Consider the following 144,179-nt stretch of genomic DNA (forward strand, 5'->3'; position numbering starts at 1 on the left):
TCCTAATGTCTCTATAATGGCGCCCGAACTAAAAGGGTGTAGGATGAGGATTCTCCACACCCAGGGTTTGGCGATTAGGTCCCCTAAAAATCCCAGTCGCCCATTAAAAGGGGGAGTATATAAGGTACTTCTCCCGCCTTCCTAGCGTGATGTAGTAGTTCTGCATGCTGGACCGTAATTCCAGAGGTCCGTGCTTCGATTCAGGGCGAAGGCGCTGCTAATTTTTCATCTCTCCTGCTTCCAAAAACTACCTAATGTCTCTACAAAGTAAAGAAATACGAGCTAAATATTATTTTATTTCTCTCCCTCCTAAATAATAATATTCTTGCTTTTTATTAATCAGTTAGGAAAATTTCTGTTTTAAGATACTGATTAAGCAGATTTTACGGGTAACTGATTAAGCAGATTTACTAAGAAGACTGAATAACCTTTTAGATACTGATTAAACAGATTTTAATACTATTCTTGCATTTTATTATTTAGCAAAATTTCGCTTTTTAAATACTGATTAAGCAGAATTTTTATAAACTTTTATGGATTAACAATGAAAGTTTTATAATAATATTTCTTATTAAGCTATCTAAACAGCTCTGCAGACAGCTTATAATTATTATTTGATATATGTCGAATAGGTGGCAGAAGAATAACCATTTATTGCAGAAGAGGGTAGTTGCACGCATTCTGCGTTAATATTTTATCTAGCGAACCAGAAGCGGTGAATATTAAATAAAATCAGTCATGAATTTCATTCCCATGTCCTTATAGTTATCTTATACTAATTTCAAACCTGCAGTCATATGCAGTTATGGTACTCTTCATTCATTATCATTGTGTTATGGACCACTTAAAAAATTAGACGCTTGGTGTTTGCGTATTCTGATTAGCAAAACCAGAATCATTATTCAAGAAAAAATGATACAATGAATATTTATTATTCAGATGAGTTACATATAATGCACAGTATACACTAAAAGAAAATGTTGGTATATATAATTTTCAAGCATCTTCTTCTCCTTCAAGAGATTTGATTATGATGCTGTTCGCAACATCCAGTGTCTTCTCCCACGCTTCTACAGCAGATTCGTTCATCACATTGCTGCCTAATGATTCTATCAGAAGCTTTATCAGCACAACTTTGAGGTTCTGAAAATATAGAAAGTAAATAAAGTGTTATTAACATCATAATCTTAATGAATACCCTGCAAACACCAAGCACACTTCTCTAAAGCACAGCAGGTGAAAAATTCTTTTACTACAATTATTTCAATTTATTGCTATAAAGAAATTAACTCAAATTTTAACTCTTTCACGTTTTTTCCTTAATATATTTATTTTTGTCAAATTATAGATCCTTAACTACTATTATATGCAGTAAAACTGTAATATTCAATGTAAATTCTAAACAATATCAAGCCACAGCACAGTAAATATCAAATACTTTCAGAATACACTAGTTTTTAGTTTACATTTTTTGTAATATTCCATGAATGAATTGTGTAATGTGTCTTCTGAGGTAGTTTGTGCCTTAATGTTCGTGCCCGATTTCTCTCCTCTGTAAGGGGAGAAACCAACCACGTTCTTTTAGTAACCTTTTTGGGAGACCTGCTTCTATACGCTTGACTACAAACTGTAATGATGATGACTATTAGCTTGTCATATATAGTGTTAAGTGCATGAGTACTGTTGCATAGGCTGATAGTTCTGCGATATGCGCAGCTGTATGCTTTTCGAATTTTGAGTGACTCTCATAAGATATTTTGAAGCTTTACTTCAGTAGATAAATATCTAGACTATCCTGGCTGTAAGTAATTATTTTATGGTTAATCAGTGAGGGAAAATCTCTCACCGACCAGTCTTGGGTTTGAGCTCTTATATTTCTTGTGGTTAGCGTCAGGTCAGGTCAACTTTTGACACTTGTAATTGCGAAGATCGGAGGTGGATCCATGTCATTGGTGATTACCAAATTCCTGGAAGCCAAATAATCTAGCGCTTGTGCCTCTCGAAGTTTTTCTCCCTCCGCAAACCACAGATAACTTATAGCGTTGCAGTTTCCAGCTAGGATATGATGCATTGCACTGTTAAACGGATAAATGTCTAGTTCAGTTAACTGAGGTTCTATATCAAAGACCGATGGGGAGTAAATACACGTGAGTGCGGTAGTGTAATTAGTTGCAAAAAAAGAATAGTAACAGCATGCTCTGTGCTACGGAGATGCATACGGGTAATTCCCCACTGTAAATCATTGCAGCTTTATTATTCAGAGATATGAAGGTTTTGTAGTGGGAGGGCACTCCTGGGACCATGCCTTTGCTATGTCCGGCTCTTGCAACAAAGCTATTTCTATACGAAGCTGAGTGATAACCTGTATGATATTTAGTGCAGATGGATCAGTCCTTTGCAGTTGCATTTCAATATTCTGTGTCCCTGCTGGCCGCGATGCTGTGCTTGAATAGAAAAAGCCATGCATATTGCTGCTGGGAATGTGTGAGAACATTTAGAATTGCTCTTTAAGTGGAATAAGTGCTCGAACGAGCTGAGTAACAGAAGTTATATTCTGTGCATTTTGCGCTAATTGAAACTGTACAGTTGGCGCAGGATTCCGTTGAAGATTTGTATTATTGCAAGTATAGGTCTTTGCTGCACCTAGGACACACCGGGCTAGATTTACAAAAGCTGTTATTTGTGATGTCCCAGTTGTTGAAAGTTGCAGCACCATTGGTCGCGATAGAAGGTACGGAAAGGGCACGAGCTAAAACCAAGGAAAATACGAAATGACTTTATCATATAATTCTAGCATAAGGGATATTATTCTATTTCTTGTTGTAATTTCAGTGGGCTTGGGTGCAGTTTCAATGGGGGAGACATGAACTGGATCTGTGCAGGTAAAATGTTGGCAGAGTCTGGGATGATGTTATCGGTTTGGGCGTGAGTAGGCACACCAAAGAAAATTATATTCGCACTCGGTTGGTGGGTTCCTTAAGGTCTTAAGGTGAAATGCATCACACAGAGAAGATGTGCCTTACATCGTCTGCATGAAGCAGAGGAGATGCGGTGTTTCGTGAGGTAACGTGCAAGAAGCTCATGGGAACGGGTAGAACGCACATGTTGAGCTATAAACCCACGATTTTCAAGAGCTGATGCTGAGGGGGCGGAGATCAGAATTTTGACAGAATCAGCATTTTCTTCTTCCTCGTTTCCCTTATTTCAATAATGTACTTGAGATTAACGAGGAATGAGTCATTGGTGATTACCCAATTGCTAGGCAGTTATGATAGAAGAGACTGGCTGGAAGGCGTAGAGGAAAGACCTAGTACTTGCTTCTGAGGCTGTTGGAAAGATCATTAGCGGTTGATGAAACTGCACTAATTATCAAAAGATTTCGAAAATGGTGCACTATTGGTGATTCACCGGAAAGGAAGTTAAAACTCGTTAAGAGTCACCGTAATGCAAAAGAAAAACAGTTTGACACAGTATGTGTGTACTTTTGGATACTAGCTTGGTAACGCGGACAGTTACGGGAAGTAAACAGGCTACAACAACGACTGTTGTCGGAAAAAGTTCAGAGACTGTTTAAGTAATAAGTACTACGTAATCGCTTTCATATAAAAATTATGAAACAATAAAGCATTATGTTGCCCACTGGAGGACAGACTTGTACTGAAACAAACTGTAGCAAATGTCGTACTCTATAGTACAGTTAAACTAGAAATATAATTAGAGAGTCTGGCGAACGGTCTTTATATATTACGAATTCCTACTAAAAGTCCTGATCTACAGCAATTTACAAAGATCTTTTGAATTTCCTACATTTCCTACCTTTGGGATGTTATTCAAACAGATGGTATCTTTCCAACTGGCTGTCAGTTTGCTACTTTTTCAATCTAAATGGTCTTCGCAAAAGAGCACTAATTTTAAACGTTTTACATTTCAATCACAGAAATTACGATAGAACAAAAGGATATGTTTTAATAGAAGAATGGCTCTCATTATTTAATAGCACAATAATTACAAATATCGCTACGAGTGTTTGGCTCTTTGAACAAATCTGTAATAACTCTTTCACGTTAATTGATGTCTGGAAGAAAGATCCAAGTTTACTTTACTGAGAAAATTAGGATTAATGCTATATTAATGCTATAAAAGTTTACTTACATTAAAATGCTGCCTGTTGACATTTCTAGGGCGGTGGCTAATACCAGTTCTTTGCAAGATTTCTATGAGACACTCTGGATCTTCTAGGTTGTCGACAACAGAGTTGAGGGCATACATCACTGACGTGACATGGCCTAACAGTCGGCCGTTGCGGGGCAGATCATTCAATGGAACATTAGCAAAGCTTTTGAATAACAACTGGTACTCAGGGTAAGCTTCAAAAAACCTGAAATAATGAAAACTATACATAGGAAAAAAAAACAATACACCAAAATTGCAAACATAAAATCATTTCTCTTTTCACTTTAATTTGAAAGTTTGCAAAGAGTTATTCAGTGCAAATGGGAAGCACATATGATGAAACATTTGCCGGTGAGAATATTCCCAAATCATTTACAGCTATTTCCTGATTCACGATGATCCGAATTAAAGATTTTTCCGCCTTGTGATCGAGAGGAAAGCCCCGTGTATTCATTGAAAATTACTGAAAATTACGAACTTTGCATTGGGAGATGTGATAATTTCTTTAGCAAAGGTATTTGTAACACATGCAGCATTTGTAAAAAATGACGTTCACAAGCAGGTACAAAAAGGACCTACTCGCTATAAAATTATAAATTGCCTGCACAACAATTCTTGTAATAATTTTTTTAATTATATAAAAAAATAAAATTCAAAGTACGCTTCTACGCGTTAGAATTGCAAAAAGAATTTAACCCCGTGGTTGCTTATTCCTTAGCCATGATAAAGAGTGGCAAAAATTACTCTCTGGCCCCTTCATAACTTTCGCGGGTATCAACTATTAGTTATTTGTTTCGGCTTAATTTGTTTACGTATTCAGATTTTCTGAATTTTTATTAATAGTAATATAGTATATGAGAGGTTCTCCAGTGGGAAGAATTTTATATTTTTGGGAGCAGAGAGGTTTTGCATCCTAAGATTGGTAGACTCTAAAAACTATACAAGAAGCTCGTCGGAATGAAAAGTTTATAAGATAATCATGATATAAGAATAAAGAAGCCGCTGAAATATTACTTCGCTAAAATAATCAAACCACAAGAATAAAAGTATTTTCTTAATAAAAAAGTAAACATTAAAAATCGAATAAAACCTTAATATCATATATTTAATATAAATGTCTCCGATACCATTAGTCTTTTCTCAAATTATCTGATATTGTTGTTCTCCCTTCTGTAAAAATATTCGTGCTCAAGTGAATAAACCATTTTTCCTTTTCCTCAAAACAGTGATGGTCTAATATTCATGCTTCTGCTTTATTTTTTTTCTTCAGAGCGGGGCATTATTCTACGATTCCTACCTTTTTTTATGAGGTTGGTAATTTCGTTTCTTTGCATTCCTTCTGCACATTTATAATCGCTATTCTTCTAAAAATGTTTTTCAATTAGCACATATTTACAGTGTACACATTGTACACTTTTTAAGTGGAAATTCAACTGAAGTGCTAAAAAGGAGGATATTATGATTTATACATTAAATACGGACCCATACTTACTGTTATTAAGGAAAAAATATGCCTTGTAGCAAAGTTTCAATGAGTAATTCTATAAAACTGAAAGTTTATCCACGGCACAAAAATAACGACAAAAGCTTTTTGAAAATTATGGGAGTATTCTCGAAACTGTATTCAGGACAGGTTTTATGGACCTAATTATAAGATTACGAAAGATTTATATGCAGTAGCACTTGGTATGAGAAAACTAAGGTAGAAAAGCCTAACTGGACAAGTTTTAATCCGACCTTACACTCTGCAACTGACTAAATTTCATTGAAAAATAGATTGGGAGAGAAACAGCGATATGGCTACATAAATAAACAGCGATGAATATCGAAGCAAAAGTTTACATAGTCTGAACATTTGACTTATTTTCACTTTAAATTGATAAATGGACTGATTGTGTGTGTTTATCAATGTCGTTATTTAACGACATTTATGTGTTAATTTATGTGTTAATTTATGTGTGATTTATGTGTTATCAAGTGTCGTTTTAGTTAATGTTTCAAAAATATGTCCTTTTGAATTTATGTAAAAAGAATTTCTGCATGTTTCATCCTTGGCAACAATTACCAAAGCCTCAGATATTTTAGAAAGTGATTCACATTTCTTTGAAGGAGAACAGGTTTTGTGGGACAACATTTGTGGATCCTCCAGAGATGAAATCGCAATCATGTTAAGGATAAAATCTGCGTTCCTAACTTACGTAAAAAATATTCTTCATGAGTAGCTGGAATTCACTATAAAATACACCGCGGCATGTAAAGCACACAAAATCCTTCAATATTTATTATGAAAGGATTTGTGAAATACATGGGAATTACATTTAATAAAATACAGTAAAGCACATGAGGACTATGTGCTAAGTTTTGGTGAAGGATCTTGTGGGGAAAATTGTTCATATTTAAGTTATATATAGCATAACTATGAAACCACTCATGTAGGCAGCCGCTCATTCAGCAAATGGGGTAAGGAAGGGCATGAAAAAGATTGAGAACCACTGTCTTATGTACATCGAAATGTTACATTTTCAATTAAGTACTCATAGGAAATCTAACATTTCGCTACGGCACTCATTTTATTTTAGTTTAAGCATCTTTATTATTATTTTACAACATAGTTTGTTTAAATAGTATATGTATTAAGACTTATATCACATATATGTATCTTCATCATCACTTGTATATGTTACATTTTACATTTATTTTACATAAATATTACTAGATGTATGCAAAATGATAATTTCGTACCTCCTTTTTTGAAAAAAATTTACAAAATATATTGTTCATTTTAACGACCAAAATCTTCAGCAGATAAATAAAGAAATAAGCAAGAAAGGAAGAGACTTTGAGAGGGGAAGAGGGTAAACGCGGGATTATCTTGCAAATTTGATAATCAGAAGCTCTCGCAGGAAATATCTAGCACTTTCATGACGAGCACCGTTGAAACGCATTATTGAAAGAAAATTGTGAACATCAGATTAAGCCACGTCTTCCTCGTTAAATAACTCATCTCAGGACTGGCTAGACGCGGAATGAAAATAAAAAGCCTGTGACATTGATGGTAATTTACATTCATTTAACCTTTCAAGAAATGAAAAGACAAAGACCTTGGCCAGTTAAAATGATTCATTTGCACAAAGCGCGAAGTGTAGCTGAAACAATTTACTTTTACATCCTTTGAAACGAAGTTGAATTATTTAAAATAAATTTGAAAATGTACCCAAGAACATGAACACGATCTCATCGTGAAGAGGAATTCTGATGGATTTATTTGTTTAAAATGTCTTTCAATGGATTAAAAGCCAAAATAAAAATGCACTTTTCTTCGAGTGCGAAGGATGCTAATAATTCCTTTTGCTTTATCGAACTGTACAGCTGCAAGCGGAGGCTGACAGCTAGAACTGAAGGGTCGGGTTTCGAAATTTCCAATTAAAAATTAGTCAAGTTTAATACAGTGTAAGGTGTTTAAGTTATGTTTCACAAAACCCTGCGGTTTCATGTGAAGAAAATAGATAAGTCTCTATGAAACCAGACTGGGTCAAAACAATAATAGTAAACAGAGAGCGTTTTTCAGTGCAACGGGGTTTATTCAGGAACATTAAAGACAATCTACCTGTATATAGTAGAGCTGCAGGCTAGTTGCAATAGAAACGGAACGAGTTAGAAATTTCCGGAGACAGATACTGTAACTAGGGCCAAATTCAATTAAGCTAAAATCATAAAGAGTCTGTAGAATATTAAACGGATGTTTAGTTTCCATATTTTGTATAAGAGTTGTTAATTCAGGCTTAAAAACTTCCACATTCACATGTGAATTCCAACTCCTGTAAATTATTGCTATGTTTAAGTGCAAGATCTGCAGCAATTTCTTTACTTTCTTTTACGAAGTAAAGGAAGTACTGTAATCGCGAAAATTTTCGGACTGCTCTCGAATCTATTTGAACGATGTTTTTGCCTCCTACGGACGGTATAAAGGGCACTTTTTCCCCAAAATGCATTGTAAAATAAATTTAAAATGGATTCAGAAGAGATTTTTTTCGTGACGTCTGTACGTACGTATGTATGTATCTCGCATAAGTCAAAAACGAGTAGCCTCAGAACCTTGAAATTTTGTATATGACACTGCTATAACATGTAGCTGTGCACCTCCCTTTTTGATTGCAAGTGGCCGCACCAAAAGTTTGTATGTATATAAAACCATTCTGTTACCCGACTCGATAAGCTTAGTATTTTATTCTTATATGTAGGCAAATTGTGCATTTTTTTTTTTTTTTTTTTTTTGCTTTAGAAGTGATTGAATTACATTGTTCTTATGTTCCGGTTAGAATTTTTAATGCCTTTAGTTAATCTGCATGCAATAGTTGTAGAATTATCAACAATTTAAAAGTTGTTTAAGTGCTGCTAAGCCTAACGAAGTAGTTCCCCATTTGTTTACATTTGAAACTTTTAGTAGAACAGTGGATTTAGCTAGTTTCTGCATATTCAGTGTCTTTCTGCCGAATGTGACCAAACGTAACTCTCAGTTTCATGCACCGAAAAATCTGCCTTCTTGCCTGGTGGCCGAATTGCTTGTTTTTGCGTAGAAACTCCAATTTTAATTGTAAAAATTATTTTTTATCTGTTTTAACTGTATTAGGTGTTTTATGTTTTTCTGTATTTTACAATTTTTAATGACGTTGTTTTGAGTTTTTATGTATTTTTGCCTTGCCGGGAAGTGAAAACTGAATGAGAAATATATCTCTAATGAAATTCGAGTAAATACGTTTAAATAAAGTGCAGTAAAAAATTTGTATAGCTTAATAGGTCGTACAAGGAAGTCATGTGGTGTCCACATCAGCTATTTTGTAAATCAGCAACACTCTTTCATTGTAAAGGCGAGCCACAGAAAGAAGTAAAAATCACAACAGGTAGTTTTCATTTTTTGATATCGCCGCTCTGTTTGAGACAATAGAGTGCCAAGAAGTGTAAATTTGTATTTTAAACAATTTTTCGGGTATCAAGTAACTTCCTTCACCTGCTGTTTCATCTGTTTCCGCTATCTTAACTCTTCTTATTAAGAAATCCCTCCTCTGTACCGATTTCGTCAGCCAAATTTTGTACTTCTCGGAAATTTTGCTCAATACGCAATACAGCACTAATTTTATTCCACAATCTATTGAAAAATCTTTCTGATGTAATGCTTTATTTGTTCGATCGATGCATTATAGAATTTTATTCCATACAGAAAGAGTACAGATAAATTAATTTGTACAGATAAATAATTCGGAAATTTTTTATTCCATACACCGTACGGATTTGAAAAATCGTTTGCAATCATTTCATTACTTGCAAGGTAACTGAGTGTTGATCGTATCAGAGAAACTTTTAAGTGTTAATTTTAGGCCCTTCATTAAAATGCCCCGAACTGTTGTCTACATAGTATTGGTAAAAAGCAGGAGCAGTAGATGTAGATGCAGTGGTGAACACCGCTAAATTTATATTATGAGATTCATAAAGTACAAATACTGCTAAATTATTTCTTTCCAAAATATGTGCACTTACTTTCTTATATTTGCCAGCTATCTTTTCACCTTTATCAAATCCTTGCTCTTGCAATCCTGAATATTCAGTTTATCAAATTCCAGTATTTTTTTAAATTTCATTCGATAAACCTTCTCCCGTTTTTTTCATGCGATTGAATAAAATTAATGAAGCTTTCTTAAATCATTACATTCCCATTACAGTCAATATGGATATATCTTATCATCTGACTCATCTTTTCTTAAAACATCAGGTGTGAAGTAAATTAAAATGATGCAGTCCTTTGCTTTCTTATTTCTGCATATGATTTCATTTCTAGTTTTGTCCCCAACTAATTTTAGTATTTCATTTTGAATAGTGGGTAAGAAAAAGGAAGCTAGATTCTCATGTTTCTCAGCATGTTAATTTAAAGTATTACTATAATGGTTAACAAATACAATCAAATTTTTTAAAAATTCGCAATTTGAATCTCGAGTAATTTAATTTGAGCTTCTAACAGCAATATTATTTTTGGCACAGAGTAGAATACCATCCAATATTATTTTCAATATTTTACGTCATATCATATTTTCCTTGTTCATTGATCATTAACTAACTACATAATCATAAAACGCATTTCCTGATATTAGTTCTTTTTCATCACTTCCTTTCCTTTTCACATTAGAATTTCAGTGCTCCGGCGAATTTTCGCGTTAGAAAACAATCGGATGCAAATATTTACAATCATAAAATCCTTTTTGTAAATCTGAAAGATTATGTGATTTGTGCCCAAAAAGCGTGTAAGGAAAGCAAAATACACTTTTAATTAATGAAATATAATATTCGTTTTCTTTCTATCAGTTTCTCCCTTTCTTATAAAACCAGTCCTTTTTCTATTTCACATAAAACCAGTCTTTTTTGACATAAAACCAGTTCTTTCTTTCCTTTGTAAATTTACGCCCTGAATCGTCTGCTTTCAGTGTGTTAATGTTGTCGCCTTGATCTGGACCATGTGTGGCAAGAGAAGATAGCAATTTATTTGTAATAGCAGGTTAACAGTGAGAATTGTGGTAATTCAGCAACATTTCTTTTGAGTAGAGCATGTATTTTGTACGGTATTATCGATGAAGTTCATTGAAGGGGTGCATGTAAAAGGCAATCTTGTATTATCCGCTCGTGAAGTAGCACCAAATTTGACCGCTTCCGCACGTTTCTGGTTTTAGCCACTTAACAAATTGCACCGACTTGCATTCTTCTAAATTTCTTTTTCTTACATTTCTCTTTTATGCACCCTACAGTTTCTCAGGTTTTGTTTGGTGCATTTGATTATGGCAAAATCTGCCTATAAAAAGGACGCCGCCGTGGAGGATTTTCTAAGGGAAGCGAGCTGTATACACGTTACACATGCGGAAAACCACGAAACCGCCCTTGCAGCCAGCCCGTTCACCAGGATTCTAACCCAGAACGAACTACCAGTGTTCAGCGACTTTACCGCTAGGCCGCTGGTGGGCAACAGTATCTTACGTATTTTAAAACTAGAACTGGACAAAAATACAGTTTACATGATCTCACACAGTTTTATATTTGTATAGGCAACGCTTTAAAACGTTGCCAATACAAATATAAAACTGCATATGATCTTGTAAACTGTATAATAACTATTACTTATAGTGTAAATGTAAGCACGTGGCGAAATATCATTAGCTTGGATGCCCTCGTATCCCATAATTACGTATGTTTTGCAACCAAACATTTTACATAAAATAATATAAGTCTAAAAAATTCGTTGCGTATGAAATTAATCCTCTCAACGTTACAGACGGAAAATTCCGTATAGAACGGTGGCTTTTGTATTCATTACATATAACAATTTCTGTAAGCTTTAAATGTTTGATTTAATCAAAAAAATACCATTTATTCACGACATTTTGAGGAAGTTTGAAATTTCAGGGCTAAACTTGTAACGCTTGGAGGCTTGAAGTTTTATTATAAAACTTAAATAGTATATTAAAAAGTGCTAAAAGTAATAGTCTATAAAAATATAAGAATTTAATAATAATTTAATAATAAAATAATATAAAAATCCCCCACACTTTTTAGTTGTTCGGGTGCAATCATAGAGAAACTTTTAAGCTTTAGGGAAAAATCAGCTTTGGGATTCAAACTATTCTCCTTTCACTAGCTGAATGGGTTAACGAAATTGCATCACAATTGGAATGAGATAATGTTTTACTCCATAAGTTGTCTATTTAAAAAGGATTTACTGTATTTTTGTTTGTAACTATCTCAGTCTGAATATTGCAGATCTCAGCACGTTACGGTAACAAATTTGATTCTGTTTGTATTTTAGATTTTAGTGTTTAGATTTGTTTTTTACCTGAACTTCACTCTCTCTTTCGTGGAGCTGGAAAAGATGACACAGCTAGTGACAAAAAATTACATAATTCTTATTATGCACATACACATACATAGACAGACAGACCACCCCCCAAAAAAGGTGTACAAAAAGTCATTTGAAAGGGATTAAAGAGTCTATTTTCAGCTCATGCGATTCCTCTCTTGGATATTCTCTAATACACCTCTTTAAGATGGCGTTTGTTGACTTACGCTTTTCCGTAATTAAGCAGTCTGAAGAGAGGCGCTCAGCAAACATGTGCCGAATTGGAACTCGTGAAAAAGGCTATTGCCTGGAAAAAGCGCAAACACGACGGCGAATTTCGAGTGGATCAATTTCTGGAACGAGAATGTTTTGCAAGCGGAAAGCTGTTTTCGCCGTTAAGACCTGAAATTAATGGGTTTTTTTTATGACAGCATCTTTCAAGAAATCCCTATGGGAAAGGAAAAAGCGCTAAAATTAATGAGCTAACATTTTATAGATTTAGAGAAATAATTTTTAAAAAAAAAATAGCTGCAAAGGCAGCAATTCACATTTTCCTGTTACGAAACTAGAAAAAATAGCTGTTATATATTAATTTAATGAAATATTTAAAGAAAAATCGTCGCACATTGAACAGTAAGTTGTTAATATAACTACACTCATCAATGATGAGGTGTAGCTGTTACTGCGTTTTATTATATTTAACAGCGAAAGTACTAGAATTATGAAACTCTGTAATAATTTATTTCATTTTAATGGAAGAATAATGTTTGACACTTCGGAGAGTTGTTAATATTTTCACTTAGCAGTTTTTGTACGGCATAAATAAGAATCAGAAGCTGTTATTAATCGAAAACAAAAAATTTTGCCATTCCTACAAGAATCCTTAACACTTAGTAGTCCACGGAGTAAAACGCTTTTAAAGTTGAATTTGCGAGAAAGTTTGACTAATCAGTGTTAGGTCTCGATATAATAAGACAATAAAAATAAACCATAAAAATTAAAATTTCAAAATACTTTAAATTTGCGAGAAAGTTTGACTAATCAGTGTTAGTTATTGATACAATAAAACAATAAAAATAAAGCACACAAATAGAAATTTCAAAATACTTTAACAATAAAAATCGCTAAATATTTCGAAACTAGTTTAGAAATAATCTAAGCAAAAGAAGAAAGCAGAAAGTTCATTGTAAAAAAATCTGATGCGGACACCACATGACTTCGTTGTACGGAATGTTAAATTATACGCATTTTTTCTTGCATTTCATTTGAATTCCTTTCCTAGAATTTCATTAGAGATAGAATTCTTATTCAATTAATTCAGTTCTCATTTCACGGTTATTCAAAATGCATAAAACCTCAAAATATCTTCATTAAGAATTAAAAAGTATAGAAAAAATAAAAAAAACAAAATACAGTTGAAACAATAAAAAAATTTTACAATTAAAATTAGAGTTTCTAAGCAAAAACAAGCAATTCGGCCAGCAGGCAACAAGGCAGATTTTTCGGTGGACAAAACTGAAAGTTTACTTTTGGTCCTACTCGGCAAAAAAACAGGGACCTTGCAGGTGCAGAAACTGAATTCCCTATTTTGCTAAGTTTCAAATGTAAACAAATATGGCTGCTATGGTAAACAAAAATTAGGCTTAGACTCACTGAAACAATTTGTTGATAAATCTACAACTACTGCATGCAGATTAACTAAAGACATAAAGACCTTAACCGGAAGATAAGATTAACAAAATTCAATCATTTTTAAAATAAAAGATGCACAGTTTACCAACATATAAGAATTTAAAAAAAATTGAGCTCACCGAGCCGAGTAACAGAGGGGGTATATATACTTTTAGTTCGGCCGATTGCAATCACAAAGGGAGGTGCACAACTACATTTTATAGCAGTATTATATACACAATTTCAACGTTCTGAGGCTACTTGTTTTTGAGTTATGTGCGATACATACATATGTACGTACGTACGTACAGACGTCAGGGGGGTAAATCACCGAACTCTGTCTTAAAAAATCCGAGTTTCTTTGTTGCAGAACAACAGAACAATTACTATCACAAACTATCAACGTAAAACAAAACTGTCGATGGGGAAATAAAAGAACACGGGATAAGAACAGAGGTAGTACTCGTAACATCATCCAGGTCCCTGTTCTTTCATGCGACTTCACAGAGAAGCAAATGCATACCCGAGGCAGGCCTCCTCGGACTCGGGCGCTGCCGGTTCAAGATAGTGGAGGGCGTGGGACATATATATACCTGCTTACCTTAGTTAGACATCAGGTGTCCCCGTCCTCCGTCACCTATACCTGTTGACAGAGTGGAATCATTAGTTTATTTTGAAGCAGAAGGTATGAAAAATGAGCAATTTCCTCGCGGGGACTTGAATCCGGACCTCTCGAAATACGTACCGAATGTGCTACCGTTACACCACGAAGGCATGCAGAAAGGAGGGAGAAAATACCTTAAATTGCTCCCCCTTTTAAAGGGTGATTGGGAATTAGGGGACCCAGTCGCCAAATCCTGGTAGTGAAGAATCATCATCCACCACCGTTTAGTTCGGGCGCCAGTGTACGGTCTTTAGGTTATTTTGAAGCAGGAGATGTAAAAAATGAGCAATGCCCTCACTGAGACTCGAACCTGGTCTTCACGAAATACGCGCTGAGCGTGCTACTGTTACACCTCGAAGGCAAGCAGAAAGGAGGGAGAAAATACCTTATAAACACAGTAGCAAAAATATCTGCTCTACTAAATTATGCTTAAAAAGTTAAGTTGTTTAATTAAAAAGAATCGGTAAGGAAATATATATTGCAAGTAATTAAGTTGCACGAAGGAAAACTGTCAAGTTATACCAAGGGAAAAAAAAAAAAAAAACCTTTGCTTATATATTACGTAATTAAAATGGTTTGTGTAATTAATATTTTTACCCGGTAAAAGCCCTTTATAAAAAAATATGCTTTCAGAAGCATTATAAAGGGATGTCGACAATTTCTTGAAGCATATCGCCTAAGCAACTAATAAAGTAGTTGATAAAAAAGGTTTAAGAAATTCTATAAACTGAAGTTCGAAGATAATTCTTTTTGCTTACCATTACATCTTAAGGAATGCACGTTAAGCATCTCCTCACTCTTAAAAACAATAATAAAAGGCATACTGGTTCGTTTTCAAAGAAGCCTATTTTTAGCACGAGCGAGAAGAATTACTGTCCAAAACTCTGAGTAGACTGATTCATGCAATAATTCACACCTTTTTCTGTTTACATATGTAATGAACTTAATATACAAACGCGCCGAGCGATAGCTCAGAAAGAATGGTTTATGTGTTCTTTGAACATCTGCCAGCCGAACATCCATACATATATATACGCGTTTCAAGGAAATGTCCAGTTCAAATGGGCAGTTTTTATGTTCGTCCTTGACAAACAACTTATATCTCAAAACAAATCAGTTGCTCGCCAACACACGTTTTTCTTCCCCCTCCCAGTTTAATAGAAAAGAGCTGTGATACGAAGGACGTATGCTAGCTAGACTGAGTGTAGTCTGCTTTTATTTACCGGAAGTAGCACATTTATCTCACAGAACCGGGAAAATATTTGCTGACTTTTAATTAAAAAACGATGTTTTAATGTCATAGGTAGAATATTGCTAAAATTGGTATTTTCTATCATTATTTAATTCATCAATGAATTTAATAATAATTAAATTATAACAATAAAAATTGGATAATAATTGAAAATAATTAAGAATAATAATTTTCTCTTTTCCTCTCTCTTTCTTTGTTCCTCTGTGTAAATTTTCTTCAAATGAAGAAAAATTTTCAAATTTTATATTTTTACATTACATTTAGAAAAAAAATTCGATTGCACGAATCTAGAAATGAACCGGTATACGTGGGGAAGCACAGAACAGTAGTATATAAAGTTAATCCTTTCTAGGACGATCATATAAATTTTTATACGATTTTGGGCTTTGGTTGGAGGTGGTTGACTTTAGAGAAGATGACTATCGGTTACGACTGTTATTTATGGTAGTATATCAGTTCAAAAAAAAGCAGTACATTACTTCTATTTGCTTGATGACTTTAGCCCATTCTAGGTTGTTGGCAAAGAAATATTTTCAATAAATATCAGTTATAATATTAAAGAAATATTTTGAAGTGCAGTCGGTCTAAGCGGGTTTAATAACAAAATTATAATTACAAAGACAAGTAATGAATAATGTAGCAATTAAGCAAAACTTAGGAAAAAATTTAAACCATGGTTAACTTTCGAAATTACTGTTAAATGTGTAATGCTTCAAAATACCGAAAACAGATCTCATCTGTAATTATTAAACATGGTAGGAGGAATTGAAAAAAAAATCTTACGTTGTAAATTTTGTTTAGTAACTTCAAAACAGTTATTGGTTGTAAAAATATTTATCTTATAAAATCATCTTATTTGATTTTACTTATTTATTAACCACATTTTTTAAAGTAGTTTGAATTTATTAACGTAAACCAGCCATTTCATTGCTTTCCAGATTACTACCGAATTGTTTTAACTTTTTACTTCCTTCTACTAAGTCAAGGAACTATTGCAATCGCGAAAAATTTCGGGCATCATATTTCAACAAAAACGTATATTTTTACCGCTCTCGAATCCATCCGAACGATGTTATTGCGTGATATCTATATGTACGGACAGAATAAAGGTCCCCTTTTTCCCAAAACGGATTAATGGATTTAAAATCGATTCAGAAGAGATTTTTTCGTGTATATTCCCACTCTGTTACTCGGCTCAGTTTTTTTATTCTTATATGTTGGTAAATTGTGCATTTTTTGCTTTAAAAGTGATTGAATTATATTGTTCTTATGTTATTAAAGATTTTATGCCTTTAGTTAATCTGCATGGAATAATTATAGAATTATCAACAGTTTAAAAGTTATTTAAATGCGACTAAGCCTAACGGTGCAGCCATTTGTTTACATTTGAGACTTAGCAGAATAGTCAGTTTCTGCACCTTCAGTATCTTTTTGCCGAGTGGGACCCAAAAAGTCACCGAAAAATCTGCCTTATTGTCCGCTGGCCAAAATGCTTGTTTTTGCGTAAAAACTATAATTTTAATTGTAAAAAGTTTTTCTGAACTGTTTTAACTGTATTTGGTGTTTTATATTTTTTTATATTTTTCAATTTTTAATGAAGATGTTTTGAGTTATTGTGTATTTTTCCCTTGCCGCGAAGTGAGAACTGAACTAATTGAATGAGAAATATATCTCTGATGAAATATGAGGAAATACGTTTAAGTGAAATGCAGCGAAAAATGTGTATAATTTAATAGGTCGTAAAAAGAGTTATGTGGTGTTCACATCAGATTTTTTTTACATAAAACAGAGCTTCAGTTAGGAGAACTAAAGGGCTTCGCATTTTTTATCATCTTTTTTACATGAATTCTTTCACTTCTTAGAGGTAAAGGCACTGACAAGCATTTCAAGATAATATTTCTCCGAATCGCTTTTGCACATTTTAACATACCGCCAACTCAAAAGTAAATGTAACTTATTCAGTATCCTCAAAACAAAAATCAATCGGCTGTGGCTTTACTTTCTTTGTGAAACGTTAATTTCAACATTCCCTGTGATACGTTATTGGGGAGGCATGAAAGAATTGTCATGGCCTTAATACAGATTTAACGGTCTCAGTTTGGGTTAAGCAGCCGTCTTCTTGAAGAAGAATGTTGCAGTTATTGTCGCCCAGACGGTATAGTGTGGTTTGGGGAGGTAAACCGCTGAGTTGGCTTCCGAGCCAGGTATAGATATATCCATGCAGAATTGGTTACCAACTCGGCGGGAGTCAACCATTAGCTACCAGGCCGCAGCCCTGGGCAGCCCCGGCTGAGCAGACAACATTTATAAAATGCAAAAAAAGAGATATACATATGCATACAAGGCACTTGAAGAAGAGTACAGCAATGTACAAAGAAATATATACATGTGCATACAAGGCACTTGAAGAAGAGTACAATCAAAATATATGCATATACCTATAAATACAAACTCATATACAGATATATAGTACACACTTACATACATAGATATTCCGAAACAAATAAAAGTATACATACTCTCACTCATATTGATATAAACACCCATACATATACGTTATCATGATAGTTAAAGTTTACAAGAAGCATGGCACTGAGGTACGCGTGATCCTTAGTTTAAATTAGGTACCATAAATAAAAGATATAAACATGTACAGATACATTACAGCATTCAGATACAGTACCAACTTTATGTATGAGAACCTGGCACAGCTTAAATACAAAATTACATATTGTACATACATATCACATACACTGTTGCTGACATATTGAACTAGCTTATATAGACTTTTATGACTACTATCTTCCAGTGTCAGAAGAGTAATTGCTAATACAGTAGTCAATTATTGTTTTCAGTTTCCGCTGAGTAACTCTGTTACTTTGTAGATTCTGGAACCAATTTGGCCAGAATCTGGCTCCTGGTTGCTTGAGGCTGTTAAGTGCTGGGTGTGGGCAAGAGAACACAAAATGATCTGGATGACCCTCCTCCACACATTCACAGTTACCATTCTCTCTCAAGCCAAAGCGGCAGAGGTATGAAGGAAAGGGCCCATGACAAGTGAGGAAATACGTCATGTAATTGCTATTAGTTTGGATTGTTGATTTGACCTTGGGAATGAGATTGTAAACACGTCTCCCTGAGAAGGCTTGAATCCAACGTTCTTGCCATATTCTTAGGAGCTGATGGAATGTCCGACTCTTTAGGTCGGAGACTGGCCTACGGGTCGGGACTTCTCGCAAAGTGGATGAATCCGCTGCTTCCTTTGCGACAACATCTGCTCTCTCATTTACTTCTACTCCCGTATGAGCGGGCACCCAGATGAGTGAGGGTCTTTGCGAAGCAGACATGTGTGTTAGAATGTCTCTAATGCTGCTGACGATAAGAGTGCGAGAACGAATTCCAGTTATCGCAGCGAGGCTTGAGGCTGAGTCTGTGTAGATGATATTGGGCACTGTGGGATTATTCTTCAGGTGGAGAAGAGCTGCTCTGATTGCTATGAGCTCCGCCTGAAAGACAAGAGTTTTCAGAAGCGAGCTTTCTTTTCCACTCATACGTTAAAGCTCCTCCAGAAAGTATACAGAATCCGCTTCCCATGCCCCCTGGAGTTTTAGAGCCATCAGTGAAAACACCATTTGCAAATCCCAAGTCCTGTGTTCTATCAAAGTAGATAGTGTCCACAAGGTTATTTTTAGCAGGGTGGCAGGGAGCTTGCGGTATGTGATGCTCATAATCATTATGGATATAAATTTGTCCCCAGAGACTCATGGTGTGTCGTAGTCTGCTTACGTTAACCACTGCAGCCTCTCAGTGTGGTTTGGGGAGCTGACTACGATACCGAAGAGCCCGGGTTCGAATCCCGGAGAAGACATGGATGTAAAATTGTCTGTCCCTTCATCGAAGATAACGGTGGTCGCCTATTTAGGTGCCTCCACAAAAGAATGGCCACCACATCTGGCCTTAGGAGTTCTAATGCTGTAATAGGCAAGTGCCCGCCATTGGGGGGGGGGAAGTTATTAATTATTATTAAAAGTTGCAATTATTAATCCGGAATTTAATCTACGTTCTCTTACTATTTTCAGAAGTGGTTGTCTGAGCTGATCACCATGACAGAGATCATTGTAGCTCAGGAAACTTTTGTTAATGTATGATCATGATTTCAATTTTTCAATTGCAATAAAAGACATCATCGTGCATAAAGCCGGCTGCCAAGCATAGGCAATATAAACAGCCAGCATCGATTTTCAGACGGTGCCAGTGAAATTGTTCTCAGTCATTAATAAAGCTTCTCAATTATTCAATTATACTGAAATAGATTAATGCCCAAATTTGTATCAATACATTCCAATGATCCACGGCGTGGCAACTTTTTTCTGTTCACACTGGAATGCTGTTTCACTTTCATTTTCGTTTTTAACAATCGTAATAGGCAGTTTCTTAATAAAAACCTGTAATCGTAATAAACGCCTAAGGTCACACCAGCATCAAACAACCTTGACTATTGCTATACAACATTCCTAGCATTTCCCCCGATTCACCAGCCCTTTTTTTATTGAACTAGTTAGCTAAGAAACGAATAACTCCGTATGTTACACCTTACTTGTTAACTTCCTTTTTTAATGACCAGCTGCGCCTATAATAGTTGAAAAAGATAAAAAAATATGTAGTGATTTTAACGAGGGAAGTTAAAGTAGTTTCATTGGTTCTATCTAGTTTAACTTCACATAAATATTTATCGATTTTAATAATAAATCAAAAGTGTTGCTTTTTTATTACACTAATTGAATTTATCATACCAGTCAAATGATTCTAGATTTTAGATGCAAAAGGAAATGCACAGTAAGCTGTATTAAATACTGCAGCCCACCGTACAATTTATTTACTATGACAAATACTTTTAAATATTGGAATAAAATAAGTTTTTAAAGCAATTTATGTTTCAGTGCACAAAAGCAGCTGATTGTTTAGCGATTAAACACAGAATATGAAATATGGATCATCTTATTTCTTTCCCTGTTTTCTTAAATATATTCATACTATTTTTTGGTGTATTACTGTATTTTAATATATATTGGTAGTAATACTATTAGCTCAAATATCCCCCGACTGTTCCTACCTTATTTTTCTTGCCTTATTTACTTGCACGAAACAAAGGAAATACTGTAATCGCGAAAAATTTCGGATGCCCTACTTCAAAGTAAATATTCATTTTGAGCATTCCCGAATCAATTCCCATGACATCTGTAAGTACGGTCAGAATATAGGACACTTTTTTTTTGCAAAACGAATTGTAATATGAAATTAAAATGAATCTAAAAGCGACTTTTTTGAGATGTCTCCATACGTACGTATCTATGTATATATGTATCTGGCATAACTCAAAAACGATTAGCCGTAGAACTTTGCAACTTTGTGGTACTGCTATAACATCTAGTTGCGAACCTCTCTTTTTTAGTGCAAACGTACATACATATATTATGAAATAATTTTGTTTGTTGCAGTAATTTGATATTAGATCAGTGCTTAACTAGGGAAAACACCAATTATTGTCGACAAATTTAATATTTCGATAAGGACTTAACTAAGGAAAAGACCAATTATTTCGCAAGTGAATTAAAATTAGAAAAGCACTGAAATATCGATTACGTAGAAGACTACAGGAACTTTCGAAGAACCAAACAAATCACTTGATAATCCAAACATATCTTTATTACTTGTAAATTACTTCACGGCATGGGACATCACATTGGGGCTCTGCACCTTACAATTTTTATTATGACACTTACATTTTTAATAATGAATAGAAGCAGGCAGGGAACAGATGTCCCTCAGCTAGTAATTGTAGACAGAAAAAAAAATGTGTTTATATCGTGGCCAGAGCGCTTTGTATTAACCCTATACAGCGAGCATACAAGAATTTTCGCATTGAAGTTACTGCAGGCAAAGGGACACAAAGCGAAAGTGGGATGTACTTAAATTTAAATTGGTAATTTAAAGTCTATTGCCAGTTTTCCCAATTAAGTTTAATTTGTTAATAAATTTCTGTCATATTTTTATATCTTACTTATTTATACTTTTCTTCAAGGAGAAAAAGGTTACAAAAAAAGCTTTTCAAAGATAAAGCGCTAAAGCATTAGCAAGTGAAGAGAAATAATTTGAAAATTAATTTAATTATTTAACTAATTAAAAAATATAAACTTTGATAATATTTTTGAATCATGTTTAAACTAAGCGGTGTCCGTTCTGCAACAGTGGCCAACAGAACTATGGAAGTTACCAGTGTCTGGAAATCCATTGGTGTTTCCCCGCACAGTTTCGAATCCTGTCGACTAAATTGTAACTGTAATGATGCGATGGCGCAGATGATTTGTTGATTCCCAAACTGCGCACATAGACTGACGGAGCCGTGTAGATGGAAATGATGGACTTACAGGCAGACGCGGCCGAATTCATCATTACTTTATCATTGGATAAAGCATTTTCGGAAACACAATATTTGCTTAACAATGGATGCAATACGCACAGCACAATTTTAAAACTTAGCCCGTCTTCAAACAATACACGATACAGCGACCCGAGTGGATTCTACAAGCTAGTGCAGGAAAAGAAGGACGAAAGAGAGACCGCTGTTGGATTACAATGGTATTTACAGTAAAATTTTTCTTTACTCTATTTGGCTAACAACTATACGCAGTACAGAAGATTAAGATGAAACAATGCAGAATTAATTTGCATATATGCGCAGTTTCGAAAAGCTATTATTGTCTTTAGAATATTGGAGAGGAATTAACCCAAATTAAAAAGTGGGATGAAATGAGGAATTAAGGGGTTATTGCTAATTTAATGTATAATTCATAGTTACGTGATTTTTATCTTACATATTCATACTCACCCCCTTGCCTGGCTTAAAATTCCTTACCCGGCCTTTATTTTCGCAAATGTTGGTCGTAGTCTAAATTTCCAATTACAGAATGTTTAAATCGGCGGTCGTCAACCCTTAGAACTTCACGGATCACTATATAGATAATTTTATATCTGGTGGACCACTAATATGAATTAAAAAATAAACGCTTAAATCAGACTTTAAAAACAACATATTAATACGCAAAAACAGTATTCAATTTCCCAATACATGCAATTCTAATTTTCATTTGTTAATATAATTTTCGAAACATTTGGTGTTCAGCATCATGTCTTTATGGAAATTCAGGCTACGCCCCTGATTATGAGTAACAATTAAAACACTATTAACATCTCACTGATACACATATTTCGTTCACATTGAAAAATTATACGAAAAGTACAAAAATCTTACCTTTTTGTATGAGAAAGCTTTACATTTCCATATCACTGAAAAGGAACTTCACGAAAAGCAAAAACAAACCGGCAAACGCAAAGCAATGTCAACAAACTGAAAATGTTATGCCGCCAATTTTTAATTATTGTAAACATAATAATCATCGCTTACTCAGCAATAGCGTCATCGATCAACAGTTAGGGGGAAAAAAAAAAAAAAACGGAAATTTCCTGTGATGCAATTAAAAACAAGAATGCAGATAGTTCTCATAAAAAAAGCATTCAGTTGCCTATTGACACGGAGAAAAACTGTGTTGTTAACGACTACAACAGTGTACATTTGTAATTCAAAAGTAAAGAGAATTCCTTATTCGCGTTATTATTGATAACAGCAGCATATACATGGATGCCAACTCTCAATTTCAAATGTTGCTAGATACACCTGCAAAAGGAGCTAAAATGTCGCTAAATTCAGAAGGAATTTCGCTAAAAGTAGTAGCTAAAATTTGAAAAAAAAAAAAAAAAAAAAAAAAAAAAAAGTATAATCCATATTCCATAATAGGTTTTGTAAATCGTCATTTTTTAAGCTGAATCTTCATAAAAATATAAATAATGTCTCAATTTTTCTGCGGACCATCAAAAAGATTTCGCGGACCACCAGTGGTCCATGCACCAACGGTTGGCGACCGCTGTTTTAAATAACGAAAATATTACTGTTTGAGCAATGTCAAGTTTTTTTATATAAAAAAATCTGACAAATAACGAAATCTAACTTTTAACGCGATCTCCCAGTTACTATACTTATACTTGGGAAAGTTTCATACTTGTTATGAAAAAAAAAAATTATAAGAAGTTTGACTCCCGTACGATAAAACTTGAGTGGGATATTTAATTTCAAAATTTGCAGATTTAGATGTCATTTTTAATTTGCCTTTCTAAGTAGGCAATTTTTTCCCTACGGTTATCCATTGAGGCAGTTTTGATTAAAAATCTTTCATTGCTTGTGGTTGCACGATTAGTATCTCATTGACTGATTTTATAAAATTACCAGCAATTACTAAATTATGTTACAGTTATGGAACAAACTTTAGAAGATTTTTCTACATATGCTACATCATCTAGTATTTGCGTCATTCCCAAGTTTCTGTGTGTACGATAAAAAATATATAAATCTCATTAAAAATATGTAAATCTTAAAATTATAATTTAAACTAGCAATAGCCCTTAATTCGCTCTTTATATTCTAAAAATAGGATGATCCAGAAATGGACTGCATCATTTCTGGATCAATCTATGTCACATGATTTCCATAACGCTGATGACGTTGCTAGGTCAGAACCTGAACTCAACATTTCGAGAACTGAAACTTTCTCTTAATAAGCAACTTAAACCGAAACCTTCTCTTTTTATCATATTATTATATTGCATAACTGCAATATATATCATATTGCATAACTGCGCACTTTTGCTACAGCTCTCTTACCGTTAAGACGCTTCTTCGCAGGTTGACGTGCAGATTTTAGCCTCTGCTAACATGATTTGTATAAAACTGTGGGATGCATAGAGCACCCACTATGATGATGTGCAATGAAAAAGAATATGTACCTTAAGAATTAATTATCAAAGAATAAAATTATATGTGGAATTTACGGCTACATCTGTTTTCGAGAATCATCTTTGTAACTACGCACTAATGCCTCTCCAAGTTGTTACAACGTAAAGAACCATAGCCAATCCGTTGCAGCTTTCTCCAAGTCATCTTGTTACATACATAAACTAGAAAGATTATTCCCTTGGAAATCGTAGAATAAAATTATTGTAATTAGAAAACTACAGTAACAACAGACGTTATTTTCAGGTAAATATTCATTAAGAAAAACAACTTTTTAATTATATGAATTATTGCTTATTCCATGCCAGAAGCGTGTTTTTTCAAGAGGTGTAAGTCTTTCTCGACATAATCACCAACAATTAAGGATATCTGAGTTATCTTTCGTCTTCTTGTCTATTTGAGTGAAATTTCGACTTTTTGATTTTGGAATCCGAATTAATATTTTAAATTCATAATAATATTGGATAAAACACCCGAATATACAACGGAAGAATACGCAAATAATCAACTATCAAAAATACCCGGAAATACAACACATTTACAAAATATTTTTGCAGTAAAAGTTAATTATAGAAAATTGTTCTAAAAAGCAACCAATTTTTGAAAATCAGCAAAATGCTATAATTAAAAATTCCGAAAATATTTCATTTGGAAAATTATGTTTCAATTTGTATAATGATCGAAATTTTGCAATAATTAGTTTGGCCATTGAAGAACGTGATCCTTCCCAAAGAAATACAGTTAAGCAAAACCGTGTAGCAAAATTAAGTAAACCTAAGGGAATAATTGGCGCAAAAATTCATATCTTGTTTAGACGTAGCCAGACTAGTTATCTCAAGGTTAGTACAAAGAGCAGGTTTTGGTCTCCCATGGTCTCAGACTGAATGACTTATCGATGTTCATTCAATGAAGTCATTGGATGCATAGCACTGACCATAAGAAACAACTCTTATGATTTTCTTACAGGATCTATGAATCATAATATATATATATATATATATATATATATATATAGTAACAGCTAATTCCCCGAGCGGTTCTAGTGAAAGACAACAAATAACGCTTAAAGTTCGATGAATAAAAGCTAAACTATTATTAGTATACTATAAAGAACAAACTTCTTTAAACAATTTTATTAACAAGAAAACAGGATTGAAGCAAATGATAAGTAGCCCTTTGAAAACGAAAATGCAATGAATGTTTATCTTTCGAACACTCTTTTTTGTTGCTAGTGCGGCGATAGAAAAATCGCACGCGAAGAGAAGACGCTTCAGTATGGCAAATGATGTCGCTCCAACGCTGTTTAAAATTAATTTAAATAAAACCTAAATTAAATTTCATTAATAATCCCACCTAGTGAATAATGTCATATTTATGTGTAATAACTCCCTGGTAATAACTACTGTGCAAGGAAATAGAGTGAGTTATGAAGCTTTTCTAAAACTGAAAAAATCCTTAAGCTAGATAGCAGCTTGCAAACGACCGGACGAATTTAAAACTAAGATTATCTGATCAAAGATTATGATTATCAAAGTGATTGGCAAAATTAGTTTTGGGGGATAGTTCTGCGCAAAATTTTAAAAGAAGCATTACCCTTTATAAATTTTCCAAATATTCAAAACAGAAAGTCATCAGAACTAAATGAACGTTAAGTACCCGCACCCGCTCGACAAAAGACGGAAGAGGAATAATCCATAATGCAGTTGACAAAAGATACTACTGTTAACAATTTACTTACACAAACTATATTCAAAGCCATTTTATTTGGAGAATAAATTCATTCGAACACTAAAATTAAATCAGTATTTAAAACCAAACATGCAGTAGATAGCGGAAGAATGAGCATCATTAGAAATGAGGAAACTAAGTTATAAATAGTATTAAAGAATATAATTTAGAAAAGAACTAAAATAAATAAAAGCAATACCATTGAAATCAAATATCTCTAAAAAGTCGGTTTGAACTTTATATTTTTTATTTTTGGCAGAATTCATTCGGAAGACTGCTGTTGTCACTGTTGTAATTCTACACACCTGCTATTTATTTTTTTAAAAGGAAGGGTCTAATTAATCCGCTGTCTTGGTTAATTGGGAGATGACTGCAATGGAAATTCATCTGAAAAAAATCTTTCTGTTCTTGAAAAGAAACGCGTATCTTAATCATCCACCCAGGTGACGCTCGAAAGCGGAAGGTACACATCAATAAATCAAAAAGCAAAAATCTCCCCAATCTTTTTATCTATACTTTTTTCATCCGAAAACGAGTTCTAAGTGTTTGTTCTTCATTTCGAGAGGTCATTGAGAAATCTTTGATTGTTGAAGAGGACTTACACATTTTTAATGTATACTTTTTTTTGTAACGGAATTGTTTCAAGGATATTTTCTGTAAATTTCATTGATAGGGAGGGGGGGAATCTATGAATTCTCCATTTGTAAGTGTACTATGATTCTAAACTAATAAGTGGACTGTATAGCAAAAGAACTAACTAATTTATTTACAGTAACTAACTATTCAGATCTAATACATGCTCTCGCATGTTGCTTAGCCGAATCCAGATGGCCAAGTGAGAGTTTCTCTCCCTATCCAATAGGTGGCGCTATATTCTAACTTAACATGCCGCCGCCCGTTGAAATTACAAATTTCAACATGTAAATTACAAACAAACATACAATTTAACAAATCAAGAACAACTAATTCTACAATACAATATGAAAGCTAATAGATAATCTTTCATCATGAATATAATATAAAATAATGTAACATTTTAAGAACATAAACATTCACTATGCTACAATCGAACTTATTCTTTAAACAATTCCATTTTAATGTAAAGCACAATTTTCAATAAGAACATAATAATGTAAACTAAGCATTATTATCCTGGATAGGTAATAAACAAATTTTACTAATACATCGAATATACACACCATTTGATGTTTTCACTTTAACAACTCTGGCCTTATTATCATTACCAGGTAAAACTTCTAGAATTCTTGCTAAAGACCATTTAAATGGCGGAAGATTATCTTCCTTTAACACAACTAACATACCTGCCTTTAAATTTTCTTTATTAATAAACCATTTGGTGCGTTGTTGTAGATGATTTAAATAATCAGTTTGCCGTTTCCAAATAACTTGAATGAACTTGGTAATAACTTGCCATTTAGACAGTCTATTATCTGTAAGATGAGACAAATCTGGTTCAGGATATGAAGTAATGGAACGTCCAATTAAGAAATGACCCGGCGTTAAGGCTTCAAAGTCATTTGCATCTGTTGATAAGGGTAAAATTGGACGAGAATTGAGAATACCTTCAATCTGTGTGACAACAGCCCAAAATTCTTCTAAAGTTAATTTATAACTGCTGATTGTATGCTGAAGATGGTATTTAAATGACTTAATACCTGCTTCCCATAAACCACCGAAATTTGGTGCTCTAGGTGGAATTAGTTTCCACTTTATACCTTCAGATGTTAAGAAATCTGCTATATCAGAATTAGATTTAAGGACTAAACTATGTAATTTTTTCAGTTCTGATTTTGCACCAACCATATTAGTACCGTTATCTTATATTATGGTATTACATTTTCCACATCTAGCAATAAATCTTTTAATAGTAGCAAGTAATGAATCTGTGGTTAAATCAGTTACTACCTCTAAATGTATTGCTTTAGTAGCTAAACAAATGAATATAGCAACGTACACCTTTGCATAATTACCCTTTCTCTGATTTTTATACTTGATGAGGAATGGACCAGAAAAGTCAAGTCCACACGTATTAAATACAAACCCTGGATTAACTCTCTCACTAGGTAAATTTCCCATAAGTTGTTCACATACAATTGGTTTAATCTTAAAACATGTTACACATTCATGCACAACCTTTCGAGCTACATCTCGACCATTAATAACCCAAAATTTACTACGAACCTGATGCAATAGTGCTTGAGCACCAAGATGTAAATATTTAACATGGTAATACTGAAAAATTAATCTAGTAAATACATGATCTTTTGGCATTACATAAGGAAACTTTTGGTTGTAATTAAGATTACTATTGGCAAGTCTGCCTCCTACTCTCAGAAGAGAATCATTTCTAGATAAAAACTTTAACTTACTTTTGGAAGAAACACAATTCTTATTTTTTAAAGATAAAATAGCCTTGCTAAAATGTTGTAACTGTACATACCTGATCATGATTTTCTCAGCGTCATCCAATTCTTTAACAGTTAGAGAACCTATTAAATGGTTTCCCTTACAATTGGCTATAAATCTACAAACAAAACTTAATACACGAATAATACGAATATAGTTATTACTAATGTTAAGAATATGATCTAAAACAAGGGAATTAGAGTTCACATTTAGATTAACTAAGTCATTATCCTTAAGTTTGAGTTCTTTGACGTATTCCACATCATCCATATCAGATGAAATTAATTCACAAGGATTAGTCAAAAACCTCTCCTTAGTCAAGAAAGTTGGTCCATACCACCATAAATCATTATGAAGAAGATCTTTAGGTTCAGCTCCACGTGATATCAAATCAGCTGGATTATTGTGAGTGCTAACATGGTACCACTCATGAACAGCAGTCATGCTTAGAATAACAGATACTCTATTAGCAACAAATGTCTTTAGTTGATAAGGTTCCTTCTTAATCCATGCTAACACTATTGACGAATCAGTGAAGTAATACACCTTGACAATAGGTAGCTGAATGGCCTCTAATATTCTTTTCATTAGTTTTACCAACAGAACTGCACCACAAAGTTCCAAACGAGGAATGGTAATTGACTTCAGAGGTGACACACGAGACTTGCTGCACAGAAGTCTTGATGAACATTCATTTGAAGATGACATACATTTCACATAAATTGCAGCACCATAGGCTTTCTGACTAGCATCACAGAATCCTATAATTTCTATTTGTTGTAATCCATTGGCTAGAACAAATCTAGGGATGCGATAATCGTTGACTATTTTGAGACTATGCAGAAACTCCTTCCATTCTTCAAAGTAATTTTTAGGAAGAGGTGTATTCCAATTTAATTTTAGAAGCCAAAGGTTTTGTAGAAATATTTTAGCTTTTGTCGTAACAGGTCCAATTAAACCTAACGGATCAAACAGGCGACCTATCGTTGATAAGACATCTCTTTTCGTGCCTATTTCTTCAAAGTCAGGTATCTTTAAATCGTAAGAAAAACAGTCTGTAGATGTATTCCATGACATTCCTAAGGCCTTTGTAATCTGAGGCTTATCCGTAACTTGAAAGGAGTAATCTTGAGTAGCACTTTCTTTATTCTTCAATAATTCTGGATTGTTTGAACACCATTTGTGTAACTGCATTCCACCACGTTCTAGAAGACAGGTTAACTGTGCCTGCAACTCCTTGGCTCCTTGCATCGTATTAGCTCCAGTAATAATGTCGTCCACGTAACAGTCCTTCAGTATGGCTCTTGAGGCATGAGGAAAGTCTGTCGCTTCATCCATTGCTAACTGCTTCAGGACCCTTGTTGCAAGGAATGGTGCACTTGCTGTTCCGTATGTTACAGTCCTTAGACGGTAAGTCTGCACAGGACTACCAACTGATTCCTTCCACAAGATCAACTGCAGGTTTCGTTGAGATGGTTCAATAAGTATTTGTTGAGTTCAGTAACTTTCCATTGCTAGTAGCCGCGGATGCATTAAACACAACGCGAAGCTTGGTAGAGGCTTTCTCTGGCCGATAAACTCCATGATGACTAAGATAATTGCAAGTCGATGTTTCAATTTCTTGAACTTCTTCCATGTGATTTAGATCCTTATATTCTTTAATAAAATTCTTATATAATGTTTTCATATTCGAATCACTTTCTAGTCGATTCCACACTTGATGCAATCTTTTCTCAGCCAGCGTTTTCGATTCTCCTAATTCTATACCTTCCCTTATGGGTAACTGAACTACGTATCTTCCATCATTTTGTCTATAGTGAGTACGCTTGAAATGTTCTTCACAGTATTTTTCTTTTTCACTCAAAGCATCCTCGATATTTTCAATGGATTCAACTTCCCAAAATCTTTGCAAAATTTCTTCAACTCTTTCTTCACTATTTAGAACTAAACCACAATAATTTACTTCTGAGTCACTCTTGCATGCACCAGACGCGATATATCCAAAAACTGTTTCTTGAAATATCAACGGTTGATTTTCTAATTGAAATTTTCCTTCTTTTAAAATCTCAAAGAACAATTCGGCCCCTAGTAACATATCTATTTTGTTAGGTGTTCCAAATTGCGGATCCGCTAATTCAATATCAATGGGAATATTTAATGACTTCACATCTAAACACTTTGATGGAGTTACATTGGTTATTTTAGAAATAACTAAGCAATTAACTGATCTTACATATGTTAAATCCTTATTCGAAATCTGTACATCTAGTTGATAATTAATATTTATAACGTTCTCATTAATTCCGGATACAGATGCATAAATTCTTTCTTTCTTTATATTTAACAAATTAGCAACTCCTTCACACAAGAAACAACTCATGCTGCCGTTATCAAGTATTGCGCGAACTGGGATTCTTTTTCCTTCGGAATTGCAAATATATATTATTGCAGTCGCCAATAACACGTTTTTTCTGCGTGTCAAAAGACAACTTGATTGATTTTTATTAGAGACATCTACGTTCTTGTTTATAATTTCGTCACTCGCTGCTTCCGTTTTTGTTTTGTCTAACTTATGTTCGATGGCGCCATTTCTGAGCAGGCGATGTATTAATGAGTGGTGTTTTTTATGGCATTCCGAACATCTGAACTTAGAATTGCATTTTGCGATTAAATGCTCGTTACTGAGACAGTTTAGACACAATTTATGGGTTTTAACTATTTCATATCTTTGATTTGGAATTAATTTCAAAAATGAATCACATTTATGCAGTGGATGATTATTATTTTTACATATAACACAAATCGAGACACAATCGGTTTTAACCATCAGAGCCTTTGATTTCGAATTTTTTTCTAACGGATATTTCATTTTATTAGTACTACGGTTAATGTTATCCAATAACTGGCATCTTTTCTCTAAAAACGAAATTAATTCATCAAACGTAGGAACTTCCGTAGCATTAATGCTTAGTTCAAATTGTTTGCGCGTTTCGAAATCTAGTTTCTGAAGTACGATATTTAATAACAGAATATCCGATAAATTATTTTTCTCATATTTTAAAACATTCAAAGCCCTAACGTTTTTAGTAACATTATCTATTACATATCTTATTCCTTTTGACGATTCGAATGTTAAAGTACGTAAATCCATTATTGACTTTATATGCGTCTCAATTAATATTCTTTTATTTTCATACCTATCTTGAAGAGCTTTAAATAGAGAACTAAAAGTATCATCAACAGTTTCAAGATTTTTTGCTTCATCAGTTAATGCAGCCTTTAAATAGTAGAGTTTCTGAACTTCTTTTAATTGCGTGTTATTCGCTATGATGTTTTCGAATTGAAGCTTAAAATTATTCCATTCGGTATATTTACCAGAAAACTTAGGAATTGGTAATTCTGGCAAACGTATTTGTACTTTAGTATCAAATTTACTACAATCATTTTCATTTTCAGAATGTGCTATAGATGATAGAATTTCCATAATTCTTACCTCGAGAACTTCAGTTCTTTCTTCCATTTCGGCGATTTCTTCATCGATGGCTGTGACATCTTTTTCATCAACGCTTTCGAAATATCTAATCCTCAAGTTTCTAATATCCATTTGAATGCTTTGTAGCGATCTATACTTTATTTGAAGTTCATTCTTATTCGAACTATCATCATATTCCTTCACTACATTTTCTAACCTTGTTAGTTTCGCTTTTAACGAAGTTTTGTTTCTATCTAATGCCAGCATTTTGTTCACTTCTCCGGCTCTGCTGACCATGTACTATGCGTCTCAATTAATAAGTGGACTGTATAGCAAAAGAACTAACTAATTTATTTACAGTAACTAACTATTCAGATCTAATACATGCTCTCGCATGTTGCTTAGCCGAATCCAGATGGCCAAGTGAGAGTTTCTCTCCCTATCCAATAGGTGGCGCTATATTCTAACTTAACAGTAAGTAAAGTAATATCGGAGGTTCGCTATTTAATTTATTGCTTAATTAGACGCGTGAAGGCTTTCGCTCCGGGATATATTTGTTTCGCTTTCGAACTTTGGATTTTCACACAATCTTTTACACAATGAATTTTAAAGCATCCACCACCTAAGCTAACCAAAATATGTGAATTCTATCGTATAGCCTTTTCTTTCTCCAGCTGTCAAAATAACTTCAGTCTGGAAAATTTCAATTTATAGTCTGATATTTCAAAAAAGAGTTTGTTAGTTGTAAATTTCAAAAATTGGAAAAAAAAATTAAAAAAAAAAAAAAAAATCTGAATGCCTTCAGATTTTATATTACTCCCGAAGAGGCGGTTTTTTTTTCTCCATTTACATATACATACACCTTTCTAGAGCATTTGGACTAACGCCACATTGGGCTAAAATTATTTAAAAGTAGCGTATCTTTTGAAAATGTCAGGCGTGCTTAGTTTACTTCTTTAGAGTCGAAAGTTGTAACTCCTCTGAAATTCTTGATTTAACCTACACTTTTCTCTTGTTTATGAAGCAGATTTTGGCACTTGACAATCATACATAATCTACCTAGAACGTACGACGCTTCTGACGGTCCTTTTTCCACTCCTCCCAATGCACCCCAAAAAATCATACCTATAAAATACCAAAACGACATACAGAAAAATAAATAAAAGTTGAGCGTTTCTACTTGAAATATAATACTTTAATTCCAGTGTTCTAATATGCTATTTGTCTTGTTATCCTGTTAAAACAAACAAATGTTAACATGCTATTTTGCCTGTTTATCTGTAAAAGTGTCCTTCTAGAAGTTTGTTTCTTGACTTCAGTTGCTTTTCTCTACACAGTACAGTAGTCATTAAATACAAGACACTCATTCTTAAGTCTTATGTGTTTCTTAACCAATTTGTATTCAGAAAATATCCTCTCTCTACGAAAAATAATAAAAGCAGTTGTGAGGAAAATTCAAAGGAAAATTATAATACATGGAGCTTTTTTTTTTTTTTTTTTTTTTTTGAGACTGTATTTTAGAATAAATTACAAAAGTTCAAAGCGACTGCCCATCCATCTCTCGGTTTCGTCTCCCCAAGCACTAACAAATAAACCTCTGAAGTATTTCTGTCTTTTAGTCAGGAACCCTTCCTTAATTATGTCAATAAGATCACAATTTAATCATCATTTGTATTTTCTATTCAAAAGTTTCGATGGAGTAAGGAAGATACAACAAGAAAGTGAAGCTGTTGAAGTCTCTTTGTAATTTCTTTGAATGCTCACTCCAGCGTAAAAATAATTCTCTCTTCAATTCAGTTTCGGCATCTCGCAATTCTTCATCTCACCAATAACACAGTGGATAAGGTGGCTAAATACTGGTGGTTGGAACTATGGTCAAATCCCAAAAAACGGGCTAGTTGATTTATGTGTAAAAGTAGGCTGTGTAATGCTGCATTCTCGTATACATGACGTGAATATGAGCCAGCATCCGTTAGCACGATGAATATGAGCTGTCATTCATTTCACGACGAATTTTAGCCCTTCACGATGATATCTCTCTTCCTAGGCTGGTAACCGTATGGAAATTTATTATAATCTAAAAAATCTCAATTAGCTTTTCTGCTCGGAAGATCCATATGACTAATCCCTAAAATAAGTGTCACGTGAAAAATGGTTGCCCGGGGCGGACCGCCCCCTTTTCGCTATTCCATTGCATACAGTCAACTCCCGATTTACAATGATGATACCAAAAATAAAGTCCATGGTTAACTCAATTCGGTTTAAGAACAAATTTTCTGAAAGAAAATGCCTTGGTTCCTTCGTTACGGCAGTCGTTAACCTGCACCTTCGTTACGGCAGTCATTAAAAGGGGGCAGTCATTAACCACTTTCCGGTCTGGGCGGCGAAATAAACTATCAGTATTGAGGAACAGTATTTACAAGCTAACATAAACATTAATCTGGCAGTCATCATCTGCTATCAATGTTCTTTAATTTTCCTTTCTGAATTTTCTGTATACAATTTTGTTTAAACGCTGATAGTTTGTGATAGTAATTTTTCATAGTTTATCAATAAAAAACTCAACTTTTTCATCAGCCCAGAGGACTCGATTAATCCTCAAGCCAGTTTATCCGTTACGACGAAGGCAACATATGATATTCTATCGTGTTTTGAGGTAAACTGTGACACGTAACCAATTCTCAAGGACTTCTGGAAACATCATTTTAATGTTTTCGATTTCTTAACTCTCATTAGAAAAGCCTGGCAGTACGCGACTTACAGTGTAGGGTTTCCCTTAATTTTAATAACCAATTATACTAATTTTTTTTATCTTTTCTGAACTCTTCAATTTCCCTCGCCAGGATGCAAATCAAGTTAAAGGGAAATAGAGTATTTAAACGGGCGAAAAGAGAAAGTTAGTCAAAGCGTGATTTCGCCAGCACAGCGCACATTGCTATTTTGTCCTTTCTGGTGATACGTCCTTTGACCATTTAATAAGGTATATCCTTACCGGGTAGGTTGTTAAGCCTAGTTAGCCTTAAACTAAATTGCTGGTACAACACTACTACTTATCTTTGAATTTATTGTTAAATTATATTTTGAAGATCCCACCGCCAGTCATTGGTGTTATTGTGAGCACGAAGTACGTGCATTTTTGTTAAGAGTTTGACTAATAATAAAGGGTTTATTTTACTCTTCTCCTGTGGTGCTATTATTCACGCCTGTGCGAGAAGTTGCCAGGTTTCCAAGTACGATCGCACTAACTGTATGATAGCAAAGAAGGTTAGATCTCACAATAGGACCATGAATTTGGCCTGGAGGATATTGATGCCGGATTAGATTGCAGGCAAAGACATAGAAAGCTTTGACACTTAGGATTCATTTTGCTTTATTTTGTTATATGTGACAGTGTGTCTCTGGGTAAAACCATGGACTAAAATGTTTATTTTATAAAATGGAGCCGCGGAGGCCATACTTGAGGGCCATACAAATGAGCTCTACAAGGAGGAACTATAATAATTTCAGAAGTATCACCAAACGGCGATAGTGGAGATTTTTCTAGTTCTCTAATTTATGTAATTTGGGTAAAGATGGAAAGTTTTCACGCAACACCCATATAAAGACACAGTAAGTACAGCATAAGTATTTTCAATGAGAAGACCACATCTCTCTTTAGAGACATTTTAAAATACGGGTAACAACTATCACATGGGACAAATTTTGAGTTAAACATAGACCAAGTGAGTCTCAATCAGAGTCGAGGGTTGCTAAAAGACAGAGAAAAGATAAAAAAAAGATTCAAACACAATACAGTAACAATAACACCTTTCTTCTTATTTTTCAATTAACGTATTCGCTTTCGTACATGTGCAAAAATAATTAAATTTAAGTTAACTATTTTATTTGCTTAATATCATGCTTATATTCTTTAGTCATAAATTGAGTGATTTCCATTTAGTGTTGAGTCAGAAATTGCGTACAAGGTACAGTTGTAAAGCTTAAATAAGAAATCATCTATGGTTCAGAAACGAATAAGCCCATATTATATTAATTCCTATGAGAAAAAAATTCTGTTGACGGATGGCTTTCAGGAACGAATTAAGTTCGTAAATCGAAGTTTCATTGTGGTCAGAAATAAATGCCAATTACCTTCTGGCTCTACCTTTGGTCGTGCTTGGACAGATAGCAGATAACTGTCCACTAGCTGGCCAAATGACTTGAAGCATTACAGCGCGCATGCCTCCAGCTAGCAGTGAAAAGAAAAAAGAAAAACTAAGTTAACAATAATGTTTCTTCCTCAAATCCTTTCCTACATCCCAAAAAATATTCAATTATCCAATCAAGCGAAATAATTTAATAGAGTGGAGGTCAACTCAAACCATTCAATTATTCATAGTTTTCAATAATTGAATTCATTCTTTGATGATAATGAATAAGTATGAATTTAGCGACATTATATCGAATATAAATGGGTTAGAATGAAGCATTGTAAATTTAGCAGTTTTCGAAGATTCGGGTGAGAAAGAGGGAAAAAAGGGTGCTTTATATCAAATTAGCGATAAGAGTGGTCTTAGTATGTTTTTATTTACTTTTATGAATGACAGGAGAAACGAATTGTGCAATGATTTCCCAAAGATTACTCGATTAAATAAACTTGAGAACAATCGTCGTAAAGCAGTTTAAAAAAATCTGATGTGTACACCACATGACTTCCATGTACGTAATATTAAATTATACGCACTTTTTCCTGCATTTCATTTAAACTTATTACCTCGAATTTCGTTAGAGATATATTTCTCAATCAATTAATTCAGTTCTCACTTCGCGACAAAAAATACATAAAACCTCAAAATATTTTTATTAAAAGTTGAAAAATATAGAAAAATCTAAAGCATAAATACAGTTAAAACAATTTAAAGAACAGCTTTTACAATTAAGATTCGAGTTTCAACGCAAAAACGAGCAATTCGGCCAGCGGAAAAGAAAACAGATGTTTCGTTGCACGAAACTGAAAGTTTACTTTTGGTCTCACTCAGCAAAAAGACACTAAAGGCGTAGAAACTGACTGACTTTGTTGTGGACGCTATGCTGAATCAATATATGGCACAATTTAATAACTTAAATGTTAATTCCAGAATGGATTAAGCATGATTTAATTCGCAATGATAAAAGACGACGTTATCCTTGTTGTCGCGAAGCTTAGTTTCTCTAGACAGGCAAAAAATCCACTATTCTGCTAAGCTTCAAATGTAAACATATATGGCTACTATGGTGAACAAAAATTAAGGCTTAACCGCACTTAAACTACTTTTTAATTGTTGATAATTCTACAGATATTGCATGCAGGTTAACTAAAGGCATAAAAACTTTAACCGGAAGATAAAAACAACATAATTCAACCATTTTTAAAGCAAAAAGTGCTCAATTTACCAACATATAAGAATTAAAAAAATTGAGCTCACTGAGCCGATTAACAGAGTGATTATATATATATATATATATATAGTTTAGCAAATGCTACTCCACTCTCCGGAATACAAATGTGTAGTTACTAGGTAAGTTAAATTAAAACTTACTATTTACTAGCCTTTTTAGCATTTTTTTATATTATTATTTTTGTATTTTGATAGATTTTATATATTTTCGGTTTACATGCATTATTCGTATCGGGGAAGTTTCCAATAGGCAAGGGTTCCTAAATTACTTTGGTTTTCTACTCTTAATTACATTGGCAATTTACATTTAATTAATATCTTAATTCCTAGTCAATTTGGTTACTAAAATTCTCAAAATTCCTACTAGTTTAAATTTCTTTTTTAAGTAATTCACTACATTTGTTTTTACTTTTTGTTTTGAAGATTACTATACCCATGCCTATATGGATGACGAAACACGAATTGAGTAATTGAAGAGTTAGGTTTGGAGGCAACTTCCCCTTGATAAAATCTGTCTCCTGCCTGTTTAACAATTATTCTCTTACGCAAATTAATTTAGTGTTAAAAATCCTTTAAAATAATTTTGGGGATTAATTTTTTGGAATATTATATATTTTTTCATGGTTTTGGATACGCGCACTTAATTTACATATGCTCTGAGAATTTAAATGATATTGTAAATTAGTTCGCAGCAATAATTAATCTTTTATACGTATGCAATTAATTTCATAAAAAAATTTTAAATTAAATTTAAATTAGCTTTATACGAATAGAGAATATTTGTTAAATTCAAATTTCATTCCTTGCAGCAATGGCGCAAGAGAATTATTTAAATTTAATTTAACTTTACTATTTATTCTTATTAAACAATATATATATATATATTTATATACTTTTGGTGCGGCCGATTGCAACCAAAAAGGGAGATGCACAACTGCATATTATAACAGTCCTATATACCAAATTTCAACGTTTTGAGACTACTCCCTTTTGAGTTGTGAGAGATGCATATATACATACATACATACATACTTACGTACGTACAGACACTACGAAAAAAAAAAAACTTTTCTAAATCCATTATAAATCAGTTTTATTATTCGTTTGGGGAAAAAAGTGCTTTATTCTGTCCTTACATACAGATGCCAAGCAAAAACATCGTTTAATTGCATTCGATAGCGGACAAAATGGATATTTTCGTTAAAATATGGTACCCGGAATTTTGCTTGACTACAATACTTCCTTTACTTCGTATAAGGAAGTAAAAATTAATGAAATACGTAACCGAGGTCTTCACTCTGTGACAATTATAGCGACGTGACATATTTTTCACGGAAAAGTAAGCTAAAATGTGCGACAACTTATAAATTACTTGCAAAAATTTCTTTCCGCATACCAAATGTAACAGAATTACCAATTAGTCACCAGTAAGTCATAAAAAAATATGACTGAATGGCATTTAAAGGGGGAAAATTACTTTTCAAATTATTATAATTTATTTGTTAATCCAATTAAAAACCATGTATAAGGGGGTCGTGTTGGATAGGGTCATATAAGAGTCCTTTATATTGTAACAATTATTTATTAACAGGTTTAAGTTTAAGTTACACACGGACATTACATTTAACTTTAAGAAAATTACAGAGCAAGAGTCTGAAACAACCTATCACGTTAAACACTTGGCTTTTACTGAGGTCCTTGTCTGGCTACTCACCGGAGGGCACCCTTGTTGTTACAGTTAGTCCAATAGTTTATGTTAGCTGCACAGTTTATACTAAAGGATTGGTTACACATGTCGAAAATTACAAAAATGAAATATATATACCGAAATATATCAGTCTATTTTTATCGTGCGGGAGTCAAATTTTTTGTGTTTTATTCTTTATAACGAGTACAAAATCATCCTTAATATAAGTATAAAGACGGGAGCTATGTATAAAAAGTTAGATTTTATAGTTTTTACCAAATTGATTATTGTAAATTTAAACATGATTTAATATAAGTATAAAGACGGGAGTTATGTACAAAAAGTTAGATTTTATAATTTTTACAAAATTGATTATTGTAAATTTAAAAATGCCAGAACATGAATATTTGCGTCATTTAAAAGATTTTTGTAACTGAAAGTATATGTCTACGATCAAAGGTTGAAAAAATAAAGGTCAGGTAAGAACTTTGGGGACACCATGTGTATCGCCAAGATTATGAATAACTGGTGGTCCAATCTAGCTAGACAAATGGTTCCTATCTGTGTTTTTTGCCTCATGCACCCCTTTAACCATTGATAGACGATCTTTCCCCCTACTAAACTAAAAATAAAAAAATGCATACACATTTATTTAAATTTAGATTATTTTTTAAGCATTTCATAAATTGAACAAGACAAAATATAGAAAATGTTGATAAATACCAAAATTTGAATAAAATTACTTTTTTTTTTTTTTTTTTATTTTTTTTTTTTTTAAACTAAAACTAATTTTTTAATAAGTAAATAAAAGCTCAGCTCATTTCTCTCCTAGGCTGAGAACTGCCGAGCGAGACACATCAAATGGCCTATCAGATAAAGGTAGGGCTTATAAAAAGTAAAACCTATCAGACAGAGATCGATTTATCAGATAAAGGTAGAATTGTCCTTCAACATTTGTTCGAGAAATGGAGGTAACAGCATTTCAGAATGAAAACGCTCTTTCCCAATTTCTGTCATGTAGTACATCATTCGGCTGTTTAGGAATAGCATGATGAATGTTACTTAAATTTTCAGTTGTTGTAACAATTCTCAAGCAATTCCAAGTTTTTTCTTCTCAATTGCAATTTCAGTTTTGGGAGAAAAATACATTTATTATTCATTATTCTTTACTTCTATTCTATAGTGAAAAATGTTCAGATAAAAACTAAGAACTGACAGTCTTAAAGCAAACGTTAACACATCTGCCGAGCAATTCTTGTGAAAGAACTGCAAATGGTATAATCCAAGAGAACAGAGAACCAGGAGAATAGTTAACACAGTAGAAGGAGATGGTACTTTAAATTAAATCATTGAAGATGCTTGAAAATGGGAGATATGGGAAAAAAAGGTATAGAAAAGAGAAAGTAATGACTGTCTATTATCATTTATATCTGTTAGTTCACGACAATTTTCTTCATCAAGTTTTGTATGATGTGAAGGACTCAAAGTATGATACTATGCTTGACAGTTTCGATTTTGACTGTTTCCATCGTATATGCAGGCTGAAATACAATACTGCTTAATTTTTTTCCTGCAGTAGAGTTCTTTGTAGGCGATCAAAATAATTTGCAACATAGCTATAAATCTACATGCTCTTTCACCAAAAAGTTATAATTTTCTCCAATCATTGCATGAAATAAAAGCTGAAAACAGTTTCCTTCCTTTTTCCCCAGGTAAGAGCAAAAAACTTTTGTGGATTTCTTTCGTTCAGCAAAAACGATTATTAATATAGGTCTTCCAAATAAATGAATATTTTTTCGAAAACGAACTTTTGTAAAGTGAGCAATATTTTTATCACATCTTTTATGAGTACCTTTATCTTTTGTAAAGTGAGCCATATATTTTGTACACACATGTCTTGAATGTAAGAACTTTTTATTTAGATGTAATCAACCCTCCACACTTCTTTCTTTTCTTAATGCATATTATCATTGTTCAAGTGATCAATTTATCTGATTTAAAACAGCATGCTGTCTAAGCTACCGACGGATTTCTATGAAGAAGCACAGATACTTGTAGCTAAAACCCGACTGCAGATCACCTCCATACGACCATCATGGTCTAAATAATTTAATTTTAATCAATAAAGCAGAATGAAAAATTTTAAAGAAAAGTTTCTAATATGTTAAGTTTAATGAATAAAAAATGACGGCAACTAATCTAATCTTTGAAAGTATTTATTTAAATTAACCAATTATTTTATTATTATCTTTACTGCCATTTCTGCCTTTCCATTTTCTGACAGAACGGAAATTTTAATGCGTGCATATTCATATGAGGCTAAAAGGGATAGTATTTAAAGGGAGGTTTTAAATTGCTTAGACCGTGTACTACCTACTGAAGGTCACGTTAGCAGTCTATCTTCGGCGTTGCTTTATTCTTGCGAATAGTGCTTGTCAGCCGGTGTAAGTTTGAGCAACTTGCGTGCTTATTATTTCCGTGTAGCCTTAAGATTTAGCTTAGCTGTAACTTGAAAATTCCTTACTTTTTGAGTCACGCCATAAATGCTGGCTGGTTCTGTAAGCATAAGAAGTGTCTTCTGTCCAATAATTTGAGTTCTGAATAAAAGGATCTTTTACACCCTTGTTATAACCAGACATCGCGATAAGTCGCTTACGTCTGTTAAAGAGTCGTGACTCAGTGTATGCTACATAAAGAGTGGGACTCTATATCTTAATGCCTAAAAAAGAAACAAGCCAATTCGAAATTCAAAATTCAACTTTAGATTAATGCTGGCTTGATATAAAAACTCAGCTACATAATGATACATTACAACTACATACGCTTTCCGTATATGGTAGTAATAAAAGTATTTACAGAGAACGTTTGTTTAATACCTTAGTTTAAAGCTAAATCAATATACGCTAGTGATACATAGTTTATTTATCTTTATTTTAAATAATGAAGAGTTTGTATGAATGTATGTAATTCGCACTATGGAAGAACGGAGACACCTAGAGACACCAAATTTTGAACACAGTTAGTTCTTTACCCGACTACCTGCACATTAAAGCCATAATATTGAATTCTGAACTTAATTTAATTTATTCTACGTTTTGTTCAAACTTGATGAAATTTCCATTAACGAACTCTAAGATTTAAAAGCAATTTATTTAATCGGCCAACCATTACATATTTATGCTTCAAATTCAATCAGAGAACTTAGCGATTTGAAATAAATGTGTATTGCCACTCAGTAAAGGGTTAAGATATTTGACTTTCAAACTCAATCAACAAATTTGGTGATTTAAATGAAATGAGCTTTTCATTCTGAAATAAAGCACTTTTATATACCTCGCGCCATGCATTGCTAGTGGGCAAATCGTAAACATTTAATTTTTCTTTCAAATTTAATCACTCTGTTACTGATTAACAAAATAAGCGATTTAAAAGCAATAAACGCAATTCTTCAGATCTGTTATTAATAATTACAAGTTAGACCCCTGAAATCTTACCAGCTGGACTTATTAAAATCATTATGCATATGCTAATGAATAAATTCATTTCAATAGAATTCTAACTACGTTTTTGAAAGGATATATATATATATATATATATATATTATCTTTTTTTCATAATAACTGCTTAAGTATTATAATAACTATTTCTAAAATACAGTTCGAGAAACTATGAGGCAATAAAAACTTTAAAATTTATGTAGCATCAGTTAATTGATTTAGATTTCATTAAGCATGATTCTTGATTTCATTAAACAGTATTAATTTTTGTTGGAAACTAACAAAGCTTTTACTTTAGGGAATTTTTTACAGCTATCTTAAAATTCATTTCATAGAAATATAATGGTTCTTTTATGTCTGAAGCTATTTGCGGTTTTGAAGCTCTATCGCCGGATACAAACGGTATTCGACTTACGAGTCCTTGACAGCTTGGCTAGCTAATTCGATATTTAGGGGCCAACTAGTTAGATTTATGTTAGCTTAGGATACATCTCTTTAGTTAAGCATTTGTTTAGTTCTTATTGCTTTCACTTTTGAGTTTAAGTAAGCCCAAGTAGAGGCTTTGCTGTACGCCCTGAGAAAGGCGCCGACTGTTATTCTTTATTTTGAGCAATAAAGGGTAATTAACTCTTCTTGAGCTTTACGTTTCTGTTACTGAACTTAAACGATTTTTTGCTTAACTCTTCGCTAGGTTCCCCCACATTTAATTGTTAGATAAAAGAGAGAAACTCAACAATGTAATATTTCTATTGCCACGACTGCCGAGTTCGAACTAACGGGAAGAAGCATACATAAAAATAAATCTAAAACACGTATTTCAGATTAAAGATTGGCAGTTGGTTTATACGCATGTATTGTTGAATACTCTTATGAAGCTATATTGCCCAAGGCAAAACTAAATAAACATCTTTACCGCTAGAATTATCCAGTCAAACTGAATGGTGATTCTAGAGTCACATCTCGAGTGTAAAAGGCTAATAAATGAAGTTTTATGTGAATCTGTAACAAAGAAAAATAGTTTTTCCTTTTAATGAGATTATCAACTCTAAAATTTCCTCGGCGCTCAAACAATAACGATATGTACCACTGATAAATTCTATTGCTGATTGTTGTATAACGATTATTCCTCTTGATAAATAATAGTGAAAGCTTTCTACTCAAGTAAATTGCATTTGATGTATACCTTTTAATATCAAATACATAATCAGAAAACATGCAAAGCTTTAACACAGCATTGCAGTATTACAGAATAGTGCAATACGAAATCATAAATCGAAAATAAATAACGAATCTAGAAGCACAATAAGATTATTAAATATATGATTAATGTTTACAATATTAAAAGCGTATAAAATCTATTAAGATCAAAAGCAAAATATGGCATTGTTACATCATTCATAAAACGGATATGTCTGTTGCAAAACTGGGGGGGGGGGAAATCGAAATACGACGTGGTCTTAGACATTTCCCTTACTTGTCAGTTGTTTTATTTAGCATTCTATGCAACTAATAAACAATCAGCTACATAAGGAAAACGAACATGCAACTCAATATCGTGACTTAAAAATAATGTTTAAATGTTTATAGTCTCTGATGTTATTTCGAAATACTTCAGTCAATAATAACGTTAGAGCAGGGGTGGAGAATTTACCCCTGAGGGGAAATTTCATAGTTTCAGGGGGAAATCGATCAGCATTTTATTTAGCTGTTTTAAGTATTTAGTTTTAGTGTATGAATATAAAAAATATTAATGTATATAAAAATATTTTTTCAAGTTTTTGTATTTATTAAAATTTTATATATTTTTTGTTGTTCAATTTGAAAACACATTAAAAGATAATATGTGTCTAAATGTATTTATTATATGTTTATTTTTCGAGTGTTGAATAGATGAGGGGGACGGTAAAAAGGGTGCATCAGACAAAAAAGGCTGAGAACGCAATTAGAGCATCGCTTTTTATTTACTTATTTTTATATGCGATAGCGTAATTCTTATATGTTGATGGCTCTTACTGTTCCATGCAATTACATTATTATTAAAGTATCTGTCGTATAACTAACCACGAACTATCAACATCAAACTCGACAATCATCTTATGACCATGGTCAGATTGCAGCATGGTTTACGAGCAGTCCCCAGGTGTGGAGTAACATGGAGACATGCAATTCTGGATATCGAAATGTTATAGCGTACTTCCACGATCACTGCACGATGATTAGTGATTGCCACATCTCCATCTTAGCTGCAACCTCAGCGCGGTCAGAAACGAGACGACGAGCAGCTATTCACATTATTTGTGATTAGCCTTGCGACAGGAAAACAACTTTCTGAGAATTATGCACTGGCATGGGACAGAGAGCAAGCAGTATAACAGAAAACTACTGAAATCGAGCACCGCTATTGACGGAGCTACATCGTAATAAACAACAGGAACATATGGTAATGGAGCGTAATATAGATTAGAAATTGGATGAATCATGAAGGAAATATTTTCGTAAAGCAGGCAGACCCATAGTAAAATAATATGGCAAATGCTGAAAACCTTATGTTTATTTAAGGGAACGCCTTCAGAGCTTATTATTTGTTGATCATTTTTTTTTTATCATCTGCAAGATTCAGGAACTAATTTTCACTGGTACTGTTCTTTTTTAACGGGTAGATTAAGTAGTTGCCTTGAACTCAAAAGCATCAGCTTCGTATAAAAACTTTTTTGATATTCTAAAACATGAAATATTTAAGAGAAAAGCTGCCTGCAGCACAGTGCGGCTAAGAACGCTATTCTACTGAAACACAAACATGAACAACTGTTGCCATTCACACAAACTTAATAGTAAAATAAAGCATGTTGCCAGTAACAAGATTATTGTAAGAAAATAAATAAGGCAAAAGAAAAAAAGAAATGCAAATATTAAATATACATCCAAAAACACTAATTCATCCCCCCCCGGAAAAATTAAGTTTTTTTTTGCTTTAAAAAAGGCTTTCCTTAAAATAATATGTTATAGCACAAAAGAATAAAAAAGGAATGTTTTCTGCTGTTTACAGGGTTTTATGCTTATTTACGAAGGAATGTGTGTTGTATATATCTAAAGTATGTATGTATTTAAAATGTGAATACAATAAAAAAAAGCATTTTTAACATAGTAATTATTTTTAACACCTGAAAGAAGGTGAAAATAATTTTCATTGTGCAAATCAAACTACCATTAGTTTGAACAAGAAAGCCATGTTGACAAGCATGTTTAATTAGACCTTTATTTTCCAGTTTCCGTACAAAATTTATCCAGTTATTTTACTACGTAATTTTAATTAATAGAACAAGACATGAACATTCCACAAATGTTTTTTCCAAAATTTTTGTACTGCGCAAAATAAATGGTAAATAATGATCCGAATTACGAAATTAATCCTGAATCGAAAGAGGCGTGGCATCAGATTTGTGTATTTTCCTAACAAATCGTGAAGGTCACTAGCACAGCTGCAAAACACATTGAGAGTTTATTCGGAGTAAAAAATCTGATGTGGACACCACGTCACTTCCTTGGATGACCTCTTAAATTATACTTTTTTTTTTTTTTTTGGTGTGTGTGTGTGTGTATGCATTTAAACGTATTTTCTTGAACTATTCTAACTTAATAAACCGATCCCTCAAAGCAAGTTGATAATCAGATACAAAATTGCAAACTTTGAAATTTAATATGCCGATCAATTTTTGTCTTGTGGGAGTGCGACAAAAGTACGGGAGTCGTACGGGAATAAAGAATGTTATAAATTTATTTTTTCATAACGAGTATAAAGTTTCCCCAACTATAAATATAAGAACAATGAGATCGCATTAAAAGTTAGATTTCGTCATGTGTCGAAAATTATATATTTTTTAAATTTGACATAGCCAAAACATGAATATTTTCGTCACTTAAAACACTTCTGCAATTAGAAGTATGTAATTTCAAAAATAAAAGCCGGGTAAGAACTTTTAAGCCGAATAAGAGAAGTAGGTACACATATCTAAACATTTGGTACTGCCGATTGCAATAAAAAAAGGAGGTGCACAACTAGGTGTTATAGCAGTCGCATATACAAAATTTTAACGTTTTACGGCTAGTCGTTTTTGAGTTATGCAAAATACATACGTATGTACAGACGTCCGGAAAAATATCCTTACTGAATTCATTTTAAATCCATTTTACAATTCGTTTCGGAAAAATGGCCCTTTATTTTGCCACTACTGCCGACGTCCAAACGGGTTCGGGAAAGGTCAAAATGGATATATCACTGAAATATTATAACCGAATTATTTCGCTATTACAATACTTCCTTTACTTCGTACAAGAAGTAATAAAAAAGTCTGCCATGAATCATGAATTACGAGTTAACTCGCGATAATTACTTTTGACAAATTCTCGATAACCGAGTTAACTCAGAATAACTAGGCAAGCGGTTAAATTAATATATGAGGAAGCAGAAGAAATAGTCTTGTTTCTAACAATTTTATAAATGAATAAAAAAAGGGGAATTGTTAAAATTGCATTCTTTTCCGCTGCATTTAAAAGTTAACATTTTCTCGTTCTTTTACTTAGGGACGCTACGTTTTTCGGATCATTGCACCTGATTCCTATCCATCATTCAAGCAAAACTGATAAAAAAGTAAGAAGATATCGATTTAAGTTTGAATTTTCGCATGCTGATCTGTAACTTTTGTATGTGGCAAAGTTGGCTTCTTCAAATTCGAAATCTTTTATATCATACTTACGTATACGGACTTATTTCTCATTATTTTTCTGATGAATTTAAGCAGAGGATTACGAAATCATGTGTAGCTTTGGAGTCCTGCGTTCCAAAGGAACTCGAAATCCTTAATTAATTTTTAAAAAACAATAAGCATATGCTGTGTCTTAAGATCAAGGGGCACCTGAAAATTCAAGCGAGATAAAACATCCACTTAACAAATCCGCCACTGGATTTAACATTTCATATCACAAAGAAGGCAGTATTGTTCAGGAACGTGCGCGAACTCAGTTAATAAACAATAATTTAATATGTTTATTATAATGTAGATTTTTTGTGGCAACAGTGATGTTGATTACATATTACTTTGAGCGTGATAACGCATGGGATGTTATTCTTTTTGATATGTTTAGAATGCTAAATAAAATAGTTCGTTGTTAATTAAAAAGATTTTCTCTGCTAAATATATTACCATTCGTCCGAAGTTATTAAATATGTAAAGAAATTGTTCTAATTTCAAACAACTGGCGTTCGCGACAGGACAGAATGGCTATTTAAAGAAAATGAAACAACGGTTGAAAACGAAACATCGATTTCGTATTGGAATTTATCAAGTGAGTTTATGATTTGTTTGATTATATGCTTTATTATTTGAATATATTGGGCATATTGAATTTAAAATCATCGAAATTTTATTAAAAAAGCGTAAGCCACTAAGGCAATCGTTTACGATTACTGCCAATGCTTTAGATGCTGAAATTCTAAAGCCTGACGTGGAAGTTAATCAACTCCAAATATTGAGCTTACAGTTGGAAGGAAAATTCAACAGATTAGATGAAGTTCAGTCACAAATTTCCGAACTTTTATTGGAAGGTCAAAAAGAAAGTGAATATTTAGCTGATTTTGACACGAATGAAACATATCGTGATAAATATATCAGTTTAAAAACAAAAGTAGAAAACAAAATGGTGAATTCCACTCCTGTAATTACACCTGGAATTTTAGAAAATTCCACGAAAAGGAACTTTAAATTACCAAAGTTGGAGCTTCAAAAATTCAATGGGGAGACCCGAAATTGGTTAGGATTTTGGGGACAGCTTAAGAAGATCGACGAAGATGTAAATATAGATGACGATGACAAATTTCAATACCTATTGCAGGCAACGGTCGTTGGATCTCCAGCGACAGAGCTCATAGATAGTTATCCTCCCTCTGGCGCGAATTATAAAGAAGCTATCAAGCAGCTAAAATCTCGATTTGCACGAGACGAATTACTGGTAGAAATCTATGTTCGCGAATTATTAAAGTTGGTTTTGGCTCAAGCTAGCAAAAAAGGAAATATGACTCTATCCAACTTATATGATAAGTTAGTGACACAACTCAGAGCTTTGGAGACGTTGGGGGTAAAAAGTGAGATTTATGCAGCTATGCTGTATCCCCTTGTAGAATCTTCACTACCTGAAGAAATTCTGAGGGCATGGGAGCGATCTCGCCAGCGTAGGAAAAGTGTGGCACACACTGAAAATTTGGAAAATTTATTGCATTTTCTCCGAACTGAAGTTGAAAGTGAAGAGCGTCTTCAGTTGGCCCGTACAAGTTTTTCTGCTTCAGACAAATTGGACTCGGTTCCAGCCACAGCAGCTTGTATTTATGCAGGAGATTCAAAGAAGAAACAGCTTAATTTTTGTATTTGGTGTGACAAGGAAACACATAATTCTTATGAGTGCTTTAAGCTGCACAGCTTTTCATTGGAAGATAAGAAAAATTCACGAAGAAAGAAAAAAGCTTGTTTTAACTGCCTAAAAATTGGGCATGCTGCCGAAAAGTGTAAAAGTTCTGTGAAATGCCTAGTTTGCAACAAACGTCATGTAACTGTGATGTGCAGAGAACTAAAAGGTTCTAGAAGTTCAAAAAAGGAAGCACCTAAAGCAGCTAACGAAACAAGTGAGACTTTATTGTCTAACCAAAAACTGCAAACAACTCTTCTCCAAACTATTATGGTGAAGATTGTCCATAATGGAAAAAAGGAGCTTGTGAGAGCTCTTTTTGACAGTGGGTCACAAAGATCTTACTTACGGAAAGACATAATAAAGAGACTAGATTTAGTCCCATTAGATCAAGACTTTGAGCCACAATTTGTTTGGTGGAGTTGAAACTGAATCTCAGGTCCATGGTATTTTTGATATCGAAATACAAGGAACGGAAAATAAATTCAAATACGAATTATCGGTTTTAGATAAAGACAAAATTTGTGGATACATTCCTAGAGTGAAATTCAAACACATATGCTCCTCACTTCGAGAACATAAAATCAAAATCAGTGATTCTGGTAGAGATACACCGAATATCGGATTGTTAATAGGAGCCGACTATTCCGGACAGTTGATGACGAATAATATCATTCCAATTGACAAAAACCTTATTGCCATTGAAACAAAATTGGGTTGGACTCTACAAGGACCAGTGCAAAGTCATAATACCTTGCTTGGTACCGTTGGACTTTGTTATTTGGATCTCAGAGAACTATGGAATTTAGAGACAATTGGCATAAAAGATCCGGCGGAAGTGAAGACCAAGGAGAATTTAGACAATGAAACGATCAAATTTTTCCTAGAGAACATTAAAGTATTCGAGGACAATAGGTATGAAGTCTGTTTGCCTTGGAAGGATAGTCATCGGATTCTTGAAGATAATAAAGATAAAGCGGAAAAAAGACTTTTCGTCAATACACGAAGACTGCAGAAGATGGGATTTTTCGAAGAATATGATGGTATTATTGAAGGCTGGCACGAGGAAGGTATAATTGAAATAGCTCCGAATAATAGTGATACTGGTCACTATTTATCTCATCAAGCAGTAATCAAGGATTCCAGTCTGATTACGAAAGTGCGACCTGTATTTGATGCATCATTGAAGGATGAAAATGGGAATTCCTTGAATGATTGCCTCGAAAAGGGACCGAATTTAATAGAAATGCTTCCAAAACTTTTGATACAATTCCGGCAACATGCAATTGGTGTTACTGCCGATATAAGAAAGCTTTCTTACAAATCAGTTTGTGTGTCAGAGACAGAGACTTTTTGAAATTCCTGTGGTGGAAATTTTCACACAAAACCGAGATTATTACCTACAGACACTGTCGTGTCGTGTTCGGCATTTCTTCGAGTCCATTCCTGTTGGGAGCAACGATTTCTTACCATTTGGATACTGCTCCACAAGATTTAAGAGGAACGGCACTAAGATTGAAGAAATCCTTTTATGTGACAATTGTATAGCTAGTTTCGAAACTGAAGAAGTAGTCAAGTTCAAAGAAGAGTCCCAAACTCTAATGTCTTCAGGAGGTTTTGGCCTTAGAGGGTGGACTGCTGCACCATTCAAAGATAGAAGCATGACTTCCTATCATAAGGTCATTCCAATTCTGGGACTCTCATGGGACACCGAGAATGATGAAATCTATTGCAATTTAACCCATTTAACATTTTCGGAGAGTGCCCACACGAAACGATCTCTTTTGTCAGTCTCACAGAGGATATTCGATCCCATCGGATTTACAAGTCCAACCACGTTAATTCCAAAACTCATTCTGCAAAAAACATGGAAGATGAAACTTACCTGGGATGAAAATCTTCCACAAGGTATAGAAAGAGAATTTCAGACTTGGCTCAAAAGACTACACTTCTTGAATTATTGTAAAATTTCAAGAAGACTTGTGATTGGACCTTTCGATGACTGCTCTATCTCTCTACATTGTTTTAGTGATGCTAGTAAGGTATTTTATGCAGCATGCATTTTCTTACGTGCATATTTTGAGGGCAAAACTTCAGTACAATTGGTATTATGTAAATCAAGAGTAGCACCTGCCAAAGAAGTAACTATTCCCAGATTAGAGTTGCTTGGAGCACTTATAGCTTCTCGGCTGTACCGTCAAGTCATTGACGTTCTTAAATTGACAAAGTGCCAAGTGTACTTTTGGAGTGACTCGTCTGTAGTTCTGACATGGATAAAAAAAGGACTCCCACTGGAGTGTTTTGGTGACAAATCATGTAGCTGAAATAAGGAGATGCACAAATCCGGACGACTGGCATTATGTACCAAACTCAAACAATCCAGCTGATCTTCCCTCTAGAGGGTGCAATGCCAAAATGTTGCTACAGAGCAGATGGTGGAAGTGGCCGGATTGGCTTAAAAAGGAGCCGGATAAATGGCCTCTCTCTGAAGAGTCAGAACTAGAAACTGATGAAAGTACAGTTAATTCAGAAAAAAGGGAAAATGTGGTTTCTAGCGTTTCCTGTAGAACCCCAAACTTCACAGAAACATTCACTCGATTTTCTGGATATTATAAAAATGTGAGAGTATTAGCTTGGATCTTTAGATTTCTTAACAACAGTCGTCATAGGAGAAACGAAAAATTTAATAAGGAATTAACCTCAGAAGAAGTGAGTTTTGCAGAAAAAGGTTGTTATATTTAATCCAAGCCGAAAACTTTCGGAATACTGATGGAAAAAAATTTGAAAGGGATGATTACATTTAAGGATGACTTCGAGTAAGAACCAAACTAATTTTAAGTGATGAAGACGAAAACTTTTAAGTGTCCTATTCTTTTGCCAGGGAGCCATGCACTAGTTCATCGCCTAATAGAACAGAAACATCGGCGACTGCAGCATGCAGGTACAGGGACCTTGATCTGCAACTTGCGAGAAGATTATTGGATTGTCGGTGTGAGACGTCTTGTGAAGATAATTTGTTCAAAGTGTGTTATTTGTAAAAGATTCAAAGGCAAATCTGTTCAACCACCAGTTGCACCCTTACCAAAGGACCGCATTAAATATGCTGGAGCTTTTGAGGTCACTGGCATCGATTTGGCTGGCCCATTGTATGTATTGTCTGGCGAAAACGTATGGATTGTGATTTTTACTTGTGCGATCTATCGTGCTGTGCACTTTGAATTGACGAAATCTTTATCAGCAGATTCATTTATAATGGCACTCCGAAGATTCATTGCAAGAAGGGGTAGAATAAGCATCTTATATACTAACAATGGTACCAACTTTGTAGGAACGAATAATGCACTAAACGAACTTGATTGGGAAAAAATAATGGAGTTCTCAACAATTGAGAAGATTAAATGGAAGTTTAATCCTCCAACCGCTGCCTGGTGGGGAGGATTTTGGGAGAGGTTGGTACGGATGGTAAAAGATCTTTTAAGACGAGTTTTGGGCTCTAAAACGGTCAGTTACAATGAGCTAGAAACTATATTATGCGACTGTGAAGCAACAATGAATTCACGACCCTTAACTTACTTAGAAGACGGGACTGCGGAGTTAAAGCAATTGACACCTGCATATTTTATACAAGGAATCCCTCACCATGATGTAAAGGATCTGGATACTATAGACAGCAAAAGTTTAAATCGTCGCTTGCGGTATTTACAAAATCTTCGGATTGCTTTACGCTCGAGATTCAGAAATGAGTACCTATGTTGTCCAAGTATTTCCAGGTGCAGATGGTCATGTAAGAGTGGCAAAAGTAAAAACGGCTGACTGAGAAAAAATAAGAACCGTCCAAAACCTGTATCCTTTAGAAGTGACTCGTCCCTCAGAGCTACCTCAGCCTCAAGTCTCGTTAAATCCAGATCAAGGTGCGGATCTTAGAAGTTCCCCCCCCCCAACTACCAACAGCTCTGGATGGTCAGATTGATACCTCAGAGCCTCTGACTGAGTCCCCTACAATAGGCAGACCCATAACCACTAGGGTAGGAAGACAAGTAAAAGTTCCTCATCGACTGAATCTCTGAACTGAGTAGGGAATATGTTGCAATTTCCTAAAATTGCAAGGTGGGAGGATGTTCAGGAACGTGCGCGAACTCAGTTAATAAACAATAATTTAATATGTTCATTATAATGTAAATTTTTTGTGGCAACAGTGATGTTGTTTACATATTACTTTGAGCGTGATAACGCATGGGATGTTATTCTTTTTGATATGTTTAGAATGCTAAATAAAATAGTTCGTTGTTAATTAAAAAGGTTTTCTCTGCTAAATATATTACCATTCGTCCGAAGTTATTAAATAAGTAAAGAAATTGATCTAATTTCAAACAAGTATACTTGTATGATAGCTACCAGATATTCGGTAGAAGATTTTGAAAGACCAGATTGCAAATTACTTTTTAATTCGGCTTGTATGTACTTACATGTATATTTTCTTCTAATTCCACTGAAGTAAATGAGTATTTGGTCTACACAAAAGAAAGCAACCCAGTTTTTTGAATATTTCGAATATCCGCATTTATCTCCGTTAGTACGGATATTTGGAGTTTTACTGTATATTGCATTACATAATTAGAGGATAAGATAGCTAACTTTTAAGGCAACCCTAATGTTAGATTTAAAGGCTTGAACTAAAAAAAAAAAAAAAAAAAAACTCTCTGCAGTCTGCTATTATCGCTTGAACGAGATTTAATGTAAACAAACACTGACGCGTGAATTCCATTCCTCCAGCTGTTAGATAAAACAATGACAGAACGTATCGAATTTAATTTCGCCGATAACATTAACCTTTAGCTTTTTTTATCGAAAAGCGTTGAAAGTCAATATTTATTTCACTGCAAAAAAATAAAATGCCCTACGAACGGAGTCCGACTGAGTAACATATTTGTTTCAGCATTAAGATTGGCAATAAATAGAATTTTCAGATTAAAGCTGGATGTCGAACGGTAGCCATATTTTAAATAATTTTGCTAATTTAACATATTTAAATGTTAAACTACAATAATATTACTATAAGTTACGATACGGGAAAATAATATGTTGGACATTTAACGATATCTTCTTGTATATTATAGAAATCGTACTGCGTAATCCGGAAAGTTCTGTTTTTTAATTTTTTATGGTAAATATTAATGAAGTAATACGGAAGCAATAGAAAATCTTTTTGAATAATATAAGCACTATTTTGTTTGCTGACCTTTTTTGACATCTCTCTGGCAGTTGAAAAATTCTTATGTTAAAGGAGTCTTTAGATTTCTGATTTCCAACCACTGCGTCGCGAGATTCTTAAAGTGTGCTGCCATTTATTACGAATGCATGCAGTAAAAATTATTCTGTATGTATTGATATAAAATATGATTGCTCTGATGCTATACTAACTTTTTTCGTTAAGCTGCACGTGCATGATTTTCCTACACCTTAACGTCACGAGGTGCTATTGTGAATACCCATACATAAGCGATGCCAGACAAGTAATTCAATCGGTTCTAACTTCCTAGCGGGGACATAGGCTGAACCAGACCCATCGCATCTCGGGCAGTTCAATGTTCGACACAAAACTTTTAATCCCGAACGAAATCAAACAAACAACAAAAAAAAAAAAAAAAAAAAAAACTTCAGTTCCGAATTTAACCCAAATAAAGCTTTATACCGGTCGTGTCAGCGAACACTATGCATCGAGAAGAAACTTCGAAATGTATAGGAATCAGAGGGATAGTCCTCAGAGGGAGCCCTTTCATTTCTTCTTATTCTTATGTTAACGTTGGCTGACGCGAACGGTACATTCAAGGAGGTTAGAATACATGGAGTAAGCCCTATGTCCCGTACAATGAAAATGAAGCCATGAAACGTCTCGGTATGACGTCACGATTTATCACGGCGTCTTCCATCAACAACCCCTAGAACTTAACTCATATTCCTTCTAGGGGGTGCTGCTTTCATACGCGGATTTCGGGTTGGTTTTGTTTACATTCTAGTCGGTATTGTTTACATGTTAGCTATTCATCATTAAACGTTTATAAGTCGCCCGTTCTAACTTTGATACTTAACATAAATTATTTTCTACGTAGCATATAGAGAAATCACAAGAACTGAAAATAACGGTTTCAGATTTAATAAAATTTAGCTACATGAAAATGCGTAAATGTAAGCCAATGGTAAAACCTATAACAAAAATCTATAACACCAGTGGTAAAACCTATAACACCAGTGGAAGTTTCAATGGTGTGTTATACAAATTATGCTTAAAGACAGATTTTTGAGCCTGCGGACGTTGATATTGGTTCTCAAAGTCACTGTAATTTTATTTAACAATATGTATCACAGTCTTATCCGTACGTTGTATGGCAGCCATAATAAGTCGTGACGTTTCCTTGGCTTTACTTCTGGGACGCCATGCTTACTCCATCTATTCCAGGACTTAAAGAGAAGGGCTGGCTCATAGAGCTTTCCCCCTGAAACAGGCAGTGTGGAGTGATGACGTAGCCATGATGACACTGAGCGCGGAGATGCAACTGATAACATAGAAATTAATCTTTAGAATCACGTAGAATCATAGAATCAACATAGAAATCACGTTTTAAATCTGAAGAACCACCGTTTAAAATGAGCTGCGTGTGAAAGATAGCTATAATTTAGAAGAGAAAATGTTGCTGCAGTATGCATTTTACACTGAACATTAAAAAATTTAATAGTACTTACTTAAATAACAGATAAAATGCGCTACTCTTAGCATAAAGTTCCTTTTTTTTTAATTTGCAGGGATTTTTCCCTTTAAATGCCTGTTTATTTCTAATCATTTCTTTATCTGCATGTTAACTAAGAGAACTGTACTACTGCTTCTAAGATAACTATAATAACAGCTATTTAAAATTAGTAAAAAAACAACCTTAAATTGGCATAGTTTTCAAAATTTCTGCTAATCTAAGTTTCAGTTTCAGCCTAATTGTAAATTTTACATTAGCATATTTTTCTCCCGATTGAATATAATAGCATATATTTTTTAAAATAATTTTGTAACTTATGCTTACATCAATATTACATTTAAATAAATGCATTAAGATTGTTATCTTAACTTAGACAAAACAACTTTACTCATAGTACCTAAAAAAATTAATTTTTTAAAAGTGGGGATTAAGGAGGCAGGTTATCTTATGCAATAAACATCTACTTTAATGTTACACTATTATATTTTATCTAGAATGCTAAGCTAGCACAAAATCGAATCAATAATAACACAGGATACAATAAAAATAACTTTAACAATAACTTAATAAAATTAGTTCCCATTTGAAATATGCTTTACGCCATTAACTTCTAAAATGTCATCTAGAAATATTTCAAATCAAAACATATTATATATGCTTACTTGTACAGTCACAATGTAACTACAAGTTGTTGAAACATTATTTATTGGCTACCACATTCGAAGCAATGTACTTTTTGGCTTTTGGGTTGCTTTTCTTTGGGAAAAAACATATGCATTTCTATTTAAGAAACGTATTCTAATAAAGTTCACACGCTGCAAAATAAACGAATTGCTTCTCTTCATTAACTTCAGGATAATGTTTCTCCAGTTTATTAATTAAAGAGCCAATTACATGCTTTCCTTTATAGTAAGTTGTACCATGAACTGCAAGAAACGTATTCTACAGAGCTTTTATGACAATGCAACGTGAAATATCTTCACTAGTCCACCTGATTTTTTTTCCTTCTTTTCTAGCAATGCGTTAATCTGCGTCTTTGTAAAAATATGCTTTAGACGTTTTTCCATATTCTCCGATCTGTGCTGTTTTTTCCTAAATTTCGTTGTTTGGGATTTTAATTTCTGAATTTCCGATACAAATTTCTTTCTAGATGTCATCCACCTTCTTTGTCGCTGAGCAAACATTATAAAATTTTTCTTTTCTCTATTTTTCAATATTTCATTACAATTTTCTAAGGATATTATTTTATTCTTCAAATTATCAATACATTCTTATTTATCTTTACACTTAGGTCATTCAGGGATATTGTCACTTAAGGCATTGTCACTTGTGGGTTTTATTTCAAAATCATTCACATTTGATTTATTATTGTCAGCTTCAATTTCGGTCTCGGCTTAAAAATAAATTTTCTTTGGGCTTAATTCGTGTAGTCTTTCAAAAGCACTCTGCATTAGTTTTCTTTTCAAATGTCACCGATTTCTTGGTGTTATTTCGTTTACTATATACGATAGATTTACTTTCGGCACAGTATTGCATTTCAACAGTTTCTTTTGCGGCAATCCAAGTAAGTGATTTCTCATGTCATCTTCATAATTACTGCACAGAAAATGTTCGCCGCAAATTCTTGCGTTTTTCACATTAATAGAATCCTGTCTTCGACATTTATGTATCCACTCTTTCGACAAAAGCAAATTGTCCTTTGGGAAAGCATGAAATACAATAGCTCTTCCTTTCGTATTTCTATAAGTGTTACAGCACAAGAAGCCATATTACATAAAGGATACTTTAAATATAGAATTTAAAAAGAAAACTGATTAAAATTAATTTGGGATATGCGACCTCCAGAAAATCGTCTCGCAACTGAATGAAACTACAGTTTTAAACGCGCGAAATCAGAGCAGGTGCAACACAGACACGTCAGATTAATTCCAGTTAACCCCCTCCATGAGGCTCGCGTCGGCGAGGAGTCGAACAAAGGAATGACCTAGCCTATGATATCCCTGGGATATACGAGTTTTAGTCTCCATCAGTCTTAGATATTTGGATAGGGTTAGGTTACAACTTATATGTTCGCTTTCGCATGTGCAGTACCTCAATATTGTGCAGTCAATTAAATGTCTATTAATTAAAACAGATTCAAAACTAATAGGATATTTGTTTTTCAATTTTTGACAATTTTTTTTTATTTTATAAAAGTCCTAAAATTGATAAGTGGATTAAAGGAAAAAAAAAAAGAAAGAAAGAAAGCTTAACGACGATAATGACGATGTCAGTGATATCAGGCTCACGAGTCCAAGTTCAGTACAAATAAAGATGTTTCCTCCTCCAAAAAGTGTAATCTTCATCGCAAGTATAATGACAACTTCTTAAAATACGGATTTACATCTACAACAGAAAATGATCAAACTCTTTCTGAGTCTGTGGTGCGTGATTATATATTGTCAAACAGTTCCATTATTCCGAGCAAGCTCCAACGTCCCTTGCTCACTAATGATCTTTCGCTTGCATCAAAAGACAAAAGCTACTTTAAAAAATATTACCTGTAAGATCCAAAAGAGCAAAGGTTTTTGAAAAGCAATTTAGTGTATTTGAAAAAGCTCAGATGGCTCCTTATGAAGTGGCTGAATCAATTGCTCCTAAATTAAAACCTCATAATTTGGCTGATGCTTGTCGTAAAACTGTAAAAAGAATGGTTGGTGAATTAGCAGAAACTGATATTTGTAAAATACGATTTTAGACTCGCACAGTTCCTCCCAGAGTTATAGACTTGTCCTGAAATACTGAAGACAATATTGCTAAAACCCTTGGCATGCTCTGCAAACCGAAAAAACAACTGATATTACGGGAAAAGCACATTTAAATCATTCGTTTGATCCATTCACGAAAATGATATCACTAATCAATTTTTATGTTGTTGTAAATTATCTGATTTCATAACAGGAAACCATTTTCCATGAAATTAAGTCATATTCACAAAAAATTAAAATATCGGGGAATTGGTGCACTGGCATCTGCACAGACGGTACTTTGGGTATCGCTGGATCTGTAAAAAGATTTATAGCACATGCAAGGGAACCTAATGCAGATATGTTAGTTACTAATTGCTTTTTGCACAGAGAAACACTCATTACAAAACAATTAACATCAAAATTCAAAATAATGCTGGAACAATGTGTTAAAATGATTAATTATCCAAAATCAAGACTATTGAAGTATTGTTATTACTACACACGGAAATTGAGTGGTTGTCTAGAGGGAAAGTTTTATCTTGCGTGCTTGAATAAGAAAACACGAAAAAATACTTTTTGAACAACATGATAATTATTTTGCTGATTTGTTACACGACAAAATATGGTGTGCTAAGCTAGCTTGCATAGTTGATACTTCTGTTACGTTTAATAACAGAAACACAAATATGCGAAGACCGAAAGAAAATATTTTAGCCTCAAATGACAAATTGTTGGCATATAAAAAAATAGCTTTATATAAAAATAGGCGGAAGAAGGTAGTTTAGAAACGTTTAAATCAGGCTCCAAAAGATTGTTACAAAATAATTCATTAAATAGTTATTTATCATTTGACAATATTAAAGCAAATAATCGTTCATTGCTTCCCAAATTTGACAATAAAAAAATTTGATTGGATTCGAAATCTGTTTGTGATAAGCGACACGTCGATGTCTGAATTAACTCTGAAAGAAGATAAAGAACTAATTTCTTTGTGTAACAAACGAGATTTACTTTGAAAAATTTCAGATCAAACAATTAATTCGTTCTGGATTAATCTTAAGTACGATTAGCCGACAATGTCACAAATAGCTTTAAGTGGGTTACACATCTTATTTGTGCGAATTCGGATTTCGGCTTTGACGAATATAAAAAAGAAAAAGAGATCCAGATTTTTAAATCGGATCACGAAATGAGAGTGGCATTATCATTTTTACGCTTAAATGTAAATGAAGTTATCATAAAACACCAATATCAGTTTTTAGCATTAAATACAATTCGTAGTTTATTATTAAATATACGTTTTATTTATTTTGTAATGCAATTTGATATCATATTTCATTGAAAATTATTATCATGCGCTGTTTATACAAATGTATTACAGGAACATAAATCAATTAACCAAATGAAATTCTTTTAATTTTATCTTATTGTTAGTGAGCCTCCAAATTTTTGAATTATTTGAAACCCTAAGTCAAAAATTAATTATTTGAAACCCTAAGTCAAAGAAGACTTTTCAAAAAGAGTTTTTTATTTTGTTTCAAAAAAGAATTGCATATCGAAATATAAGCATATTATGTTCTCTTAAGGTATGAGATACCGAGTCATCGCAACAGCTTACGTAGCAGGTTTTTTCAAATGACCAAGGCTAAGAAAAATTTAGTCTGGCGTCTAGTTTCTAAACTGCATAATTGGGATGTTCAGCAATAATTTCTTTTAGCAAATCTCCATTTATAGTGGAAAGGCATTTAAAATGGACTCATTTCTTCGAATTGTATCATCAGAAACAGCACTTTCTCATATGTTGTACAAGTTGTTTGACTAGCACATTTTTCCTTTCTTGAAATAAAATAGCACAGTGATAAAAATGGGCATTTGGATACCCCCCTTATTCGCACGGTACGAAAACAAAAATAATACTAAAATATATGCAAAAAATAACATAATGTGAATAGGAAGACCCGAATTTTTTAAGAGGTTGAATAAAGGTCACTTTTATTTCTAGTAAAAAAGTAATTAAAACTCGGTTCTCTTGAAACGAGTTTTTATTTAACCACAAAACTTTTCGAAATGACACAATATAATCAATAACGCCTGACAGACTAAATATTCAGTTTCATATTCCAGAAAGATTAATTTTCTTTGATACTAAAGTTCAGATGTTTTAACACCGTTTGTTAATCCTTTAGCCATAAAATCTACATATTGATCGGCACTTAGCGTTGCAATTACAAGAAGTTTTATTTGCTCTTCTCTTCAATTTTCCATCACGGTGAAATTTTTAATTACGGTAACTTCATAATGGCCGTCCTTCAGATACGTTTCGTCAAACGAAAGATTTAAAATGACTTCAGAGAAATCATCTACTATTGTAATAAATAGCGAAAGCAGTTTTGACATAGTATGAGTTAAATCATGGAGAATATGGACGTGATACTGTAACTATCGTTTATATTACAGTTTCCTTATTGCATTTTCTACACTAATCAATTTATTGTATAATTTACATAAAGCACAAAACTACTGTAAACTACTGTAATTTTATTTGCAGCTACTATGAAGCACGCATATAATATTATGTGGGAACTGTTTTCTTTTCATTCTAATGTAAATAAATAAATCCTAGTTTAACTTCATGAGTTGTAGTTATGCTTATCATGAATCCTTCCCTATATATATGTAATGCAATGTAATATACCAGTGTGCTATGTAAACCTCCTGGTCGATAATAATCACCCTCATGACTTGTAGAAAAAAGAGATAGAGGGCGCTGCACCGCCCGTATGTTTAGCTAATTAAGAGTTTTCAGTAGAGAGGGTTGAGAGGTTGATGAGAGTGGTTGAGAGTGGCATAAACTAGATACTCTGTAACCTGTACTATATAATATTTGTACATAGTCTTATCTTCATTAAATAGATTTAGCTAAAGGAAAGTGTCTTTGTTTGGCCAATAGAACACAAGAACCACCGATAATAGAAGATTAAGTAAGTTATTACACACATCAAGTTTTTGGTGCATCGGCCGGGAAGCATATTTCACAAGTGCACATCTATGTAGCCACCGAGGTAGTGGCTTCTTGGATGGACCAGTGGGAATCTAGTAATATTTCTGTCATGTCTCATGACCTTTCACGTGCTTTAAGATTCAAGCAAGACGGTTGAAAATATCTTGTCACGCAATTTTCTGTACAAAAGCATCGTCGATTTCTTCTGAAAATTTTCATTGCGAAGTTAGATCAAATATAAGCAATTGTGATGATTTCACTACCTGGCTGAGAGAATTTGAAATAAATACAAACACATGTTGGATACTCCACAAAAGTATCCAGGTGAAATATTATTTAATAAGTGGTAAATAAAATGAAGAAAGAAATATGTGATAAACATCTGAACCCAAATGCTATCTTTACATAAAAATATGCATGTTAGAAAAATATTTACACAAATTATATATGTAAATAGAAGTCAGCAATTTTTATTGCAGTCTATATGAAAAAGATGTTCTATAATAATAGCCAATGCAGAATTTTATTTAAAGTGAACTTTATTAATTTGCATTCGTGTTCATTTAGTGTGTTAAATTTCACATTTAATAACTACTCATTCTTAAATGTACTGTTTACACAAGAAATACTCATCAAACAGAATGAATTTATCTTATTCACAGCGAATATATTCAATTTATTCACATATAACTTTTAATGTTAACAATAGATATAATCAGATCAAACACAATTTGTATTCTGAATCTTACACTTTAAAAACCGAAAGAATGCAAGCACTGAAATAAGAAAACACTAGATTCATTGTAACACTTCCAGTCCTTCTTAGCTAAATTAAATATATATATATACGCTTGAATTCTCTTAATCCACAAATGATAGTAAATGCATACTATTCGAGGTTAATTGTAGCTTGAGTCATTTTTTCGATGTAAAGAGCGATAATATGCCATAAACATCAATCCAAATATTAATGCGTGATAAAAATCGCGAAAGTAAAATGTCAGTGATTAATTAAACTGATAAAAACGAAAGAACTACGAGCTTTTCTAATGTTAAACCATACATTTATAACTGAGAACCAAATGCAAATTAAAATGTAAACTTACGCTCCACATGCATGAAGTTTAGCGTCACAAGAGAGATAGAAGCTCATTGGTCTATTTTCGAAACCCCTCCCTCAGTGGCTACGCTGATGTGCATTTGTGAATTATGCGGCCGGGAAGGCATATGTTCCAATGCATTACCCAGGCCATCTGCAGAAATAATAAACAATCTTCGCCAATAAGGATTTCACTTATCTGACAGCTGCGATAGTGAAGTGGCAGAGGTACAGATTTTAATTGGGAATGATTACTGGAACTGAATTTAACGGGGAAAACACATCGCAGACTTTTTAGTACTGCATGAAAGCATATTCGGTTGGACGTTGAGTGGTAGAGTGGGGGGAGAGAGTAAGAAGCTAAGTTCAGGGTCAGACTCCACTGGCTTGTTTATACATATCGATTCCGAAGAGGAATTAAAAATATCGGAACAGATTCGTCAGCTTTGGGAGATTGAAAGTCTAGTAATCTCTGAGTGCGCGTCGGAAAGGAGTGCTGGGGATGAGCGAATAATTAAACAATTTGAAGAGGATTTGAAATATGTAGACGGGAGGTATGAGGCTCGCATGTTGTGGAATAGGAGTCCAGATCATTGGGAAAATAATTTTGGTTTAGCGAAAAGGCAGTTCGAAAGGGTGCAGCGAGAGTTAAAAGGTAACAGCTTTGTGAGGGAACTGTTTATGGAAATAATTAAATTTCAGTCACAAAACAACATTATTCAAAAGTGTGAGGATACGAGAGAGGGGTACTTTATGCCATTCCGAGCAGTGGTCCGTAAAGATAAAAAAAGCACTCAAGTTCGAATGGTATTTAATTGCAGCAGTTGCGAAAGAGGAAAGCTATCGTTAAACGATTGCTTAGAAAAGGGCCCAAACCTAAATCCGAATATTTTGGATATCCTTCTTGCCTTTCGAAAATTTAAAATTGGATTCTGCGGTGACAGAGAAAAGGCGTTTTTGATGCTTGGGATAGCAAGGGAAGATAGGCAATATTTAAAATTTCTCTGGTATCCTGATAATGACAGTGAGGACTTTCAAATTATGAAAATGAACAGAGTATTATTTGGATGTAATTGTTCACCGTTTTTATTGAGTGCAACGATCAAATATCATTTAAAGAAAAAAGCGGAAAAACTGTGTCGAGATGTTAAATAGCTCACTGTATGCAGACGATTTGTGTTAGGGAGTTGAAAGTGTAGAATCAGGTTTCAGTCTTTCATCAGAGGCGGTATCTATTTTGAGAGACGAGAGTTTTAATTTGAGAAAGCTAAACACTAATTCTAAAGAGCTGTATGACTTCTGGGTTCAGAAAGGGTTGTGTGAAGAAAGTAGGTCTAAGAGAGATAGTAAGTTGAAAGTGTTAGGCTTGGTATGGAACTTAGAAGAGGATGGTTTGAGAGTAGACGTTACATCATTGTTGAGTAGTTTAGAATCGTTGAGAAATAGCAAAAGAACGGTGTTAAGCACAGCAGTTAAGGTGTTTGACCCAGTCGGATTTATTTCTCCATTTGTGGTGCGAGTTAAGAGACTGATGCTGGAAATATGGGAGAGAGGTTTGGAGTGGGATGCAGAAATGCCAAACGAGTTACGGTGCAAATGGATAAAGTGGTGCGCTGAAATTGAGGAATTAAACGCGTTGAAAATAGAGAGGTACTACTTTCCAGAAGTTCTAAGTAAAGGTCAGTCGGTTGAAATTCATATTTTCAGTAATGCGTCAGTAGTGGCATATGGAGCGGTGGCATACTTTAGATATAAGAATGAGAGAGGAGAGGTATGTACGTCGTTTATAATGTCGAAGAGTAGGATAACTCCGTTAAAAAAGTTGTCCCTCCCTAGGTTGGAATTGATGGGGGCTGTAGTTGCAGCTAGGTTAGGAAAATATTTATTGAAAATGTTTCAGGATTTGGTAGGTAGGTTAGTTCTGTGGATGGACTCCGAAATTTGCTTGTGGTGGATAAAGGGGTCAGTGCGTGAGTGGAAGCAGTTCGTGTCGAATAAAGTTGCAGAAATACAAGATTGTACCTCGCCTGATAAGTGGAAATATAAACCCGGGTCGGAAAACCCTGCAGATAAATTAACTCGTGGTGAAACAGCAAATGCATTGGTGAAAGATAATAACTGGTGGCATGGTCCATCATGGTTGAAAGATTCTAAAGATCAATGGCTTGAGCAGAAGTTTAAAGTAGAAACTGATACTCAAAATTGGGAACGTTTAAACACTTATGTTCAGGTGACTATTCCAGAAGAAAATGCGTTAGACATTACCAAATTCAGCAGTCTCGAAAAATTGTTGAGAGTTACAGCTTGGGTAAAGCGGTTTGTTGCGAAGCTAAGAAAACGTGCCTGTAAAGAAGGTCCTCTTACTGTATTGGAGATCCAAGAAGCTGAAGAGCTGAAGAGTACACCTAACTGCTGTGCTTGGATAAAACAAGTACAGAGAGCGAATTACTTTTCGAATATTCAACAACTAGAGAGGAATAATCTAATAAAACCAGGTTCTAAGCTTTACAGTTTAGCACCATATCTGGACAAGTAGAGGTATTTTGCGTGTCAGAGGTCGTCTGGAACAAGCAGAATTAATAGATGACGAAAAACATCCCATTATTCTGCCGAAGTTCACCGAACTAGTGATATTTAGTGAACACATAAAAGTATTCCATTCAGGAGTCATGGCAACGTTGTCCAAAGTCAAGAATATATTTTGGATACCTAAAGGAAGACAAGTAGTAAAGAAAGTTATTAACGCTTGCCTGGTGTGTAAAAAGTTCGCAGTGAAGCCCGCCAAACAGTTAATGGGTCAATTACCTAGAGGTCGTGTAGTCCAAAGTAATCCTTTCACAGTTGTAGGCATCGACTTAACGGGAGCAGTTTCTATTAGAGAAAAAGCGGATAACCACAAAAAAGTGTACATAGCCTTATTTACATGCGCCATCACTCGTGCTGTACACATTGAAGTGGTTTCAGATATGTCAGCAAAAAGTTTATTTTTTCATTACGACGTTTTTTAGCAAGAAGAGGGAGCTGCAAAGTGATTTATTCAGATAATGCCAAGAATTTCCGGAGCACATGTCAAATAATTAAAGGATTTAAAAGAATCAAAGCAGAGCCAAGTGTGAGAGATTTCTTAACATCCAAAGAGGTCGCATGGAAATTCATACCTGAGCGTTCCCCATGGTGGGGAGGGTTCTGGGAGCGTTTGATGAGAAGCATCAAGGAACCTCTGAAGAAAATCTTAGGGAGAGCATTACTGACTTAATTAATGTTGATATTGTTATGTAAGTAAGTTTGTGTAATTTCAAAGAGTACAGGTGGGGAGTGATGTAGAAAAAAGAGATAGAGGGCGCTGCGCCGCCCGTATGTTTAGCTAATTAAGAGTTTTCAGTAGAGAGGGTGGAGAGGTTGATGAGAGTGGTTGAGAGTGGCATAAACTAGATACTCTGTAATCTGTACTATATAATATTTGTACATAGTCTTCTCTTAATAATTAAATTAATTATTAATTAATTATTAATAATTAAATTAATTAACTTAAATAGATTTAGTTAAAGGAAAGTGTCTTTGTTTGGCCAATAGAACACACGAACCACCGATAATAGTAAGTTATTACATGATTAACGCAGCACACTCAACATAGATTAACGCAAAAATATAGTTCAAAACATCAAACCGATATTTGTTCTCTTGCCATTTGTTAAAGTTCATCAAATTATTTGCAAATCTAAACTCTTTCTTGAGGCAATAGAATTTCTTTATGTTACCATATTTTTCAGTTACATGCCGCAATTAATATGCAGTCTTTGACGAAATGTCGTGCATTGCCTTCAGCGCTACAAAAACTACAAAGATGATTATTTTGCAAATTAAATCTTTTTAGGTGCGCCGGGAAGCGCCTTCGTTCAGTAAATAATTGATTGTTATGAAACTCACATACTATTCTCATACTTTTAGAAACTTCAAAGTTCAACAAATAATCTTTCCTTTTTCCCGAAATGGTACATTTCTCTTTCCAGCAATCATAATAGAAATTCTTGATTTGACCAATAACAATTTTTTCTGATGCCTGAATATCCGAACGCATCCCTGGCATTGCCCATAGCAGCCTCTCTGGCCAGTGTGTAGGCTCTCATTGCCTATAACACCAGATTGCGACATGGGCTTTCAATATGAGTTTCACCCAGTTCATTTTCACTTCATGTATTTTCTCAACTTTTACAAGGAGATATTTTATATATGTGACCAAAATATGAGTGTTATCAGCATCTGCTAGTGTTTCGAGATAATGAGTCTATATATATATATATATATTAATATAGGTTTTTATAGTCAGGCTTTCATTAAGAGCAAAAAAACCGAAATTGTAAGGTTCAAGTCTAATTCTGCCATAGCCTATTTCTATACCAAACAAGTAAATCACATATGCCGCACAAATTTCCTTGTCATAACCTGGACTGTCAGTAAATTCATCCTATTCTTCTGAGCAAACATTTGGTCTCTGATATTCCACTGCTTTTTCGAATGCAAGATGTATAATGTTAATATTAAAGAGAGAAAAACATGTATTATATGCAGTAATGCCTCCGTAAGTAATAAAAATCAACATTTTGTGAACGTAATCTAAATTTATCATAAGGAAAAGAATAAAATATCGAGAGGGGTGGCATACCGGCAAATATGCTAAATACTTCCGTCGAGACTGCTTTAAAGCATCTGGTCAGAAGCAGAAGCCAGGGTCGTTGTATTGTATCTAATTTATTCTGATTCATATATATAGCGATTGGCTAGAACAGGAGTTTTCAACCAAAGGGGAATTTCATAGGTTCAGGGGAGAAGAATGCGGGCAGCCTTTTATTTGTTTGTAAAATATTTAATTTATGACTATGAAAAACTACTTTCATTCAAGTTTTGGCATTTATCAATATTTTGCATACTTTTCTCCTTTAAGTTGTAAAACACATTAAAAATTAAATCTAAATTTAAATAAATGTACACGTGTTTTACGATTTGGGGAAAGAAAGGGGACGGGAAATGATAGTCTAGCAATGGTGAAAGGGGAGCAAAAAAAGGTTATGAACCACTGATCTAGAAATAAGAACGTATGATTTAGGATTTCCCTATTTCGCTTGAAGACCACACAGTCTTGGGCTTAAAAATAATATATTTTCAAAAGCTTTGAGCGCGCTTCGCGGAAATAAGCACGAAAATCGAGTTTAAGGATTTAAGTAATGTGTGTATTATTTAAATTCGTCAAACTGTCAAAGGAAAGTGGTGACTAAACAGTAGTACAGCAGCATGAAGACGAAACTCCGTAAAGCTATTTTTTACGTGTTCCTTTTACTTCGCCCGTTTTCTCCAAAAATAATCTATTTGCAATTAAAAATTTCAGAGTACACAACTTCCATGAAGAATTTGTTATTAAAAAATTCATAATTAAAAAAAATTAATTAAAAGTTTGAGAAATATACACATAAAATAATTCGCCTTTCTTCTTGATTAAAAATAATTGCAAAGTGTTAACTTATAAAATTAAATTATTACTGTTGAATAAAATTCAAACTTAATTGGAAAATTAAAAACTTCAGTATTTGCTCTTCTTTTCCTTTTTAAATAGAAAAATATTCAAATATTTAAATTTAGCAAAGTTAGAAATTTTGCCACAGAAATAAGATAATAAGTTGTTAAATATTAAGGATACAAAACAACACGTGTTTCAAAATGTTATTAACAAGTTTTAAATTATTAATTTACAGTGTACTAATGCATTTTACTATTAGGGGGGCAATTTAAGATCTAATGAATGCGTCATCGATTGAAAATAATATATATTTGTAACGCATGGCATTTTATTACCAACTGAAAATAAAAGCAGCTCTTCAAGGCGTTAAAAATACTAAGCATATTTTTTTTATGAAAATAAAGTAAAAATGTGCATACGATACAAAAATTTGGAGAAAAGTAAATTTTTACTTAACTTTTTCTTGACTTATAGTGCATTTAATATAAATCTGCTTAACATTATTCGGTGACTATTTCATGACGAAAATATTCACAACATAAAATAACTTTACATCATGACACTAAATAAATGGTCTATTAAAATTTGAATTTTTTTTAAGAAGACCTTGAGTGCTTTATTTATTTATTTATTTTTAAATTTCAAGAGAAGCAAGCATTAAGCGTCGTTAATACTCTTAAGTATCTTTCTGGTGGTTTGCTAATACTAATCACATGTCACATTCATTTCATCATTTCCTTATAAAGATGAAGTGCACACTGTTAACGTTTTAAAAAAATAATGATCGCTGCTGCTTTCTGGTGAGCTGATTTAAATTTTCAGAAATAAAAATGTTAGAGTTTTGTTAATCAGTTTTGTAAAGATTTTAAACTGTGTAGAAAAATATATCTAAGAAATGCTGCTATGAGAAAAGAAATGTTTATAGTTAGTTTTACTTTCTGCGTATTTTTTTAAATACAGAAATTTTGGAAATTTAAAATTCCACAAAGAAATATTTTATACAAAATTCTACTTTTCACAATAGAACTTTGTAGAGCGATTAGAATTCTGCATCAAGAACGATGCCTCGCTACGAACGTCGGATCTCCCCGTTGCTAGCCGTTGCAGTTTTATTTACACCCCGAAGGCAATCGGTACTGAAAGAGAAAATTCCTTACAACTTCGTAAGGTTTTTAAATGTAGCATCACGTTATTATATTACCTAACTTTAACGCATTATCCATCATGTTTTAGGTCAGGATTAATATCAGATACTTTATTAATAGTCTGTTAGCATACTGAAAGTATGAAAATGTTTAGACTGCACAGATGAATGGTATACTAGTCAAAAGATACATTAAGGATTGCTACTTAGTTGACAATAATTTATCGACTCTACGTGCCACTGTTTTATTTTGTATTACCTCCGTAGCAGTTAAAGCTCTTCATAAAAAGTTTTAGTTAATTATTTTATAATACGGGATTTTCGAGAACGAATATGGGAGATTTCATGAAGTCTCTGTGAAGTATGAATTATATGATGTGGCTTCAAAATGCATTTCATTTAATTCAGTGATTTGAAATGGTCACGAATAAAATTAATAAATTTCAGTGTGTGGATATAGAACGCAATAGACATAGAGATGTTCAATTTCGGTCTTCACGCTTGTAATTACTTGCTGGATTCCCGTCTTTAGACCGTCAAGATTATTAGTTCTTTCACTGTAAGGCGAATTTCTGATAAAATCTCGGTGCAAGAAATCCTGGACTAAGATCAGGACTTCTTGCTGGCCATGGAATAGATTAATTTCTGCCAATCTACCATCTTCGAAATTGATGCGTCAACTCGTATCGCACTACACGGTGCTCCCTAATCCTCCCCTCTTATTTTTTTAGAGGTGGTGGTGGTGGTGGGGAGATGGAGAGATTTAAAACTCAGAATCCTTTATTTTCATTTGCTCAATATGAAAGAAAAGAGGAATTACAGTATGTCAGAGTTCCTATCAAAGCCGAAATTAATTTCAGCAAAGAAAAAAGGAACATAAGAAATTTTATTAATTAGACAGCGCTAGTCTCGTATGTGTTCATGTATCCAGGAGGATTTTCAGAGCCCTAAATTCGGCAACTGTTAGGATTTACACAATTGTTAAGATGGAATGTGGTATTATTCGAGAAAAGGCTACGTTTACGAAATTCTAATTCACTGCCAAATGTACAGCATGGGTAGCAGTTAATTTTATAGAGATGTAATCTCAGTCTATTACGCATGAAGTCACACAAAGTTTATTTAGGCAGACCTAGCTGTTGTAAATGTAAACATAGCATTTGCAAATGTAAATGTTATAAATGGAAATGGTATGATTTTTCAGACTTACAAACAATTATTTATCGTTCATTGTCGCATTGTGCACGTTATAAAGACACATGCACGTAATACTTTTAACTGAGTTAATTAAATAAAAACAATTTTAATCAGTTTCACTTAACCACATACTTAACGGAAATTTAATGAGACCCTGCTATTTATATTCGAAGACCCAGTACAAACAGCAGATTTAATAAATCCTCCTTTTTAGATAATAATCCCCGTTTTTTATGTCTGTGCGTGTGCCAGAAAGGGAGAATGTTATGTACATTATTTATTAAGTATCAATAAAATTTCCTCAGAAAACCTAAATAAATATAAGTAAAATCACATTGACATGATAAGACTAAAACTCAAAAAAAAAAAAAAAAAAAAAAAAAAAAAAACATGGAAACTTTAATAAGTGAAAAACTAATTTTTACTGAAGAGTAAGAAAATGATTTTAAAGTTGAACTTATGAAGAATCCAAGCAATTTTGTAAATAGCAGAACGATTAAACAGTATTATGGCAGTACTTATTATTATTATTATTAATATTAATAATTATAATTACGAAATGCTTAATAATGATTGCGATTATTTTTATTTGCGAAATGTGTTTTATGACGACAAGAAGTACTTCTTAACTGCCTATTAAGTACCGTTAAGATCTACATATTTTTATCTTTCTTTTTATTTTTTATGCATTTTTTAATATTATACATTTTTATATTTTTTATATTTAATTTAATATTTTTAATTTTTAATATACCTATTAAAGTATCTCTGGCAAAATGCAATTTTTCTTATTGTACATGTATGCAAATTTTCTTATTCATAATAATATATGCAAGTTAAGGATTAAGATAAATGTATATATAATTAAAAACTGAGCTTTGGGATGAATGTATGTATATAAAAATTGAACATTTCAATATTAAAATAAACATATTGTGGTGCTTCTTTGGCGATATGAAGCAACTCCAATGATGGAACACAGCAATAACTTTTATTTAACACTCAAAAAAATGGCGTCATACAAACAAGAAGAGAAAACATATTCTATCTACTTATTTAAAAAAAATAATTACATGCTTCGTGCGAGAAAATGCATGCAGCTCTCGAGCCTGCATTTCAATATTGCCAGTAATCTGTACATTATTTATTATTCATCTATTTCAAATGCACGAGAGATTAATAACGAAATTAAAGCTGTTACAACCTCTCCCCCAACGGAGAGACTTTTTCCGAAGGGAAAAGTTCTGTAAAATTTGACAGTTTAATAAGCTCGGCTTGCTCATTTGCTTAAAGAGAAAAGGTAACTTCTCTCATAAGTTTCCAAATTTCAGGTCAAAAATTTAAAGTTTTAAACAAATACTTTTACACCACATTTAAAAAGAAAAAAAGAGAACGTTCAAATACATCAGTTGATCATACATTAAATAATAAAATAAATTCTGAACGTAGTTACATACACTAAGAGTTTCAACATTACTTAATTCTACTCAGAACATCTACGTTCTTGTGAAAAGATCCTTTGCGATGAATGACGTTAAAATTATAAGCTTGTAATGAGAGTGCCCAGCGCATCAATCTAGAGTTACATTTGGCGTTGGATTGTAGCCAGACCAAAGGATTATGATCAGTTTGAATCAAGAATTCTTGCTGACCATCCAGATAAAAATGCAATTTCTTGATAGCGTAGATGATAGCAGCGCACTCCTTTTCAGTAGTACAATAATTCTTTTCAAACTTAGTAAATTTTTTGCTTATATACAAGATAGGATGTTCACGTTGTTCATCATCTAATTGGCATAGTACTATAACCATGCCATTGTCTGAGGCATCGGTTTGTATAATAAACCTTTTATCAAAATCGGGAGCATACAGAATTGGTTTCTTGCATAGCAACTCTTTTAAATTTTTAAAAGCTTTGTCACATATTTCAGACCATTGTATATTTCCTTTTTTTGTTACCCCCTTCAAAGCGTCCGTGAGGGGTGAAGCAATTTCCGAAAATCTCGGTATGTACTGGCGATAATACCCTACCAGTCCTAAGAAAGCACGTACTTCTGTTTTGGTTTTAGGTGTAGGATACTCCTTTACAGCCAGGATCTTTACTTCATCCGGGGTTCGTTGTCCTTGTCCCACAACATGGCCTAGGTATCTCACTTGATCTTGTGCAAATTTACATTTTGATGGTTTTAGTCGTAAATTTGCTTTCTGTATTCTCTCTAGAACAGAAGTTAAGTTTTTAAGGTGTTCTTCCCAGTTTTCTGAGTAAATGGCAATGTCATCCAGGTATGGTACAGCGAAACCTTCGCATCCAGCCAGGACTTTAGTCATAACTTTGCTAAAAAAATATGGGGCATTTTTTAATCCAAAGGGTAAACGTAGAGGCCTGAAACTTCCAAAACTAGTTACAAATGTTGCATATCTTTGGGCTCTTTCTGTTAACGGAATTTGCCAGTAGCCTCTAGATAAATCTAACAGGGTAATATATTTTGCTTTTGCTACAGTTTCGATACGTTCTTCAATATTAGGCAAAGGATAGTATTCAGTTTAATAACAGCATTGAGTTTACGATAATCAATACAAGGCCGAGAATCCTTTGATGAAGATTCTATCAAAATCATGGGAGATGTATAGTCCGATTCTCCCGGCTCTATAATTTTAAGATCGAGCATTTTTTGTATTTCCCTTTTGAGAATTTCAGTCTGTCGGGGTGACAGTCTGTATGGCTTTATTTGTATTGGTTCGTTATTTAATAGCTCAATAGCGTGACAAACTAAGTTTGTTAGTCCAGGATTATTTGAAAAACAACCAGAATATTTCCATAAAATCTTTCGTAAATCTTCTATTTGCTCGGATTTCAACCTTTTCTCGAGTTCATTCTCCTCTATAATGTCCGAGAAATTTAATATACTTGGATTGGAAGGTAAACGAGGAATGTCCTTTTTTAAGTCTCCTTCCACTTCAGTTATCATATTAATCCTTTCTGGTCTTTTGTAATATGGTTTAAGCATGTTAATGTGATATACTTGATTTGGCTCATTTTGTTCCTCGAAACTTACAATATAATTGGTTTCTGAAATTTTCTGCTCTATTTTTCCAGGTCCTTTCCACTGTACTTCCAGTTTATTTTGACGATTCGCTGATAAAACAAGAACTAAATCTCCTCTAGCAAATTCTCTTTTCACTGCGTTTCGATCGTACCATGTTTTCCTCCGTTGTTGAGCTTCTTTCATGTTTTCCACGGCAAGTTCTTGGCATTTCTTCATTCGATTAATAAGTTCGAAAACGTAACTGACAACATTCTTACTTTCTTCAATCGGTTCTAGCCACTGCTCATAAAGTAAAGTGATTGGCGTTCGTAGGTTTTTGCCATGAACTAATTCTGCTGGTGTAAAACCAGTGCTTTCGTGTGTGACTGTTCTGAGAGCAAAAAGAACTAATGGTAGATAATTCTCCCAATTCGAAGTCGCTCCTATACATACGACACTTAACACCCTTTTTAGCGTTCTATGGAATCGCTCAACGGGATTACTCTGCGGATGATACACAGAGCTTCTTACATGTTTAATGCCGAAACGCTCCAAAAATTCCTCTGTCAAAGCACTGACGAAAGAGGTCCCCTGATCTGTTTGGATCACTTTTGGGAAACCCATACGACTGAAAATCTGTAAGAAAGCATCAATCACAGATGGCGAAGAAATGTCTGTCACCGCAACAGCATCTGGATATTTGGACGACATACACAGAGCTGTAATAATATATTTTTTCCAGTCTTTGAAATAGGTAGCGGACCAACAGCATCGACATTTATTTTAGTGAATATTTCAGAAATTACTGGTACTAATGTCATTGGAGCCTTCTTTTTGTCATTTCCTTTTCCAGCGCGCTGACAAGCATCGCAGGTTCTTAAAAAATCTTCAGTTTCTTTGTAACACCTCGTCTAATAAAAATATCTAGCAAGTCTGTCTTTGGTCTTTTTGACACCCAAATGACCAGAAGTTCCTTCGTGGCACATCTTTATAATTGACAACTTGAGTTTTTCAGGTATAACTACAAGCTGTCTTTCAAAGCCCATTTTATCAGTCGTTTTTTTAACTAAAAGCTCTTTTCTTGTCAGACTATAGTTTTCATTTTTGCATGTACCTTCTTTAACTTCTTGGATGATTTTAGACAGTTCCTTATCAGTAAGATGAAGTCGTGCAACTTCTTCTGAGTCAATTTTTACCAGTTTCATGAGAGCTTCATCTTCCGTATTTAGTTCCGGTAAATTATCTTCTTCTTCAAAAACATCTCTGGATGCTTTATTTTCTTCCTTCATCGGTTCCAAGAGCTTCTCTTCAGCTATTTCTCTTTTCCTTTGAGCTCTAGTAGAGACAGCATTAACCTGGTGAGGACAACTATCAGGCTCCTTTCCTTGTTTATTCAACAGTGCAAAAGTTCGATTGCTAATAAATACCTTCCTTTGTCGAGTTCATTTCTAATAATGGCAGCCTTAGTTATTACTCGCCCAATATTGCAATTTAGTTCGATCTCAGCCAATGGTATACAGGTTGGATTCAAGTCTAATGGCTGTTGCACCAACACATTTTCACCTGTCAGCATTTCCGGCGTGATATACTTGCGACAAACTATATCAATACTAGCACCTGAATCCCTTAATATAGGAATTTTATGACCATTTACGTAACCCATACTAGTATAAGATAATAGAAATTTATCCTCTGGTTTTGCACTAATTCTGTTAAGATTAGCAGGAGATTTAGTACTATTCTTAAGTTTTGGACATTGGGGCCTTAAATGTTGATAGGACCCACACTGATAGCATTGTGGCGTCTTTCGTTTTTCATATTTATCATCTGGACGTGGACTTCTAGGTCTATGAAACCAGCTTTGCGAATTAAATCCTGATGACAATTTTTTTTCAGTTTTATTTTTATTATCTGAACTCAATTTACCTCGAGTTAGTGCATTGTATCTTTCTTTCTGCCGATCCACTACAGGCCTTTTTTGAAAGTTTCCGCAAACGTTTTCATAGGCATCAAGTTTTTCAGCTAATATTTTAGATGAAATCATCTCTACCCATTCATCAATAAAATGATCTCGAATTTCAGGAGGAACTCGACGTTTAAGTTGGTCAAGCACCATCAAATCTAGCAACTGATCAAAAGTCTTAACTCCTAGACCAGTCACCCATTCTTTGCAATAATTTTCTATTTCATAATTGAAATCCACCCATGTAGATTCGGTACTCTTTTGATGTTTCATAAATTTCTGCCTAAACTTTTCCGGGCTTAGTTTAAACCGTCTTAACAATAAATTCTTCACGTGCTCATAGTCTTTAGCTTTATCGGAGGGTTCTCTACCTATTAACTGGGTTACTTCGTAAGGAAGTAGTCCTAGTAAATGAGATACAAATTCTTCTTTATCAATTTTAGCCCATTCTGCTTGCCTTTCAAACAATAGCAAATATAGACTGATATCTCCTTTCTTATCATCAAATTTCTGCATAAGGTGACGCAGCTCCGTTTTCGGCCGGATCTGTCCGGTATTTTGAGACTTTGTCTCTGCTTCAAGTCTTAATCTCTCTAATTCATACTGTTCGTTCCTTCTCCGCTCTTCTGCTTCTTCCTGTCTCCTACGTTCTTCTCTTTCCCTTTCCTCCCTCTCTTTCCGTTCTTCTCTTTCCCTTTCCTCTTTCCGTTCTTCTCTTTCCTCTCTCTCTTTTTCTCTTTTCTCCCTCTCTTTCCGTTCTTCTATTATTGTATCTAAGACTCCTTTGACGAATACTTCATCATAATCTCTACTTTCAACAATTTTCTGTTTTAAATCGACTATTTTCAGATCTGCAGTCACATGAACTCCCAGTTCAGCCGCGAGATTTTGCAAATCTTCCTTACGAGCTCTTCCCAAGTAAGACATTTTTTTTATGTTTAAAATTAACGAACACTGTGTTCTTTATATTTCCTCGAAATAGCTCAATTCAATTACTTTAATTAATTAATGCAGTCAGGAATCACGAAATTAAATGCACTTTGTTAAGTACGTATACCTCAAAAATGAAATATTTAAATTATATAAAGTTCATTCTCTTTACCACATTAATTGTGATTAAAATAAGAATAATAACATAGAGCAATATATATATCTACCGTCTGGACAACTAAAATGAATATTAAATATAATATCAAATACGGTAATAAAATAAGACAATTTATTATTAACAAGAAGTAATAATCTGGTATCACTAATATTGCGTTTAGTGATGAACTAATAACATAAATCAATTCTATATAAACATTAAGTAATAATCTGGTATCACTAATATTATGTTCAGTGATGAACTAATAAAATAAAAATACGCACGATTATTCGATCTCGTCGGTGCCTCCAAAATAATTAAGACTGTGGTGCTTCTTTGGCGATATAAAGCAACTCCAATGATGGAACACAGCAATAACTTTTATTTAACACTAAAAAAAATGGCGTCATACAAACAAGAAGAGAAAACATATTCTATCTACTTATTAAAAAAAAAATACATGCTTCGTGCGAGAAAATGCATGCAGCTCTCGAGCCTGCATTTCAATATTGCCAGTAATCTGTACATTATTTATTATTCATCTATTTCAAATGCACGAGAGATTAATAACGAAATTAAAGCTGTTACAATATGAGTATATATTTTGAACACTTGAACAGATAAATCCTTATAAACTGTTCAGTTTTAGCAGCAAAAGGTAACGAATATAAACTTCGGTTTCTGTTCGGCAAAGTAAAAAGAAACCTTTTTCTGTAAAATACACCCATAAAATTGAAATCCACCCATGTAGATTCGGTACTCTTTTCATGTTTCATAAATTTCTGCCTAAACTTTTACGGGCTTAGTTTAAACCGTCTTAACAATAAATTCTTCACGTGCTCTAGTCTTTAGCCATAAATATCATTCGAAATTCTACAATGTTAAACATCCCATTTTGTAGTATTTCCTAATACTTTTTTGCATATAATGCGTTATATTTTTCTTTGGCAGCACATGTATAGTTTTTCATTGAATTCATCATGAGTATAGGCTGGCCTCATATTTCATTAAAACATTTATAACTTACTAGAAAGCCCGGCGGTCATACGAAATGACCGCTGTTCTAGATATTATAAATTGTAATTAAAATGATTTGCGCAAATGTGTCTCCTAATTCAAACTGAATTACCCAAGGCAGGCGGCGAGGACGCCCCTTTGCTTACTGCCCCACGGAGTTTCCCCCTTCTACTTGCTTAAAGTAGAGTGCGATGAAGGAAACCACTGGCGGTACATTTCTTAAGAGCCACCGCTAGTTCAATAAATAAAAGTGATTTAAATAATAAAATATTAATTCACATGCCAAAGATTTCTTTGTACACAACATTTCTTGTGTAGATCTTTCCATTATTTTTAAGCTCGCCTTGCAGAGGACCATCAGTTATTTTTAACTTTACGTCCGTTCTTTCACGAACTCTTGAACAGGCAACATAAAGTTGACCTTGTCCAAATGTAGGCTCAGGTAAAAAAAAATGCCAAGACGCTTAAGCGTTTGGCCCTGAGACTTATTAATGATCATAGCAAAGGCAAGTTTTATAGGAAATTGTCTACGTCTCAATTGAAACGGCAACCCCGTGCCGGGGCAACTTCATCCCATTGGCTAGTACAGTTACGCAAGCAACCAATAAACTATCGGCGACAAACAGACGCTTAAGCCGCATATAATAAAGATATTTATTTATTTCATTTTATTTGTTTTTTCATCGTTGCCGGTTTTTGCCGGTTGCATATTTCTGAATCCTATTATATATAGATGTTAAATTTATTTATCAAATGTTAAATGCACGTGCTCTTGTATTTTTAATTTTTCTGGCTTAACTTTCTCATTATATTCGTCACGTGCTGCAGTGCACGGGGAATAAAACAATTTACAGTTACGCAAGTAACCAATAAACTATCGGCGACAAACACTTAAGCCGCATATATATATAAGATTGCCTAAAACCTTTATTTACACAGCACCATAGGAATATTACATTTTATCAGTATATAAGAATGTTTTGATCTCAAAAACATGATCGTCATTTGCTAGATGGATTTTATTTTCAGGTAGTGGGAATTGCCAATTCAACTTCTAATTTTTCATATATTGATCATAATTCTTGCTCTACAAACGAAATCGTTTAACGTAAATCTTTTTCTGTTTGCTTCCCTCTCCATGGAAAATCACATCACTCGGCCAACTAAAACATGTGCTCCCAAAATTTGCTTCTCAGAATACTTGCTTTCTAAGAAACTGATTATCTGAAATCAGTTTCAATTGAGAGAGGATTTTTGTTATGGACAGTGAGGAAGCCTTTCAAAAATGTTCCTGTTGCCATCATAAGAGACGTTCTATTTCTAGTATACTAGAATACTAAGTATATTAGTATCTATTGCTAGTATACCTAGTATAGTAGTATACTAAGTATATTAGTATCTATTGCTAGTATACTAAAAATAATACTAGCAATCTCATCATCATAACATTTCATCTCTCTATCAGTTACAAAATTGTTCGGATTCTTCCTAAATTCAATTTTTTGTGTTCTTTTGCAAACATCACTAAAATGTTTTGTTCAGTTTTTAAAGATCCCAACTTTGATTTTAATTCTTGAGGAATTTCAGGTTATCATGTCAGTGTGGTTTGCCATCATATCGGCCAAACTGAAAGAGCTTTGAAATTTTTCGTCAGGAAACAAAAATATGTTCGAAAAGGAGAAATATATAAAAATTTGATAGCTAATCACAACTAGTCATAATTTTGATTTTGGAAATCAGCTAAAATTATTCGTAAAGCTTAGTTAATTAGATTAGTAAATTAGATTTCTTTAAACCCTTCGATATTAACAAAACATTTTTTTAACTTTTACCAAACATTTTTTTAACTTTTAACATTAACTTTTCAACGCTTCCAAATTCCTTATATCTTAGATTTTCAGGTTCCATTTTACTTTCCTCGACTAATCACGTTACATTTATTTTTGCTTTATACTGCTCATTTCTTTCCCTATAAAATCATTAAATCATTTCGCTTCTCCCACTGCTGAAATTTTCTTTTCCCCTTTCAAGTAGGGATACCTACTTTTGATTGTTCTCGAAATTGATTTCGAAATCTAAGCCAAAAATAGATTGCTGTAGGCTTTTTAGCATTTAATAAAGTTAAAAATGTGTTGCTTTTATGCAGACTTTTGTCAGATAAATGTGAACAAATTTACTAAAACATTGACGCGTGGTTTTTTTTTACTTCTTTTTACGTAGTAAAAGGAGAATTGTAATCGCCAAAATTTTCGGGTATAATATTTCAACGAAAACATCCATTTTGACCGCTATCGAATGCAATTTAACGATGTTTTTGCATTACATCTGTAGGTAATGACATGGAAAGGTCATATAGGATAGAGTATTTCAGTTTTCCAGGCTGAAGCAATTGCGATTCGCAAAGCTATCAAGACCCCCAGTAGGATTCACTATTAATATTCTTACAGACAGCTTCTCGGTCATATATGCCTTCCGAAATCTCAGACATCCTTCTCCTATCATATGTTGAAGGAGCGTTCGCCGACAACGAATACCCTCATATCTTGGATAAAGGCGCATGCCGGCATTCAAGGTAATGAGGAAGCCGACAGGCTAGCAGAAGCAGCAGCTCACAATATCGATGCTCAAAGCGTTATTACAAAACTCCCCTGGTCTCACCTTAAAAAAGTGACAAGGACAGCAGCTCAGAACCAGTGGCAATGGGAATGGGACACTACCGAACAAAGCAGGAGGACCTATGAATATTATCATAAAGTTTCGCTCAATCGTCTTCGGTCATCCCCACAACTAACGAGATTTGTGACGGGTCACGGGCCTTTTCCCTCCTATTACTATGAGCGAGGAATTGCAAATACCTAAAGTTGTGTCTGTGGAGCCATTCATAAACCAGACCATTACTTGACCCAATGCCCTCTAATCGGACAGTGAGATGTGCAGCTTCCCGGAACAGGCAGTTTCTCATATGCGTTATCTGATCAAACAGCCAGCATTTCGCAGCAAAATATGCAAGATAATGCAGAAACTGGAGGAATTGGGAACAGATTTGTGCAGTGTGGAATAAATCCCAGTCAATCTCTGTTCTCTCTCTTTTTTTTAATTGTATATATTATGAAACATATGTATTATGGCCAATGAAAATTATTATGAACTATGTATGTATTATGTAACAGGCTCAATATATGTATTGTGTATTATGTATTATGTAACAGCATCTGTATGTATGAACTATGTAAGCACGTATTATGAAAGATCTATGTATTATGAACTACTTGTATATAAGCATGTACTATGAACATAACTATGTAAGCATATATTACGAACTATGTAACTATGTAAGCATATATTATAAAATATGTAAGCATACGCATCGTATATTATGAACTATGTAAGCATGTGTATGTATGAACTATGTAAGCATGTATACAGCATCAATGTATGCCCTTATAGGGCCCATGAGGTGTCGCCCCGGATAGTTGCGGAACCTGGACTAGACCCGAATAGATTAAAATGGATTCAGAAGAGAATTTTTCGTAGCGTCTGTACGTAGGTACGTATGTATGAATGTATCTCGCTAACTCAAACGAGTAGCCTCAGAAGGTCGCAATTTTGTCTACAGGACTGCTATAACATGTAGTTGTGCAGTACCTTTTTGGGTTGCAGTCGGCCGCACCCCCTCTGTTACTTGGCTCAGTGAGCTCAGTTTTTTTTATTCTTATATGTTGGTAAATTGTGTATTTTTTGCTTTAATGATTATTGAATTATGTTGTTCTCATCTTCCGATTAAGGTTTTTATGCCTTTAGTTAATCTGCATGCAACTATTGTAGATTTATAACATTTAAAAGTTACTAAGCCTGATTGTTTTACCCTTACAGCCATATTTGCTCGCATTTGAAACTTAGCAGAATAATGAATTAAGTCTTTCTGCAACTTCAGTGTCTTTTTGCCGATTGTGACCAAAAAGAAATTTTTAGTTTTGTGCACCGAAAAATCTGCCTTCTTGCCTAATTACTTGTTTTCGCGTATAAATTGTAATTTTAACTGTAAAAATTGTTTTTTAATGGTTTTAACTGATTTTAGTGATAATTTTCTATATTCTTCAATTTTTTAATGAAGATATTTTGAGTTTATGTATTTTTGCCTTGCTGCGAAGTGAGAACTGAATTAATTGCCTGATAAATATATTTCTAATGAAATTCGAGGAATTAATTTTAAATGAAAAACAGCAAAAAATGAGCAAAATTAAATATTCCATACAAGGAAGTCGTGGTGTACACATCAGAATTTTTTGCTGCTACCAACGTATGTTGGTAAATTGTACATTTTTTTTTGTTTTGTTTTGTTTTTGTTTTAAAAATGACTTAATTGTGTTGTTCTTATCTTTCAGTTAAAGTTTATATGCCTTTAGTTAATTTGCATGCAATAATTGTACAATTATCAACAATTTAAAAGTTGCTTAAGTTTTAAATTGTTTTACCTTAGAAGCCATATTTGTTTACATTTGAAACTGAGTAGAATGGTGAATTCAGTCATTTTTTGTACCTTCAATGTCATTTTGCCGAGTGGGACCAAAAGTAAACTTTCAGTTTTGTGCACCGAAAAATCTGCCTTCTTACACGCTGGCCGAATTGCTTGTTTTTGCGTAGAAATTGTAATTTGAATTGTAAAAATTGTTTTCTAATTGTTAAAAATGTATTTGATGTTTTATATTTTTCTATATTTTCCAATTTTTAATAAAGATATTTTGAGGTTTTGTGTATTTTTGCTTTTTCCCGAAGTGAGAGCTGAATTCATTGAATGAGAAATATATCTCAAATGAAATTCGAGGAAATAAGTTTAAATGAAATGCATCAAAAGATGCGTATAATTTAATATTCCGTAGAAGGAAGTCATGTGCTGTACACATCATATTTTTTTGTTTGTTGTTCTGTTAGCGTTGTCAGCTAAACATGCTGTCGGCTAAATGGCTTTTCGGTTAAATGTCCTGCCGGCTAAACGTCCCTGTCGGTTAAATGTCCCTGTCGGCTAATGTCCATGTCGGCTAAATGTCCCATCGGCTAAATGTCCGTATGAGCTAAATGTCAAGCAGGAAAATGTCCGTATGAGCTAAATGTCATGCAAGAAAATGCCCGCGAACTCAGCTGCACTGCCAGTGGTTATCAACAGGCTCTTACTTTTAAAAAGCTGCACTAATTCACTAAACCTATCCAGATACTTGTTTTAATTATTTAAACTGCGCATTTTCAAAATATTACTTACTATACTTTAAGCTCCATATCTTAATCTAAACTTTAAACATCATATCGAGAATACTAGTAACTTGCTGAATAGGCTTTATATTTTCTTTACAAAAGCATAAATCAACTTCATTCTTTCGTGAAAGAAATGATGGCTAAACCGCGTGGAGAGAATTCTTTTCGAGTTGTCACAGCTGGACGAATCTCAGCATGTTGTCGTGACGCAACAAAGAAATGAATAACATTCCCACGGCTATGAATTGTATATCACAGCACTCCCATCAAGTGCTAACGTCATTTTCTAAGACGAACAATAACACCTGAAAGACTTCTTTGTTTTAATTTAATCCGAATGAACTGTTTTGCTTTAGAATAAAAAGTTCAAAACAAAAGATTAAATCTCGGACCAAAAACAAAGTTGCTGCTAATCTACATGGCGTAATATTTTCATTAAATTTCGAAATCATAAGAGTACTTAGTTTATCACAAAGAAACAAAATCATTTGCTTAGGAACAATATATACTTCTTTCTATCATTTTAATAAGTTTCTTAGTGTACATATTGTTAGCATTATTAATAAAGGCATATCCAATACAGTTTCTTTTAGCTCTCCTATGAAACTTAATGATAATGATAAATTTATGCTGCAATAGTATTGTAACCACTAATATCTTTTAACATTAATATACGTTTTAGGTAATTTGATTAATTCCCTATTTTTATTACTTTATATCTGAGAACTAAAACACAAAAACAAGCATTCAAACTGAAATATTTTAAGTTGAATTCTTCGTTGGGGCATAGAGCAACGAGGCCTGATTTTTTTTTTAAATCCATAATGCCATAGTTAGCATCAGTTTTCTACCCAAGTAACTTTTCCTAGTTCGATTTCAATGGCAAATTTTATAAAACCAACGTACCTACGAGTTCTAAAATGGTTCACTGGATCACCGAACAGAATTTGCTTTCCTCGATATCGGAAAAAAATTTTTACTGGATCGGAATCACTTAACTATTTTGTAACTGCTGCCAAGTGATATTTCACGATTCTCATCGGAGATTGCAGACTTAGGTTTGACATTATTTCACCTAGTAGATGACAATACACTAAACAGAACTTTTGCGCATTTAAGACCTTAACCTATGAATCAGAGACGCTAAGAAGACTGCTGCTACATTTGCAAGTCATAGCATAGTAATGCTATTTCTATTTATCCATAACTATGTCTTGCAGCTGGATACAGCCCAGAAAAATATCAACTCGCACTGAGATTTATGCTACATCAGGAAGTACAGTTTCAAGATGTGCAGTAAATCCTTCATTATCCGAATTTGTTCAAATCCATGCGAACAGATTATAAGGTAAATTTTTCCCTCCTTTTCGCATGCCTTTGTGGTGTAATAGGAAGCACACTCGACGCGTATTCGAGAGAATTTTATTTCAATTAAAGGTCCAACCTCTGCAGTTCTACTCTTCCCATCAGCTCTGCAAAAAATACAAGTTGAGTGAGTTTAAAAGACAGTATTAAAAATATGGAAAAAAAAAAAAAAAAAAAAGGAAAGAAAGAAAGAAAGACAGAAAAGAAAATCTGAAAGCTTTCAGATTTTATATTACTCACAAAAGTTTTTTTAACGTTTTGTGTGTTACTTTATTTATTAAATATCATGTTCTTTGCACTTAAACCACATAAAATTCAAATCAACAGCAATATCACAAAATATTTTAAAACAGCACATCTTTAGAATTTCCGATACACAGTTTCGCGCGCTGGAAATATATATATGTATATACATATATATATATATTGGTACAGTGTTGTTATTGCTCGCTTTGAAATCGTTGAGTTTTCTAATCAAAAATTGTTTTAACGTTTTATAAAATTTAAAATAGATAATAAAAAAAAAATTGAACTCCCAAGTGCCCATGTTCGGTTGAGGGACTACGTTATTCAAACTTTGATGGCTCTACGTACAGTAGTTTTATCACAGTACGAGAAACACTCATGAATTCATGCAAATTCTTCATTATTTAGTTTCTTTGAATATACTATTTGGTGGTAACAGTTTGAAAAGTCAAACAGCACAGAAAGTAAAACGACGCAAAATGCCGTTTTCAGACTAATAGACCTTTAGGTCTAATGCCCCTTTAGGCTACGTTTATCGCTGAATCTGTCATTATCGTTATATCTGCCATATTCCTCCCAACTGGATAACTACATTGATTTTTGGTGAGTTTCCATTTTTCTCAGTTTAGAAATCTGCATTTAGAAATCTCGCATAAATTAGTTTGGTTGGTTATTTAAATACGGGAAAGCATATAGAGGCTACTTCTAGAAGGAGAATTTCTTCATGGAGGAATTTTCTACAAAAACGTGGCTCGTATTCATGTTACATACGGGGAAAATCACGAAAATCATGCACTCAACCCAGGTTTGAACAGTTCGGCTGCTGGTGAGGCCGATTAAACTAGGAGCCATAAACAGGTTCTAATTTACAACTTTATTTGCAAATATTTAAACTAACATAAACAACAGTTTTGTTAATGCGTTAGTATTTAAATTACGAAGTCGTAGTGAAATGAACATTCAACTGCATTTGCTGTAATTGTATTCACTTGATGTTCTATGAATCTAAGCTAAGGATAAGATGATTATCTCCCTGCGTTATTGGATTAAACAAGATGTTTAAACTAAGTGACATAAAAGTTTTGCTTAGTTGCGGTGTCAAAACATTGCTCCATTTTAAATATTTGGTTGAGTAGCAAATTTAAAGAACTGAGAATTAAGCAGATGATTGTTAATCTTACGTTATTCTGTCGGAAGCCGTTCTGTTGCACGGTCATATACATCTTCCCGTCGGTGAATAACCATTTCGCGGAGCCGCTCTATTCTGAAAATTAGTATGTGCAGTCAGTCATCCCGCGTGTTCTACAGATATGTATCCTTGCGATTATTTTCCTTTTCCCAAAACTAAAGTGTCCTTTCAGATGAAAGTTTTTTCCTGACATGGAAGAGATAAAAAGAATGAGACATTCTACTTTGCAACCGCGCCAAAAATAGACATCTACAAGACTTCTCTTAAATTACCTGTCATATCTGTATTAAGACTGGAAGTTGCATCAATATAAACTCTGCAACGATTCTGTTTTTAATACATTCTGATTTCTTAATTTCCATACTGTGAATATGGACAAAATTTTCGATTACTAGAACTTTATTTAGTCACAGTTTTTGACGGAATGGGTATCGGAACTAGAAATTCGAAGGTAAGTCTAAGTGAATATCGAAACATGCTATTGGAAACCGACTGATTCAAAGTCGAATTTTTAATATTTTTTTTAAAGGCGTGTTCCTTCCATTTTGGCCTTTTGAAACTTGACTACATTTGGATTGATTTTGCGTTTTATTCCACAAAAGCGAAAATCTTATGCATCTTATTCATGTAAATCTCATACCTATATCATATATCGTAGTTTCAAACTATGTATGTAACTATATAAACTAAGTTTAAAGAGTTTGACCGTTTTAATCATGTCTCACCTTTTAATAAAAATAATGAAAAATAAATTTTATATTAACACTCTTACAAGTATTGTCTGAAATAGCTAGTTTTTTCTCGTAGTGTTACAGATAATTTAAAAAAGATATGCTCATTAATATGTCATTTACTAGTCTTAAAATTTTTATGACTGAGAATATTTTCCTCCGGTATTAAGATCGGATCCCTAGTTGGGGCACAATAAATGCTGGTTTCTGTTGACAAAAAAGTTAGAGAAATGCTTTATTCCTCTATCATTTAACAAGCACGTTTTTAAATCAACTATTTGCCTTCCGGCTTTTACTTAAAGCTTAGTGTGCAGTTAAAATTTCTAGAAAATAGAACTCTGTCTCCCTGAAAGATGCAACTATAAAGTTTTAAAGGAATTTGATACTGACACAAAATTTACATAAATATTAGTGTCAAAAAAAGAAAAATAGTGTTGTGTCAACGCTGAAAACAAATGTTTCTGAAAGAAGGAAATTAAAAGAAAAGACAACAGTTTGCGGAAAACCGCTTCAAAGAAACTGCGTGATCTCAGCCCTCGTTTGCTGAGTCGCTCCTATCAATGGCCAATGCAGTCACTAATGCCCGGTTACACGTTGGATCTTTGATACGATTCCAACAAAATTGCAAAAATTATGGATTTCCTGGCTTCTATAAGCCAAGAACGTTGAGCACAAGTTGATTACCATGAATCATTTTAACCATTTCTTATGAGTAAATTTTACGACACTGAATACTATATGAATATGGTATCATCTGGTTGTTGAAAGGATGTTGGTCATTTGGAAATGTAATGTATGAGGTCAACACCCACTCACTTCTGGTACATACCTGGGTGGTCTCTACACTTATACCTACCTACTATTAATTCACTTCCCCTTACATTTGTTACATTATATCATTTGATTTTAATAATACTTTAAAAAACTTATCTACAAACTGTTATCATTTATTTTAATATAGTTGCGAAATGCCCTGCGGCTACGCGGTGAGATAGCTTCCCCGGAAAACAAGCGAGCTTCCTGTTGCCAGAAAGTGGCACAGAAAAGCAGAGTTGCCAGATTTGACACGAAATCGTCCATTTGGCGACAAAATTGGCGATATGTCACAGACTGCGCGAGAACATTCTAGAACGCATTCTTAGCAGTTTTCTCGGGAATACTCTCGAAGGTAGGTTAAAGCTACTATATATACCCTTGCCTGTACGGAGAGAAAGTACTGTCTTGAGTTCAGAGATTAGTTTGAGAGCGATCGACCGAGTCGGGAGTTGTACTTCAGTGCTTTGCCCTGAAGCTATCTTCACCGTTATAACCTGAAGGCTGTGTGCTGATTGTTTTAGCATGTTTGTTGTAGTTTTTCGACGAGTGTAAACGTGTCTTTGAAACTGTCTTTATAATATTGCTTACTGGCGAATACATTGTGTTTTGATTTTTTATCAGTTACTCCAAATCCACAAACCCTTAAAACGCGACAACATTTTGATTTAATTTTTACCTATTTATTATTAATTAACTTATTTATATTTGTATTTACATAAATGATACTTAATTAGTGTGATATATTTTATTTATTTATTTATTACTATTTATTAATTTACTTTTGTTCACTCACAGATAGCTTCCCCACGTTTCTTCTCCGATGCTTCTGATTTTAGAATTTAAGCTCTGATTTGAGAAGCTTTGATTATTTCTTTTAAACGCATGTTTGTAAAACTTGGCTCAGTCTGAAATAGTTTATTATTTTAAAAAATGCTTTTTTTCTCTTCGTTTCTACCAGTGATGGCTTCTGGCGGACCATCATCGAAATTTTGAATTAAATTTACTCTAGATAGCCATGATTGACAAGTTCCTGTCATCAACAACAAGCTTTTTTCTGAATTCCATTGATAAAATTATCGAGTGCTGTTCCTTTTGTATTCTGGTCTATGAGTTCGTGATTTTGGATTCAGACAAACAGAAGTGAATTTAATAGTTATTTACCCAATGCCTATCAACAGTGCTTATCAATTCCGATTTAAAATCATAATTTCGAACTGACTTTATTTCAGTTTCAACAGCAACTTTGAAACAAAATCTATTTTCATTGAAAATATGTCCGATAAAACCTGGCTTAATCTAAATCCGGGTTAACTAGAACAATGATGAAAAACGAAATTTTATCAGTAGTAACTCCCAAAACTGATTAAAATGCAGATTTTTTAACCAGTTGTTCTCGTCATGTCATTATTTATGTGAGAACATACTGTTGCATGCGTTTTGGGTTCGTAATAGATTGAATGCACAAGTCCGATAATAGGTTAATAAAATATATTCTTATCCAAAAAAAAAAAAAAAATATCAGAACTCTGGCATTTTCCTCAGAGATATTCGTACAAGTGTTCACAATATTAGGCAGTATAATTAGTAGTTATACTTTCAACTAGTAAAAACGTTAAATAAGGCACAATGCAAAGCGCATCTAAAGAAAAAGCTTACTCGGATATCTCAGTTCACGCGGAACTAAACAACTCGCAACAATAATAACTAAACAACTGAACTCAGATGCCCTCTCTCCGGCCTTTTATAGTTTTCAACCGGTCACGGGATATTTCTAGTACTTTTCTGTTTCCCGAAATTACTGGAAGCAATAAGTGTGTGGAAGCAATAAGCAATAAGCAATTCCCATTATTATATACGCTTAAAGCTAAGGTTATTACATAGCGGTCAGTTACATTTATTCAAATCCATTACATATTACCGAGATATCCATTCACACAATGTTAAATGCACGAGCCCCTGTAATCTTACTTTTCTGGCATAGCTTTTCCTTAAAATTTATCTCGCGCTGCATTGCACGAGGAACTACAATAATTTTAATTATAATCCTACTAAAATTACCTATCTAAATACAACATTTGTAACAACATTGTACATAAATGATATCACCGTACTCTACGTAAAAATATAGACCATCCAGGAGATATAGTTTCGGATATATACTTTTATTTATGGACTATATCAAACGTTGCTTCATGCTAAAAGAAGCTCCTGAAAAAAAGAATGAGTTGCCAAAAATGTAAGACTGAAAGCTTTAAAATTAATAATTTAATAAATCCTAAAATATTTTACAGTAGATTATAAGGGAATTTTACTTATCCTATGAGAAAATTTGCCAGCATATAGTAATAAAGTTGTAAATATACCAGATGTAGATTTTTTAAACTCCAGCTTACAGTTGTTTCTGGAGCGTTGTGAACAGTTCTTAGTTTTACATTTTTTTGAATTTCAAATTACACGTTTCACCTTTTTTGGTAAATGCATTTAAACCACAATGATATTAATTTTTATTCTGCTTTTTTTCAACGTATTCATTGAAAGAGTTAACTATCTTTAAATGAATAATTATTACAGAAAAATATGTAACTGTTTCCTGGCAATTATGCACTCACATTACTTTCTTTGCGTGATTTTATTACAATCGAATGATTCTACCAGTAGCCAACTCCTCTAGTATTTAACTTAAATTGAGCCTTCGGTCTCTCACTACGAGCGGAAGATAATAGCCGTTCTGCATTGCACAGAAAGTGTGACAGACCTATAGCTTCTACGTACCATATCATTCAAAAATTGGCATTATTTGTTTTGTTATAAATAAATTCTTAAAAAATATATACAACAATTTTTCTGAATTCTGTGGGGAAAAATTCTTGTTTTGACTCTTCCTGTAACCCATGAATTTTAAAACTGTGAATAGTTAAAGCCAGAGATACAGAGGCGTGCCTATGTATTGCTTCTGGCTATGGATTCGTTGACATCTCTTTAAGTAAACACTTCAGATAAGCAGGAAGAAGTGGTCAATTTATTATAAGACTTCCCGACACACGACACAATAATTAGCTGAAAGTAGAGCATGGCTATTAAGCAATTCCCCCTTAGCGCCAGAGAAATATCATCAAATTTCAAAAATCAATTATAGAGACAATTGACAACTGATTCCCCAGCTCTCGGGGCCATATTTATATTAAGCTTTAGGAAGTATCGGTTAGACGGCTTCGAAGCTGTGTTTCTCCGAAATCTTCCAAGAAGTTGCGATACTGGCGAGAAACCGCAGAATATCGCTAGCTTTTGGCAACAAAAATTGTGGCTAGATCTTGTCAGGAATGTATTTGTCCCTATCTCGGGTACAATTTGAGTTATTTTCACAATCCAAAAGTTGCTGGACTCGGAATGGAAAGATCTACTACTCTATATAAGAAATAAACATTTACATGTAAAACAGGTGGACACAAATTCAATTACACATAAAATAAATAGTAAAATTATCACGCGATAAGCATAAATAACTAGATAAAAAATGCACAATATAACAATAATATAGGTACAGGCTGAAGCAAGACAGACATCTGCACATTCCCGAAGATATGAAGTATCTCCGAGCCTTGTTAATTGTTAAGCTCTACCCCCGGTTCTAGAGACTTCGACTCCCTCTTCTCCTACCACTAACCACTGCCTTTAGCGTCCGGAATTATTCAAATAGCCTGGTTTTCAAAGTTAGAGATTTCTGACTGAATTTTTGCATCATTTATATAACTGGGTATTTAAGTTACGAAATACGGCCTTTCATTTGCCGAAGGCATGAATTTTTCACCGGTTACAAACTAAAAACTGGAACACATTTTGTTTAATTTTGTGTATATATATGTCAACTGTGAGGTTCAAACATTTAACATTTCTTTAGTTTCTCCTATTCTGCTCCTTACGCTGTGCCTTCGTCGTGTACTTGGGTACCACTTCCGGCTAGCAATCGGCAGGTCAAGTGTTCGAATCTCGGCGAAGGCACTGCACATTTTTCATGTTCCCTGCTTCAAGAAACCTGATACTGTACAAAACAATTCCTCTGTACAATTATAATTTTTGATTGTAAAGCTATACTTAGCTTGTCTATTTCTTGCAATACTAAATTTCAAGTAAGTGACATACATCAATGTTAAACTAATTTGCTTCAAGAAGCTATTCTGCCCACTGCTGTGATTTATAACTTGATGCCGTATCTTTTAATACTAACGTAATTCAGTTACTTGTCTTTAAAAGCATTAACCTTTTTTTTTTTTTTTTTAAATCTGACATAAGTGTATCCTATCTGGTTGTCAAAGATACAAAAATTACAGATCCTCTGTACAGTTCCATAGAATAGGTTTGAATTCGTAAAAATGCCATTTTTGTGTATTACATTAAGCAAGAGCCGAATAAGGACTATATTTAAATTGATAATTTCTGAGGCAAATACTGGCTAGCACATCTTTGCACAATTCCCATTATTATATACTTGAACTCGAATATTCTAAATATCGAGGTTATCTTTTTATAACTTATATATAATTGTCGTTTCCTAAACTACTACCAGTTTTCTCTTTTATTTCTGTAAAATCGATAAAACTTACTTCAATACTTATGGATTCGTTTTTCATGAATACGTATCTAATACAGTTGTTAACATCTGGTATACACTCACTATCAAAGAAAAATAATTTCTCCGTTGATTCTAGAAAAAATTTCAAATCGAACATGACTCCCTCATTTCAAGCATGATAAAAATTTCTAAAATAAGAAGTACCTCTCTTAGGTTAATTATCTCAAAAAACGAAGAACGGAATACCATGAACAAGGTTTTGAAAAACATTTTTGTAGACAATACTTACTTTAGAAACATGAATATTGTTATAAGTGATAAGAATAACGTTATAAGGTATTTTCTCCCTCCTTTCTGGATGCCTTCATGGTGTAACGGTAACACACTCTGCGCTTATTTGAGAAGTCCAGATTCGAGTACCGGCAAGGGCATTACTCATTTTTCATGTATCCAACTGTTCAACACTGGTGCCCGAACTAAAAGGTGGTGGATGATGATTCTTCACCTCCAAGATTCGGTGATTGAGTCCCCTAATTCCCAATCGCTCTTTAAAAGGGAGAGGGTATTAGGTATTTCTCCCTCCTTTCTGCATGCCTTCGTATTGTAATGGTAGCACACTCAGCCCGCATTCGAGAGGTCCACATTCGAGTCCGGGTGAGGGCATTACTCATTTTTCACGTCTCCTGCTTCAAAAAAAAACCCTTTAATGACTTTACAACGTATTTAATTTAAGATGGTTATTAGGGAATGCTGGCATACGTATAACTTTCTGCAGAAAACTGTTTGACATAAGTTATCATTAAACTGGAAAATATCTTATACTTTATTACGAATTGTGCGTTTAATACGTTTAAAATGAGCCAAAAGTTTGCAATCGTTTGCTGCTAAAATTTATGTATTACTGAAAATCCCGTAATTCACATTAATAATCCTATGTAGATCATAATATTGACTCAAACTGAACACTGATTTTCATGTTGAAACTGTTTGCCTTCTCTAAAATTATCTAATATGTTTCTATCACTGGTACAAAGTCTGCTAAATGAAAATTTTTTCATTTCCATTTTTTCCATCTTTAACATAACACAGTAGGTCAACAAATAATTCCTTTCAACGTGTTAAGTAAAATTTGTAACTTTCATTTTAAGAGAGATTCCTGATTTCGAAAATTTTTCTCAGCAGTAGATGAATGATAAATTCCATCAAAGAATTCTTCCATTCACGTTCTATGGTTCTATGCTCCTGTTTTATCCAATAATGTTCGTATTCGCAAGTGGCTGAGTGGACAACGCTTAGTTTGCCTAGCACAACTTCATAACCAAGAGGTTGCTTGCGTATAGTTTTCGGACTTACCCCACGTGTAACTTGAATACAAGATAGTGTTCTTATCATATTATCCACGAAAATATTCCTCTTAAAATGGAAGAGCCCCGGCTACTTTATTATAGATAACTGATTACTGAACATGTCTTTAATATTCGAACACTATTTATTTATCAGTTATATGAACTTTTCCAACTTGACCAGAAATTAATATTTTTAGCTTAAATATGGCTAATAGGTTCTCAGATAATAATTTTATAGGTTATCATTCTCATTAAATCGTTGAATTTTACATATACCCTATTTCATCAGTTGAGAATAAATAATGGCAACAAACTCTCTTTCTTTTATTTATTAAATTTTACTTCGACACAAAAATAGAAATACATATGTTTGTATGTAAATAATTATAAACTTATTTACTTCTCATTACAGCTTGACATTTGATGACATTTCGATTCTGATAAAATCTGTAGCCTTCGGAAAAAATTACTTTTCATGGATTGTAGATGCTCATCAGTTAATCAGTTTCATTTCTTAATAATTTTCAACTATGAGAAAAATCTGTACACATATAAATGTATTTCTAAACAAAGCGATTTTTCTTTGTGCAAAAATTCGTAACTGGGGGTATGTTATCTTTTGACAAGTACGAATAAAAGTAAAGAATAAAAGACCTTGATCGTCGAATGTTTGAATAAGATTTATAGCATGCTGTAAACTTAGCTCCATTTAGAGATTTTTGAGTGAGTTATTCATCTTCGTTTTTAATGGCAATGAAAATAATGTAACTCGAGCTTCAAATAACTAAAATCCTGAAATCTTCGCAACATCATATTATCAAAAAATGTATAAATGAAACGTATTCGAGGGCCGCCAGTCTGAAACCACTGTAATTACGCCTGTGAATTAGCTGCCCTGCCGAAAGTGCGAAGTTTGATTACTGTAAAGGACCCATTTTCGCGAGGCTTTAATTTTCGCGATCCCGTCGTAATCGCGAAATACTTTTTTTTTTCCGCCTCAAATAATAATAAAAAATTAGAAATTTTTCATTTACCCAAAATTTAATGATTTATTGCACAGTTACAAGCTTTTTCTTGACAATTTTCTTTCTTATATTTATTCTATTTTTGAATATTTATTCTATTTTTTGAATAATATACAACTATATTTCTCGAATATAAAATAATAAAATTAATAGAAGGCAGCTCATTCACTTAGAATACTATTTATGCCAGCTTCTTTGAAGTTATTCAAAATTATCTCATGTTTGGCTTCAATACCTTAAATACGCACACAAGCCAAGAAGCGTGAACGGTTTTAGTCGTGATATTCGCAAGTCCAGATTCCTTTTCCTCTAGAAATTGAAGCTCATTAGAATACCACTCAATAAACTCATTCTTGAGCAAACGTTTGAACTCGCCATTTAGACGGGAACGGGGGGGGACGAACTTTTCGGACAAAAGGAAGTTTCTTAAAATGCTTTATCCAAAGGATGCACTTTTGGAATTTTTCAACTTTCTCAACTTTACTAAGGTACTTTTGACATTTTTCAACTTTCGGTTCTGTTCATATAAAATTCGCGAAATTTTCAACTCGCGAAATCACCGATATATTCATTTTCGCCAAAATTACGGCCCGCGAAAATAAGGGCCCTTACAGTAGTTATGCAAAATAAAAAACAGGGATAGAAGCCGCGATCTGAAAACTTTAGATTATAGAATTAAAAGCTAAAAAGAATTTACATTTTAATTTGAATTAAATTTTATCGGTCAGACAAACACTAAAAACATGTTAAAAGATATCAAAATGGGAGGCCCAAAATGTTTGTAATCTGGTCTCAATATTCGCATTCGAGTTAACACTTAATTTGAGAATGAATTCCCAGGAATTTAATAAAAAACATAAAATCATGCATCTTGAAGCACACTGCACAATGCCAAGCAGAAGGTAAAAAGCTAGCTCTTACTATTCCATCGTAAATAAATAAAATATGAAGAATTTCGCATTTACATTATAAATAAAAAACTTACTTAATCAAGATTTAGCTATGCGTATATTTCGGGGCATCACGAGCTCCCGAAGCGTACAGAAAAGTGAAGTCGTTGCCAAACGACAGGTAATAGTTTCTATTTTACCAAGACAGGTAATTTCCTCATTTGAAAAATAACATCTTCCGTGAAGTGTTAAAAAAAGCTGATCCTCATATTATTACGATTATCCCATACATCATTATAAAATTTTTGGGGGCTACATATAAATATTTCTCAAGGCAGTTACGGAGGTTAAGGGCTTCATGAATACGCATTTCTAAAAGATATTTTCATGCTATAAAATTAAAAATTAGAAATCATGATTTCAAATCATCATTTGTAAAAATGCTAAAATTTCAATTTCTCTATTAAATATATTTAGTTTTTATAACTCAAGCTCCGGCTAACCTAGGAGATAAATTACCAATGGAAACTTAGTCATAGCGGGTTAGGATAAAGGCTTAAATTAGCTCCGGCTAAGCTAGGAGATAAATTACCAATGTAAACTTAGTCATAGCGGGTTAGGATAAAGGCTTAAATTTAATGTACAGTAAACCTCCCTTAACTCGAACTCGCTTAAGACGAACATGCGGTGGAAGCCATGGGCACCGTTGGCCGTGACGTTGGTGATCAAAGGGCACTTTTTCAATTTATAGTGCAGTAATTATGGTAAAGTTTTCTACTACAAATGTAGTATATTGCAGTATTATTTAAATGTATATTGTAAATAGTTAAAGTGTAGAAAAAAATTATTCCAAAAATAACATACGAGTTCCCAATTAACACGAAATTTTTAACATAAACTCTTTAACTTTTGGGTCCTTTGAGATTCGTTTAACGAGGATCTACTGTATTTTTGCAAAAAGTTTCACCTGACCAAATTCTCAACTTGTTCTTAAATTAGAAAAAAAAAATTAGCAATCAACTATTAAAGAAATTTTAGCCCGTAATTATTTTTAAACACACTGCACAACAAACTTGCACAGTAATTTCTAAATCTATATAATAAACTGTTGAAATTGTTCTTTAGATTATTTTTTACTCATCACAGAAATACGCTGAATATCTTATAACCTCTACGTATCATTAAATATCGATCTGATCTGGAAAGGGTAATGGTTAGTTAAGCCTAAAGCCAAGGGTGTGGACTTGATTCCAGAGTAAGGCTTGTTTGTTCGTGTTTCTGTCCCTCCCTCATTCTTCCGAGCGTAATATCGGTTTATTTCTTGTTTCTCACCTTGGGCAAATTATTAAAGATTTTGCTATGCCGTTGCTACGTTGTTTCGTGGGTAGTACGGCTGCTGAAAGATCATCGGAAAATCAGATGAATTTCAAGTCATTTCTGACGCATAGTCAAACCAAGTGTTCGACCACTGGGGGCAAAGACTGCACTGTTAAATAAATACAGCTTATTATTTAAAAAGGAATGTCTATTAAAAAGTCACTTCTCAATCTAAATGGAAGCCACATAAATGTTTAGTGGTGAGAAAAGCCACAGTTTCTTTACTGCTGAATTTGCGGCTCATCGTTGAACAAACTGCGCTTCCCTAATTCATTGCATTGTCTTAGGCAATAAGCTTGCAAACCATATAAAATCTTGCCCGTTTTACCATATTTGGTGGTGAGACGCATGTAATTACTGTCTCATTTTATGTAACCGCAATGCGAATTACGGAAAATAACCCTTGAACATCTTGGGAGTTAAGATGACTGAAGCCAGAACTATCAAAAATGTGTCTTAATATCTGACCCTCCACATTCCCAATAGAAATCTTACAGTAGAAGCACTGAAACAACACATATTTTATTACCTAATATCGTACTTATTGGCATACTTTTACATGTATTACTAATATTTTAAAGCTAAAAATATGGAGCAGTAAATTCCATGATGTATGCCATTTTATAGGGAGAAAGTCTTCTTCAGCAGATCAAAATTTATTTATGAATAAATATGCTAATATTATTTACATTACATATTTCAAAGTCAGTTACAATTATTGATTTCAGTTAAGTTTTTCGGCATTTGTTGTTATTATTCTTGAATCCTAAAAGCACCAAGAAAATATGTAAATCAAATTCTGTCAGACTAAATTAATTAAATCGGGAGGTAAAATATTCTTAATATAGAAAAACTACTGCTTCCAAAACTTGACCGAGAAATTAATCGATTTTCCCTTCCTTGTATCAAGTAAAAGAAATAACGTAATCCCGAAAATTTTCTGGCATCATATTTCGACAGAAATATCCATTTTGACCTTTCCCGAATCCGTTTGGAAGACTTCTTTGCGTGACTTCTGTATGTACGGACAGAATAAAGGACTCTTGTTTCCAAAACGGATTGTAAAATGGATTTTAAGTCGATTTAAAAGGGATTTTTTCCGAGACGTTAGCGCGCGCGTACATATGCATGTATCTTTAGCATGAATCAAAAATGATCAGCGGTAGAACGCCAAAATTTTGTATATGGAACTGCTGTAACATCTAGTTAAGCACCTCCCTTTTATTGCAATCAGCAGAACCAAACGTCAAATTTAGAAGTAACGATATAGGATCACTGAGACATAAGAAACGCAGAAATCCTGATGGCGCAGCACGTAGACAATATATTATGTAGAATGTTGAATCCATAATGAACAAAACACTGGTAACCGAGGCAGATGAAATCTTCCTTTTTATTTCAATTGACATTTGTGGCCACAATTCACATGGCACAATAATCTTGCCTATTTCCAGAATATTTACATTTTTGACACTGTTGCGATAGGAAGAGAGCAGAGAACAGCATCCTAGCGGCACCAGAGGTAGAAAAAGTGCGCAATTATCCAATATGGAGGCTCATTAAAAGAGGATTTTGCATTAGGTTAGAAAGGTTCATTATGCAATCCATGTGATCTAAAAATGGTGCTATATATATATATATATATATATATATATACTTCTTTATTTTCGCAATCCTTTTTCGTAGTCATACACTTCCAATTACAGAAGTGTTTTAAATGACGAAAATATTCATATTTTGGCAATGTCAGATTTAAAAAAAAATATTTTCAGTAAATAACGAAATCTAGCTTTTAATGCGGTCTCCCGTTCCTATACTTATATTTGGGAACATTTTATACTCCTTATGCAAAAAAAATTAAAAGAGGTTACTCCCGTACGAAAAAAATTGACCGGGATAATTAATTTTAAAATTTTCAATTTATGATGTTATTGTGAATTTGCCTTGAGAGAACTGCTAATTAAATTAGAATAATTCGAGGAAACAAGTTTAAATGGAGTGCAGCAACATATGTATATAATTTAATAGGCCGGACAAGGAAATCGTGATGTCCACATCAGACTTTTTTCAATATGAATTGGGTTGGATTATTTAATTTAAGCAAGGAGAAATGGAAAAGTTCGTTAAATCGGGATAAAATATTCTCGTTTTAAAGAAATAACTTGACTTTTATTGGAGCAATTCCCAAATATTCATTGAATCAACAAAATCGTTATTCTGGGATAGTACCACTTCGCTCAGTTCCGTCCCCAATTTTGATGAAGAGCAACACGGCGGGACGGGTCCGAGGGTCTTCCAGCCCTCTTGCCCTCCCACCAACCTCTCGAGAGGACTTTCGGCTCGCCGCAAATTTTGAATACCCCCATGCCGTACTAACACTGTACATTTATAAACATCCATGCCTTCTCTGGAATTCGACACCGACCCCTTCGGTATGACAGTCAGCGTCCCTTACCACTATCCCCGAGGGCGGCGGATCGAAATTTTGCTCATATTAGCCGTGTGTTCGCCTTAAGCAAATTCGTTTTAAGAGGATTTACTATATATGGGTCTCTAAATGTGATCAGTGAAATGTTTCAACATTGAAACCAGTTTCATTTACAAAATACAATATTTCTGAGTCATGAAAAAATTGCTAATAAATAACTCTTAAAGAAAAACCCATGGAATGGTTTGGTTTGTTTGTTTGATTATGACAAAGCACTCGAGGCCTATCTGCCTAAGGGAAGAGATGCCTTCATGGAGGAATTTTAAAGAGAAACTAGCTCGTATATACATTACACATAGGAAAAACCACGAAAACGCTCATGAAGCCAGTCCGTTGGTCGAGCCCCGGACTGAACTACCAGTGTTCCGTAACTGATAGTAGGCTCCCATGCAACGGATAAATATTAATATAAATAAAATCTGGTATACTATGATGTTTTACTTATCGGCTATGATATTTACTTATATTTTTATTTTGAGTACCTATTTTTTTTTAAATTTTGAATGGTAATATTTTTCCTGATTACCATTGTTAACGTCAGGCCACCTTGTAATCATACATGCACCACACAATATGCTGTAGAGTTATATACACAGGCAGACAGATACTATTCTGAAGTGCAGAAACTGTATGCAGAAAGAAGCAAAATTCATGTTTGGGATACATTCTCGATTACAAAATTTTATGCTACCTATTGAATAAGCTAAGACGGTCAGGAAGTTTGGTTTCAGACATGTATTTACAATTTTTACAAAGAATTCGAATAAACCATAACAAAGAATAAAATAACGTCCTTTTTACTGACGACAGAAATAGTGAATGTTAGATAAAGGTTACCTCAAGTTCCTTATAAATTTACATAGCAAATCATACTCTTAACAAGCTAAATTTTTAACTTGTAAACCTTTACAATAATTTAACAAGTATCACTATAAAAACTTTGAAATAGGTGGATTATTTGCCGCCCCCATAACAACAAATGTTACCTGAAGATCGCATAATCCAGTTTTCACACGTAAAATACTTTTTTTTTTTTTTTTTTTAATTTTCAAAACTCACGTTTGGCATTTTTTGATTTAATTAAATATGTGTTAGTTTTGATCACAAAGTAATTAAACATTAAAGAATTTATTTTTACTTTGAAATTAATTAAAACAATAAGTGAAAGAGAAAAATTCTTACTTTAGGAACAATTTTATTCCATTATTTCGCGTGTCTGCTCTAATACTCTTCCAGGTGTTACGTACAATGTCCTTTTGTCTGGGAGTCAGACTAGTGGCCGGATCAGGAGTATCATAACTCGCAGAAGTCCAAAACCACGAAAGCTTGCTCACTGCGAAACCCATCATCAACGAATACGCTACACTTTACGGAATAATACGACGAGCCCGTCTGTTCACTTTCTTGTTTGAGATCTAAACGAGAGCAGGGTTGCCATAAACGCATACTGATCTCGCCAAATTACAATTACTGCTCGTTATCTTGCATCATGTTCATTCTCTCTTTTCCTTTTTTTTTTTTTTTTTTTTTTAAATTTGGTTTTCAACGTATTTCCTCCCCCACCGAAAAAAAATTAAAAATAAAAACGAGCGTAAGAAGGGAGAAAGGTTATAGAGAATAACTACATTTATTGTTGTTTAAAATAAAGCTCATGTTTTTATTTCTTCTGTATAAAGCAGAAAGAAATATGAGTAAACATTCTCGAATGTAAGTGTTTAATAAAATTATAGACAAATACTGTTTATTAAGGAGTGGATTAACCAGGTCCTGTTTGGAAAAAAAGTTTATTTATAGCAAAAGAGGTAAAATTTTCGTTTTTAATATTAATTTAGTTTCCATAACTAAATGAAAATATTCTGATTAAACTCCTTCAAAATACAGATAAATTGTTAATAGATAAATTGTTGTTCCTGTTAATTACAATATGGATTATTACTTATTTCGTATTTTTTTAACTGTCCCCGAAATAACTGTGATTTTCTATTAATCATGAATGTCATGATTTTTACTGTTGATATTCCTCGATTAATGGGGATTTGGGGGAAGAGAGACAAGTTCTCATTCCCATTTAGTGTTTGATGTCAATTTAAGAAATTTTGAGGGCACTTATGACCATAACTTTGAAGTACTTTCTCAGAACAAAATATGTGGATGTGTTCCAAAAGTAGTTGATCCCAACACCCTAAAAGAATTGAAAGAAATATTACCTTGTCTGATTTGCAAGCTAAAGAATATGACATTGAGTTGCTTTTAGGAGCAGATGCCATTGGAGACATTATTACTGGCAGTTCTCTGAAACTGAACTCTGGTGTAACTGTAGTTGGAACTAAATTCGGATATACTGTGATTGGTAAAGTAAACAGCTTATCTAAAGAACCTTCTTCAGCTACTATTCCAGCATTACTAGAAAATAATTTGTGCAATAATGTAGTTTCGTTGCATTGTGCTAATCTTAGCGTAACTGAACTCTGGAATTTAGATGCCATTGGCATAACAGATCCAACTGAAGATGTTAAACGTAAACTTGCTCAGTCTGACACCGTTAAGCAATTTAAAGAGAATTTAAATGTTCTTCTTGATGGCCGATACGAATTGCCACTACCCTTTAAATCTGAAATTCTGTTACCTAACAATAAGTCTATGACTTTATAATGTTGCGCGCTTCCAACCTGCACGCAACAATAGTGGTGACTGCTATGAACTGGAAAGTACACAAAGTCTTGAGAAGGGTTTAAATCCCTTTTTATTCAACTTTAGAAATTACAGATGCATGCTCTTGACGCTCACAAACTACGCCGACCCGGCGGTAAAATAAAAATAAGAAACTAAAAATGAATAATAACAAGTGACTACCTACGAGGCTCTCTAAAACGTAACTAACCTAACCGCGTTCTAAGATACCGCTGACAATTCAGCAAACTTCTGAATATTACGTTGAAAGATTTAACTATCTACCGAGGCAAGCACACAGGCCGAAACGCGTGGTTCTTCAATTTCTAACTAGCCACCTCCACGCTCGTGAAGCAAGAAAGCACACTTTCGAACTCGTTTTCCTTCTATTTAACTCAGATTACTTCCGCTGACAATTTTGAATACTTTGCGCGTTCTACTAAAATTTACATACTCTGGCATTGGCAATTCCAGGGGAAAGTAAGGCTTGACAGGAAAGATAGTTTAAACTTAAAATAAATGTTAGTTAAAATAAATATAAACCCTACAACTTTTAAAAGGCATCAAAGAATGTGTCAACGAATTAATGAAGAAAATCAGTTAGATGACTATAAAGTAGTTTTTAAGCAATGGGAAGACCTCAAAGTAATAGGAAAGGTTCCTGAAACTGAAATTGATAATTTGAGTTATTATTTGCCCCATAGACCTGTTATAAAGCATACTAGCCAGACAATGAAGGTAAGGCCGGTGTTCGACGCTTCAGCCCGAGAGAGAAAACAACCATCTCTAAATGGCTGTTTAAATAGAGGGCCGAACTTAATTGAACTCATACCTGATATAATTTACAGGTTTAGATTGTATTCTGTTGGTTTATCATCGGACATAGAAAAAGCATTTCTTCAGCTGAGTATTATTCCCAGAACACAGAGATTATTTGAGGTTTTTTCTTCCAACTCTTGAAGAACCTATGATTTACAGACACTTCAGAGTGGTGTTCGGCATTTGTTCATCTCCGTTCCAACTCTCTGCATCGATAGAGCATCTCTTGGATAATTCCCCTGCCGAGTTTGACGATGTGACCCAAAAATTAAAGCATTCATTTTATGTTGACAATTGTGTCACTGGGGTTCACGATATCAAACAGCAAGGAAATTTTATAGTTAAGGCTACAGAAGTAATGGCTCGGGATGTTTTAACCTACGAGGTTGGGAAAGTAATGTTTCAGGTCATTGTATTTTCCGTAGTTCAGGTATAACTTCTCTTCTTGGAATTTTATGGGATTTGGATAACGATACATTGAAATGTAATCTTAATTATTCAATGGATAATGAGATAAGTAAACGTAATATTTTGGCTATGGTACATAAAATTTTTGATCCGCAGGGTTTTTTGAGTTCCAACTACCTTATTACCTAAGTTACTATTACAGGAGGCTTGGACAACGAAATTAAAATGGGATGATCCCTTGCCAGATAACATTCAGAAAACTTTTCAGAAGTGGCAGGATGAAATAAAATATCTTGAGAAAATTAGTATTCCTCGATATGTACAGATAAATGAGAATTCAAAGCTGCATCTATTCGTTGATGCATGTAAGAGCTCCTATGGTGCATGTGTTTACATTAGAACTGTAACGCCCGTGGGAGTCAAAATTCGATTGATCAGAGCCAAGTCCAGGGTAGCGCCGTTAAAATCTCTGACAATACGCCCGGTTAGAATTGATGGCCTGTTGCATTGGCGCGAGACTGGGGTACTCAGTATACGCCGCCTTAGACTTGCCTGATTTGAAAATTATTGCATGGAGTTATTCTATGGTAGCTCTTTGGTGGATGAAGAACCGTGGTGATTGGTCAGTGTTCGTTGCGAAGAGATTAGAAGAAATAAACAGCTTGATTCCTTCTCAGTGTTGACGCCATGTTCCAGGTGATTTAAACCCGGCAGATATGCTTTCAAGAGGCTGGTGGGAGAGGTTAGTTCGTGTAGTAAAGGAACTGTTGAGAAGGACACTCGGTAACGCGGTTCTTACAACCGAAGAGTTGTATACAGTATTGTGAGACTGCGAGTTAATAATTAACTCTAGACCTCTTACCTATCTGTCGGAAAATCCGGATGATTTAATCCCACTTTTCCCAGTGATGTTTCTGATCGAGAATCGTATCTTAGGTGCTCCTGATGTTGATTTCTGCGATTCGAAAGGTTTTCGAAAAAGGGCTAGACATCGCCAAAAACTGCTTAATGATTTAAGGCATAGATTTAGGAAAGAATATTTAGGCCTTCTGGTCCAAAATAAGAAGGATCCATCGTCAGAGCTACGGTTGGGTGAAATTGTCCTAATAGGAGATGACATCAAAAAACGGATGCATTGGCCTTTAGCTAAGGTCATTCTACTAATTCCTGGGAAAGATGGCAAGGTGAGAACTGTAGAACTGAAGACTCAAGCTGGTACGCTGCTTCGTCCCATTCAGCGAGTCTTTCCATTGGAAGTGCAGTTAACGGACACACCAACTGATCCCATACACGATAACTCTTTTACTAATCCTATTTCTTCTATTTCTAGTGATGAGCATTCAAATTCTAATGACTCTTCAAATGGTTCTAGTAACATCCTGCAAGGTGCTAGTGTCAAGATTTGGACGTGTGATCAAGGTGCCTCAGAAATTGGATCTCTTCGACCAGGTACTGTATGTCTTTGAGCCAACCTGAAGTCAACTCAAAGAGGGGGAGAATGTTGGAGACGGCGGCTGCAGACAGACGATTACGTAACGGCTCGGCGAACATGGACTTATAAGAGATAGACTAATCCAGTACGCGGGGCGTGCGTCACCGACATGTCGGCAAGAAAGAGTAGGGACGATCTGGTTTACTTTCACACTGAAACCTATGGCGTTTGTATCACATAACTCTTTTTAATTATTAAATCTGATACGTTGTATAGTGATGAGATTATGAAAGCCACAGTTTTTTCCAAATAGGATTTAATATGTCTCATTAAAGCACTTTTTACTGCATTTCGCGCACTTTTTTCAGGCGTAATTCTTGTAAAAGCATCTTTATTTTGGTAAAACTCTAAGCACACAATTTATGAACTTAATTTTGTGTAAAAATAAAGTAAAATTAAATAAGATTGATAGTACGTGATCCTTTGAAATAAATAAGGTAAAATTAAACAAGATCTGATAACTTTTTTTAAAAATTTAATGAACATTTTCCGGCAGTGATTTTCCAAACTATAATAACATTACAATACGATCATATTTATTTGATTACATGATCATTAAATTATTACCATTAAAGTGGATTAGTTATTTTAATAATTCATAAATTTCGGAGCATAAAATTTTCTGAGCATAATGAAGGGAAAGAAAAAAGATAAAATAAAATCTAGAAATACTCAGATTTTATATTACGCCCAAAAGGAACATTTTTTTTAAAGTTTTGTATATATGTGTTTGTATAATATAGGTAACCCTATATTTATTGAATATTATGTTCTTCGCCCGTAAACCACATACATTTGAAAACAGCATATCTTTAGAATTTCCGCACTGGAGATAAAACTGTTATTTTCCGTAAAGTGCTCGCTCTGAACTCGTTGAGTTTGTTAATAAAAAATTCGTTAAAGTTTTACAAAATATTAAATAGATTAAAACAAATTCGAAATTCAGCCGCCCAGATGCCCATATTCGGGGGGAAGGATTACATTATTCAAAATTTGATGGCTCTAGATACTGTCGTTTTTGTCACAGTGCGAGAAACATACATATATTTATGCAGATTCTTCATTATTTAATTTATTTACATATAATGCAATGCGATAATATTTGGTGACAACAATTTGCGAGGAGACACGGACATTTATAGTAAAACAGCGCAAAATGCCGCTTCGAAACTAACAGCTTTTCTAGGCTACCGCCACTATGGGCTAATAAATTACAGTAAATAAAAAAAATCTTATGCAGAACTAAAAATAAATTTAAAAAATAATCACTATAAAATACAAGCAAAATTAATTATTACGGTTAAATACAATTTTAATATTAGAATTCAATGTATAAAATTTTTAAGGAGTCAAAAGTGTTTATCACTATGAAGTATTATGAAATATAATTGAAATATAATTCTTTTATATAAATTCTGCTATAATACTCATCTATAATTTTAAAAAAGCAACAAAATTTAGAATTTTAAACAAAACTTCAAAAAATTCGTTTTTAAATATTTTATTATTTTTTACTTATTTACACCAATAAAAAGCATAAAAAATGCAAGAGAAAATTGCTTGTTTGAAATTTTCCATTAGTTCAGATTTAAAATATTATTTTCTAAAAGAAATAGTTACAAATTTCCTTATAGCATAGGAAAAACTAAAGGAATATCCAGCCCTGAATGCATGTAATAGCTTTATAATTATTTGGAACGTTAATTATGCTTGATAAATATGCTAAATTTTTAAAAATCAATCTCAATTTCAAAAATAAAAATATGTAGAAATTCTAATTTGTGAAATGAGGCGCTACAACCAGCTTTTTCTTGACAATTATACACGCTGCGATAGGCAACCAATGTTAAATTTCTGCAAGTCGTCCCTACTCCTCCGGATGTGATCAAGGTGACAGCCGGCAACACCTCAGACGAGGGAGAAAACTCGTTTGGGTTAGTCTATTTCTTATAAGGTCCATGTCGGCGAAGGTCGGTAGAAGGAGCGCCGCATCTGATTGGACTATTTTTTGTTATTCTTATTTTTTCTTTAACTGCGAACTAAGTGGGGAAATTCCCTTTTTTCACTCAGTTATATGTATGCACTTAATAAAGTAATGTAACGTTTTCAGCTTGTGTGAGATATCCATATTAAATCATTATATTAATAATCCCTGCTGTGATTATTTAATTTGTAACCTGCACGTTGTAGCCCTGAGAGTTGCAACAGTATGAGAACACGACTTGATTTATTTAATCATTTCTTGAATTATTAAGAATCTAGCATATTTTCACGTCTCCTCCTCCCCCCCCCCCCAAAATGGACTAATGACCTTTGCCCGAACACGAAGGTTGCGCTTTTAATACTTAGACGGCAAAATCGCGTTCCCTAAATTTAATTTTCTATGGAAAAAATACGTTAGGTATAATTCAGATTAAGACAGTATGTATAATTTAAACAAGCTTAAGTGTTGTTGAAACAAAAACGATATAAATGCTAACTTAAGGGATTTTTAATACTGCTTAAAACGTACGTGATGCAATTATTTAAAAAAAAATTGGGAATCTTTCCTCGGAGCAATGACTGACGCAACTCTTTAAACATTTCATAGTAAGAAGTGCAGAATTTTTCAAAGCCTCTTATAAACTGCCCTCTTCTGTCGTCATTTAAGTTAATCTCCACCGCAAAATCTGACCTTTCCTCTGCATTTCTTAGCAATGCATTTAATTTCTTGTGAGTTATATCAGTTTATATTCTGCATTGCTAACTGCTTTCACTATCGGCTGGTGCGATCACGCAATTCTTTATTTGTCAGTTCTTGACTTCATCTCCTTTCATAGCTGAAAATCTTTATTGACCATTTGTTTTTGAAATTAGTCCAAAGCAACTTTGTCCCTGAAAGACTATTGTTATGTCCATTTCACTTTTCAAATTGTTGCCACCAAATATTATCGCCTTGTATTAAATTTGAAGAAATTAAATAATGAAGAATCTGCATAAATATGTGTATGTTTCTCGCTTTGTAATAAAACAACAGTACCTAAAGCCATTCAATTTTGAATAACGTAATCTTACTGCGAATATGGGCATCTGGAAGTCCAAATTTGAAATTTGGAATTTGTTTTATTATCGATTTTATATTTTGTAAAACTTTAACGAATTTTTGATTAACAAACTCGAAAATTTCAAAGCGAGCAATGGCAATGTTGTAAAAAAAAAAAAAAAAAAAAAAAAAAAATTATCTCCAGCGCGTGAGACTGTATCGGAAATTCTAAAGATATGCTCAATTTAAAATTATTTTGCGATATTGCTCTTGAACTGAATTTTATAAGTGCGAATAACATGATATTTAATAAATAAAGCTAACACACAAAATGTTAAAAAAGCGTCCCTTTGGACGTAATTTTAAATCTGAAACCTTTCAGATTTTCTTTTCTTTTTTGTACTATTTCATTGGCTTCCTTTTCATTCAATGGGAATCCTTTAAAATTGTTAATAACTTCTGCTCAGAGCTGATGCCAGAAGGCATTTAGTTTTGATGATGAATGTTGAGCCGCGTATGAATGAAATTCTAGTTTTGGACAAATTAAATCCGCGCTCAGTAAGATTATACGGTATATGAAGCTCATTAAAATTTTTCATTTGTGCATCGAAATTACGGACAAATATCAGCAATGAATGTCTCTGTCTAAATACAATGTTTAATCAAACGGATTTCATTAAATTTTCTGTCCTTTAAATCCTACAAGTTTTTATTGTTTATTTTATTAACAATTTTTAATTCTGCAAGTTTAATTTACTCCCTAAAATTAAAAAAAAATTTGCAAACATTTCCCAGAAACAGTAAATTATCATCAGTTTTAATAGAGTGCTTAGGGTTATGTTAGAGCAGAAAACGTGAAAAGGGAGCAAAACCTTCAACGAATTCAAATTTTGGACCTCCCGATTGCTAATTGGATGTAGTTATAATTTCCCCATGAAAGCATGATATAAAAAGAAGGAGAAAAATCCTTTACATCCCCCCATACACTTAAAGGACGACAGAGGAGGAGGAGGAGAACCAGCCGCCAAATTGAGCTGGTGAGAAATTATTATACATCACATTTTATCTCGAGCTTCACTTGCCGAGCATATATGTATATATAAGGTAAAAAATATATAAATCACAATTATAATTTAAACTAGCGGTAACCCCTTAATTTCCCCTCTCTGTATTCTGAAAATTGCAATAACTTTTCTGGACTGCGTCATTTCCAGATCAATCCATCTTGCATGTCATGCGTAACGCTGATGACGAAGCTAATTCGGATCCTGAATTCCAAATTTCGAAAACTGAAACCTTTCTAACCTAAACCCAAACCATCTCTTGGTCAGCCTTCATATTGGATTGTTGCGCACTTTAGCTTCAGCTCTCCTGCTACTTCGCTCCCTTTACTTGCTGCTATCTACGCCATCAACATTACTATGTCTTTTTCACTTTAGTAACAGATTTTTTATATTACTTTAGCTTCGCCCTCTGTGCAGCTTGGACGCTATTTCGCTGTGCTCTCTTTCTGTCGCAACAGTATCAATGTAAATTTTCTGGATTTAGAGTGCCAAGGAAATTCTGGCTCAAATGTCAATGGAAATAAAAAAGGAATTTTTAGTCATATTCGGCCGCCAAGTTTCCTAGTGATTACGGATTCAACATTTTAGTATTCTACACAATCATAATTTTTCCTCTTCAGTATGAATCTACGTTCTACGCTCTCTATGTGCTACTTCATCAACATTTCTACGTTTCTAAGCTTTCAGTGTTCTTACATCAGTACTTTTAAATTTGTTTTCATTACATATATTCCAAAATCGGAAAACATGAGAAATCAGCGATGCCCTCGCCGAGATTCGGACTCAGGACTTGCCGATTGCTAGGAGGATATGCTAACAATTACACTACAAAGGAAGGTATGGAAGGAGAAAATTCCTCATGAAGGATGTTATAAAATAATTTCCAATGAAAGAAAAATTAACTAGCAAAGAAAACTTTCTCTTTTTTTTCATAATAAAGAATATGACGTCTCTTAAAACACTCAGAAGCCACTAAAACCTGGAGGAGAAAATACAGCCGATTATTGAAGAATTGCATTTCATATTAAATTACACCACATGATTAGAAACTTCTAAAAAAGTTAAAATTTAAACAGTAGAAAGGATTCAAGAAGTGGTTGTGATTCCCCTCCGTTATTCCCCTAAAAAATCATTACTTACATGCTTATATAAATGTTCACTGAAAATGAGTCTCCGTTTAATCTCATTCATTAGATCAAGTACACCAAATTATGAAATTCATGATACAGAGACATCTTGAAAGTAGCGGCTCAATCTTGTATGGAAATTTAAAAAATAAGCAACTTACCCCCCCCCCCCCAAAAAAAAAAAATCTGAAAAATTTAAGATTTTACATTACGCCCAAACGGACTTTTTTTTTAGCGTTTTATGTGTTGCCTTTATTTATTAAATATCATGCTCTCCGCACTGAAACAATAGAATTCAATTCAACAGCAATATCACAAAATATTTAAAAGAGCATATCTTTAGAATTTCCGATACACAGTCTCGCGCGCTGGAGATAAAAGAAAAAAAATTTCTTTTTTCTTACAGTGTTTCTACTGCTCGCTTTGAAATCGTTGAGTTTCTTAATCAAAAATTCACAAAAAAATATTATACAGGTAATAAAACAATTCGAAATTCAAGATTCCGGTTTCCAAGTGCCCATATTCAGGTGGAGGACAGCGTTATTCAAAATTTAATGGCTCTAGGTCGTTGTTTTTTCACAATACGAGAAACATGAATCCATTGGTGCAGATTCTTCATTATTTAATTTCTTTAAATATAATACAGGGCCATAATATTTGATGGCAACAATCTGGAAAAGTGATATAACCGTTTATAGTGATTCGATGCATAATACCGTTTCGTGACTGATAGCCCTTCTGGGCTAAAAAAAAAGACCTTACAGTTGCGTAACTATTGAACAAAAGGAAATTCAAGGGCGATCAGACGTAGGTCCCGTTCTTAAAAAAAAAAAAAAAATTGCCATTCTTCCACAGAGATTTTTATTCTTCAGTTTCTTTAGAGTTTTATTCAAAATCTACATCAACTTAAAGGTGGCTTTTTTGCTTAATTTTACGTTTAAATTTTTGTTATCATATATCTTTATATCTTTTTCAATCAGTACTCAAATCTTATGCAATCTTCAACTTTATTGTTTACATTTGTTTTCAACAAGAAATTGCTTCATTTGGTGGCAAAAGGTCAAGGAACTTCCCCTATTACAATTTAGCGCTTTCAATAAAAGCCATTCAACTCACTTCTCTTACAACAACAAGTGCAATTTTTATCATTTGGTTTATTTTAGGCTGGTTTTTCCGTTTATTTTCTTATTAGCTTTTTGAGCCAAACGTTGAATTAATTTTTTATCCAGTTCGACAGATTTAAGTTTCCCCAAAACAGAGACCATTTTTTCAAAATTAGACATTCCCCCCCCCCTTTACTGAAAGAAGAATGGCTTTTTTTACGAATTTTTTGCATGCTTCCTTGTTTAACAACTAAATTAGTCATTCCAGGATTTCGATTTTTGAACCCCTGAATATAATTAAAAAACAAATTATTTAAAAAAATAAAAAATTTGAAAGGTTTCTAATTTTAAATTGCGTCCAAAAGAGCTTTTTTTTTAACGTTTTATGTGTTAACTTTATTTATTAAATATAATTTTCTTTGCACTTAAACCATAAAATTCAATTCAATAGTAATGTGGCAAAATAATTTTAAAATGAGTATAGCTTTAGAATTTCCGATACACAGTTTGACGAGCTGGAGATAAAAAGTTCACCCCCCTAGAGTGTTGCCAATGCTCGCTTTTAAATCGTTGAGTTTGTTAATTAGAAATTCGATAATAAAACCAATTCCAAATTTTGGCAATTTACAAAATATGAAATCGATAATAAAACCAATTCCAAATTTTGGCTTTCAAATGCCTATATTCGCAGTAGGATTACTTCATTCAAAATTGGATAGCTCTAGGTACCGTTGTTTTATCACAATGCGAGAAACTTAGAAGCATTTATGCAGATTCTTCATTATTTAATTTCTTCAAATATAATACAGGGCGATAGTATTTGGTGGCAACGATTTGAAAAGTGATACAGCCTTTTAAGGTTTTCAACGGAAAATCGCAGAACAAAAACGATAGTCCTTCAGGGACAAAGCCCCTTTGGACTAAAAAATGGTTATCAAGATGGACGAGAAAGAATCTTTTTAGAGTACAAATGTGAAACTTACAGTAAAAAATACATTTTTTAACAAATATTAAAATAACTAAATAGTTAATTTTTAACAAAAAAAATTAATTCTTTAATATTTAGTTATTTTGCTGTAAAAAAAGTTGAGTCGGGATTTTTTTTTTCATATATTTCTTATAAAATGTGTAAATATCAAAGGAATTTTAAATATGTAAACATACCCATACGCAATCGATTTCTCGATTCCAACAGTCATGCCTGGGAATTCTAGGAATCGATAAAACCTTCCAGGAAGTTATTGGGATATATCAGTAAATAAAAAACAGAAATCCTAAATACCTTGGCTCAAAGTAGGGAAATAAAGAAGGTGTTTACACATTTTATTTTATTTTATTTATTTATTTATTTTTTAAATTTTTGGATAAAGAATTTTAAAAAAAAGCAAATGTTTTGGAATAGCAATTTTTGGCAACAGGTTATTTTTTTAAATAAGAAATATCATCTGCTATTTTTAAATTCGTTCTTCTTTTTAAATGTCGCATGTACCTAAACAAGACGTGAACTGAAGGATATATTTTTGCCCCTTCCTAAGAGAAATATTTCTATTCCATAATTCAAAAACGTTGTTAAATGCTTGGTTTTAAAATTCCTAAGTGCAAAATAACCAACGTTATTAATCAGAAAGAGACAAACCGTCAATCATTGCTATTACATGAAGAGACGAATGAAACGAATATCCGAAAAAAGATACTTATTTTTTCCAATGCTTCTAAATTTAAATCTTTGGTAACAAGAAAATATCCATCGAAGTATAAATCAATCGCAACGTCTCTGAATACATCTGTAGCTATAATAAATTAAATAATAAACTAATATTTATAACATAAAAGAGCTAAAAAACAATGTTCATCACCTTTTGCCAAAGCGTAAATGTGCGTGCAGAACAACTTATAGAACCGTGTATAAACACTATTTAGGAGCTAATTCGAAATGCATAGTGACTTTTGATGAAGCATGTAGTTACCTAAACAGCTAGGAAAAAAAATTGGTCTGTTTATTACCGAAAACCAGGTGAAAAATGTGTGCAAACCTAGTTCCGTAAATTCAAAGAAATTTCAGTAAGTGTTTATGTTTGTCACAGGATTCTCTTAAAGCGAGAAATTAAAAATAAGAAGAGTGCGGGGCGGGAATGTAAAAGAGAAAAAAACCTATTTTATTAAGAGAAAGTTTACGTCGGATATTTAAAGAAGGAATTCCATTTCTTTATCTCAATAACTTTCAAAGAATGAAATTAAGACAAAACAACAAAACATAAAGTACTACTAAATTTCTTGAAAGATGAAGAAAGTTACCCCGAACAATTTACTTACGGACTAGTGTATCTTTGATTTGTTTAAAAGAACTCTTTCTAAGCGCAAGCCCACGACAATTGATGGTTTCTAGAACATAGTGGAAGAAGAATAGAAATCAACACTCCTGGAAATTTTACGAAAAGCCCTTCTGTCACAGAAAGCAGAAGAAAAAAAGGGCTATCAGATCGAACATTTAAAAAAATACTCTTCACAATTTAAACATTAATTAAGCGACCGGCGAAATCGCTCTAAAAAGATGTAAATACCCTCTGTATGATCAATATCGCTGCTCTAAAATACTACTAAATTATTCTTAAAAACCACAATTGATTCAGTTTTGTTAAATAATCTGAGGAAGTTCTGACAGTTTCAACAAAAGAAATTCTTTCTTCAGAAATTGTAACTTAATTTACTACAATAATAATATAATAATAGTAATAATATTATTAAAAAATTACTTGAAAACAGAATGTTTATCTCTCCAATTCCTTAAAGAAAAGAAAATGCATATTTTCTTAAAATTCCTGATGGAAATCATATTATCGGCATAGGGTACCTATCAAATATTTCCAACCCTTTAGTAACCTGTTTTCCCACATTAAGTTTATATCCAATAGTTCCGAGGCTTTGATAGGTGATTCTATGGGGTACATGGTTTTGAACCATAGGCACTCCGTAACTTATAATCATTGGCATTGGCAGATGATTCTATGCTTTAATCACTCAAATTCTTTTCAAGGTTTTTCTCGTTTATAACAGTGTCTGAAACTCAAACCACATGCGAGCCGAATGCACGATCTGAAAGCAGCTAACGGCCCAATTTGTTTTTTTAAACCAAAATGTAAAAACATATTGAACAAAACAAAACAAAACTGAGCTTAATTTTAAATTTCACTAACCAAATATTTATCAAAAATTACATAAAGAACAATAAAGCAAATGAAAAATTCTTTATATTCTCTGTAAACACTAAAGATTTCTCTAAAGTTTCCTGCGAGAAACTTCTATTGCTTATATACTCTCGAATTAAAATGTATTAGCAAAATATAACTTTTAGACTGCCATTTATTTCAGATAATTCCAGCACTAAATAACTTACTTTTAACTTAAACTGAAAAACTGGAATCACCAGACTATTGAAACATTATCAGCTGTCTGTTGGCAAGCTAAATTTACTGACTGCAACAACGGACGAAACCGCAGGCAAGAATAATAATTCTGGCGACTGTGGTAAAACCCAGGGTTAAATAGAAGGGCTAGTTCACTCTTTTGTACTCATATGTGCAAGCTATTTCACAATGCTTTTCGCGATTGCTCATTTCGTGTTTCGTTAATTTTGAGAAAATAAAAAAATACTAAGACGCTCTCTTTTAAAGTCGGCGGCTATCTTTCATAAGCTTTGCTCATTTTCCTAACCACTTGAACAGCAAATATTTCTCGATGCAAGGCAAAAACAAATTATCATCGAAACTACTTTTAGACCGGAAATAGAAGCTAACCATCTTCGTCTTGCATCACCGCTTGAGGCGACTTTACGCCACATCTGTTTCGAAAAATAATATTCATATGTAAATATTAAAATAACAGCAATAACAGCAGAATTCATATGACAAATAATATATGAGCATATTTTTAAATTAGATGAATTCCAAGTAAACTGATTTTATAGTGAAATATATTTGCGCTATTATTATTATTACTACTATTATTATTTCGTTTTCATTGCAGTCAGAAAATGGACTTAACGTAGAATTAAGATGTAATTCATTATTAAAGAATTATTTATGCAGATAATAGAAAAAAAAAATACCTAACACTTATTATTAGTTTTCGTAGAAAAGTTTTTACGGTTGATGGGACATAGTTAAGTTTTATTAACAGCGAAAAGTTTCAGCTCCACCGATACATTACCTGTTAGATTTCTAGAAAATTGAAAATCAGAAACGAAACTATCCCATTTCGGCAATTTTGCTGGTTCATGCAGTCATGAAATAATGCAATCATGAAATGTGCTGTTCTTCTATGCAAAAATTCTGATATCGTCAAAAATGACACTTGCATTAAAAAAAAATCGATATTTTCCTTTTCAGCAAAAACAGAATTTACTATGCACATTACAAATTTCATTCTATATATACAGTGCAGCTACATATGTCCGGACTAATCGCAACTAGAGTCAATCCGATACAGCCTTAGCAGACTTCCTTAATTTATAATGCGTTACATTACATTACTGTACGCTAACATTTATCTTTGTCACTCAGGCACCTTGGCCATGAAAGATTGCACTATCCAGCATTTTATGATTTTCAGTCAATACATGAGTGGTGACCATTGTATTTGATGGCCACTGGTAACCTATTAATATTGATAGGTAGCAGTGTCTTGGATTTAATTTCAATTTATTCAATCTGTCTAAATTTACTACAGCACAGATTGCCAGTGACTTATAAGTGGTAAGCAAGTGATAGCAATGGGTTTCATTGTAAGTAATCGTCTATTGCAGAAACAAAAGTGACAAAATGCTTTACTGGAGTGTTTCCATTTCGCTTTCATTTAAAAATTAATAATCTGCTTAAATGACAAAATTTTAAATAATTCAAATTGTTGATAGAACTAATAATTTTTATGAACATTTTCAGCATTATTTTAATGGCGAAAAATGTTTCTAACACCATATATTATAAGCCTGACAAGGAATCAATTAGTTTTTTAAGTAATTGATTTCATTTTTCTCAATTAGTGTAACCATTTTATATCAACTAAAATGAAAGTACATTGTTCCTTTTTAATTACTTAAACTCAAAATGTAAAGGCATAATCTTGTTTTTATTTCCACTTTACTAAATAAATATATTAAAATTAAAGAAAAATAAATACAGTCCAAAGTCCGTAATCCGGACACGTCGGAACTTCGGCGATTCCGGATTAAGGGTTTTTCCGGATTATAGATCATCAATTTAAATCTGGTGAGATGGCATGCAGAAATTATACAATTAAAAATATGAAACCATAATTTATGAAATAAAGAGCAATTATGATCTAAAGGATATCAAAATTTACAAAAAAAAACTTAATATTTATTTGTTTACTTTATTAAACATTTCTTTCAATGTAAGTTGTTTAAGTTGCTTCGTTTTTTGTGCTAGACACGCATGCGTAAACATTAAACGCGCATGCGTAAAGCATAGAAGAAAAAGGCTTTGAGGTCCGGATTATAGATCATTCCGGAAAAATGGACGTCCGAATTACAGATTTTGTACAGTATTAGAATTAAAGAAAGAAAGATTTTCCGTAAATCAGTACGTTACTTATTTTTGTTTGGCAAAATTTAAATATTTCTTAGAGATGTAAAATAATGAAGTAATAAAATAAACAATATAAAACATATTATTAAATTTTGATACTTCCCTTAGACAGGAACACACGATCCGGATAATTACAATTCCTGATAGTTGGAGTTCGGATAACTAGAAATTTTCCCTACATTCTATCTTTCCAATCTATCTCATAAACTCGTATGGGCTATTAGATTATATTTTATTCATTTTACTGTAAATAAGGTGTTGTTTTTGTCATTTCTTCACTTCTACTAAATTACAGAGATTATAATCTTCTTTCTTCAACAGCACATAAAAAACTAATATCGTTCAGAAACTATACATTTTTGTCCTTCTGAGAATATTTTACGATTAATAATATATATAATATAATAAGATACATAAATAGATAATATATCTTATTATATTATAAAATAATGTAATAAGATACATTAATCTCCTGCATTTATTGCAACAAACACTACAAATCAGTTTGAATAAACTTGATCAAGTATCAGAATTAATATAAAGAATATGCATTTCTCATAGATGGTCTTTTCACAGCGACTTGTTTCTATATAGAAGAATACTAACCCTATTTTCAAGAACGGTTTAATTAAATCGGTTAAAGCAAGCAGAAATCCTGTCTAGATTTAATAATTTGTTTCATCAGATATTGACACGCATGGACCTTATAAACATACATGTATTCATGTGTGTTTATTTATTATTAAATTTCATTAAATATAATACAAGGCGATAATATTTGGTGGCAACAATTTGCAAAGTGAAACGGACGTTTATCGTGAAACAGAGCAAAATGCCGTTTCGAAACTAATAGTCTTTCTGGGCTACCGCCCCTTTGGGCTAATAAATTAAATTCACAGTAAGTAAAAAAATCTTATGCAGAACTAGAATTAAATTAAAAACAAATCACTATAAAATGTTAACACAATCAATTATTACAGTTTACAATTTTGATATTACAATAAATGTATAAAAATTATTAAGGGGTTAAAAGTGTTTATCACTATGATGTATTGTGAAATATAATTGAAATAAAACTCCTTTATAAAAAGATATGCTATGATATTAACCTATAATCTTAAAAAAAAGCCGCACAACTTTGAATTTTAAGCATAAACTTTCAAAAATTAATTTTTAGATATTTTAGTATTTTTTACTTATTTACACCAATAAAAAGCATAAAAACTACAAAAGAAAATTCTTTGTTTGAAATTTTCTATTAGTTCAGATTTAAAATATTATTTTCTAAAAGAAGTAGTTACAAATTTCCTTACAGCATAGGAAAAGCTAAAAAAATAGCCAGGCCTGAAACCATGCAACAGCTTTATAATTATTTGGAACGTTAATTATGCTTGATAAATATGATAAATTTTTAAAAATCAGTTTCAGTTATAAAAATATCTAAAAATTATAATTTGTGAAATGAGGCGCTACAACTAACTTTTTCTTGACAAGTATACACACTGCAATAGCCAACCATTGGAAGTTTCTGCAAGTCGTCCCTACTCCTCCGGATGTGGTCAAGGTGACATCCGGGAATGCGTCAGAAGAGGGAGAAAAGCCATTTGGGTTGGTCTATTTCTTATAAGGTCCATGCTGACATGTTATTGACGTCATAAATGTCTGTTTGGTTTCGTCTTTCAGTTTCACGTCACGTTACGATGAGCAGCCTGGGTATTAATCATCCTCCTGCTTTCGTAGTTTGCATATTTTTTGCTATTTCTAAATGGAGTTGGTGCAACCAATAGAATTCAGTGGTGGCAAAATTTTGGAGGAGGCACCAAGTAGTGTTTCCTGAGTGTAATATCTTTAACTCATTTTTTTTTTTTTTTCAACATAGCAGAGCAGGTGTATTAGTATAATAAAATGAAGTATTTAGAGCAAATATACTATGTATAATTTTATCTTTACTGCATTTTTCATCTTCAAATTATTATAGTGCATTTCTTATCAATGTAAATAAAAAAGAAGCTGTTTAAAACCAATATGCTATTTAATAATTTATGATAATATTAATTATAAAGTATTTATAAATTCTGTTTGCAGTAATTTTAATGTTCACCTAAATGACACTTTCTGCAACATTTACACTGTAACATTTAGAGAGATTTTAAAACTTGAGAGGAATCACAAAATTGGCCTTCCTAAATATGTTTAGCATATTTGTATTAATACTTAACATATTTTACCAAATATTATCGCCCTATGTTATATTTAAAGAAATTAAATAGTGCAGAATCTACATGAACATACGCATGTTTCTCGCGTTGTGAAAAAACAAAGGTACCTAAAGCCAGCAAATTTTGAATAACGTAGTCCTTCACCCTAATATGGGCACTTGGAAGCCCGAATCTTGAATTTCGATTTTGTTTTATTATTTGTTTCACATTTTTAAACCTTAACGAATTTTTGATTAAGAAACTCAACAATTACAAAGCGAGAAATGGCAACACACTGAGCGGAATAAAATATTTTTTATTTTTATCTCCAGGGCGGGAGACTGTCTATCGGAATTTCTAAAGTATGCTGTTTTTAAATACTTTTAGTCTAAATGCTCCCGAAGTATGTGTAATTGAAAGAAACGCCCCTTTGAGAGTAATATAAAATCTGAAAAAGCTTTCAGATTTATTTCTTTCCTTCTTTGTTTTTAACTTGAGATCTAGTATTACGAAATCAGTTTTGAGTATACGCTCACCGAACTCTCGATGCTCAGTCCGTAGATGTTATTTCTAACACCCTACTATAAGTAAAAGACATTTTTAATGTCGTATATTATGAACCTACAATGCAGAATAATAGTGGCTTATACGTATATAAATAATGAATGTTTTTTGATTAATTTTACATTTCGAACATTTGTTTGCATTACTGCATATTAATCGATGATAATGGCTATTTTTAAAAAAAAATATTTATTACAAAATCGTTCTCACTTCTAGTGGCCCAATGCCACTTCCGTTTAAGAAGCAACACAAGTAAAATAATGTTGGATTAATAATTACTAAAAAAAAAAAAAAAAAGATTTCATGTCTTTACAACGCAGTTAACTGATGAGTGGTTTTATATGCAACCTTTCTCCAGGAAAAATGGATTTCACATTAATTGAAGTAAATAGCGCATCTAATGCTTTAACGCGGTCGCGACAATTCTGTTAACGCGAGCGTTTCAAAACCAGCTACGCAACAGGATGAAATACGACTGTTTAAATCTCTCGCATTCTTACGTCAGCAGCTCTTTCCTAGTTTCAGTTTCACATTGATTTGTTTACAAGCGCAATAGCAGTGTAATTATCTAGATCGTCCGCTGCTCGCCAACTAAAACAAAACTAGCTGTTAATTTATTCGCTTGTTTTTCAATTTTTTACTTGTTGATTGAAATTGTAAGAGTGTATGCAATTTTTAAGCCTACTGGAAACTTGAGCATGCATGTGATACAGCACAGAACAGTTTTTAAGATGCTTCTTAACAAATTTAGATAAATATGTAGGAATAAAGTTTGGTCTAGAACATTCGGTAAGTATTAAGCAAAAGATACAGACATTTAATTGTAAATATAATAATATGTACGACTTAGTTTTCTTAAAATTTTTATTAATGTCTCTTTACAAATAAAAATTAATTCCGTTCAATTACTTAAAGCTAGAATATGATGCATGTTTAGGAAATAAGAACTTTTGCCGAAAAGAGTTTTGTATTTTTAAAGGAAATAATTAATATATTTCCAGTTTTAAAATCTTTGTTGAAATAAAATCCGATAAATATAAAATTCCCCGAATTTTTCGTTAGAATAAATACAAATTTGTTGTACAGAGAAAAAGATAACCCGGATTTTATTTTCCAAATATCCGAAAACATTTTACATTCTGGATAACTGATGATCTGTTATATTTTAGCTAGCAAATATGAAATTTATTTCCTATAAAAAAAAAAAAAAAACATAGAGAGAGAGAAAGAAAGGAAAAACAAAAGAGAAAGAAGAAAGAAATTCGAATTTTATTTGATAAGCATTGCTTTGTGGATGTAAGTAAGGAAGCGGAGGGAAAAAATAGTTAAATAGAAGTGCTGTTCTGAAAACCAGATTATAGTCTAATACCTTTAAACAGACTCTACTATTAAAAATTTCAAAAAACTTAAAATTTTTTAACTTAAAAATGCAAAGCATTAAAAAATGAAAATAAAAAATGATTCAATTCGGTTAGATAACATATGGCGTTATGAATATTTTTCATTAATTACTAGCGGGCTGCAGCCAAAGAAAAATTTGTAAGTTCTATGATTAACCCTGAAAAGCAAACGCATGAAACATTTCAATATGAAAGAAATTAGTTCATTCTTTCCAAGCAACAACCAATTCAATTAGTTCATTCTTTCCAAGCAACAACCAATTCTTAAATATTTTTTTATTGACGAACCAAAACACAAAATCTTTTCACACTTCATGTTAATACGTAGGAAGTAATTATTTAATGTAATATAACAACATTTTCTCAATATTAATAAAAGAAGTAAAGTGGAAATAATATATCGTGTCAATTATACTAACCTGAAACAAAAAAGTTGCCAACAGCAGATATTTATTTAAAATGCTGACATTAACGAACAATTTTGACATACAGTGACGTCATATGCAATCGCATGTTTTCTTGAACGACAGAATATGACCTTATTTAATAAATAAATTTTAAAAAAGTCTAAAATTTTTCAGATTTGGTATTACGCCCAAAGGAGCTCTTTTTTAACGTTTTGTTTGTTTCCATTATTTATTAAATATCATGTTCTTCGCACTTAAAAAATCATAAAATCAATTCTACAGCACTATCACAAAATAATTTCAAAAGAGCATATTTTTAGAATTTCCGATACGCAGTCTCGCGCCCTGGAGATCAAAATGTCCCCCCCGTACAATGTTGCCATTCCTCGCTATGAAATCGTTGAGTTTGTTAATCAAAAATCCGTTAATGTCTGACAAAATATGAACTAGATAATGAAACAAATTCCAAATTCCAAATATGGGCTTCCAGATGCCCATTTTCGAGGGGAGGACTATGTTATTCCAAATTTGATGTCTCTAGGTACCCTTTATTTTTTCACACTGCGAGAAATAAACATACATTCATGCAGATTCTTCATTATTTAGTTTCTTTAAATATAATTCAGTGCTCTAATATTTGGTGGCAACAATTTGAGAAGTGATTCAGACTTTTATAGTGAACCAAACTGTTATTAAGTGTTATTTTCTAAATGTAATTTAAGTGATATTCCATCTAGTCTAACTTTGCATTTTTTAATATTGAGTGAAACTGAAAAACTGAAACGCTTTCGTGTTGCGTGTAGCTAAACCTAATTTATCTTAGTGTGTTTTTCGCATGATTCATTCTAAAGGTTCATTCTCCGAGGTTCATTCTAAAGATCTGCTGTTTTGATGATGCATAGAATTACGTTTTCTGATACTGAGAGGACTTCATAGCTTTGGTGTCGCTAAGGTAAATATTTCCCCTTCTTTTCGCTTTCTTTGATGATGAATACGGTAAAGAGCTTGGATCCGAATGCTAGGATTGATATTTTGAGACAATTTATTTGAAGCTAAATACGATTCTATTGATTTAGAGAAACTCCATCAAATTAAGAATGCACTTTTCTTAAATATTGTAAATCCTTTTAGGAATAATGGTCTTCACATTCATGAAAATTTAGCTGTGTGATTTCAAAAACTCATTCAGAGTATTGAAATTAAATTCACCCAATGCGCTAATCAGGAAACTGCTAAGACTAACCAATCGGAAAAACGTTTACCGCTAAAACTGCTCCAGATAAAAAATCTTGAACAGAATGGATAAACCCTCGAAAAACTCATAAACTGACTATAAGTGATATTTCAGACCATGATTATGCCCATCAAAACAAATTTAATACTCTCCCTGATAACGATGAGATGGAAATTAGTAACTCCAATGAAAATCCCAATAATGAATTTATTACATCGCATAAAAAGGCAGGGAGAATTCCCTGTATAATTGTCGCCAACGTCGATCACTGAACATCCGGGGGGATCAGAGATGATATACTTAAACATGGAGTAGACATATACTTCCAGTTCCAGAATTGTTTTAAATGACGAAAATATTCACATTTTGGACAATTCAAATTTAAAAAAAAAAAACCAATTTTGGACAAAAACTAACTTTTAATGCTGCCTCCCAGCTCTTATATTTATATCTGGAAACGTTTTATAATCGAAATAATTTATGGAAAAATAAAAATACGAGAAGTTTGACTCCTGTGCGACAAAAAATGACCGGAAAATTTTATTTCAAAATTCGCAGTTATTTATGGCGTTTTCAACCTGCTTTGAGTAACTAGATAATGAAATTAGAACAATTCGATAAAATAATTGTATACGAAGTGTAGCAAAAGGTATGTATAATTTAATTGGCGTACGAGCAAGTCATCTGTTTTCCATATCAGACTTATTCCTATTCGCGTAGGACATTTTTTTCCCATTGAAAACTGAATATCAGAACGGAAGATTTTCGTGATCTCTTTTGTTTTACCTCTTCAACCATAAAAATTTTGTGATGTCTGTTGGAGTTTGATGTGAGTCAAGGTTTCTATAATAAGGGTTTTTTTTCGGCTGTTTGGCACTGCTCTGTTATTAGGCGCGTAAAAATTTCATAAGCTCTTTTTCTTCCCCTCTCTCCGCATTTGCGAATTTTATAGCTAATGTGTGAAAGCACTTCTCTTTCTGAATTTTTAATAACTCTTTCGGCCGAACAGTAGTCCGGAGTTTACTTATATCGTAAATGTAAATAAATATTAATCTTATCGAAGTCAGAGAAGTGTCAAAAATAGAAAATCAGTCGTTGTTCTTTGAAATTCACAATGGCTTAATATTGCCGCTCAACTTAATCAAAAACTTGATGATGATGCAATAAGTCGATGTGACAGAAGCGACACTACACACTCCCTTTCCAGTGATAGTGATTAACGAAGATAATCTTTTAAGTGACTGGAGAACTTCATGCGTCTACCAGCTCTGGTATTTTTAGTTTCATGTGGGATGCTTGAATTTTCTTCAGTAGCCTTGAGTTCAGGTGTTTCGCCAAGTTCTGTTTTCTCAGAATTTGATTCTTCGAAAGAGGTTTCTGTCTCTTTCATTAGAAAACATGGCTTTAGTCTGTTTAAATAAAATAATATATATATATATATATATATATATATATAATATATTTAATATAATCTGTTTAAAAACTATTTAAAATGTTCCCTGGAATTAAGTATCGAAATACTTATCCTTTCTTGCTTTCACAGGGGTTCCAAGATAGACAGGGAGCAGTGAAGAGTTGTTGATGTTGTTATATAGAAACACGTAAGAACAGTTGGAAATTTGTTTAGAAACAAAGACTGTTCTATTTCCATGGGTTGTGGTAGTTCTTGGATTCATATCCCTTATTATTCTGAAGGTTTGGAGAAAATTCTGATTGTTTGAAGCGGATTCTCCGGATAATGTTGGGGCAGATCCGTATGCATGTTCTGCGGATGAGCAACCTAAGTCTTCTTTGAGACGGATCTTATGCCTAAAAAACGAAAGGTAAATGCTTCCAGCCATAGCTTCCTGCAGGTAACATTTTAGGCTTTCTTTTTAAAGTTCGGTGTTGTCTTTCGATCAAGCCATTGGTCTGCGGATGATACGCATTTGAATTTTGTATGAAAACCAAGATATTTTCCCAAGGCTTGAACACATTGGCTATCAAATTACAGACCTAGATCAGATGTTATGGGATTTGGATTGCCAAATGTGTGAAAACCAGTTATAAACCAAAGCTTTAATGATTGATTCTGCTGATTAATCTTCTAATGGCACAGTTTTAATGCATCATATATAACGATTGATAAGTCCTTGCAAATAGGTAAGGAACAATCGAAATCTATGTTTCCATGCTGGAATCTGTATAGAGGTACTTTGAATTCTCCCAAAGCTGACTGTGTATGCCTATGGACTTTAGATCCATTGGCGTGATAAACAAACTCTATTCCATAGTTGACAGTCTTTATTTATTGTTGGGTCGTCTGAAACGTTTCATTATCAACTTTGTTGTGGATCTTATTCCAGGATAAGATAGTGTTCTGAATCGATGAAAATATTTTCTACCGAAATTCTGCAGGTATGTATGGACGATTATAATCTGTAAGAAATATTGTAATAGATTTTCTTATTCCTGTACGGTAGAGGAATTTGTAAGAATTTTAAGTTTGGGTTGCTTCTCAGTATCTCCAAATCTTCATCTTCTTGAGAGTCTTCTATAGTTTGCAAGTCTATTGTAGATGGTACAGAAATGGTATCTATACGAGAGAGTGAGCCAGCAACTTGGATGCTGGCTCACTCTCTGGTTCATCCCCTTGGATAAATTGGATATCAGTACAGAACTCGCCAACGTATGACAGTTGTCTGGCTTGCCTTGGCGTGGCTTTTTCCAAATCTTATTAAAAAGCAAATATTATTGGTTTGAGATCAGTATATATTGTAAAAGACGAACCTTCTAAGACGTGTTTTAAATGTTTCACGGCTGTATAGATGGCTAGTAGTTCTTGGTCATAGGCACTATATTTCCGTTGTGTTGGTGTCAAAGCTCGGAAGAAGAAATTCAAGGATTATTTTTCATTGTCCACATCTGATGTAAAACAGCGGCAGTGGCAGTGTCGGAGGCATCATTTGTTAATGATATTTTGGCCTTTTCGGATTTGTGAGTTAAATTTGTGGCATGATCAAGTGCATCTTTTAAAGCTCGTAAGGCGTTTCTGATTTCTTTATTCCAGGTTATTTGCTTTCTGCAGTTCCTTTTAATACCACTGAGCGAGGTTATTAATGATTGTTGCAGTTTCACAGAATTTGGTCTTCCTGTGATAAAAATTCACCAGACTTAAAATCGTCTTAAACTAGTGAATAACTTTGGTTCCGGGAAATTTTTCATTGCATTAGCTTTCCTTGAAAGAGGTTTAAGTTCTACAGCTGACACTTCGTATCTCAGGAATGCAAATTTAGTTTGACCGAATTTACACTTTGGCATATTAATGCAGAGACCATATTCGTTTAGTCTCGCAAGGACTGCTCGTACATGTCGCCGATGAGTTTCTTCATCGGGAGAGACTATAGCAAATACGAATTCTAGTTCAACGTTTAAGCACCTTGTTCATGGACGCTTGGAACATCTGGGTAGCATTGCGTAAGCCGAACGTCACTAATGGGAACTGAAATAAACCGAAAGGTGTGAGAATTGTTATTTCGGAATAACTTCCTCGTGAACCGGAATTTGTTGGTACTCTCTGGTGAGGTCTATTATGAGGATGAGAAAACTGTTGTTCTCGCTAAAATGTAACTGCAATCTGTTAGCTAGGAATAGACCCAAGTAGCATGCCAACGTCGTAATGACGTTGCAAACTCGTCGTGGGTCACGTTTCAAAAACGTTACAATATGTCGTCTTTAAGAAGCCCAGATGTCCGCGAAACTGCACTGTTTTGCAACCGTTGGCAAAGATGTCTTTATTACGACTTTACAGATGAGGTTTTTGTCGCATAGACGTCGTTATTACGTCTTTCTCAGGTTATATTTTGGTTGTGAAAGCATTGTATCACGACATCTTAACGACGCCTGAATGTTCGCAAAATGCCACCTTTTTGCAACAGTTGTGAAAATGTCGTTATTATGTACCTGTGTTACTATTGATTTATGCAGAAAAATAAGCTTAATAATTAATATATTTCTCTTCTTTTTTTGAAATTTTTTATTCCTTGTATTTTTTCTAAAGTTTAAATATTTTATAGTTTCCTGAAAACCAGAAGATAATACAATTTTTTTTCTCTTTAGACTAAATATGCATAATTAATAATAGCCTTAATTAGTTTCAGTACTTCAAACTATATTTTTTAAATAACTTAAATTCTAAGTAACGATTATTTATGATTTCATAATTTTTTTCCTTAATCCTTTAGTATATAAGTGAGAGTAATTATGAGAGTGGTTATTATAAATATATAACAATAATAGTAGGTTTTAGTAAATAAAACTAAATCAGACGTAAATAAAAGTAAAGCTATATGTGTGGGTAAAAAAGAGCATTTCTGATTATAACAGCATTATCCCATTTATTTCTGTTAAATCTCAGAGACATTGAAATTGCCCAATCATGATAAATGAGGAAGCGGCTCTTAAGGTAATATAATCAGTTTTTTACCCTAACTCAAGTATGAATCTATTCTCGTTTCATAGTAAAAAAATATAACCATTAACTTCTATATCTCCAAGATGTGCAAATTAAAGACTGTATTAAGTAGTTATAAATGTGATCAAAATATTTCATACAAAAATATACCTAAATCTAATAACTCAAAAAAACTTCCCATATTCATATCTAAAATGAAATAATAACCTAACAAACAACATGAATGACAGTACTCTTTAAGAAAAAACATGAACTAGCAGTGTTTGAAAGTATAAATAGAAGAAGGAAGGTAAAAGAACTAAAATTTCCAATTAATATAAAATTATTTGTGCTTTTTAAATAGTAAGCAATTAAAAGTGCAATAATTATGGATTGCAGTATTTACCAGTAATGCTGATGTTTCTTAACACCATTTCTTTCGATCATATGTTTTTACTTATTTTTAGTTTCTACATTTTAGAATAGTGGCAGATTACAATGATTATTTCATGCACTTTTTATAATCAATAACTTTCCTTTTGATACTGTACAGAAATAATTTACATAATATAGTATGCAATAGTAAGCTAAGTACGTTAAAGTAAGCTCTTCGTTAAATAGCACATGAAAGTTTTTGTTTCTATTTATTATGAATTTTTTTGTTATCACAAGCACATAAAAATAAAGCAAAGAAATTAGATTATACTTAAATTTAATAAAAAAGAAAACCTAATTTCCAACATTTATTTACTGAGAAAATCTAATAAACATACATAACGGCAATATTTAAAAACACGCGAATTACACCGTGTTTGGAAAAAAGATACCTGTTGAAAAGTTCTCACCAAATTTGTTACCTCAAGAAACTATTTATTACTCGGAAATAACTATCTACATCTCTTTAGTTATTTATGACTCTACGATAATTAAATAATTCCTTTACTCATACTCTAAAATGATGAAAACAAAAGTTACACTAACTCTCTAAAAAGAAAAACAACATACTATATTGCCATTCTCTGAAACATAAACTGTTATAAAACATAGATAATAATATGAATAGATAATGAATAAAAAAACCTATAGAGTTGTAGGGTTTATATTTATTTTAACTAACATTTATTTTAAGTTTAAACTATCTTTCCTGTCAAGCCTTACTTTCCCCTGGAACTGCCAATGCCAGAATATGTAAATTTTAGTAGAACGCGCAAGGATTCAAATTATCAGCGGAAGTATTATGATTTAAATAGGAAGGAAACAAGTTCGGAGTGTGATATTCTTACTTCACGAGCGCGGAGGTAGTTAGCGAGAAATTGAAGAACCCCGCGTTTCGGCCTATGTGCTTGGCGGGAAGTAGTGTTAATCGTTCAAGTGAGCTTCAAGTCTGCTGAATTAGCAGCGGTGTTGTAAAACGCGGTGAGTTAGTTATTTTAGAGAGCCTCGTAGTTAGAGTCTTGTCTTTAAGTTCTTTTCAGGTTATTATTTTTATTTGACCGCCGAGTTGGCGCCGTCTGTAAGCGTCAAGAGCACGCAATTGTAATTTATTACGTTGAATAAAAAGGGACTTAAACCCTTTACAAGACTCTGTGTTTTATCCTGTTTTCACAGTCACCCCTTGGTTGCGTGCAAGTTGGAGGCGCGCAACGTTACATTGGCGCCCGAACACTTATCGAACTGAAATGGCCAAAAATTGGATGGAAGCCGCTGGACAACACCAAGAAATGACAAGCCAGTTAGAAGGATTTGGATACCTGGTCCAGACTTTGAGAGCGTCAATCAAGCCAAACGTCCATTTCGACGAAAAAAATTCGGTGGCGGTATTTCTAGAAGGTCTAGAAAACCACTTTCAGCTCTACCCTGTTCCTGAGAGACAAAAAGTTGCCATCGCCACATCAGCACTAAGAGGACAGGCCGCGCTATGGTGGGAAATATAGGCAAATTTTTATTAGGGGAATTTGGAAGCCAGACATATACATTTGAAAATTTCAAAAAATCGTTAGTAAAGGCCTTCCCTTCCCCATAGTGAAAGATCGCGCACGGCTGGAAGCCGAACTATATAGTTTCTATCAACGGGATATAGCAGAATTGACGGACTTTATTCTACGAAAAATCAAGCTAACGGATATGGTGTATGGAAAGAAACCCGATGCGGAGATTATTGAAATAATATTACCAAGATTGTTACCCGCTGTTCAAGACTACTTTGAAATTAGAAACCCAAGCACATTGCAGGAACTCTTCGAATTGGCGGTGAAGTTTCAAAATCGCAGAATAGCGGAAAAAGCGAGAGGGGAAACATATTCTCAAAGTACCCGAAGGAAATCTTCAAAGGAGGAAACCAGAAATGGAAATCGCTCTTATGGGGGAAAAAGCTATCAAGCTAACTCATCGAAACTCGAAGGTCAAGGCCCAAAAAGAAAATTTGAAAATAAACATCCGCGTACCCAGAAGACACAGATTGAAAGGAAAGCTTTAAACGAGTAGAGGGGCCTGTGAAAGGGAGGGTCCAGACCCCGGAAGTTTAAAAAAAAAAACCCCTCAAATAGACATTTAAATACGGTCATCGTAAAAACTCCCAGCTACCAATTATACAAGTCCTGGTTGGCGATGTACCAGTAGAAGCCCTCATCGATACAGGAGCAGAAGGAAATTTTATGAGTGAAAATTTCTTCAAAAAGAATTTTTATAGGGTACGATTATTTAAAACCAAAAATACGGAAATTATAGCGGCGCAAGGAAAAACATGTCACTGCATCGGGAAATTATCATTAAACTTACAGGTAAAAGAGGAAAGTCTCAAAGTATTAATTTTTGTGGTGAAAGATCTGCAACATTCTCTTATTTTAGGTATGGAGTTTTTAAGGGCCGCGAGGGCCAAATTAAATTTTCAAGATAGTTCCGTGGTGTTGGAGATGGACCAGAGGGTGGTGGAACCTGTGGAGACACCGCAATTGGACCTTAGCCATCTGAATGACCATGAAAGTAAAGCAATACAGCAAGTGGTGAGTAATTTTTCTCATTTATTTTCAGAAAAACCAGGAAACTGCCAAATAGTTACGCACAAGATTCAATTAAATGCCGAAAAACCGTGTAGGACTAAACCTTATCGTTATGACAAACAAAAAGACGTAATCATCGAAGAACATATTCAGGAGATGTTAAAGAATAAAATAATAACGCCCATAAATAGTGAGTACGCGAGTCCAGTCGTACTATGTAGGAAAAAGAACGAGTTTCCTCCTTCGGATAAAAGGGCTTGGAGGTTTGCTATTGATTACAGAAAACTAAATAGTATTACCAAATTTCCAATTTACCCTTTGCCGGTTATAGACGAGATCATTAGACAGATCAAATCGACAAGATATATGTCTACTTTGGACTTAACGTCTGGCTACTATCAAATAGCTATGAGACCCGAAGATATACATAAAACCGCGTTTATAACAAAATCGGGCACTTATGCATTTTTACGCATGCCTTTTGGGTTGTGTGGGGCCCCATCAACATTCCAGAGAGCTATGGACATTGTTCTAAAGCCTGTCCTAGGAAAATCAACTTTAATTTATCTAGATGATATAATTATAACGAGTAGTACGTTGGAACAACACATTAATGATCTAGAACAAGTTTTTAAATTATTAAAAGAGGCCGGTCTTACAATTAACGCCTCAAAATGCAAGTTCGCAACTAAAGAACTTAAATATCTCGGTTATAAAATCTCGCAAAAGGGTATAGAAACGCAAGATTCAAAAATAAAAGCTATTAAGAATTTCCCACCGCCCAACACCGCCAAGAAACTTTCTTCGTTCCTTGGGTTATGTTCTTACTATCGATCTTTCATAAAAGATTTCGCTAATATTGTTGAACCACTCTTAGTAATCAAAAGAAAAAAGGGTAAATTTACGTGGACAGCGGAAGCTAACACAGCTTTTGAAAGATTAAAAGAAGCGCTTATTAATGCCCCTGTTTTAAAATTCCCGGAGGGGGACGAAAACCTGGAAATTGCAGCAGATGCGTCAGACTATGCGGTGGGTGCGGTTCTTATGCAAAATAACCATCCGCTGGCATTTTTTAGTAAAACGTTGAATCAGACACAAAGGAATTATACAGCTACAGAAAGAGAAACATTAGCCGTATTAATGGCTGTACACAAATTTCGAGTTTATTTCGGCAAATCGCCAGTAACAGTCTTTTCGGATCATGCGGCTGTTGGTAGACTTTACTCGGGGAAAAACCTAACGCCCAGGTTAATAAGATGGGCTTTAAAACTCCAAGAATATAATATCACAATAAAATATAAACCGGGTAAGGAAAACAATGTAGCTGACGCACTTTCTCGTATAAAACTGGACGATGAAGGAAATGAACTTAAATGCGCTGTGTTGACATTAAAAATTTTAGATTCTAGAGATACGATTATCACTGAACTGAAAGCTGATCCTGAATTTGGAAATATCTATGCATATTTGAAAGACCCCGAAAGCTTTGAGCAAAGAGTTATCGATGCGAAAAGAACTAGAGCAGAAAACTATGAAATAATAGATAATTTATTATTTTATACGAAAACAACAAACGAAAATCTCGAGTACAAACCAGTCATCCCAGCCTCGCTTCGATTAAGCATTTTGAAGGAGTTGTACGAAGCAAAAACAGCGGGCCACCTAGGGGTCAGAAAGACTATAAAAAGGGTACGCGAGGCGGTATATTTCCCGCAATTATACAAAATAGTAACGGCGTATGTCAGGTCCTGCAATTAATGTCAGTTAATAAATGATATTAATTACAGCCCGGCAGGGTACTTAAATAGCATTCGCGCTACATTTCCGAATGAAATTTTAGGCATAGATCTTCTTGGTCCCTTCCCCCAGAGCGAGTTAAATAAAAATCGTTTTCTTTTAGTAATAGTAGATCATTTTTCAAAATGGACAGAAATTGTTCCACTTAAACGCGCGTCAGCCAAAACAGTCGCAGATGCATTCTTACACAGATACATTTTAAAATACGGTGCACCGATAAAAGTCATTAGCGATAACGGAAAACAATTCATTAGTCAAATATTTGAAAACATATGCAATGGACTTGGCATGCGCCATATCAAAATGGTTCCGTATAGACCACAAGCTAACATAGCAGAAAGAGTTAATAAAAATATAGTAAAAATAATTCGCAGTTTCGTGAGCACACATCACAAGCGATGGGATGACTACATAAATGAATTAGCTTATGCTTTAAGAACGGCACATCATGATACTACGGGAAAAACTCCAGCAGAATTATTCTTAGGCCGAAAATTAATTACGCCTTTAGATAAATTATTCTTTGTGCAACAAAGAGAGCAGGAGTTTAAACAAAAAGATGTGCAAAAGTTGATTGATCAGGCGCTTAAAACCTCGAATACGGCACGAAATAGGCAGAAAATATATTATGATAGAAAACGCCGTGAAGCAGATTTTAAAGTTGGGGATAAAGTATTGAAGCGGAAATTTTCTTTATCAAGTGCCCCAGACAATTTTACGGCAAAGCTAGCTCCAAAGTTTGAAGGCCCCTATGTAATTCAGGAAATCAAAGGAGTAGTCTTATATCTTAAGAACGAGAGAGGGGAAATATGTAAAGCAAGTCCCGACCAGGTGAAAAAATACTATAATCCAAATGATTTTGAAATCCTTAAAAGTTTCTTGCAGGACTCAAGTCTAAACGAAATAGAAGGTCCAGAGACAACAACTATTCCACCACCCAAGAAACAGAGAACTGAAGAGAGACCTAGCCCTTCTACAACACGGAAGTCGGTATCAAAAAGAAAAAATAATTTTCAAACTCCAGCGTTTAAGAAAAACAAAAATACAGATGCACCGGGTAAAGAAACCGTGGTAAAGAGAAAAACACCACCTACAAAGGATGGCAGGAGAAATTTCACATCAAGGAGAACGCGCACACGGCCACAGAGTCAGGTGCCAGCAAGGCCGCCTTTCCGGAAACTGAAACGGCAACAGGAGGCACAAAAATACGACAAACAGAAGAAATTCAAGAAGGACTCCAGACCGGAGGACGTCAAGACCAGCCGTCCCAGGGAAAAACGGAAATGCCAACAACCAGACGATTACTCCGCCAAGAGGCCAGCATGTAGAGGACGCAAAAGAAAAAGCAATGTGGACGACACTCGGAGATCAATAAGGAGAAGATTAACATCCATGAAACCTCTAACTTGGGACCAATTTTGCCAAAAACGAATGACGGAGTTTCAAGCATCGAAAACTCAAAGATAAGTTAAAACCTTCTATAAATTTCTTTTCTCTTTTGTTCCGAAATGTTATGCATAAGTACGAAGTTCTATGTTTTGACGAAAGTCAATATGTCTCGGTTGAGACTTAGTTTTGTTTTACTTTATTTAGCTAAGGCAAAAGTATTATTTTCTTTAAGTGTAAAAGCTAAAAACAAGCATTTTCTGTTGGTCGAAAGACTAATTCTGTTATGTTAAAGCCAAAACTTGGCCGAAGATAAAAATAACTTCGTATTCTTGTATTAATAAGAATTTTAGTTTCAGTGCCGCCAGCTTGGCGAAGAATGAGTAAAGTAAAAATTTATTTTCTCTTATTCATTTTATGGTAAATTGTAAAAATCATATGTATTAAAATTTTGTAAATGTACGTAAATACTTGAATGTTATGTAAAAGTAGAATTTAGTCTAGAAGCATAAAATTGTAGATGCTAAAAGTGAATGATTAAAAGCAATGAAGTCAAAATTTAAGTATTAAATTGTAGATAAAGTCATGCTTTAGAGCGAAAGCCTGCATGTTTAAAGATGAATGAGGGGGAAGTTAGAATGAATGTGTTTTGTAGGGTTGTCCACCTACATTTGAATTTTTAAGACTATTAAAGTAGCTCATTGAGTTGTAGAATGTCGAGTAAGGTGTGTCTATTTGGTCGTTGAATTCTAACAAATCATGGTGGTTAGGGGAAGTGTTGTAAGACTAAAACACGAATATTCCCGTTTGACACCACACATGGTGGAGAGCCAGGGTAAAGTTAAATAAAGTTAAATTAATGCTTGAAAAATTGAATGAATGTGAAGTAAGCAATAACTAAGAAAAATGAATCGTTTAAAAACAAAAATTTATTGTGTCAAGAAAGTGTAAATTATAATGTATGTAGAAAGATACTGATACTTATTCCTTCCAGATGCTGGAAGGAAAGACCAAGATTGATTGATGAAGTCCAGGAAAAGTTGCTGTAAGAAGAGAGCTTTATAACGAGCAACAGAATTTTAGTATACAAATTGTTACATAAGATTTTTTTTTGTGTGTAAACGAGGTTCTCGACAGTTAGTTCAGAATTAGAGAAACTTACAACAGGTCGTTTTGTAGGACCTGCTTCCAAGTTTTCCAAATTCTGGCAGCGGCAAATGTAGGGTTTATATTTATTTTAACTAACATTTATTTTAAGTTTAAACTATCTTTCCTGTCAAGCCTTACTTTCCCCTGGAACTGCCAATGCCAGAATATGTAAATTTTAGTAGAACGCGCAAGGATTCAAATTATCAGCGGAAGTATTATGATTTAAATAGGAAGGAAACAAGTTCGGAGTGTGATATTCTTACTTCACGAGCGCGGAGGTAGTTAGCGAGAAATTGAAGAACCCCGCGTTTCGGCCTATGTGCTTGGCGGGAAGTAGTGTTAATCGTTCAAGTGAGCTTCAAGTCTGCTGAATTAGCAGCGGTGTTGTAAAACGCGATGAGTTAGTTATTTTAGAGAGCCTCGTAGTTAGAGTCTTGTCTTTAAGTTCTTTTCAGGTTATTATTTTTATTTGACCGCCGAGTTGGCGCCGTCTGTAAGCGTCAAGAGCACGCAATTGTAATTTATTACGTTGAATAAAAAGGGACTTAAACCCTTTACAAGACTCTGTGTTTTATCCTGTTTTCACAGTCACCCCTTGGTTGCGTGCAAGTTGGAGGCGCGCAACGTTACAGAGTAAAGAAAACGATTACATCTGCTTGAACCTCGTGCAATATTACTCAGAAGCTGCAATTAGAAAAAAAAAATGTAAAAAAAAAATATTAGAGTCAAAATATTGTTCATCCTCCCACCTTGCAATATGAAATTCGGGATTGAGTATTGCAAAATAATAAAAAATTAAACATTGTTCTTACAAGTCCAATCGACGAGGAATTGTCCTTCCTGATTTGGTCGTCGTGGGTGATTTTAAATGGGTATGGATTATTCTATTTGTTTCTACAGGTACATCATCAATTGGAGTTTGCTCTACCGAAATATTTTCACATCGTTGACTTCCGCTGAATTTCGTTGGAAGTTCCTCGGTAGTCGATAAATCTAAAGGATAAAGATTTTGTACAGTTCTTATGACCTCTCCATTTTGCACTTTAATTCTGGCTCGTCGACTTTCACCGTCGGGTACCTGGAAATAATTGCATGATTTTACCAAGAGGCCAATTTAATCTCGTTTTGTCATCGCTTCCAATTAAGACAATATCTTCTTTTTCTAATTTATAACTTCTAGCGAATTTTTTGCTTTTTGTTTTCAAGTTCCCAGATATTCCTGGCGAAATCTTTTCTTGAAAACCTGTTTAACATTTTGGATATAACGCAATCTACGTTTATAAAAATTAGAATTGAAGTCATGTTTCATAATTTGCACTGAATGGTTTTGTATTTCCCTGTAAAAAAATGTCCAGGTGCTATGGAAGTGAGACTTGAATCAGCCGATACAACTGTTAAAGGTTTAGGATAGCTTCACAGTTACACAAAACGGTACACATTTCCTCATAACTAAGGCAGGCTCTCCCAAGAACCTTTCTTAATATTCTTTTCATTATTCCTATGAGGCGTTCCCACCAGCCACCCCACCGTGGAGCGCCTGGGGGAATGACCTTCCAAATAACATGTTCATTAACTGCTTTTTTTGGAATTTCATTGAAATCGATTGAAGCAAGTGCATTGCATGCTTCAACAAAATTTGTTCCATTTATCAGTATAAGTTATGGATGGCTTCCCACGTCTAGCAGAAAAACGATGAAACTCTTGTAGAAATGTATCTGTCGTTAAGGATGTAACCAGTTCCAAATGAACACACGCTGCGCAAGTGAATAGGCAAATCCATGCCTTCTTGTAGTCTCTTGGAAAGATACTAGGTCCAGCATAATCTATGCCGGTTATTTGAAACACTGAGGCATCTTGAATCCGATCTCTAAGAAATGGTGGCGCTGGTGGGTTAACATTTTTGTTTGAATAACGCTTACAGGTTATACAAGTTTTCAAAAACGGATGACACAACTCTTCTTCCCTATAATATTCAAAATCTTTCTCTTAAAGAATTTAGGACGTGGATGATCACTTGGCAAAATAGCAGGAGTTCTGAACTCAGATGTATCTTCTCTTTGAAATATCGCTGTTTTAGTTCTGATGATCCCACAATCAATGAAGGGATTAAGATTTAAAATCCGTTTATCTTCTATTCTAATCTAAGGACTCATTTTGTATTAAACGAATCAAGATATTCTCTGCTTCATTTAACTCAGATACAGTAAGTTCATCCTTTTTCTTGTTTTGATGTTTACATTTGTAAACAAAACGGTACATCCACGCTACCAGTTTGATTGTCTTACGATAACTTGAGAATCTAGTAGCAACTATTTCACTAGCATTAAGATTTATTAAGGATGAAATAATCCTTTTCTTTTTCTCAAGAGCTATTTCTTCTTCATCAGCACTAAAATCTTCTTTTGGCCATTTTTCTAGTGATAAATATAGCCATTTAGGACCTTCACACCATCTAGATTTAATTAAATAAGAAGCAGGGCATCCTTTACTGGGCAAATCAGCAGGATTCAGTGATCCTGGTACGTGCCTCCAAGATTCAATAGAAGTCAGTCGCTTTATTTCCTTAATTCTGTTGTGAACAAATACGTCCCATACTTCATTCCTCTGTATCCAAGCTAGCACAGTAGACGAATCTCTCCAAAAAAGTAAATATCATCAGCTTGAAATTCCCGTATTATGCTGGATGCTAAACGTGTACATATGCTAAAAGAAGTTCCAATCGAGTTATTATTGTCTTTTTCCTTCCGCTGGGTGCAACTCTCGCTTTAGCTTGCACCAAATGAACTTGAACCAAATCTCTTGTTTGTACTTGAACAAAGGCCACAGCTGAATATGGAAGTTTACTCGCATCACTGAAGAAATGAAGTGAGACATTTTCAATCTCACGATCACAGTTTAACCATCTTGGTATTCTCATTCTTTCCAGTCACTTCGAATCATTCAACCCTTTACAAAATTGTGATTTTGAATTTGAATCAACTTCTTGGTTCCCAAGAGAACTTAACTTCCCATAAGTGGTGAAGTAAAAGTTTCGACACAAGAATTACGGGGCAAGCTTTTCCTAAAGGGTCGAATATTTTGTGTGTAGTAGCTAAAAATCTCTCTTTTAGACAAAGTTTCTGATAGATTGTAGGTGATGTTAGTAATATTAAGGCAAAGGTAATTTCCACATCGTTCCCAAATCATTCCTAATACATTTGTGGTACTAGAGGAATTATCTGTTGGGTCACTGTATTTCCAACCACGTAATTCTAGCTTTCTTGTAGCTAAAGTATCTGAAGCAACTTGTATGAACTATTGCAATTCTAAATCGTTTCTCACACTCGCTAAACAATTATCTACATAAAAGCTCTTCTTCAATTGCTCAATAATATCCACTTTATACTTTGGGTTTCCATTTAGTTGTTTCGAAGGGGATTCTAGAAGATGGTGAATTACAGAAAATTGCAAGAAAGGGCTACTTGCAAGTCCTACCCTACAATGCTTGTAATACTTCAGTTTTCCATCAGGTCTATACCATAAGAATCTTAGATATTCTTTATCCTTAGAGTTGAGATTTATTTGTAAGAATGCTTTTTGTACATCGGCAGAAACTCCTGTTCATTCGAAATCTATGAAGAATTAAAGGAATCAGTTCGATAAGGCTCTGAACTTTTTCTAGACACTTATTGAGACTAGGTGATCCTTTCTGTTTGGCCGAGGCATCAAACACTGGCCTGATTCGTGTAGTACGGTTTTCTTTTACTATGTGTCGATGTGGTAGATAATGGCATGTTACATCAATTTCGCTTTTTGGTAATTCTTCTATTACGCCTTCTCGTTCCCATTCACTAAAAACGTCTCCATAAGCATCATAAAGTTTCTCAGCTTTTAGTCGTTTTACTGTAGAAGCTAATCTCTTTACAGATAAGTCATAGTTATCTTTTAACGGTAGATGGTTATCAAGCCATTGCAAGCTGACTTGAAAACGTCCCTCTTCGTTCACCTTTACAGTAGACAAGAAATGATCTCTTCCCTCTTCTTGCAGTTCCAGTTTATTTTTCTTCTCTGAGGGATCTAAAATTCCAAGTGAATCTAGAGACCATAGATCGGATACAAATATTTCCTTATTTAACATGGATGTGACGAGCAGTGCGGAATTGCCCGAGATCTCACGTATGCCATTTTTCCCAAAAAGAGTCCAACCAAGTTTAGTTTCTATAGCAACAAGGCCTGAAGTAAACAATTTAAATCCTCCGTTCATCAACTTCCCTGCAATGTCAGCGCCGATAAGTATTTCTATTGGTCCATTACTATCGTCGCATACGGAAATATTGTTCTCTTTAAGCTCTCGAATTCACTCACCTTTAGCAACTGGTGATATACTTCCACAAATAATATCTTGGCTAAGAGCTTTGAAATTACAATGATAAGTTCCATCTCTTTTAGACAAGGACACTGTAAAAACATCGTGGTTTATGACATCAGTAAATGACCCGCCAAATAATGAATGGCTTAATCTGTCTTTAGATGTAGTCTCAAATTTCATTTCATCTGCAGTTCTTTTTAAAGTATAAGATCTTTGTGAAGCTGAATCGATAATAGCACGGGCCTGGCGCTTCTATCTCGCCCTTTCAATGTAACGTTAAAGTTTGCAAAAACACATTTGTTGTTCTCACCAAATTGGCGAGGGTTTCATCTCGTTCAGGTACTGCATCCGTATTTTCATCCTTATTCATGCTAACAGGAACTGGAGATTTTGATTCAGCTTAGATATTTCTACATAAAAGTATGTGTTGTTTCTTCCCACAAATCACACACGATGTTCGTATTTTACATTTAGCTATTACATGTTTTCTGTCTAAACATAAAAAGCAACTGCGACTATTTAGAACTGCTTTTTGCCTTTCCTCAGAAGTCATCTTTCTTGCTTTAAAGCAGTTACCAGATGCATGATTTCCAGCACAAAAAATACATCCAGTTGAATTTTGTTCAGATGTTGCTATTAGAGTAGAAGCAGAAGGTGTTTTGGAAAATTCTCCACGGTTTTTGAAACCAAAGTGTAAATGTTTAGCATTCCCAGGTTTAGGAGTCTGATATTTAGTAAAGCACTGAGTAGCTATAGATACTCTCTCTTTACCTTCAATTTCATCGAGCAAAAATGAAAGCAAACCATCCAAATCCATGCGATCTGTTGACGCATTTTTCTCTTTTTGCTCACTACTTTTAGATTCTCTTTGACTGCGATTAATAACTCGGAATCTTTGCCATGCTCTTAATGTATCATCCGGCAATGACGATTCGACTAGAAGATATAGCATCGCCGCATATTTATCTCTAGCAACACCCAGAACTTCTAACGCTCTAAGTTTTGATTCTAAGTTATCATAGAATTTTCATAATGAAAATTTCTGCTGAGAGTTTTTTAATAATAATAACGAAAGTAAATCTCTAACATAGACTTCTATAAGAAAGTCTTCTTTCCCAAAACGCGATTGCAGTTGTTGTAAAGCTTTACTATAACTTTCACCGCTGGGCGGAAAGCTTTTGATTAACTCTTCAGCAGATGACCCTTTTTCCATAGACTGCAATAAATATGCAAATTTATCATGATCATCTAAATTGGGATCAGTATCGATCTTTTTAAACTGGCCCCCAAATCCTAACCAGCCAGCTAGAAGTGAAACTAATTTGCTTTCTACCATTCTCCACTTATCAATATAGTATTCCGACTAATCAAACTCATTATTTATCAAGGTTTCATCTTTATCAATTTTAATCAGTTCTTCTCTATAAGTTTGTTCTATTTCAATCATAGGTTTCGCTTTGTCCTCAACTAATTTTAAGTTTCGAAATTTTTCCGTCTAAAGATAAATCATTTTCATTCTTCTCAAAATCATTTAAAGCTCTTCTAAACAATCTCCTAAATTGAGATCGTTTGCACTTCAAAACATCCATTACAAATAAACGAAAGAATTATACTCACAGACAACAGTCCTGTCAATATTAGAGTCAAAATATTGTTCAATACCAAACAAAAAGTAATAAAACTTCAATTTGCAATCAAAAAAAATATTTAGTGTTTTTTAATATTACACAATTAAATATCGCATAATTATAGATTACAATATTTTATAATAATGCTAATGTTTCCTTAAGACTATTTTTCGAGCATATGCGGATGCATATACACATTTTTAGTTTCTGCATTTTAGGCTAATGGCAGATTACCATAATCATTTCATACACTGTTTAAAATCATTAACCTTTCTGCATACTATACAAAAGACAACATACTATAGATTATGCATTATTATCAGTTTTAATGTATTACTTCTTGTTATTGAATATATCTAATTCATCTTCATCAGTCATATTAAGTACTGGTACCAGTACAATAATTTCTTTGTATTTTGAAAATAATGAACATACCATAACAGCTTGAATTGCTGTTGCTTCTGCATTGATTGTACACTAAGAATAATAATCGACTAATATGAATGATATACAATATAGCACTTAGGACGTTATAATTGAAGCACAACGCTAATCCGGGTATCCAAATATTGCACCGCTGGAACCACGGAAGATTGGAAAACACCACTATTAGTTGCCTTGAACTAAAAAGCATCAGCTTTGTATAATAAACTTTATTGCTATTCTAAAAGATGAAAGATTTAAGAGCAAAATTGCCTGCAGCGCAGTGCGGCTAAGAACGCTATTCTACTGGAACACAAACATGAACAACTGTTGCCATTAACACAAACTTAATAGTAAAATAAAGCATGTTGCCAGTAACAAGATTATTGTAAATCATAACATAAAAATAAACAGTAAGAAAATAAAATATACAAAGAAAAAAAGAAATGCAAATATTAAATATGCATCCAGCATTAACTCCCACCCTTGCCATTGCATTAACAATACATCATTCCCGATGCAATGGCAACGGTAAAAGTTTTACTACAGGTCTTTTAAAATAACCATGAACAGTTTTTACTGCAACAACTCTAACACTGCCATTAATTGATTATTAGATGACAATTTATATCTGTGAAAAACAATACATTTATGGATAAAAGACTGAATAAGTTTCTTACCATTTACAATCCAATAGTTTTGCTTTAAAATGTTAGCTAGTAAACTGGGCCCTTCATGCATATAAGTTACATGATATTGTTTAACAATCAACAAAGCAATCCTGTGTTGACCTGGTATAATTATGGGATGCTTAGCATTGAATGACAAGTCAGAATTTTGCAGCCTACCTCCCACCCGTAAAACACCATCATCATCTAGAAAAGGAAAAAGTGAGCTTAAAACACTTGCTATCACTTAAAGATGAATTATTTTTTAGATCCTTTATATCTTTATGGAAGTGCACAAACTGGATCCATTTAATGATCAACTTCATAGCTGCTTGCTTTTCATTAGATGAAGGTACTACTGCAGGATTTTTTAACCTATTATCTTCAGAACCAAAGACCCGTTCTTTGCACCTAGAAATAAATCTTAAGCAAAAAGAAATTACATTAACTATTTTAGATAAAGAAGAACAGTTCTGAAATAAATTGTCCAGAGTGTCATTAGTCAAATAAGCTGTTGTACAAAAAATTGATTTTGTCCTTTGTTCAGCTAAGACAGTTGCATCACTGTTGGTCTCATTACTGACAGAACATTGTAGAGGCCACTTTGAACTGTCGAACGCTAAGAATGATGGCCCATGCCACCAAAGGGATATGCTCGATAGAAGTTTAGGATCGATTCCTCTAGAAGGAAGATCGGCAGGATTCTGTTTCGACGAAATATAGCTCCACCGTTGATAGGGAATAGCATCTAATATTTCTGAAGTCCTATTTGCCACAAAAGGCTTCCATTTTCGAGAATGAGCTGCTAACCAACAGAGAACAACCTTAGAGTCAGTCCAAGCGTGAAAGGAAATTTCAGTACTGGAGAAGGCTTTACGGACAGCTTTGATTAATCTGGCAAGGAGCAATGCACCTAGGAGTTCCAGTCTAGGTATGGACACTTGTTTAATGGGAGCAACTTTGGTTTTAGCAACCACCAAATTGACTTTATTTCTATCGTGAGATGTTGGTTGAACACAGTAGATAACAGCAGCGTAAGCAGATTCTGACGCGTCACAAAAACCATGCAGATAGATGTGGTTAGACGTAGTTTGAAGCCACCTCGAAATTTTAACATTTTTGAGAGCCTTAAGATCTTCTTGAAGTCGCTGCAACTTCTCTTCCCATTCTTTAGGCAGTGGGGCATCCCAGTCAAGTTTTAAAAACCACAATTGCTGATAACACACTTTCAACTTGACTGTACATGGTGATAGCAAGCCAAGAGGATCAAAGATTTTAGAAAATTGAGAAATGAACCTTCTTTTAGTAATTTCAGTTTCAAAATCCATAGAAATGTTAAATAAAAATACATCTTCTGTAGAGTTCCAAAACAGCCCTAAAGTTTTGGCACATTCATCTGAGTGAACTTCCAGGTCATCTTCTTCATGATTATCAATGGATAAATTTTCGAGAAGCTTTGAGCAGTTTGATCTCCATTTCCTTAAATTAAATCCACGTTTCTGTAATAGTTTCTGTAAAGCTTAGAGCATAGGTCAACTGCTTCCTCTAAACTGTTTGCTCCATATAAAAAATCATCTACATAGAAATCATTTTTAAGAACGGAGGATACTGAGGATGATCCTGTTCTGCATCCAAAGCAATTTGCCACAAACAGCGTGTTGCTAAAAACGGTGCAGATGCAGTGCCATAAGTAACTGTACATAATTTATATGTCTGCATTTTTGAATTAACAGATTCTCTCCAAACAATTCTTTGTAAATGTTGATCCTCATTATCTACTAAAATCTGGCGGTACATTTTTTCTATGTCAGCAGAAAAAGCTATTTTATGTATACGAAAGTTGAGCAATATTGAAAATATATCTCGTTGTAGTGTTGCACCTACCCCTAAAACAGAGTTCAAAGAAACTGATTTTTAGGTTTACAGAACCGTCAAATACTACACGAAGTTTAGTGGTAGAGCTACTTGGTTTAACAACAGCATGATGCGGTAGATAATATACTTGCTTATTTTCTTCAGTCTGAACAACTGGAACCATATGATTTAAAGTTTCGTATTCTTGCATAAACTCCTTGTATTGTCTACCAAGTTCTTTATCTAAATTAAATTTTCTTTCCATGGATAGAAGACGAGGGGGGGGGATAGCCAAAGGTCTGGAGTTGCCTAACTCTTCAGCTTTACTGAAAATGGGCAGACGGACAACAAATCTGCCGTTTTCATTTACTCGATAATTTTCCTTAAAATGATTCTCACAAAACTCTTCTTCAACAGTTAACTTCTGATTTTGGAACGTTAATTCTTCCAACTCCCAAAAACGTTTAAGTGTTGCATCGACGTTATTCTCAATATGCAAACTAATGAATGGGATTAACACTAATGGGATGCGGAGTATTGCCTTCTGTTTTAATTCTGCCCGATACAACCCAACCAAAAATAGTATTTTGCGCAATTACATTTTTATAGCCAACAATCTGCCCTGGCTGAAGCAGAGAAAAGAAATAGTCAGTTCCAATTATCATATCTATTTGCTTCGGCGTACTGAAATTCGGATCTGCAAGATTAATTGAATTCAAATAATCAAGGTCTTTGCTGTCAATCTTTACTGAAGACAGATGCGAAATTAATTTTTTAAGAATATATGCTTGTATTAAAACACCATTTTTTTTTCCAACTCAGATTTTGGAAACAATTTTACATTTATATAACCACGAGTCAAAGCTGCTTCAGAATCACCAAGTCCCTTTACGCAAATACGGGCATTTTGTCTGCGTATATTTAATTGTCGAATAAATGATTCACTGATGAAAGAAGATCATTCTTTTTGATAGTGGAATGAATATTATTTTGTTCGTCTGAATTAGAAATTTGTTCATCAGATGGAGATGAATTTGACACCACACGTTATTACTTTTAATATCTTCATGCAGTAAAGTATGGTGTTTTGCTTTGCAAATAGAACACACATTCTGCGATGAACAAAATTTTAATTGATGATTTCCGAAACAATTGAAGCATAATAAATTCTTCCGAATGATATTTTCCTAGTCGTAATATCTGCACCTTTAAATTTATAACACTTTGATAAAATATGAGAACCATTGCAGTGCTGACATTTTAGAATGGAATGTGAATTATTATGTGAAACATTCTTTGAAACAGAGCACTGATTTTTATGCGATACTCGTTTTTCAGTATTATGAGT

The 144,179-nt window shown here is 33.6% G+C and overlaps 1 protein-coding gene across 1 annotated transcript; it reads right to left on the reverse strand.

The window, feature by feature from the left end:
• Positions 1-910: 910 nt before the first annotated feature.
• Positions 911-100,430, reverse strand: glob1 (globin 1). The gene is made up of 3 exons (XM_085810759.1): positions 100,219-100,430; positions 4,153-4,378; positions 911-1,143 (listed from the first exon to the last, which is right to left on the reverse strand). Exons 1-3 carry the CDS (start codon positions 100,383-100,385, stop codon positions 997-999), a joined length of 540 nt encoding a protein of 179 aa, XP_085666885.1. The 5' UTR covers positions 100,386-100,430; the 3' UTR covers positions 911-996.
• Positions 100,431-144,179: the final 43,749 nt, after the last annotated feature.

The sequence above is a fragment of the Stegodyphus dumicola genome, chromosome 2, assembly GCF_044657685.1.
Source record: "Stegodyphus dumicola isolate Sdum_Otavi_A_Nest chromosome 2, ASM4465768v1".
Classification (NCBI taxonomy): Eukaryota; Metazoa; Arthropoda; class Arachnida; order Araneae; family Eresidae; genus Stegodyphus; species Stegodyphus dumicola.

Bases quoted from the DNA above. Each gene is read 5' to 3' on its own strand.
- glob1 (XM_085810759.1), bottom strand. From the start codon at position 100,385: ATGATGGGTTTCGCAGTGAGCAAGCTTTCGTGGTTTTGGACTTCTGCG. The intron at 4,379-100,218 runs GTAAGAATTTTT...TCATTATTTCAG, and splicing joins GGAATAAAATTGTTCCTAAA to GTTTTTTGAAGCTTACCCTG. The intron at 1,144-4,152 runs GTAAGTAAACTT...CTATATTTTCAG, and splicing joins TCAACAGGCAGCATTTTAAT to AACCTCAAAGTTGTGCTGAT.